Source organism: Ochotona curzoniae, unplaced genomic scaffold (assembly GCF_017591425.1).
Source record: "Ochotona curzoniae isolate NIBS_2020 unplaced genomic scaffold, NIBS_Ocur_1.0 contig_2210, whole genome shotgun sequence".
NCBI lineage: Eukaryota > Metazoa > Chordata > Mammalia > Lagomorpha > Ochotonidae > Ochotona > Ochotona curzoniae.
In genome coordinates, this window is record NW_024465369.1 from 44219858 (window position 1) to 44364036 (window position 144179).

The window sequence follows — 144179 nt, forward strand, 5'->3', positions numbered from 1 at the left end:
CAGTAAACTAATTGTGAAAAGAGGATTTAGCTGCAGGAATTGGCTGCGCATAATAAGCTAAGTACTTCAACAATATCAGTGCATTAAAAACCTAAAACAACCTGTGAAAAGGGCCTATCCAGTGCAGAAAGAGAACAGTAACAGCAGGCACTTACCTTCACCTTTCCATTTGTGAGAGAATAAATTAGTGCCGTTGGTTCAGGGAAGAATGATGAACCTGTGAGGGAATAAAAACCATTATTGAGCTGAAAATACCCCTTAATCCAGGAGTTTATGTGAAAAGATTCATATTATAGAATTTTTGTAACACACACACAAAAAATAAGCACTCATAAATACAACACTATTTAAGCTAAATGCAATTATTGCTGCAGCAGGAATCACATGTGTGTGTGGCTACAAGCTAAATGAAGACCCAGAGTGTTAGTTATTTAAAACAGTGGTAGAGTTCTAGTTCTAGTTTATACGATATTATTACACACAGCTAATTCCCACAATCTGGTTCTTTACCATGAGGTGAAAACACCAGACACAAGGAAGTATCTTAGGAGGTTTATTCCAGTGGGGCAGGAACAGGGGTGGGGGTGGTGGAGGGGGGTAAGAAAAAGGGAAGAGGAAGAGGGAAAGGAAGCCAGAAGGAGGAGAGAGAAGAGAGAGCTGTGGGAGAGGCGAGGAGGAAAAGGGGAAGAGGACGGAGGAAGGAAGGCTGGAAGGAGAAGAGAGAGAGAGCCGCACCTGGGGGTCTTTTTGTCTGCAAGGTGTGGGGGGCAGGGATTGGGAGGGATTGAGGGCAGGCCCCAGGGGATTGGTGCCTGCAGGTGAATGCCTAGGGATGATTGGTGAGTGGGCGGGGTTGTGGAAGGGGCTCGAAGATGGGGGGTGGGATTCTCAGGTGGAATGCCAGGTTATATCTGATTAGTGGATGGCTAGACCAGCATGAATAGTGAGCTGTGAGGAAGAGGAAATGGCACAGGGTCCAGGGTGGGATATTCGAATAACTCCTTACACAGAGTGCTCATAGTACATTAACTTCTACATATAGTGTTTAGTGAAATTTTAGCATTTAGAACTCTGAACATGAATACATGAGTGCTTTATTGTATTTTTTATTTGAAAAATCAGAGAGACAAAGAAATCCTCCATTTTTGGTTCACTCAAAAAGTATGTGAAGTAATAGGAGCTGTTGATGGAATTCAGTCAACCATTAGATGACAGTGGAAGGGACCCAGAAACTTGAATAATCACCTACTGCCTCCCAGAATATGCGTAGGTGAAAGCTGGAATTGGAAGGAAAACCATGATTCCAATCCACGGGCTTAGAAATAAAATACAATGTCCTAAGTGGTGTCTTAGGCTGCTAGGACACGCAAATGCCCAAGAGTATGTGAATAACCAGTGTTATTTGCTTCTGAGGGAGCCTAAGAGTAGAAATTGCACAAATTGCCTTCATCCTGCAGCTCCTCACCAGCAATATACAGTCTAAATAGATCAAGCCTGACAGCCAGGACAATAAAAAATGGCAACATTAAGGCTAGCTCTCCTGAAACATTTCCAGGATGTGTCTATAATGTCAGGTTCTCGGAAAGACCCTGGATTCTCAGAAAGTTCCAGAAACCTGAGAGAACTTAAGCAAGAAACCGTCTCATTCCAGGGTGAGATACTGCTTTTATTTTATAGCTCATGTAGTAAGCTGATTGTCTCAAACTGATTTCTGTACCTGAGATTTGAAAGACCTATTTCCCTGGTTCAGTTGTTCGCTGCTAGGCAGGATGTGGCTCTTATTTGTTGGTTGTTTTAAAGTGCATGATACTTAAAATGATTGGGTGTCTGTGTTTCAAGCCTTTACAGTTGACTGAATAATTTGCATTGTGTACTGATGTAAGCTTGGTTGATAGAATGATTTATATCATGTGCCAGTGCTCTTTTAGTTGCTTGGATGATCATTGCTTAAAATCCTCTGAACACGGCTGATTGGGGCTGTTTCCCTCTTTCATTTTCTGTGGTACAAAACAGTCTACCAGTCAGTATCAGCTGGTGAATAAAGACTCATGAGATTTTAAGAGTCTGCCTCTGACTCTTTTTTTGGAATAGATGTGATCAGCTCCCAGCAGGATTTGAAGCTCATTGTATCAAATGTTTACCAAGATATAATATTTAGGTTTTGACAGAAACAAGGTAGAAAAGGCTCCATTAAGGCCAGGTCAGGGTGCAATGCCAGCCAGGCCACATGAGGGCCAGGAATGGGGGTTCACAGGGCTGGGCTAGACTGTAGCCCCATCAACATGAGCTGGAACTAGGGGTAGACCTGGTCTGGCAAGGCTACAGCACCACTGGCAAATGCTGAGGTGAGGGGGCTGTGTCAGACCGGGCTGCAGCACACAACCAGCACATATGAAACACGGGGGTGGTGGGGATGGCCCCAGTGAGGGGGCTGCAAAACCAAGCTGCTGAACCACTACTCCCCCTGAGCATGAGAGCTGGGATGGGGGCAGACCAGGCTGGACAGGGCCACATCCATTGATCTAAATGTGAACTGGAACAGGGATAAGCCAGGTTGGGCTGACTGTACCTTCTGGTACCTGCAAAAAGCCAGTGTCAGTGTGTGATTGATTGAAGTTTGCAAAGCCATCAGCTGGCAGATGCTGGCACAAGGGCCAAATTCTGTCAGAAACAGGCATGGCTTAGACAGATGGTGGCACCTGCTGGCACCAGTGTGGACTGGATAGGGGACTGGTTGAGACGAACTGGGCTTCAATACCCATCAACATGTACGAGAGCTGAATAGGATGTGGGACAGATGGGACCAGTCCGCCATACATACTGGCAAACACAGGAACCAGGGCAAGGGCAGGCCTGTTGGGAGATTTTTGTGGGTCACTCTGACTAGACCGCAGCTCCCACTGGTTTACGTGAAGGCTGAATATATGGTGGGCAGGGATCAGGCTGAGATCAAACAACATTGGGTTTTGCAAAATATGGGGCTGGAGACAGAACTGACCCAGCAATTACAAGTACCAGTGTGAACATAAGCTGATTTGGGTGACAGACTGTGCCGGACCCTGTATTGTTGTGGGCTGAGGAGTTGATTAGCATTTGTTAAGCTTGGCTCCTGCAGGAAATGGGCTTGGAGGCTAGTGGCACCTTGTCTGTCAGACTCATTAGCATCCGATTGTTCTGCTAGAGGCTTGGGGGAAAGGTATATATGGCTGAATAAAGGGAGGCCAGAGAGAGACCTCTTCCACCACTACTGGTCTCCTGTCGGTGTCTGATTCTCTGACCCTCGCCGTGTCCATGCTACCGGCTCAGCCGGCCCGGTACACTGTATCGGCAAACACACAAAAGAATCAGGTCTGGGATGGCCTTAGATGAGGTTTCTTGGGCGATTCCCTACCAACTGAATTGCTGGACTCAGAATCCTAAAGATGGACTAAGAACCCTAATCAAGAAAAGACAGAAGACAGAACAAGTCAATCAACCACCTCAGCTATATGTTGGCAGCGAAATACTGGGCAAATGGAGACTCTATGATGGACTACGTCAATCAGTGGATTCTTCAACGACCTCATCATGCCTGGAGTGGCGAGATTGGCAGTGATTCATAACTGGTGAACTATCAAAACCACTTGAGCAAGTATCTCAGAGCATGCCCCACATCCGGGACCTGGGGTGGGTGGGAAACTGGGTGGGGCTTCTCCCTCAATATCCCTTTTTACCTCAGATACATGAAGGAAAGAAAACAATATGGAAATAATAGTCTTACCCACTTTCCTATAGCCCTTGAACCTTTTTTACCCTAATCAACTATGAAAAGATTGTAAAAAATATAACAAAAAATGAAAAAAGAAAAAAAAGAACTCTAACCATGCAGAGAATTGCAACTTCCAGGGGCTGAGTGTGGGAGAGGATGTGTCAGAGCAGGGCCTCCTCAGTGGCTCAGATGGAGCAGAAGACAGCATATCCAAATGTACATGGAGGATATGGCAGTACATTGGAGCCTCCAGAGGACAACTGGTACCATGGCAGAGGATGAAGGACAGAACAAATTGATCAACTACCACAGCCAAGCATTGGTAGTGAAGATCCGGGCAGACAGAGAGACACTAAGGTGGACTATAGCAGCCAGTGGATTCGGCAGAGATTTCATCATGATTGGAGTGGCAGGATTACCAGCAATTCAGGACTGTTGAACTATCATAACCTCTTGAGAAATTCATGGCAATGTAAATTTCTATTGTTTTCCTGTTGATGATTTTGTGTTGTGGTTTTTCATTTAAGAGGGATGTGTGGTGACTGCAATGGAGATTATCATGTCCAGATGTGAGGATGCAGTGCAGTGTGCATCTCTACTTCCAGATCAAAGATGGATTACTAATGAAACTATTAGCTGTATCTTGACAATTGGAAGCTGGACTTCCTGCCATTGTTCATGCTCTCAATGATGGACATGTGACAGTTTATGAAGAATTATTCTATAGTAATAATATAGGGGAATTCGGTGGGGGAGACGGTATTTGGGGAGGGGACAGGGAGAATCCTAGGGCCTACGGAACTGTATCATAGCATGATGATAATAATTTACAAAGAAGTTAAATTAAAATTAAAAAAATAATAAAACTGCATGTTCTGAAAAAATAAAAAAAAGAAAGACTGCTTCTCCTGAACAAATCAATCAACTACCCCAGCCAAGAGTCGGCAGTGAATACCCGGACATACAGAGCATCCAAGGTGGACTATGTCAGCCAATGCAATCTGCAGAGATTTCATTGCAATTGGAGTGTCAAGATGGACAGCAAAACAGAACTGTTGAACTATCAAAACCATTTAAGCAGGACCCTCTGAGCATGCCCCACATCAGGGACCCTGGGATGGTTGGGAGGCTGGGTATGGCTACTCCCCGTATCTTTCCCCTCCCTGCAAATACAGGAAGGAAGAAAGAAAATTTGCAAACAATGATATCACACACTTTCCTTTAGCCCTTGACCCTTTGTACCCTAATCAGATATGTAAAAATTATCAAAAATAAAATTTATACAGCTAAGAAAAAAAGACCACTCCTCCTGCCAATGGTTAAGGCATAATCATTATATTTGCTCTTCAGAGGTGATATGTTAAAGACATAAATATATCCCTAGAGTACTCTCAGAGGTTTGGTCTCTTTTCTACCATACCCTCCCCTTTCTTGGACACTACTTTTTATTTTTTTAAGATTTATTTATTTTTATTGGAAAGGCAGATTTCTAGAGAGAAAGATCTCTCATCTTCTCATTCACTGCCAAAGCAGTCACAACAGCCAGCTGGAGCTGAGCCAATCCAAAGACAGGAGACAGGAACTTCTTCTGGGTCTCCTGCACAAGTGTAGGGTCCCAAAGCTTTGGGCCAACCTCTACTGCTTTCCCAGGCCACAAGCAGGGAGCTGGATGGAAGTGGAGCAATCTAGACGCAAACCAGTGCCCATATGGGAACTCGGCGGTTGCAAGGCAAGGATTTAACCACTAGGCTGTTGTGCTGGGCCCTCCATTTCTTAAATAAAGCTTCATTTCTTTTACCCTCTTCACTGTGTCTAGTTTTCTACATTGTTACTGACACCAGGTCTCAGACTCATCTCCCCAGGTTTCCTACAACACTTCCAGTTGAAATGCATAGGGTGTACCTACACAGGCATTTAACCTTCCCAATAAAATAATCATGCCAAGTGTCACTAGAGAATCTCAAATTGATTAAATCAACTACTAGAAAAATGAACCTTGACAAGTGATAACATAGTAATAAATATATCTGGGAATTTAAAATAACATACAGGGTAAGGCTAACAGGCCTTGAAAATTTTACTTAGTAGCAAGTATTATTAATTTCAAGACTACATGTAGTAAGTGTAACATCCAGGGCAGGTCCAGTAGGAAGACTGTGGCCACTTCTCTGAATTGCAGCTCCCACTGGTGAGCATGAGAACCAGGACTGGGAGTGGGACTTGCTGGACAGGCAGTGGCATCCACAGGTATGAGTGTGGGCTGGAGGGTGGGTTGGTTGAATTAGGCTTCAATGCCCAATGATGTTTATGAGAACTGAATGGGATATGGAACAGACTGGACCAGTTCACTGCATATGCTAGCAGGCACAGGAACCAGTGCTAGGGGTTGGTTCAGTGAGGGTTATTGGGGGTGGGTCTGGCTGAGCTCAGCTCCCTCTGTAGTACATGAGGGCAAAGTGTATGGTGGGCAGGGCTGGGCTGGTATGCAGAGGAATGAGGACAGAGTAAATTGATCAACTACTCCAGTGAAATTTGACAGCAAAATTCCGGGCAAATGGAGACTCTGAAGTGGGCTATGCCAGCCAATTGGCCTTGGGAGGATTTCCGCATCCTTGGAGCAGCAATATCAACAGCATCTCAGAACTATCAAAACCACTTGAGCAGAACCCTCAGAACATACTCCACAAGGATTCTGGGATGACACTGGGCACTGGGGAGGCTGGGTGTGGTGTCTCTGATTGTAACCTCCCCTTGCCCAGACACTGGAAGACTCTTGTGTATACAATAATCTTGCCCCACTTTCCCCTGATCTTTGACCCCTCCCACCTTGATCAACTATGTAAACAACATCATAAGTACAATTTTTAAAAAATCTCCACCCCCCCCAAAAAAAAGAATACATGTAGTAGAGACACATAGGTAAAACAGCTAGGTACTGCATTTCTGCAAATCTGTCAAAGCACATTAATATACTGTTGGCCAAGTAAATAGATAAGCTATTATAGAGGTGCTCAGACATTTATTTTCACTTATATAGAATCTGTTACTTTAAGAAGCATTTCGTTTTTAATGTTAGAGTTACGTAGATTAATCATTATAACATTTTCTAAGCAGCCACTGACAATAAATTCATATTTTCCAGTTTGCTAACTCTGATTTCAAACAATTAAGCACATCTTCTTAGAAGCAACCAATCTAAAAAAGCGTCTTTGCTCACAAAAATCTTTACTGTTGTTTTGCATCAGGATTTTTAATTAACATGCTAAGCGGATTAGTTTAGACTACTTTTCTTTCCCAAGAGTGTCTTCAGTAAGGGGAGATAATGTTTTGCAGGACTATAGTTTAACTTTTTCCTTCCCAGATGGATAGATGAATTCCACAGACATATTGCTCAAATGTGTTTATATTAGAATGAAGGAAGGTAAGGGTCTTGTGGTACAGCTGAGTGCTAGTTTTGTTTTTGATCTAGTAATCTCACTGGGAAGCAGCAGGTGATGATTCAAGTGCTTGGGCCCCTGTCATCCAGGTGGGAAACCAGAATGGAGTTTAGGGCTCCTGGCTTAGGCTTTGTCCTGTCCTGGTTGTTGCAGGTATCTGGAAAATGGACCAGGAGATTGAAGATTCTTTCTCTCTCTCTCTCTCTCTCTCTCTCTCTCTCTCTCTCTCTCCCCCTCTCTCCCTCTCTTTCCCTCTCTCTCTTTATTTTCTCCGCTCCCTCTTGCTCTGTCTTTCAAGCACATGAAAATAAATGCACAGTAAAATCCACCTATATCCACAATATAGCCTCTAACTGAAATCCAGTTAGCATATCACCTTCATTAGGACAGGTTTGTGTATCTCTTTCATATCCAGTTTATCTCTCAAGTATTTAGATTTAATTTGATAATCATTGCTAACTGACAGGTTGGGCATAGCAGAAATGACTCCACTACCTCTTAGAAGTCAAGCTGACAATCCTATCCAGGAATGTTTGCAATGCAAAATTACCTGGTCTGGACTGGTCTTTGCACAAAGATCAATCCCCACCTTGATGAGTAGCCCAGGCAACACTTCACAAGCAGGTTCAATGAGAGGAGTTGTTGCATCCCACACCCTGCACCCTAATGCCTCTACCCTGCCCTGTACTGCAAGAGTGCAGTACTGCTCCCTCCCAGGTTCCAGGTGATAGTGATATTAGGTGGACATCACAGACAGACAGAAGAAATCAACTAGGGGTGTGTGTGTGTGTGTGTAGGAAAGATGGTAACTTCAAAACTTGTGACTCTGTTTAGGACAAAACAATATTAAGTTTATTTCTGACATACATTTCTCTGATGATTTCAATTTTAGACTGTCAGGATTAAGTTATTAAATGTCTACAATATAAATTTTAAAAGACAACAGAGAATAATTTCTAATAAAAGCTTACCATTTATCTCTGAGTGTTAAACATGTTTAGGAAAAAGATGAGATTATTATTAGGTCAATGTACTAAATAATAATAAAATGGACCATTAAAAGGGAAGTTAGCTTGCTTATCTTAATATCTTAATGATAGAAAATATCTCACAGATGAAAGTTAAAATAATAAAATGATTTAACACTCAAGAAGTTACAAAAGCATCCAAAGACAGGATCCAGGGCTTCTTCCGAGTCTCCCATGTGGTGCAGGGGCCCATCGCCTTGGGCTATGCTCCACAGTTTTCCCAGGCCGCAAGCAGGGAATTGGATGGGAAGTGGAGCAGCAGGCAGGACATATCTGCTGCTCATATGAAATCCTGGCATGTGCAAGACAACTTGACCATTAGGCTATCGCATAAGACCCAATATTTTCTTTTAAAGAATAAAATTCCAATGACTCAAAACTAAAATTGTTTTCATTTTTCACCTTAAAATTAACTCATTTTAATGAAATGCAGTAACAGTGATATCTGTGATGATTACTTCTATGTGTAAACCTCACTAGACCACTGTGCCCAACTTTTGGATCAAACATTGCTCTGGATTTTTTTAAGGTATTGAGGCATGAGATTAACATTTTAGCCAGTGGACTTAGAGTAAATTAAATTTCCCTCCATATTATGGGTAGACCCCATTCAGTCTGTCACAAACCTTACTAAAACAATGATTAAGTTCTCCAAAGCAAGAAAGAATTTTGGTGGCAGACTGTTATTGTAATTGAAGCCAATCTGACTTTGAATTCATCACATCTCCACAATTACACTTTGCAAATCGTAACAGAGAGGGGGAGTGGACAGGGATGCCAGGGAGGGGCATGAGGGAGAGAAAACCTTGACTTTCTATCCCTGCAGCAGTATGACAAGGTCAAAGTCCTGAAGAGCTTGAACTTTGTTTTTCATCTAAGTATAAGAAAGTGGCACCAAAAAAAAAAAAAGTGATAGAAAAAATTGAATCTTTTGATGATACTTAACATTTATAAAATGATAAATCAAAACATAGGAGAGTTAAAGTCTGGCTAACCTAGGCAGGAAATAATTTACAGGGAACTTGTGAGAAAGTACAGAGAATAAGTACGTTTCCACGTGCAAATTTCAGAATACGGAACAGGAACAGGACCTAGGAGAGAAAATGAAGGCACAGATGAAGGTGGATACAAACTGTTGTTGTTTGTGTTTTGATTTTTATTTTAAAAGATTTATTTATTTTTATTTCAAAGTCAGATATACTCAGAGGAGGAGAGACAGAGAGGAAGATCTTTTATCTACCCAAGTGGCTGCAACAGTCAGAGCTGAGCTGATCCGAACCATGAGCCAGGAGCTCCTTTCAGGTCTCCCATGTGGGTTCAGGGTCCCAAGGTTTTAGGCCGTCCTCCACTGCTTTCCCAGGCCACAAGCAGGGAGCTGGATGGGAATTGGGGCTGTTGGGATTAGAATTGGCACCTTTATGGGATCCTGGAGTGTTCAAGGTGAGGATTCTAGCTGTGAGGTGCCTCAGCTCATGGTCTTTTACTGTACAAGAATCCTCCTGTTGCTTTTTTTTCTGTGTATCAAGTCATATGCCCTGGCCTGTTGCCAGGTCTGCAAAATGGAATTGTTGTGCCGGATTTTTATATCCCCAGAAAATCATCCAGTCTGAAGTCGGTGCTAAGGCATAAAGGTGGTTTATTCAGGTTAGCCTAGGTCTCCCAGCCACCTCCCCTAGCCCAGCAGGGCTGGGAATAGGAGGGGCAGCTGCAGTGGAGGCTGCAGCTGCAACAGCAGGGCAGCAAAAGAGCAGGAAGGCAAAAAGGGCCGAGGTTGAACAGCACAAGTTCTTATACATTTCAAGACAATTCCATATAATTATACAGTCATGATTGGTCAGTTTTAACTGTTAACTTTCAAAAACAGCAAGTAGGCAGGCTTCTATTGGTGGGCCTGAAGCAAGCAACTCCAAGAGGTACACACTGATGGACTGTAGGGTGGTGGGTCTTGTCTAACACCAGGGACCTCCTTCCTGAGGAGTGCTCTGCCTATGTGACCTGCAGGTGTCCTGCCAGGTGTCACATAGACCATCAGGCCTGGAGTTCCCATAGCCCCGAGCCAAGCCATAAGGCAGAGATCACAAAGGCAGAGAACATTTAGGTTCTTCAGAATATGTGTGTCTTCTTACACTCGGTTAAAAATTGGTTTGCATGCATACTGAGATTCAGATATGCAGATTTTCCCAAATTTAAAAAAGATGATTATTAGCCCCAGAATGAAAAAGTCTGTTCTAATGCTCACAAAACAAATTGAGTTCCCTGAGTACTTCCTCTGAGGAAAGAATAGCAAGAAGTGGATGTTCCCTCTCAAAATCCTCCTTTAATCCATTGGAAAAAATCACACAAAATGTTGAAAACAGAGATCAATACATCAGGTGTCGAGGGGAAAAGGCACAATTATATCTTAGAATCAGTGAACAAGAGGGGATGAAATATGCTTTTGTTTCAACTTGTCAACTTGAGACTCTTTGGACCACAGCCTAAGAAAGACTCCTGATGCAGCCCATCCAGTGCTATGAGTTCAGTAGACAGGGTCCAAGGCCCAAGCGGATAGCTGTGGCTAGTGTGGATGTGACCGAGAAGTAGGGAGAGAAAGGAGGGAAATAAGAATTCCCAGGTGCACATGGTTGAGAATTCCCTATTTGTCACACATTATATGAGGAAACTCCTGGATGCCACTAAAAGAATTACTCAGAGAGTGCCGGACCTTCAGCAAGACGTAGCCAAACTGGAAAAGCTCCTGACGAGGCACTGCACAGACATCAGGTCTTCCCATGGAATGGAGCAATAATTAGCCCCACACTGAAGACTGTTTAGGTCCTCTGTAGTAAGTCTTCAAAGCAAATCTCACCAGAAGACAAACCCCTCCTAACTGTTGAAGGAGCTGAGGCCAGGTCCAGCTCGCAGGCTTCCAATCTGCTGAGGAAAGCTACACACATCCCGGGGACAAGCTCTCCTCTGCCTCACCTGAACCTCAGAACAACAGAAACATCAAGCAATGCTGAGCTTTTTTTTTTTTTAAACATCTTAAAAATGTGTTATTTCTCTTCGCATTATTTATGAAAGCTGACTTTTTTTTTTTAATTCACAGTTCCTGGAATTAATAAAGGCAGTATCTAAGAAGCCTTCCCCTGAGACATAACTGTAGAATATGTTACAGTTGATTTGAACTCCAGGAACTTTTTCTATCAACCCTAAAGTATGAGACCAATATACAAGATGATAACACAATTTATTTCAGCAAAGTTTTACCGAAGTCAAGCAGCTCAGCTAACAGGAACTTGTGAAAAGTTTATTGAAAAGAAAAGAAGGAAGAGTCCCTAGGAAGCAGCTGGAGGTGTTTTACTCAGTAAGGAAAAAGGTAGATGAAAGAAAAGGATCTTGGAGGGTTTACCCCTTTGGAAGTACGGGACCCTTTAAACAAATGTTATCTTGCTAGAAGCTCAACCTGCCTTCTCTACCATTGGCTGATCAGTCTCTGTCCCCAGGTGTCCCCACACCCATTTTGTTTAGCTTGTATTTTGAAGGTCCTGGGCTTGCATCTCTTTATCTCACTAATTTTTAGACTCCAGATTTATGCATATTAAGTTCCCCACTTACTATTTGCAAAACACATGTCCTAAGTGCTTGCCTTCGTATTACTTATTGATCAGAGACTGTTCTGCTCACCATGTAGCTCTCTCACCTTAGTCCTGACCTGTTCACTGATTTTAACTTGACCATGGTTGTTTTCTCTCACCTATATGAATGAAATGTTAAATTTCAAGCTTGAGGGCTGGCTCGATAGCCAAGTGGCTAAAATCCTTACTTTGCACATGCCAGGATCCCATATGGGCACTGGTTCTGGCCCAGCAGCCCTGCTTCCTGTCTAGCTCCCTGAATGTGGCCTGGGAAAACAGTCAAGGACAGCTCAAAGCCTTGGGACCCTGCATCCACGTGGGGACCTGGAGGAGGCTCCTGGCTCCTGGCTTCGGATCAGTGCAGCAGCTCCGGCTGTTGTGGCCACTTGGGGAGTGAGTGAATCAGTGAATGGAAGAGCTTACTGTCTGTCTCTTCCTCTCTGTATAGCTGACTTTCTAATAAAAATAAATAAATCTTTAAAAAAATTAAGCCTGATTCCATCATTGAATAGCATTTTTTTTTTGTAGTCTTACATAAGTAAGTATATCCTAATAATCTGAGAGGGACCAACGCAGTGATGTAGCAGGTTAATCTGTGCCGGTGAAGTCAGCATTCAATTTGTGTGCTGGTTTGAACTCTGCCTGCTCCACTTCCAATCTGGCTCACTGCTGATAGCAAGAGAAGGCAATGGAGACTCCTTGGGCACTTGGATCCGTGTGAAGGATCCATAGCAAGCTCCAGGTTCTAGGCTTCGGACCAGCCCAGCTTTGGCCCTGCAACTAGGGAGTGAATCAATGGATAAGAATACGTCTCTCTCTGCCTTTCCTTCCCTCTGTAATTCAGATAAAAAAAAAAAAAAAAAAGATTCTTTTAAAGAGGGAGAGAGGGTAGGAAAAACATGAATCACAGGGCCCAAAAATTATCTTTGACAGATTTTTGCAGTAAGATTCCCTAATGATAGAAACCTTACGACAGCCATTATCTTTAGTAGTTCCTTCCATGCTGAATCTTAGATTATCTATGCAAATTGCTTACTCTCTCTAGGGGCTGAAAACCCTGAGACAACTGTATGAAAAAGTATAGTCTAATGTCCCAGAGAATAACGGACTGTGTGCAAACAAGCTGAACCACCCCAGTCACTCCAGTCTTCTTGGCTTAGACCCCAGGCTTGTGGGTGAAACCATCACTGATGGCCCAACCTTAAATATGGCCACCCCAACCAAAACTACCATCTGCCTATAAAGAGAATTGTGAGACCAAATCGTAATTTAAAGTAATTAACATCTGAGTATGTTTTGTTAGTACCAAAGGTGAATATCGCAGTCTTTGAAAGATCCAGAAATTAATAAAACCTCAGACATACAATTTCCCATAAGCTATGCAACAAAATCCTTTATATATAAGTATAATAAATCCCATTCTTCCCAATCTTTTCATTTCTAATTGCTTTCCTTATATAGAGAGCTCACCTGTCTAGGTCAGATATTTTTAAAGGAGAGAGAAATTCATGCACTTTTTCTCACTTGCTTGCACCTCCAAAATCTAGGCTTTTCGTGAACTCTGCTTCCCTTCCCATGGTAGCTATGATCTCCAACTCCTTTCTTTTTAAAGTATATGAGATAAAGAGCCCAAAGTTTGGACAATTCTGCCTATTTGGTATCACCCAAATCCATTCTCTATTTGACAAAACTCATGAAGTCTCCCAGGCCTTCAGTCTCATCCCTATAAATCCAGCCTCCATATTGGTTGCAAACTGTGGCTTTAAAATGTGAAGGTTTTGGTAAGAATGAGTCCTAGAGCTCCATGGCAGGGAGAAATATGCTTCACAACAAAATAGACTACGAGGACCCTTCAACATCTTCACGGAAAATAGAAAATTTTGCTTTGGTGCAAAAACATTCAAAATCCATGATTATATCTTCCAAAGTTTGTGAAAAAATGCATTTTATGAGAAAAGGTGAACAGATTTCAAGTATTTTCATCATGTAAGTTATCTTTTAACTCTACTTGCATGGACGTTTCACAATATCTGCAATTATTTTAGGAAGAACTGAAAGATAGGGGTTGCAATGCTCCAAACAATAGTAACTGATAAACAGTAAGAAATGAAAAGGAGATACAAATACTAATTATCTAGATTTATATTGAAATTTCACACTCTACCTCAAAAATATGTATAGCTATTAGTTAAAAATAAACCTTAAGGCTAAAAATCAGAGGGAAAATTATTAATAAAAATTATTAACAAGTCTGTTAGAAGGACTAAGGGTTTTAAAGAATATGTAATATGGTATCTGAAGATAGTAAATTATTAAGAGGGCATTAATAAAAGCAGAAACGACATCAGGCAGCAATGAACCAAAGAATCGATAAACTCCAAATTCCTGACTGTCTCTGCTGCCCAAGAAGTCATGGTCGCAACAGCTTTGTAAAAGCAGAGGCCTCACTTAACCACTGCCCCATCTTAGCGCTTAGTTCACACCCAACCCAGAGGAGTCACTTCATAAAGATTGAATAATACAATAGAAGAGTGAAACAGGATAAAGTTGAAGGCAGGAGAAAGCGAGAGAGCGAGAGCTAGAGAGAGAGAGAAGAGAATTAGGAAGAAATGAGGAAGACCAGGAGAGGAAGGAGGTAGGAAAGCAAGAAACCCTTAAGGAAGCCAATGTACGCCGTGGGCACCCTGTTGTAAGAAGTTGTGGGGGCCTTAATTTTATCATCAGATCTGTAAGACGGAATGTATGGGAAAGCCAGGCCTTGTAACCCCTAGCGGACATCTGTTAAACACAAACACAGTTGCCTGGTGACCAGGGGAAATCTGCCAGCAGCCCATCAAGGTGGCCTGACGGGTTTGGTTCTGCAGAGAATGTACTTTCTGTGGTCCTCTTAGACCGGGCCACGGGGCTCCCTTTTCCAGGACCACGGGCTTCGGAGGCGCCTGCAGCCAACGGCCTGCCCGCCAGCGAGCGAGCAGCGAGCGAGCAGCCCTCGAGGCCGTGAGGCCCTGCAGGCCGCGGCCGTTCGAAGCCTAGAACGCGGCGGGGGTGGGGCCTGGCGGACACCCGGCACTGGTCATTCCCGGTCCGGTCGGGACGGTCGGAGGACCGGGGAGGGGTGTGAGGGACGGCGAGAGGCGGGGTGGGGGAGAGACCTGGAGGCTGAGGCCGGGACCAGCCATGGAGCTGTACCTCAGCGCCTGCTCCAAGGCCGCCAACGTCGCCGCCGCCAAGACAGCCGCCAGCAGCCTGGCCGCAGACAGCCAGCAGTGTGGAGATGTGAGTGTCCGCTGGGCTGGAGGCGTCCTCGTCCTGTGCTGGGGGGCCCAGGGCCTGCAGGGGCGGAGGCAGGGCCCACCCCAGACGCCGGAGCTGCCCGCCAACCGTCCAGCTTGGGGCGCCCTCTAGGCTCGCGCCTGCGGTGCTGGCTCCGGCCGTGCTTGGCCGCCACTGGCTGAGGCAGCGCCCGTGGAGAGCCGGTGACCTGGGAGTTGGAGTCCTACAGGGTGTCCGACGGGGCGAGCCGCTTCTACCTTGCTTGTATGGTTGTTTAGTCGGTTACTTGCTTTGGCGTGGGAACAAAAGATGACACAACTGTCCTGTTGCATCCCACAGGGTACACACAAAACCCACTTTCCCGGAGTGGGAGCGGCGCAGCTGCTGGATCTGCCTCTTGGGGTCAAGCTGCCTATGATCCCTGGAAGTGACACTGTGTTCTTTACTACCAATATAAGTGAGAAGGTAAACCAAGTTCTAATTTCCTTACATTAGGTTTCTTTCTTTCTTTCTTTCTTTTTTTTTTTTACTTGCTCTGAAATCCAGAGGCTATGGCATAATGTGTTATAAGTGAATTTGCGTTATTTTTGGCAGGGGGAAAAAAAATAACCAAACCCATTGGGAAGGATGTGTAAAAAGAAATTACCTCTGATGTGATGTGAGTGTGAGCAGAACCATAGACCAAAGTCCAGATTCTTGGTCTCAGTTTAGCACCTGTTGAAGCATATCAACATTTTTGAATCATAAACCGTATATGCCTATTTAATGACTTTTGATTTACTTAACAAATATTTTTGAGAGGTGAACTGCTGTCATTGTTGAATGGTAATTTACTTTTGCCTTAATTTTAACCATTAGTAACTGGGACTAAACTCAGTTGGCAAAATACTTTTTATTATTTTGTTTTGAAAAACTTCTATTTAATTTTATAAGGGTTTATATGGTGAGTACTTTAATTTCACCTAAAATGAAGGAGGTTTCACATGTGTAAGGATTTAACCTTTCTTGGAAGACTTTTCTTCAAAGCCAGCCTCAGGCCCCAGGTCGATGCCTTTTTGACTCCTCTATGCATTGCCATGCCCCAGGCACCTGTGTCCATCTTTCCCCAAGTCCTGGCACACTCTTTCTTCTCCCTAATCTATGAATCTGAGCTAATCTTTATTTAAAATTCACATAGTCTCTGATTTGTGTGGTCTTACTTAACACTTGGTCACAACTGTTTGGAATTTAATTTTCCACAAACTTATAATGTTTTTCACATTTAACGATACCTATTCCAAGACCTTGTCTAAGCTAGGGAATGCTGAAGCATGCGTAGTATAATTTGTTCAATGGATACTTTGATCAATATTTTAAAAAGTTAAGAAATTCTGTTTATGATGTCATCAGGGATAAGAAGACCAAGTTTGATACTGGCCTCATGTTTCAGTGAATTCACAATGTTATAACAAAGCACCATTGAATGAGTGGCTTTAAAATGACAAAATCTGGTTTACATTTAGTCTGAAGGCTTGAAGTATGAGATACAGGTCCCAACATGACCGAATTTTAGCGAGGGCCTTCTGCTGGCTTCTCATTGTGACTTCTCACAAAGGAAAAGGCACGAGAGAGTTCTGAGGCCTCTTCAAGAGCGTTAGTGCCATTCGTTAGGGTCTACTCCCACGATGTCTCTGAAGGCCCTACCTGCTAATGCAGTCACCTAAGAGGACACAACAGAGACATTAAAACTTTGATGAGATTCAGTCACTCTAGAACTAGTAAACATGGTTTCTTAACGTTTTTTTCGAAACTAGATATATTTGAAATACACATATTTGAAAACCAATCTACTGTATAGAATAAGCTCACTAAAAACATGTCAACTTCATGAAATTTGAGCCACATTTCACAAACTTGCTTTGCCAATATGTGTTTGAAATTTATTATATTGCTAGTGATATAATTCATTCTTAGGGTATACTTTTCTCTGTTTTTTGTCTCTTCTTCAAATATATATTATGATTTTCTTTAATGACTATTGTTTCTTTTTCTTATTTTTTAAAAAAGATTTACTCATTTTTATTAGCAAGTCAGATATACAGAGAGGAGGAGAGACAGAGAGGAAGATCTTCCGTCCGATGATTCACTCCCCAAGTGACCGGGCGTGCAAGGCGAGGACTTTAGCCATTACGCTGTCGCGCTGGACCCTGACTATTGTTTCTTAATGATAAACGTTTGGAGAGGTAAATGTGTTCACTCTGATTTGAACATTATCCAAAGCATACATGTATTGAGACTTCATATGGTACCTCATAAATATGTACATGTTTTAAAATCTATTAAAACTATGTAATGGGCCCTGTGTGGTAGCCTAGCGTTTAAAGTCCTCACCTTGCAGGCACCAGGATCCCATATAGGCACCAGCTCTAATCCCAGCACACCGACTTCCCATCCAGCTCTCTGCTTGTGGTCTGGTAAAGGAGGGGCAGTCTAGAATGGGCCAAAGCCTTGGGACTCTGCCCCTGTGTGGCAGACCCTTAAGAGGCTCTGGGCTCCTGGCTTTGGATTGGCTCAGCTCTAGCCACTATAAACTCATAGCAAAAAATGTCTTTGGTCATGTTTTAATTAATAAAGGAGATTGAATAACTCAGCTCTTTTTTAAAAAATTATTTTATAATACAATTCTATAGGCTCTGGAACTTTCCTTCCTTCTACCTCAAATCCCCTCCCTCCCACTTATTCCCCCCACATATTATTACAATAGTATAATCCTTCATAAACACTCATAAATCTGACATTCTACTATTTAAGTGTATCCTAACATCATAGGTATGGACAATGTCAGAGTCCAGCAGCCTATTGTCAAGGTGCATTTATCAGTTTCATTGATTTGGAAGTAGAGATGCACACTTCATTGCATTCTCACCTCTGGTTATGATAGTTTCTATTACACAGTTACCATACATCCCCATAAATGAAAAGCCACAAAACAGAATCAACTGCAGGAAGGAAAATAGGAAATCCACAACATGCAGTTAAATGACATGCTACTGAATCACCAATATATCGCTGAAAAAAATAAAAAAGAAAATAAAAACCCTCTTGAAGAAAGCATTGCCACTGTATGCCCTGTATGTGTCACTAATGAAATTAACACAAAAAAACTTCTTTGAAGAAATGAAAATAAAACCAAAAATATTAGAACCCATGAGATGTAGCAAAAACAGTACTCAAAGGATCATTTATAATTATATCTCCCATCCATTGCACCTCAGGTTTTGGAGTGAAATGATTTGTCAGGTGTAATCTTGATTGCAATTTTCTGCTCTTTATGTGGGTCATGATACTGTTGGCATAGACAATGGTATAAAATTTAAAATTCTGCTGCCTAGGTATATTTAGAATTTCATGGAAGGGTCTACTTTTATTCAGTTGTAGAGATGCATTCTGTTGAATTTCTTTAGTCCCTGGTACTATGGTCCCCATTGCAGTCTCTGAGCTTACAAGGGAATGCTTGTTTACCTTAATTTTTGCTTTGCATTTTCATTGGAAGTTATCTTATATCAGAGCAAACGTGATATTTGTCCTTTAGGATTGGCTCATTTCACTGATAACTCAGCTATTTTTTTAAGGCTTGTAAAAACATGACTATTTTAATTTTTCTTCTTTTAATGTTAAAGACTATTACATAAGATTCCAGGAGATCTTTTATCTATACATATGTCTGTATGTATAATATATTTATATTCTATAAAGAACCTACATTCTTTAAAGTTGTTGCCTTAATGTGTTGAACTGTATAATATTAAAATTTGGATTTTCTTTTTTTTTTTTAGCATTTTCTTTTTTTTATTGTTATTAACATTGTATTATGTGATACAGTTTTATAGGCACTGGGGATTCCCCTCACCCCTCCCATACCCCTCCCCCCATAGTGGATTCCTCCACCTTGCTGCATAACCACAGTTCAAGTTCAGTTGAGATTCTTTCATTGCAAGCATATACCTAGCATAATTATTCCAAGAAAAATGGTTTTAACTCAAAATCTTTAACATCCAAGATTTGTTTTTGTTGTTTTCACAAACTGTAGTGCTAGATTTTATTTCCTTCAATTTCACACAATTGAAATAAAATAATATCCTTTCATCTTTTCACTGTGATGCATTGAGCTGAGAGAGGGGGAAGGGAAGAAGAGAATCCTAACTTCAGGATTATATTTGGATTATATCTTAATCCAAATTATATTCTATTCCCTGTTATTCTTTGTTTGCTATGTTGTCTGTTTTTGAGTCAGGGACTGATTGGGATAAGAAGAGGAACCAATTAAGTGAGTTTAGCTCTTCAGAATAATTACTGTAGATGGAGGAATAAGTGGAAGGGAAATGTAATTAAACTTGCTCAACTTAAATCTGTGGATTTTTTTCACACATTCCTTTCTTATGTTTTATTTTTGATAAGCATTTTAGTCATTTCAGTAGATTTTAAAAGAAGTATACTTATTTTACATTTATAATGTTTGTGAATCTGTTTGCAGCTTTTTCGACCTTCTTATGGTTTTAACCTGAGTGATCCTTATTGCCGATTATTGGAAAACCAATATAAAAGTCTCCATGATCCACATTTAAGAGCATACTACAAACGCAAAGATATCTTAAGGAGATTAAAGAAAGGTGGCTACATCACCAGCAATAATAAAGTGAGTTATTGTTTTAGAGCAACAGAAATCTTCAAAACTGTGTATATAGATTTACTTCTATACATCACTTGTGGGTCTGCCTCATCTTTAACTTGCTTGTGAGAAATTACTTAAAGGAAATGACTAACAATGATCACTTCCATAAATTTCTCAGTATTTTAGTAAGAAGAAATCAGAAAACAGTCATTTCTAAATGAAATTACTGCATTCTCCTTCTCTTTAATACTTGAAGGTTATTGAAAAGTAATTTGAACAGGTAAAGTTATATTAATTTTCTATTGTTTCATGGTCTTCTTTGCCTATCTTTAATGTTACTGTATACTTGTCAATGAGTATTTTCCATCCACTTTTCTTAAAAGCTTGAGATCAGATAGAAACCCAGGAAAATTTTAGTCTGTTAGAATTCAGTAGAAAATTCTAAGGTAGAATGTTATCAAATTTACAATCACAATTAGAATATGAATTAGTGCATGAATAACTCCATATGTTTATACGTAATTTTGTTTACACATTACAGAACAATGCTATGTAATATTAAGTAATGTTTTTGAGCAGAAAAAAAAATTTATTAACAAATAGAGATGTATGTTACAAAGTTGTTCGCAATATATTATTCTTTACTCCAAAATTGTATCAAATGGCATTTATTTACTGCTTCTCCTCTATAAAGTAGTTGCTATAATTTTTAAATATTTATGCTTTTGATTTTAGATTGTGTGTACACTGAGGGAATTGAATAAGTACAGACAATATCTTACCAGTTTAAAATTAGACTTTGAAAGAAACTACATTAGAGAACAAGTAAGTTAAATGTTTAATTTTTTCTTTACATATAGTTTGGAATAAGAAGTTTCTAAAGTGACAACAATATTCTTAAACAGGCACCAGAACAGTTTGAACACTATGAATATTTGTTGTGCCCTAGAAGTGATTCAACAATCAGGAACATGCTGTGCTTGTACTCACATACATGCATTTATATTCATGTAGAAAAAAAATGTTAGCGTTGAATTGGAATGACTGACTGAAGAGAATGGTTATAGGCAGTGACTTTCTTTCAGTTTTGAACTCAACTTTGTAGTGTATATGTATGTGAGCAAATTTATTTAAAGAATATTTTGTTTTAATTTTTATTTGAATGGAAGAGCCAACAGAGAGAGGGAGAAAGACATAGCCAAAGAGCTATCTTCTGTCATGGTTTAATTCTCAATTGACCACAACAGCCAGGTGTGGGCCAGGATGAAGCCAGTAGCTAGAAACACCACTGTAATTATCCATAAAGGTAGCAAGAGCTCAAGTAGTTGGGCCATCTTTTCTTGCTTTCACAGTCACCTAGCAGAAAAGTCAATTGGACATGCACTGTGACATAGAATACTAGAATTTAAGGGGGACTTAACTAGCTGTGCTACTACACTGGTCCTGAATATTTGTTTTAGAGTAGAATAGTGAGCCAAAGTTTAAAAAGGAGTGTGTGTGTGCGTGCTTGCATATGCACTTTATTTTTAATAATTGAGGGGTTTTTTGCCACATATCTTCTCTGTGCCTATTTCTGTACTTCCTCCAGATTTTCATTTTTTAAAGAATGGATATACAATTAAAATTAAATACCTCTTATCTAAAAAATGATAAATATCTTTTTAAAATTAGCTCCCCAGGTCTTTAGTGAATACAAAACAAACTTAAATGCAGTACAACAGAATCAATGTAAAATATGGTAATTCTAGTGGTATTTATTTCTAGGAAATGTAAAATATACACACATATATTTATAATTCATACTTTTTAAAACAGAAAATGCTTGCAAAGCAGCTACACAGACTACAGGAAACTCCAATCCCTGGGTGTTCTGGTGTTACACACTTCCAAAATTGGTTCTTACAAGGAGGCACCCAATCTGTTAAGGACCGGGAGCGTTTAATAAGGCACAGGTAAAATTTACATTATTGCATATTTTATATATCTGTTGTGGACTGTAAGAATCTTGGAGAAAATTGAATGCAAGACACTTTTTAAAGTAGTGGGAAGTATCCCTCAGTTTGAAGGGAAAAGAAGTACAGGAAATGGGAATCTTGGTGCCAGGTTTGTGAGGGGGAATTTCTCCTGAGATGTCAGTATTGTTGAGAGGTAAGCAAAACATTTTGAACACATTTATTTGTTGGTTTGTTTATGTAAAAAAGAAAATAAATCAGTAAGAGAGAGGAGCGAGAGAGAGAGAAAGGACAGATTGAGAGAGATCATCCATCTTCTGGTTCACTCCTTAAATGGCTGGACTGTGATTTTGTGGCTAACTAGGGCTTAAAGATCCCTATTTCAGGCTCTTGCCTGTTAAATGGGAAAGTATTCTAAGTACAGACACAAATATTACAAAGTGATGAAGTTTATAGAAAAGGTGAGGTAAACCACTCAACATTTCTACCCAAACGTGAATTAACTATCTAATATGCGTAGGTGTAACAGAGTCACTGTGTTGAGGACTTTAGAGTTGTTTTTGGTGAATCTAATAGTCAGGTCTGATATTTAGTGAGATGCCTTCCTGTTAATCATTGATGTCCTTTAATTTCTAAAACTCCTTGTATACCTGGTCTGGAGTTTGAACTTCAAGTAGTTGACCTGAAGTCATCTTGGTGACTTCCTTCTGCACCAAGAGTGCTGCAACAGCAATAGCTCTTAAGCACGTGGGCCACCCTGCACCCTATGCATTAGGCTGTTTAGAAAAATAGCCACTGGTCATGGAAGTATATTTTTGAGTCAGTACATCCTCTTGTTGCTCTGTTATAACAAAGTGAATGAGTTTTTCAGGTTATAGATCCCTATGACCATAGCTTCTGTTAATAGCACTTCAGTCTTTTGGAAAAGATGTTTGTAAAGTAAGTCTTTCAGAAGTCTTTGAAGACTCATAGAAAGGTTTGGATATGTATGCAAATCCTGGAATCAATATTCTAAAAAATCCTGCCATTCCCAGAAATGTTCTTAAGAGTCTTTTTCATCTGTGTTGACCCTATATATATATTGTAGCTTCCTCTGTCTTGAGTGAAAGACTGCACTCTGAGTCAGAATAAAACTTAGATAATTTACCTCTTGTTTAAAAGTTGGAGCTTTTGTTGGGGAATTCTGCATCCTCCTTTCTTAGATTCTGGTTTAAGGTGATGTAGAGCCCATCCTTTAGGTAAGGGTTTAGTATAAAAGGATGGATTGCAATAACTGCCTCATTAGTACTTTGAAATTCTGAACCATCCTGTATTCTCCATTTGGTTCCAACACGAGCATGATTGGAGTATTATTGTGAAACTGACAAGGAATCACGGTCCATGTCTGAGAAACCTAGACTTCGTCTAGGGTCGAAGTCCCTATCTGGCTTCTGGTTCTACTGGATATTGATGTCGATGCAGAAATTCAGTCTTATTAAGTAGATGTAAACTATCCAAATATTACCTGATCCCAAATTTGTGTATCTATCTTTTATTTCAGTAGGAACATTGTCTAAACTTGTGTCAGTCTTAGTACTTACTAACATCATAACAAATAACTTACATTTAGAAAAAATAAACTTTAAGAAAGCACTTTAGATTGATAATAAATGTCTTCCAAGTAACAGAGAGTTAGATGTTCAGACATAACTGACTAATGAAAGATAACAATATCCTCTACTTAACCATAAAACAAAGTAAACCTGTGAGAGCAAGATTTACCATTCATTCTAATGCTGTGAGAACATAGGTCCTGCATGGGGTGTTAGTGCACAGTGACTCCTGTTGTTAATTTAACAAAGTAGGACTCTTGTATATGACATCAGTGATCACCATAGGCTCTTGATATCAAGAGGTCTAGGACTTGGAAGCCTTTTGAATCCGTAAACGTCATGGGTTTTTAGCAAGATCACGAGCCAAGTGAAAGTTCTTTCCTCCTCTTTGATGTCTGCTTTTTGTTATTGGAGATGGACCACAGAGAGTCACACTTTTCACACCAATGCCCTGGCATTCCTCCCTGGTGCTGGTCTTCTAATGAGCTTGTAAAAGAGACTGGCTACATTGTACCATCTCCAGAACCAAGGAGAGTGAAGGTATCTTTTGGGGAAGGGATCACTTGACAAACAGGTGGACAAAAAGAATTACGTAAGGTGATGGTTGACTTTTGCTTACCTGCCTTACCCCATATTAGGGCCAAGGCAGAGCCTAGAGCCAGAAACATCTTCCAGGTTTTCCGCTATGGGTGCAGCAGCCCAAGGACTTGGGCTGACTTTGGCTGTTTTCCCACATGCATTATCAGGGACATGGGTCAGAAGTGGAGCATCTGGGAATCAGACTGGGACATATATGTGATACTAGCATTGCAGGCAGTATAACCCAATAAGGCACAATTCTGGATCCTGAAATCTTTGTTAGGGGAGGGAGAGTATTTCTAGTACATGAATAATCAGTATCAACAATTTTAAAGATTGAAAACATTAAAAAAAGTCATTAAAATTTTAAAAATTAAGAAAATTTAATGTCTTTATTTCATGCCACTGTAAGTATACATTGTCTCTAAAAATTGTGAGCTCATTTAGACATTACCAAACGTTTGTCATTCCATTGCCAAGTCCACTTTTTAGATAGTGATGGCATATTGCATTTGTTTCCTTCTCTACTTGTAAAAGGTTGTACTCCACTGTATAACTTTCACACTCCATGGTTTTATTTCACAGTACTGCCTTAAGGTAGTGATACACCAGAAAGCAAGACAATAGATAGGAGAATGTTTTAATAATAAAGAGGAAATTGGTGGGGGGAGGAGAACTGGGGAGGGTGGGAAGGGAAATCCCTGAGCCTGTGGAACTGTATCATAATACAAATAAATATGAAATTTATGGATCCGGCATGGTAGCCTAGCAGCTAAACTCCTCGCTTTGTACACTTGAGATCCCATGTGGATGCCGGTCATAATGTGACAGTCTCGCTTCTTGTTCAGCTCCCTGATTTGTGGCTTGGGAAGGCAGTTGAGGATGGCCCAAAGCCGTGGGTCCTTGTGCCTGCATGGGGAACCCTGAGGAAGCTCCTGGCTCCTGGCTTCGGATTGGTGCAGCATCTCTGGCTGTTGCGGCCACTTGGGGAGTGAATTAGTGGATGCAAGATCTTCCTCTCTGTCTCTCCTCCTCTCTGTATATTTGAGTTTCCAATAAAACAAATTTGGAAAATAAAGAAGCAGAACTAAAGCAGAAATATTTTTTTAAAAGTAGAATTTATAAGAGGCTCGGTACTTCTTTTTTCCTAGAAAAATCCAAATGTACAGGTTATTTTTGTCATTTTTTGAAACCACTGCTTTGGTTATTTTAGCCTTCTCTTTAAATTCATACAAAATTATTAATAGTATTCAAAATTATTTCAATCAGTATTTTCCTTGTTTTGCCATTGTGTACATGTGCTGATATTCAGACAGTGAAATACTTTAAAATGAGTAAATAGTTATGAATCCAATTGATTCAAATCCATGAGCATCATTGCACAAATTTCTGTAGAAAATTTTCTGAGAAAAACTGTAGTATTTCTCTTAATTGAGAAGAGAAACTGTAAGCAAGACAATAGTTTGAGATTATCACAGCAGTTGACGCCGTAATAAAGGAAACGGCCAGTTCATTTTCAGTAACATTTGCACTTTTGCTTAGATACCTGGACATGATAAGTAGGGAATTAGAACAACGTGAACGCACAGCAGAAGAACAGCGCCTACTCCGCATGGATAGAGAAGAAAGACAACAGCGGGAACATGCCAGAAGGAAGCTTAACCTCCGCAGAAAAATTGAAGAGGTGTGAGAAAATTAAATGTGAAATAGAGAAATAAATAACTGTACATTATGCTGTTTGAAGTCATTGTGGCTGTAAATAGTTTTCCAATAAACATGATCACATGAGTAACATGTAATTTGCTTTTTCAGATTGTTACATAAACTAAGGAGGCAGATGCTGCATACTAATTATGCAGATACCACATAGGATATGTATAATCCAAGGTGTACATATGATACGTATAATTACAGATACCACCTGTGATATGTATAATCCAATGTATGTGTTTGAGAAAGTTACAAAACACTAACTCAATTATAAACTTCAGTGTAGAAAAGAAAGTTTTATTTGGCCCCAGTAAAAAGTAATCATACTGTATTCCTATTCCTAACAGGAGTTCAATAACAAAAGATCATCTATTTGATTTTTTAAAAAAATTTTTGTTAAGCCACTATATGGCTTTCATTGTGTTGATCTCATTTCTGTCATACTCTTGTCTAATGTGTCTGCTACACTCACAAAATACTAAAATATAATGAAAGGAATAATAATTACAGTAACATTGTGCTGTTTAGGAATGGAAGACAAAGGAGATGCTGCTTCTGACACGAATTGAAGAAGATGTTAAAAGGGAACAGAGAATAGAAGAACAACGACGAAAAAACAGAGAAGAGAGTGACAGAAAGGTAGAGTGAACTTTGTCCCGTAACTCTGGGAAGTTTGAAGAGAAGTTTTGCCGAGGTTGCTTTTTCAAAGTAAAAAAACCACTCCTGAGGTGACTGTGTAGCATCTATTCCAAATGATATATTCATTTAAAAAACCTGAAATTCTGAACACACTAACTGCATTTTTCCATGACACAGTAATTAATAACTGTAGTGTTGTTTCATATAACTACTTTGGGATTTATCATCACATCATATGCTGCAATTCCTTTAAAAATCAAATCATCAATTTAAGTGCTTTTTCGAGTTCAGCAGAATTCCACACTTCTTAATAGTTTGAGGGAATTATTTTCCTCTTATATATTTAGTAGAGTGTTGTTAGGTCCTGTACTTTCCTTTGACAGGAGACTTTTAATTATTGCTTCAGACTGGCTATTTGTTTGGGGGTTCGTTGATTTGACCTTAACTAGGCTCTCTCACTTCATTTCTTCATTTCTTCTTTTTCTCTTCACACACACACACACATCCAATAATCTATTATTTCAGAGTTTTCCAACTTAGTAAATATCTATTTGTTCATAGTAGTCCCTTGTTATTCTTTTGATAGATAATACCTAACTCCTGTCTACTTGCTGCTTGCTTACTGATTGTCTTAATTGTTTGCTGTTCATTTCTGCTTCTATTAATATTTATTTTTATGGTCTTTTAAAAATATCTGATTATATTATTGGAAATGTAGATTTACAGAGAGATGGAGAGATAGGAAGATCTTCTGTCACTGGTTCGCTCTTCAAATGGCTGCAACATTTGGAGCTGAGCTGATCTGAAGCCAGAAGCCAGGAACTTCCCATATGGGTGCAGAGTTCCAAGGCTTTGGGCCATCCTCCAGTACTTTTCCCAGGCCATAAGCAGGGAGCCAGATGGAAAATAGAGCAGCCAGGATACAAACTGTGCCCTTATAGGATCTTGGGGTAGAGCAAGGTGGAGAATTAGTCATTTGAGCCATCACTCCCTGTTCTATTTTCGTTTTCAAAATTATTTCTCATGATAAAACAAGTAGACTCTCCCTTTCAGGATTTTTCTCTGTTGGTTTTGTTCTGCTATGTATTTTTGAACTTTTATGTCTTGTTCTAATGCAGAACTCTCTTTAGGATTTCTTGTGGGGTTGGTATGGCAAATGATCAATTTCCTCAGTTTTTGTTTGTCCGAGAAATACTGTGTAGGGTATAGTGCTTCTGTTGGAAGGTTCTAGTTTTGTGGATCTTGAATATATTGTGTCATCTTTTAGCCATGAACGGTTTTGTTGAAAATTGTGTTGATAATCTAATTGGTTTTCCTTTATATAAAATATGATCTTTTTCACTAAAGATTCTTTCTTGTCATGGACTTCTGACAATTTAATTATAATTTGCCCTGGAGAAAGTCTTATTTGATTGGCTCTAGTTGAAATTCTTTAAGTTTCCTATCTATGGATGCCAATTTCTCTTTCAAGACTTGCAAAGTTTGTAGCTTTATTTTGATAAATACATTAATATCGTATATTCACATGTTCAGCATGGCTTTTTCTTTCTCCTCTCCTTTAAGTATTCTTATAATATGAATCTATGTTCCATTATATTATCCTGTATATCTCTTATGCTTTCTTCATAATTTTTGATTATATCATCTTTATTTTTGTCTGATGGGTAATTTGGAAAGTTTTCTTAAGAACAGAAACTTCTATTTGGTTTATTCTGTTGCTTGAGCTTTCACTATTACCTTTTGTTTTATTGATTGACGTTTACAGCTCTGAAATGTGTGCTTGATTCTTTTAAAAATAATCTCTACCTGTTTGTTGTATTCTCATTCATATCATGCATTATTTCCCTAATTTCTTATTTCCCTAATTTCTTTCAACTATCTATATTCTCTTGCATCTGATTAAAATTCCTTAAGATGACTATTATTTTGCTATGTGTTAGGCATCCTATAATGTCTTTAAATCACAATGTATGTTTGGAAAACTGTCATGTCCTTTTGGCAGTGCTATGCTTCCTGGCTTTTTCCTTTTTTGTACATCCCCACACTGATGTCTGAACATCTGACTTAAGTTTCATCTGTACGCAGCAGCCTTTGCTGGAAAAAAAAAAGTTTTGTTTATATGATATGTGAGATTTCATTTGCGTGTTAGCTTTGGTTGTAAGTGATTCCAGAAGTGTAACTTCCAAGTGGTTTCTTCCAATGTAATAGATGTCAGTTGTATCTTTAAGTGCCACAATTCTCTAGTCAGAAGCAGTTATGGTAGGAAATAGTGACTCTGAAGGGGGTGTGGACTTAAAAACGGTATATGTCTTCAGGTCCTATAGTATTGGGTTTCAACTGCAATAGAATTTGTGTTTGCATTAGCTAAATCCTATGGCCCATGGGACACAGAGAGGATTATCCCCTTGACCCACAAACAAACCTGATGATGGTAACTTGTAGCAACCCTTGTGAGAGTGGAACTGTGAAATATGGCTAGAATCATGCCCAGATAATTTTGTGTGGCTGTTGATGATGGCAGTGTATGTATGTTTGTTTGTTTGTTTCTAGCAAAAGCCCTAGTCAAAGCATTGAAAGATTTTGAAGAATACCTTGCCCCAGTCATGTTTGGAGACTGTGCACTGGTATTCATTGGTGTGAAACAGAATGGGGATAGAACCTACCTCAGGGTGTTACTGGAACTTAGAAAGTCAAGTCACAATTTCAGAGGTACATGATGCAGTGGAGATCTTACCCTGATCACACAGAGATGATGCTGAGCATTTTTTACTGGTAGGCATGGATCTGAAGCACAGGGATGCAGGTAGTGCTTTCTCTAGGTTTTATCAGGGAGGCTGTAAATAATCCTGTAAATAATAAAGCTCCAGTATTCCCATCTCAGAGACACAGGCAGGAGTCATAGGGTATGTTTCCTATGTCCCACAGGTTGGTCACATGTTATGCTGGTGATTATGCACTGGCCTATGTAAACACGAATCAGACATATAAAGGGGTCATACAAGTATAGATGAGTATAGTTATCCCTGGGACTTACAACACTGGCATATAGTGTGATCCTTACTCAGTCCCAAAGCTGGTGGATTGGAGGTTAAGGGGATTTTGTACTAGTAGTATGTGCACAAACAGGGTGAAAGAGTAGCATTTTGGCTCTAGCTCTGGGGGTTTTGGTAGTCACAGGGCTAAGTGCCTAGACAATCTGTACCATAATATCGGAGACTTTGTGGGTGGGGAGAGGCAATCTACTTTCTAGTCTCGATTTAAACTCAGTGAAGTTTGTATGTTTCTCCTCTAGTTAAGGTTCTCTGAAATTAAGGTGAATCACAGAGCATTGCATTTGTCCTTTCCCAACAATATGCAGTTTCTCTTTCTCCTACTATATAATTCTGCCTTTCAAATGAATAAATAAAATATTTAAATATATGTGCATACATGTAATCATAGGTGATTTAGGATATAAATAAAGAAGAAAGCATATGTATTCAAACAAACAGCTTTGTTTTGGTACGTACAGAATGTTTTGTATGATTATTTATTGTTTCAGATACGCAAATAAAGACATGGTATTGTACTCTAAAAGTTGATTTGTACATTGCATCTTCATTTAATAAAATTCTATTACCAATTATATTTGTGCATAAATCTGAGTCTAAATTTCCCAAATTTCAGTTTTAGGAAATTTACAAACTGATGTGTAAGTCTAAGATTTATGTATGTTGGTTTATATTGATATAAATGATTATACAGCCATTTTTTCAAATTATTGAAAATTGAAGTATGCAGTGTAGTTTTCATTTCATGGTTATATGGTTGCATGTTCCTTTTATTACTATGTGAGATTCACTGTTCATGTGGCAGGTCAGGCCCTTCAAACATATTGTAAATATTAATTTCTAATATTTAAATTTTCAGTGCTTTTTAATGATAGTTTTCAAGTTGGCCTCTTTTTATGCACCCAGAAAACTCTGAAAATATCTTGGTTTTCTAATAGTAGCTAGATTTCTCCTGGTTTTTTGCCTGGTATCAATTTCTCTTCAAGGAGCCCTGAACAGTTTTTATGGGTACAATGCTATTCTGCTGTCTCATCTATTTTTGGTAGAGAAACTACTCCACTTAACATTTGCTTTCTGTGATACATTTTCTTTTTCTTCCTAAAAGCTTGCATAATTTTTTATCATTACTTTTGAGAAATTGCAATCCTATGTGCCTTGCTGAAATTCTTTTTGTTTTCCCATCCCCTTCATTGTGCTTTTGAGCTTCCTTAACCTTTGAGTTTATGATTAACTTGAAATATGGAGCATTTTAGTATTATTGTTATTATCAAGTGTTTCTTTTATGTCTCTCATTTCTGTAGATATACGGTTGCTATAGATGTCCTTGAAATTCTTCTTGTGTTTTTTCCTTTCAGTGTTTAGTTTTAGATTGTTTCTTTTGTTGAATTCATTTTAGTAAATTTCTGCAGTATCTACTGTTATTAGTATATCTATTCATTATTTTTCTTCAGATAATGGAATATCACATTTGATCATTTTTGTATACACCCTGTCGCTTGCTTACTTTATAAACATGTAGAATGCAATTGTGTTAATGACAATAATGCCTTGTGCTTAATTTGTGTCATTCATAGGTTGATTGTAAGTTAGTTGAGTTACTTCTTTTTTATTTTGGATCACATTTTCTTATTTGTTTACATGCCTGTTGTTATTTTATTGGATGCCAGATGTTATGAATTTTGCTTTGTGTATTAGATATTTTTAAACTTCTATACATGTTCTTTACTTTTATTCTTGAATATTGGTGATATATTTGGAAGCAGGTTGATCATGCAGATCCCTTTTAATATTTGTTAGAATCAAAGCCTTATTCTATACGACACTGTCACTCCCACCCCTGAGCTAAGACTCGTATTTGCACTGTAATGCTTTGCAACTCCTTGTGTTTTTGCAAGGTGGTTGATGAGAATAGACATGATTTCCATTTCTAGATAGGTACTAAGCACTGTTCTCTCTAATCCTCTCGAAAGGTTCTTTCCATAGCCTTAGACATTTTCCTTACATGTATGTGTTCATCTATCTTCTTGTTAAATATTTTATAGAAGCTTCAAAGGACCTCTGAAATTCCTCCTCTATAAAGTTATCTCTTTTCTGCTATATCACATTTCAACTCAGAGATTCACAAGGAGATTCAGATTTATTATTATGCCTAATATAGTAGACAGAAGTGACCTTTTTAATTAAGTTCTCAGCAACTTTCTAATTAAAGTTTGTTGAGAACTTACTTAAACTAAATAGGGTATAAAAAGAGACCTTATATGCGCAGAAACTGAAACGAGATTCCTAAAAGTATGAAATGAGATAACTTACATCTGACTGTTAAATGTATTATTTATTGTTTATAACAAAAGGACATTTATCCCATTGCAACTTTGCATTCATTGTAACTTCACAAGTCATACAGACACACACACAACAAATCATTGTTCATTCCTGGTATGCTATCATACTTTGAATATTTGTCTTTTTAACTTATTAATAGCTCACTGATGTTAACCAATGTATCTCCTTTAATAATTTAGAAGCAAGCCCTTCTCGAGAGAAAAATGGCTTATCATTTACAAAAAATGCAAGATACTGGTTTTAAAGAAGATGATGTGGGAAAAGGTGTATACGATTATAGAGGACAAGATGGACCACTTGGTGAATGTAAGAGTACTGAAGGATAATGTAGCTAAGTAGGAAATTGTTATTGATGTAGAATTCTCTTTGTAATATTGCGAGTGCTTAAACTGGCTACCTAGTGTGTGCAAATGTTATTTCTAGCCTTTCCTGCATTGCATCCCAGGTTCAAAATTAGATATTTATGTAAAGATTATAACGGATTAAATAACCGTATTAGGTTACAGACAAGATTGCTTACCTTGCAGTTTTAGTCAAAATTGCTATACATAAAATAATGTATGTTTTATAGTGAAACCATAAATATGTACATATAATTAATTTGCTGTTATATACCAACTTGAGGCTTTACATATGGTGTGAAACTGTCAGAAAAGGTAGTATCGCAGATGGACAGTTAAGGAGAGGTTAGTTCACTTGTTGGAACACCCAAATGCCATTTCAGAGTACCTGAACTCAAAACCCGGCTCCATTCCTGGTACAGCATCTTGTCAATACTCACTGCTAGTAGGCAGCAGGCAATAGGTCAGGTAGTTGAAACCCTTCTACCGTCATGGGAGACCTGGCTCCTCACTTCGATCATGGGCTGTTATTTGGAAAGTGAATCAAGAAATTAGAACCCGCTCCCTTTCTCTCTCTCCTACACAAAATCAATATATTTTTAAAAATAATATTGTGAAATTATTTTCATACTTAGTCTAATTAGCATGTTCTCTATTTTAGTTGCCTTTGTATGTGATGAGAAAGCTTTAGATTTAATCTGTTAGCAATTTCAAGTGTGCAAGAAGTTGTTAATTATAGTTACCATGCTATACATTAGATTCCCAGAGCTTCCTCACTCCATAATTGAAAATGTGTACCCTTTGGCCAGCATATCCTCATTCTTTTGCTCTCTTGACTCTCTTTAAACATTATTCTACATTTTGCTTTTCAAAACATGTGTTGTATAGCTCAAGTGTATATTCCTTTTATTTATCATTTAATCCTAAATAAATGCAGGAAAACTAAAACATTATTCCTTCATAAAAAAAAACCCTGTGTAATTCTAAAATAAGTAATTTCAAAATATCATTGTCATACTTTTAATTATAACCTTAAAAATACAAAGTACTTTTAGGGCACCCATTGTCAAATAAGTGCAATGATATCCATGATAGTAATTTATGGTCATCAATTAATATTAAGTAGTTAATATTAACTAAGTCTATTAAAAGACATTTTCCTAGAATTCTTCTAATACATATCCATAATCAATTTTGTTAGTTTTTCAGTAACCATAAAACTGTTATGTGAATCCATGAAATATATTAGTTGTTCGGTAAGATTGTCATATTCCACTAAATGGAAGACTCCTGTGGGTTTTGGCGTGAGGAATAGAGTGCAAGAGTAAGCAGCAAAGCAAAAAAGAGACACACACGCAGAGACATTAGAAGAAACAAATGAAGCAATCTGTGAATTGGGAGGCAGCACTTCCCCATTTCATAACTCTAAAGATCACCCTGTGAGCCACACACACTGAGGACCTTTTGCCCAGCTGAATTTAGAAACACACACTCTAATTGACTCTATCATAAAGGATATGCCGAAGTCTGAGGCACATCCAAGAGCTGGGACAATGCCTAATGGCTAATGAATCTGCAGCTCAATAGCTGTGCTATTATGCACTCATTCAGAGAGGAAATGAAATGACATGTTCCATTTGAACATGATGCAGGTTTTTTTTCTGCCAGAAGAAAATTCTGTGTCCAGTTTATGTTTGGACTTAAGAGATAATGTTTCAGGAATAATCACTTTTTCCTCTATTTCACATCTCTATCTTGTTTCATTTCTTCCCCGATTCCTATAGGTAGATGAATATATAGCTTTACTTTCTCTAGGACATTGAAGAATAGGTCATTTTCGGGTAATTTTGTTATTGCCACGATTAAGATAATTGTCCTATGTCTTTAAGCATCTCCAAAGAAGAAAAAGAAAAGTTCTGATGATAAAAAGTTGCTGTATCCTGTTGATGACCAGAAAATGTATAAAGAAGCACAAGGTAATTGGATATTATGAAAAGAAATAGTAAATAGTAATTTCAAGAAAGCTTGAATTTGATGATGACCTTTTCTAAAATGCAGATAAATGTTCTCATCTCTCACCAGATAACCATCATTAGTGGTGTTTACCAAAATTATATAGCCTTTGCTTTTACATTTGGTTTTAATTAACGAGTTATTATTTTCAAGTTTTTTCACCAGTGTCAATTTAGAAAATGAAGTTATTATTATTTTTTTTCTTTAAAGATTTACTTATTTTTATTGGACAGTCAGTTATACAGAGAGGAGGAGAGAGAGACAGGAAGAGCTTCCTTCCACCAGAGCTGGAGCTGAGCCAATCCAAAGCCAGGATCTAGGAGTTTCCGGGTCTCCCATGTGGGTGCAGGAACCCAAGGCTTTGGGCTGTCCTCAACTGCTTTCCCATGCCACCAGCAGGAAGCTGCATAGAAAGCAAGGGCACTGGGATTAGAACCGGTGCCTACATGGGATCCCGGCAAGTGCAAGGCAAGCACTTAAGCCACTAGGCTAATAAATGGGCACTGGGCCCATTATTATTATTTATTAATAGAGTACATAATACCTAACAAATTACAAAATAACTTTCTAAGATTCAAATGAATTTAGAAAATGCTGAAATGGGTGAGAATTAAGAGTTAATTAAGTCCATTAACTCCAAAGCCACTGTAAATCCCCCACAACTGCACCTTTCCAGGATAAAGTCAGAGCCCAGAAATACCCACATCCTCTCTTTGATATAGTCTGCATTATTCTGTCCTCTCGCCACCAGAAAAAAAAAAGGTATATAATTTGGTTTTTACAACTGCATTAACTTTAACATCACTAGCACAATCACATGTGGAACAGTTTTCACATTCCAAAAACTACCTTCCTGCTATCCGTTTCAGATACACATTCTGTCTTTCTGCACATAGCTACTCTCAGATACAGTTCATTGTGTTTGGGGAGATGTGATTTAAATGGAACCATGAAGTGCTTAATGTATTTCTAAAGTGACAGTATTCCCCGTTATACACAATGCCTTTAAATTCACCCACGTTTACACACTTACCATAGATGGTTATTTTTGTTTCTGAGCACTATTCTGATAAATTATGCATTAGAGTCTATCTCGTTGGCAGTTGATGGATATTTAGATTTTTCCCATGTTTTGGTGATTATCAATAGAATGACCAGAAGCATTTCTATGCAGCTTTCTGTGTAAATTAGGAATCCATTTGTTATATTAGTGAATGCTTAAGTTTATGAAGGACTATCCAACTATTTTCTAGATTGGCTGTGACATTTTGCACTTCCATCAGTAACACATGAGGGATCCATTTGCTGTACATCATTGCCCCTATTTTTTCTTATCGATATAATTTCTTTTAACCATTCTTATAAATTTAGATTTGTGTTATAAAGTGATAGTGCCCATTAATCTATAGTTATTAAACACCCTTTTTCCATCCCATGTTTTTCTATTGAACATTTAGTAATATTCTGCTGACTGAGAATGGGTAAAGATGTAGTACTTGAGTCCATTTAAGTAAAATTATATCAAATGCAAATGAACTTCAAGTGGAAGGTACAGATCAATATATTGTGGAGAATGGGAATTTTAAAAATGAATGGATTACGGCCCGGCGCGGTGGCACAGTGGTTAAAGGTCCTCAACTTGCATGCCCGGGATCCCATATGGGCGCAGGTTCTAATTCCGGCAGCCCCGCTTCTCTTCCAGCTCCCTGCTTGTGGCCTGGGAAAGCAGTCGAGGATGGCCCAAAGCTTTGGGACCCTGCACTCGCGTGGGAGACCCAGAAGAGGCTCCTGGCTTCGGATTGGCTCAGCTCCAGCCGTTGCGGCCACCTGGGGAGTGACTGATTGGACGGAAGATCTTCCTCTCTGTCTCTCCTCTCTGTATATCCGCCTTTCCAATAAAAATCAAATAAATCTTTTTAAAAAATTGAATGGATTACAAAGTTGCATGGAATAATCTTTGAGGAAAATGAATATTTATTCTTCATTGGTGAGATGATTTTAGTTTTAAATATATTTCAAAATTAATTAAATAATCAATCTAAGTGAGCAGGTGATACTATATTTCAATACACTTAAATAAATCTGAAAGTCACATTTTCCATTTACTTTTAGGGCAGGCATCAAATACTGCTTATTCTCAAAGTAATACAAAGGATATCTTAAAAAAATCAGCTTCACTTGTTGTTCCACCAGATGTACAGGATGATACAGAAAAAAAGGTATAAAACATATTTCACAGTTTTGACAGAGTTTTTTTTTTTTTTTTTTGTCTCTATTTCACTTTGGATTCCGTATACCCTCTCGTTCACTGGAATGTAGCTGCCTAATGAGGCACTTTGCCAGAAATCAACCCAATAGATATTTAACAATTATAATTATAGCAGTAGTTATTGTTTATTGACCACATACTGTTGATTCAAGTTGTAAGTCAACAAGAAAATTGGTCAGATTGAAGATAAAAATCTATGCATAATTTGATATGCTTAGAGATTAATTATCCTGTGGGGCAGCAGATGTAAAAAAATGTTATTATAATAAGATGAATTTGAAATGATAAATTTTATTTTGATCCTAAGAAGTATTTTTGGCACTCATTCCGTAGGATTAGATTGGCTATGAATGTATTAGACTGAATTTCTCAAATGAATGACTCAAAGCTTTTTAGAACTAGCCTTTGAGTGTGTCAAAATGCTTTTATATAAGATACGGAATTCTGGAAGCTTGGTTTTAGCCTGGTGCATTTGATTTTTTGTGAAATGTATCCTAAATTGTCAGTGTTTATTGCTCCCTGAGACAACTTTTGTCAGTGCTTTAGTAGGGGGCATCTGCACTCATTTGATTTATTGGTAGTATGGAACACAAATACTAACAAGTGTTTTTCTCTTTAATGTTGTACCATCTAGCTAAATAAAAAATCAAGTGTTTTTGACGTTAGAGGTAAGAAAATGGAAAATATTTGTTTCTATTTTGTTATTAAATACCTCAGTAGATTTTTTACCATATAAATTTTTTAAAATGTGCTTATTAAAGCATATATAAAGTATGATGTAAAATGTGTTACTATTTTAGCAATTAAAGTATTATATATCTCGGTGGTTGTTCATAGCAAATTTCATTTCAGATTTGCCAAATCAGTGTCCCTACTGTAAATGTTCATACTGATAGCTAGAGTAAGCTACTGACACGCTATGATTCAGGAGGTTGAAATACAGAAAACTAGACCCAGAATTTTTCTCATATTTAGTTGCTGTCAATTCCTCACAACCAGTTCATCTGGGTTTACATTTCCCCTTAGAAGAAATGGGAGTGTTACTTTAGATTTTTGTTAGATTTGATGTTAGATTTAATGTCAGCACTAAAAGCACTCACATGCACTCCTGTATACACAAAATGAGATATTTCCATCCATTGACAAACGATACCCTCATTCAATACAAAACTAAACCATCTTCTTATTTTAACTCAGGCACAAATCTTGAGTTATGTCTGAGTCTTCCTTTTTCAGGTATTTTTGTGGCTAAAACTTGTCACTTTCTCCTCATCTTTTATCCAAACCTGTATATCTGCTCCTTGTTTCTATTTTTCTTTCAATGATAGATTCCTCTGACTGTTTTAAATTTTAAATTTCTTCTTCCCCCCCCTTTTTTTTTTAAAAAAAAACCTCTATATATTTTTCTTCTGTGAGATCAGTCTTTCTGATATACAGTGTTATGTCCATATGCAAGAGGTGGGTGTTGTCTCATTGCATACTGAATAAAATGCAAGCAGCTAATTCTGACAGTGGGCTATGGTTCGTTTCAGCTTAGCTTGGCATAAGGAATTAAATATATTAGAATGAGAAGCTAAGAAATTTGGACTCACCCTTGAAGGCAATGGTGAACCACTGAAAATTTGTAGGCAGTAGACTTCTAAGGAGTTACATTATTAATAGATATACTTCTGTAATTCAAACTCCAATTGTGGCAATTCAATAATTGTGGTAGCTTTACAAAGGGAATGTTCTATTGGATTTATTAATTAATATCATCCCTAATCAAGCAATATGATATTCTCATAATTAATGACTTCTTCTTTTGTTAGGAGCTATATACACATCAGCTCAAGAATCAACCATGACAGCTCAACCATCACCCACAAAAACTTTTCCCAGATCTTCACAGTCCTTTTTGGATTCTCAGAAAGGCGAGGTATATAATATTTCTCTTATTTCAAATGCAAATAGAACAAATAAATCACAATCTTATGGTCTTAATGGGAAAATAAGAATGCCATTTGTAACTAATATACAACTATATTCTTTGAATTTAATAGTTCCAATAATTAAAGTGTAATGCCCTTAGAACTGTCTACCTAAACATATCATAAAATGCTAGTTCACAATATATACTTACATTGTTTAGAGAAAGTAAGAAATATTACTTTGATTTTCCTTATTTTACCTTAAGATTTACTTATTAATTTGCAAGGCAGAGTTACAAACAGAGGGGGAGAATAGGAAAGAGAGAGAGAAAGATCTTACATCTTTTTGTTTAATCTCCAAATAGCCACAAGAGTCAGAGATGGGCCAGGCAGGAGTCAGGAGTCAAAAGCGTCCTTTCAGTCTCCCACATGTGTGGCATGGACCAAAGCATTTGAGCATCCTCTGCTGATTTCCCAGTCACGTTTGCAGGTAGCCAGATCAAATCTGACACAGCGAGTACACAAATCTGTGACCATATGGATGCAGCATGGCAGGTAGTGTTTTAGCCAACTATGCCACAATGCCAGTCCATGGTTTTTCTTATGCTAACTCAATACTTTTTAGCCAGTGATTAGTTAGCCGCCATTTGCAAGCTATTAGGAAAGATTCAAGAGTCAACCTGTGAACACAAAATATGTGTTCACTGTTGCACAGAGAAAAAGAGGAAAGAGAGGAAAAGACAGAGAGATCTTGCATCACCAAGTTCACTCCCCAAATGGCTGCAATGGCCGTTACTGGGTCAGTCTGAAGATGGGAACCTCATGATTCCAGATCTTCTATGTGAGTGTTGGGGTCTAATGTCTTAGGTTGTGCTTTACTGCTTTTCTAGGACATAAACACAGAGCTGGATCAAAAGCAGCTGTTACATGAACAAGTGCCCATAATGGATGCCGGTTCCCCGGACAAAGGATTAGCCTGATGGGCCACCATACCAACCCAGCTTTTCTGCTTTGTTTTAGGAATCAAATCCACAATTTGATCCTTTGTTACCATACTGGCAGTACCATTCAATGTGCTAAATCAAGGTAGTTTGAAAAAAAATAGATTTAAATTTTTTTTTAAAAAATTCCCAAATGAATTCTTCATGAGTAGGGCAGAATATCATAATTTCCATATCCGTAAGGCATAATAATTGCCAGAGTATGCATACCTCTGAAAATGCAGCAAGCATGCTAAACTACACTCCATATAATTCAGTTTTGTTATAAACAAACATTTTAGGTGAGTTATTTATTATTTGAAGGGTAGTTACAAAGAGAGAAGAGGAACATAAGAGATTCGATCTACAGGTTCAGTCCTCAGGTGACATCAGTGTGTCCACAGTTGGGTGCAGGACTTCAGAACTTGGGGCATCTACTGCTTTCCCAGAAGTATCAGCAAGCAAACAAATCAGAAGTGAAGCAGTGTCCATATTGAATGCTTATGTTACAGGTAACAGCTTACCTGCTGTGCCACAGTGCTGGCCCCATAAATAGATATTTAACAGACATATATTGTGCTTACTGAGCTGTTTTACTACATTGATAGGCATCTTAATTATGCTAAAAGTAGTTATGTGTGTGTGCGTGTATGCACTGACCCTTTTTTAAAAATTAAAAAAAAAAGATTTATGTATTTTTATTGGAAAGACAGGTTTACAGAGAGAAAGTAAGACAAAAATCCTCCAACCACTGGCTCATTTGCTAAATGACCACAATGACTAGAGATGAGCAGATCCGAAGCTAGGAGCCAGAACAACTTCTGGGTCTCCCAAATCGGTACAGGGTCCCAGGGATTTGGGTCATGCTCTACTGCTTTCTTAGGCCACAAGCAGGGAGCTAGATGGGAAGTGGAGCAGCTGGAACACAAACCAGTGTCCACATGGGAGCCCAATGCTTAGAAGGGGAATATTAGCCAGTTGAGCCACTGGGATGGGCTCAGTATTGACTCTTGAAGCAGTCATTTTGCCCAACATATTTCAAAGACCATGCCCTCAATTTTTAAAAGAAACATGGAAAAATTATTTTAAAATATGTCCAGAAGAATGTTCAGGAATTTCCTCAAGCTCCAACTGTGCCTTTTCCCCTAATTTACCAACATTGTATTTTTTATGTTAACAATTCTTAAATGTGAGTATAATTATATATCAACCTCAAAGTTTTACTGGACCATCAGATACTGTTATGGACACACACAGATGTGTTAGGAACTTTTGAATTCTACACATTAAATAACTTGCTACCAATATAATTAAATGTATTTATTTTGAATTTACACAAGAAATTTTCAAATTCTAAAATTTTTATATTCTAAATATGAAAGTAATCATTGTATTTAATACTTGGGAACAAATTATTTGCTAATCTGTTTGTTTTGTTGTGAAATATTTAGAAAGATGCGAATGTTGACTGGAATCAAAGAACAGCTAAGAGATCAAGCCACTTCTGCGAACCAGGTAAGGGTCTGTAGCAGTTATCGATGGAATCATGTCATCTATGTTTAAACAGAGATTTATTTATTTTTATTTAAAAGGCAGATTTTACACACACACACACAGAGAGAGAGAGATTGATTCTTCTATCTACTGGTCCACTCCCCAAATAGTCACAAATGGCCAGAGTTGAGTTGAATCAAAGCTGAGAGCCAGGAGTTTCTTGTTAATCTCCCACATAAGTACAGGATTCCAAGGACTTGGCTATCCTCCATTGCTTTCCCAGGCAATTACCAGAGAGCTGGATCAAAAGAAAAAAAAAAAACCAGGATGTCTATTGGCTCTCATGTGGGATTCCAGTGACACAAGGCAGAGAAGTAATGCCAGCATCACTGCGCCAGCTTCTGAAATCACAATGTGTTGAATGATTGTTTCAACTGATATTTATTCAGCTCCTTTAAGCTCAATATAGTGATAAATTTGAACATTCAAAAAAGAGAAACCATGATTTTATTCATATATTTTTTTAGCATACATTATGGAGGTAGCCATTGCTACGCAGTATGATAAGTACAGTAAAATAGTAGGAATGGGGATGGATATTCAACCCAGCAGTTAAGACACATGTGTATGAGGACAGAGTTGTAGCAGAGTGAGCCTGGAACAGCTTTGGGTGTTGTGGGTGTGTCTTTTTAGACACTTGGATTTTGTATACAAGTATCACATTTAGATTTCTGGCTCTGCTAAAACAGACTGCGGGAGACACAGAAATGGTTCAAAGGCTTCGTACCCTGTAATTCTCCTGAGAGACTTAGATTGGGCTCTCTGCACCTGAATCTGGTTCCAACCCACTTCCTGCCATTGGGAGCATTTCAGAACTGAACGAGTAGATGAGTGCTCTGTTTCTCTCAAATCAAAAACTATAACAATTAGACATGTATAAAAATCAAAAGGCCTAATACAATGTCTACACCAAACAAGGGTCGTAAAATTTCACAAAACAGACCACAGCTGAGACACAAAAGATGCTAAGAAACTTTTGTTGTTGTTAAGTCAACACTAATATTAAAAAACACTGAAAATTTTGCTGTTTAGGTTTGTGTCGATTATGTTCTGCTTTTTAAAAAAAAAATTGTTTATTTTTGTTGCAAAGTCAGATAGATATACATAGAGGAGGAGGAACAGAGAAGAAGATCTTCTGTCCTCTGATTCATTCCTCAAGTGGCAGCAGCAGCCCAAACTTAGCTGATCTGAAGCCAGGAGCCTGGAGCCTTTTGCGGGTCTCCCATGTGAGTGAAGGGTCCCAAGGCTATGGGCTGCTCTGGATTGCTTTCCCAGGCCACAAGCAGGGAACTGAATGGGAAGCAGGGCTGCCAGGATTAGACCGACCCAGTGCCCATATGGGATCCCAATGCGCGCAAGGCAAGAACTTTAGCCACGAGGGTATTGTGCCGGGCTCTATGTTTTGCTTTTAAAGCAGCGTCTTTTCTTTTTAAGATTCACAATCTTGAGGTATAGTAGACTATTAAAAGTTGTGTACATTTTAAGCATAAAAATCTATTTTCTGTGTGTATGAATTAGGGAAAAAATCACTGTGTTCAAGCTAATTGGTGTATCTATCACCCCACCTAGTTATTGTGTGTGTGTGTGTGTGTGTGTGTGTGTGTGTGTGTGTGTGTGTGTGTGATGAGAAACTTAAAAACTTAAGCAATTTAGAATAATTCAAGATGCAGGAGAGTTCATATGTAAATAATGTACCATTTCATATTAAGGATTTATGCATTCATGGATAATGGTATCCTCTGTTATCCTGAAATGAATCTTCCACAAATAAAAAAGAATAACTCTACTTCAGTTTGTCTTCAACAAACAATGGTTGTTTTTAAACACTGGTTATTATAAACAGTACCACAATAAACATGGAAGTGTGGATAACTTCTAAACATACTGATTTCCATCAACTCCCTAGCAAACAGGGGTCTTTCTTATCTTTAATTCTCTTTGTAAGTCTGCCTTTTCAATAAAAATATATATTTTTAAAATGAAAACATACTGATATCAGTTCCTTTGAATGTATACAGTTTGGAATTGGTGTATTGAAAGGTAGCCCTATTTTAATCATTCTAGTACCTCCATCCCCTTTTCTGTAATAATTGCAGTGATTTACAAGACAACTAACAGTGCTCAATGGCTCCCTTTTCTTCACAACCTAAAACATTTTTTTTTTGTTGTTGTTCCTGATAACGTCTTCCCAATAGGTGTGAAACCATATCATGATGTGATTTGTATCTGCATTTTTCTGTTGATGTAGAATATTAAGCACCTTTTCCATATCCCTTTTTGTTACTTACATGCCTCTTTTTGAGAATTTTTAAATTATTCAATGTCATAGTTGAATCTGAACAATTTTTTCTTATATGAAGTTGTATGTATGTATATATGCTGGATATTGACACTTTATTATATGATTTGATTATATTTTCTATAATTCTGTAAGTTGACTATTCATGTGTTTAATATGTGTTTTGCTATACAAAAGCCTCTTAGTTTGATAAATGCACATTTTTCTTTCATTGCCTATGTTTTGGTGCCTATGATGTATATCATACACAAAAAATATATGCTGGCTGATTGTACTGATGCTAAAACATGTTTTTGTTGTGCTTGTTTAAGTTATAATATTTAAGTCTACATTGCAATTTTATTTGTTTCTTATATGATATAATGGTCCAAGTTGATTTTATATTTAGATATTCAGTTTTTCTTCTTCATTGTGTTCTCTTGGCACACCCTTCATTGATTAGTTCTTTATGTGTGCATGTCTTATTTTCATGAGAATTCTCCATTGTTCTGTGTCTCTTTATTTCAGTGCTATAGTACTGAAATAGTTTTGAATTTTGAAATTTAAGAGTATGGTGCTACCTAATTGTTTTCCTGATCTAAGGTTCCTTTGGCTATTCAGATTCTTCTGTAGATCCATGTGAATTTTGGCCTCCTTTTTATTTATTTTATTGGAGGACACTGAGATTCTATATACAATGACACTGGGAATTTGTAGATTGCTTTGAGTTATGTAACGTCTTTTTATTATTTTCTGAAAATGCACCTAGTTAAAATTATATATTATTTGATTTGACTTTTGGAAAATAAATATTCTGTTAGAGAAAAAAAAATTGTGGATTTAATTAATCAGTTTAGTAAGTTAAAACTACTTATAATAAGAGTGAGATATTTTAGAGTTTCATTGCACAATAAGCTGAGTGTACATAGCGTTAATATACTATATATTTCTTTATTTTAAAAACCTACTAGGTATCATTTTAGTACTTTCACTATGAAGAAATGCTAAATGAGATTTATTTAAACTGATAGAACATGACACATGTATATATATATAAGGGAATTCACATTATCCTACAATAATATAAATTTTAAGTTTGTTGATATTTTAACAAGAGAAAAATTTGTAATAGTTGAATTTTTTATGTCTCAATCTTTTTCTTATTAAATTTTTCTCATGCAATTATTCAATTTATCAAAATGTCTAAGTTTCTTGCCAAAAGGTTATTACATAGCCTATCCATATGGATCAGGTTATTGCAAAGTAATGTATATAGCATAATGTCTAAGGGAGTATATTCTGCTCCCACACCGGACGTAAGTTTACTCTGCATTACAATACTAAAATTCATATTAGTTTGGTCAATATACTTAAAATCTTTGCTCTCCAGCTTTCTCAGTTATAAGAATGGGAGTGATAACAGCAATGCTATCATCATTATGCCAGTTCAATTAGCTGATGTTGTTAAAGTGCTTTGGCCTGGTGTTGTTGCCCAACGCCATGCTGCTTACTACTCCAGCATGCCAGTTCAGTGTACCAGGAAATCCTGGCTACACCACTGCTATTACAGCTTCCTGCCAACATGCCTAGTACAGCAAAGGAAAACAGTTGAAGTAGTTTGGCTGTGTCACCCACATGTAAAGCCAGCAATGGAATCTCTGGCTCTTGACTTCATCATGGCCCAGATTTGGCCATTGACATCTGGGGAGTGACTCAGTTAATGGAAAGTCTTTCCATTTCCATCACTAGGCCTTTCAAAAGAAAAAAAGAAAAACCCACAAAGAAATATTTTAAAATGTATATTCATAATGTTCTTAAAACAATGATCTTACATTGGTAATGACTGTGTGTGACAACTAAAAATGTACCCAAAACTTAACAAGTAATATTTTAATTCTTTTCTGAGTATATCTAATTTTCAATTTCGTATTTCATTTTTAAAAGATTTATTTATTTCACTGGAAAGGCAGATTTACAGTGAGAATGAGAGACACAGAGAGAGATCTTTCACACACTGTTTTCACTTTCCAAGTGGCCACAATGACCAGAGCTGAGCCAATCAAAAGCCAGGCACTCCATCTAGGTCTTTCATGTGGGTGCAGGATCCAAGGCTTTGGATCATCCATCCTCTTCTGCCTTCCCATGCCACAAATAGGGTGCTGGATGGGAAATGGAGCAACCTGGATATCAACCGCTGTCCATATGGGATCTTGGTGCTTACAAGGGGAGGATGAGTCAATTGAACCATCAGGCCCATTGTGATTCATTTTTTGGTACTCATGAGTTAGCTGGGTTGTTTTCTAGTTTTGTTTGTTCCTTTTCTTTTTTTTTTAAGATTCTACCATATCCAATTTTCAATTTTCTTGGTTCTGTTATTTTATTTCTAATTTTATTGTTTGTTGGACTGAAAGTCTACCAGCCTTTTGAAATACCTGGAGAATCATGGCTAAGCACATGTGATTAATCTCAAAACACATGCATGATTAAAAGAAATGAATGTTGTTAATTTGGGGTTATAATGTATTTTTTAAATGCCCATTAAATCAAAATGACAAGTTATATATTTAAATTTTCCTACTTGTTCTTGAAAATATCAGAAATAATTGATCAACTCTTCCACATTTTTTCCCATTCTTATAACATCTTGACTCAAGTTATTAGGCATATCCAAATTTTACCATCATGATATTTCATCTGGTGAACTGATGAATGATCTCTTGCAATGATATCTTTTTGTAAAGTTTTCTTTCATCTTACTAAAATGTGCCAAATTTTTGTAGACATGTCAGTCTTAGGGTCATTACATGTTTAAATGAATCTTATGAATGTTATAACTGAATTTTGGTTCATATTTATTTAGTTTTAGAATTTCCAACTTTGAAGTTCATTTTCAAGCACATTAATTACACATCTTTGGAAAAATTGTGTGTTAATTATTTTTTCTTACACTTCACACTTTTCTATGATCAATTACACTTTTTTTATGAAGTACTCCTTTTTTTTATTTCTATGTGGATAATTTTCCTTTAAACATTTACTCTAGGCATTTTATAATAACTTACTTATTTAGTATCACTACATGCAGTAGTTCTGGGGAAAATCTAGCCATTGCATCTTCCTATATTCTTTCCTCATGTTCTTTATTATCTTACCCTGAAGTTCCATCTCTTTGTGAGAATTCAAGTTTTTCATTTTTATCTTTTATTGACTATCATACTTTCAGTGTTCTTTGCTGAATTTGTGTTGATTTCTTTAAATCTGTACACTTGAATTAATGCATTACCAATGTTTTGGTATGTTATTATTTATACTTTCATTAGCATGGTATAGTTAGTAACTTGTTTAATTATATAAATTAAGCACTATTTGTATATAAAATATAATTATTGAATAGTTATTTTTGAATTCACAAGAGACAAGTTATTATTTTTTGGTAAGTTTTTGTTCCACGTCTGTGCTAGCAAATATGTTGTTTATAAAATGGGGCTTGAAAAAGTTCAGAGAAGATTGAATAGTATTAAAACAAAAAAGCATGAAGAGCCCAGCACAATAGCCTAGTGATTAAATCCTGGCCTTGCAATCGCTGGGATCCCATATGGGTGCTGGTTCATGTGCAGGCTGCTCCAATCCAGCTCCATGCTTGTTTGCCTGGGAAAACAGTCAAGGATGACCCAAAGCCTTGGGACCCTGCACCCATGTTGGAGACCTGGAAGATGCCCTTGGCTCCAGGTTTTGGATTGGTTCAGCTATTGTGACAACTTGAGTAGCAGACCAGCAGTTGAAGATCTTTCTCTCTGTAAATCTGACTTTCCCATTAAAATAAGTAAAACTTTAAAAGAAAAAAAAAACTCATGAATATTAATAATGTCTGCATCATACTAAACTTAATTTTTAATCTTATTTCCCATGATCTTTTCAAAGTACCTCCTCCTATATTTGAAGAGTTAAAATACACTGGTTTCATACTTTGTATCTGGTTGTTCAAATTTAATTGATCAATTCAATTCATGTAATTTTAATGTATTTTTTCTGATACCAGCTATAGTGGCTTGTTTATATTCGTGTGTGTGTGGGTGTAATACAGTAATTATTATTGCTGCTGTTTATTAACTCATTATGATAGAAAAGTGTGGTTGGAATTTTTTTTAATATTTGTGTAGGTTGTGTCCTACTACAGAAAATTGATATTTTCTGTTACCAGGCAGCTGCAAAAACTATAAACACTGGCTCAATTATTTTTCTTAAATGAAATACTCACTTGGAGTTTTACAGACAACACACATTTGGTGAATTTAATAGTTACAGATATTTAAAAGTCTGTGGTTATATAAGAGATGTGTTTATGTTTTTTGTCTCCACTATGCACAGCTAAAAGACTAGACAAATTATTTCTCTTCTACATCTGTGTCATGATTGTCCTTTAGTAACTCTTCCAATAAGGATGAATTCACAGAGTTCCTAGGTCAGGCATTAGCCTGAACATGTATTTACCACTCAAAATTATGTTCCTGTCATGTTTTGTTATATATATTTTTAATCTTCAATAAGTTCTCCTATTTGTCAGAAAGTTTAGCCATTTTTAAGAACATATTATTGAATTTCTACATGCCTGTTAATGCTTCAACAACCTTTTCAGACAGCTACTTCCACAGAATATTTCTGGAAATCACAGAAGATGGTGAATATCAGGGAAAGAATGTGGCATAGCTACTAAGCGGCTGTTTAAGATACCTATCATTGAATCAGACTTCCACTTCCTCTTCTTTTTTTTAAATTTCATTTCATTTTATGACACAGTTTCATAGGCTTTGGGATTCCCCCCAATCCCTCCCCCCCCCTCCACATCCTTCCCCCATGGTGGATTCCTCCAACTAGTTGCAGTATTACAGTTCAAATCCAATCATGATTCTTTCATTGCAAGCATGTACCATGCATAGAGTCCAGTATCTTATTGTCCAGATAAATTCAACAGTTTCTTGGGGAAACCATCTCTGGTCTGAAAGCAGAGCTGGCAGAATATCATCCCATTCAATGAAAAGCCTCAACATAACATCAACAATTTACAACACTATGGAGTTAAATGACATGGTATTGAGTGACCAATTTGTTAGAAAATACAAGTTCTTAACCACCTCCTGTGACTACTTCATTGACATTTCAATTTTAGTTTATACACAACCAGCTGCTATATACCTTAGAATGGCTATAGGGTACTATTCAGCTGTCTCGTATCTATTTTCATTTTTGTATTTAGTAGTTTATAGTGCTGAAGCATACTTTTTACTGAACTTGGTGGATTTTAAGATAGTCCAAACTGGCTTATAACTCTAGCAAGGCATATGTCAACAGTTGAGGCACAGAACAATTTTAGGAGGGGTGTGCAGAGAAATCTTCAATAAGTTAGTGAGGAATAACTAATCCTCACGTCCTACCTAGTAAGGTATATGTGAGTCCAAGGTGACTGTTTCCTGTCTGATTCTAAGCTTTCCTTATTGGTTTCTGTTTATCTAATTGTTTTGGGGGTGATGCTCCGGAGTGACCCTGATGGTCATTGCAAGAGAGGGTGGGGATTCAAAGTTGGAACTAAGTAAGGACCAGAGAAAGCTCCTCTCCTGAGACCCAGAGGATGTTTATTATTCTTCAGTTTCAGAGGTCTGCTCAGGGCTCCCAGCTGTTGTTCCAATGACATTCTCTCCTGTGAGGAAGGATCTGGGCTTCCTCCATCCCATGTGGGAGATCCAAAATGGAGTAGATGACCTCAGAGTTCTTGACCTATGAGGGCAGTCCATTTCCCTGTGGTCTCCTTGGCAGTTGGGATACAGCCCTTGGTGCCTGTCCTGATAGTCCTTGGTGAGGATCTGGGAGTCTTCAGGGTTGGGATACAAGCCTCCTCCTGTCTGCTTGTTCCACTCTAGGGTCCTCCCTGCTCTGTACATATGACTACCTGTAAAGAGGTTGCCAGAATCACTCTTGATTCTCCCTGAATGTCTTTATAGTTTGGTTAATGTCTAATGCTGATTTGAGTCTGTTATCTATAAGTTACCTGTTATATTCTTGGTAGGTTATACTTAGCATCTTCCTCACACATTCTGAGGAGGTCGAAGATTTCTCTGCTCTCCTGCCCCATTACAGAATAACATAGGGTATTAAAAGTGTATTTGGCTTTACAGTTCTTGATGTAGATCATTAGTAGTCAGACTGACATTGATTGTTGGTTCATTGCTTACATCACAGTATCTTATTGCATGTGATACAGGCTGTTTGAAGTTGAAATAATATCACAATTTAAAGGTACTATTTTTCGGATTGACATATTTCCTCTTAAATTAAGGCAAACATGTGGTATCTAACCTTTGGAGGATTGGCTCATTTCTCTTAGCATAATGGTTTCCTGTTGGGTCCATTTGACCACAAAGAACTGCATTTTGCTTTTTTTAATAGCTAAGCAGTATTCCATGGAGTAGATGAACCATAGCTTTCATATCCAGTCTTCTGTTGATGGGCATTTCGATCGCTTCCAAGTTTTTGCAATTATTGATTGTGCTGCTATAAACATGGGGGTGCATGTTGGTTTTTTGTGTAATAGGTGTTTGGGATATATCCCTTTCAGACGTGCTATTGCTGGATCATATGGTATGCCGGAGTCCAGCTCCAGCTGAGTTCGGAGCTCGAGAAGGGTGCGTGAAGTAGGCGTAGAAAGAAGAGACGGACCACTACAATTCCAACATCATTGTGGACCACGCGAGAAAGCTGTCCACTTTATTTATACAGAAGCAGTACACAGTCTTTTTTAGGGCATTTTGACATAGCTTCAAGGGGGGCACAATTTACAACTGCTTGAGAGGCGAGTGAGGGAGAACCCCACATTCTTTGCTTATCTCGGCTTGCCAGCCCCTACTTACTTCCCTCAAGTCTGGGTCCCATCCTTGGCGCTGCCTGTGACAACCAGACCCCTACCTTGAATTATGCATGGGAAAAGGGCTGAGAACTTGGTTTATGGGGATTAGGGTATTGGCACCAAAGGTCATTAGGTCTGCAGGCCCACACAGTTTGCTAACTAAGCAAGAGTTACAACGACGGAAGGAACTGCAATTAGCAATGAGCCATGTTTACTCCATTTAGGTTTCTGCTCTACAATGGGCAAGTAAATGTTTCCAAAGACAACTCTACAGATAGTTTCACCTTAAGACAGGACATTATCCATTCTGATGTTGCAGCCAACATTTTCTCAGTAGACAACACATCTTATTCAGTAATACATTCCTACTACATTTCTTATTCTATAACTTATCCATCACTTAATGAGAGAAATACATCAAAAGAGAAAAAATATAAAAATCTAAGACAAAAGTTTCAAACATTAAATCCCTCTACAATTGTAGGCTCTACAACCTCATAAATGATCAAACAATAATCAAAAGTATACATGATGTTAGTAAAGTCACCCTATATTTCCTCTAGTTAAAAAATTATGAAGGCAGCCAAAGCAACTACATTTACTATGTTCTAAAGAGTTGAGAGTTGCAAGGACAGGCTAACCTTTAAGGTCACAGTAGCTATATTTTGCCATAGCAGGATAGCCTTTAGGGTCACAGTAACTATACTTTTGCCATAGCAGGATGGCCTTTTGGGGGTCACAGTAATTATAATAGGATAACCTTTTAGGGTCCCAGTAACAGGATAGCTATATTTTTTGTCATAGCAATTTCAACCCATACTCCCATCACTTCCATTAGTTTGTGAAACTCTTATCAGGCCATTTCCCAGAAAGTATGCTAAATATTTGGGCCAGGTCTCAGAGCAATGGGTAGGCACACAATAAGGTGTCTGGAAACAGCATGGGCTTAATTGTACTCCTGTGCGCAGTTAAAGGCCCACTCACCAAGACATTATCAGTAACATTAACTTTTAAGCTCATGTTGGTTGTAAAAGCCATCTCACAGGGGCAAACTATGCCTAATAGATTGCAGAATTCTTAGTGGGGTGGTTGAGTGTCCATGCAAACAGGGGGTGAGACTGCATCAAGGTGGTCAGAGAGAAATCCGCCGGGCCCTGCCAAACAGCTGTAAGCTCCCCCAGGCCCTGCCAAGCAGGGGAGCTGTTCTCTTCACACCTTCGTGTCATTAACACCTACTGCACGGACACCAGGAATGGTATGCAGATTTTCAGTTGTTTGAGTGTTCCCCATACTGATTTTTATAGAGGGTCTACCAATTTGCAGTCCCACCAACAATGGAGTAGGGTTCCCTTTCCCCCACATACTTGCTAGCAAGTGTTGTTGGTGGTTTTTTACATGTGCCATTCTTGCTGGCATGAGGTGGTACCTCACTGATGTCTTCATTTGGATTTCCCTTATTGCCAGGGAACTTGAGCATTTTTTCATATGTTTGTTTGCCATTTGGTTTTGTTCTTTTGTGAAATGTCTGCCCATTTCCTGTGCCCATTTTTGAGTGGCTTGTTTGTTTTGGTGTTTTGGTTGTTCTGGAGATCTTTGTATATTGTGGAGATTAGCCCCCTATCACCTATGTAATGTGCAAAGATCTCCCATTCTGTGGGGTGCTTTTTTACTTTGTTAATTGTTTCCTTTCCAAGGCATACTCTTAGAGGCAACAGATGAAGAATGAGCTAGTAGGGTGCCTAATCCCCAGGTAGAGAACCCCTTTGTGTTCTAGGTTCCGTATTTTGACCTGAAACAGTGTCATCACCTGTTGAAACTGTTTGGAGAAGGATCCAGAGGATGGTAGACTTGTGTTGCTCTGCCTTTCAGGAAAATATAATGATTTTTTTTAAAAAGTAGTGTTAACTTAATACTTAATTTTCAGATCAGTGCACTCTTAATTTCACTGCCTTCCTTGAGAAAACGGTTCTATATAAACAATAGAGTTCATAGAATTAACATTTTCTGTGCATCATTGTTGTCTATTGATAACATTTTGACACTGAGAAGCAATTGGCCAAGTCTGATTTTGAATTGACTGTACTTATTAGCATTATTTATGTAAGCAGAAAACTCTAGTTTTAATTCTTTTGTTAATTTTTATGATTAGCAAGAAATAATCCACTGGACTAGCAGAGTTGTTTTGCCCAAGACCTTTGAATTCCTTCAGTATCCAGAATCTTATCCAAACCAGCATTACAGTCTTATTTTATTATATATAAAAATGTTAAATAATTCTTAAGTGGAAAGCGATAAATGCAGACATATCATTTAATACATACTACAGAATCACATGGATCTATTAATGTCATCTAAAAATGCAACTGAATACTATGCCAAGTGCTGAATATATAGTGACAAAGATCATATCATAGGGATAGAAAAGAGTAAGTAAACATGAAAGTACAGTGAAGAATAATGAAGTTGTATAATGAAGAGCATGTTAAGGTGCTTTTGGAATACTAGAGAAGGAAGCTAATTTTTTAGGTGCATTTCAAAGAAAGCTTTCCAGAGGATTTCATACAAGCTGAATGAGATTTAAAAAGTGAGAGGTTAAAGGATGCCAAGGAAAGAGGTTCAAAAGAAAATCACTAGAAAACATAAATGGCAGGAAAACACAAAATATTTAGGTAATAGCATTATACTGGGTCTAAGCCACAAAATACATATGATACACCAACTACAGAAGACTTTGAGTAGCAAGACAAGGACATGAGATCTTGTAGTACATTTTGTGGTATGCTTGAGATTTTAAATTCCACTATGGAGAGATCCCAAAAATTAATTAAATATAAAGCAATTCAGTAAGAGTGATGTCCTACTGAAGAAATTTTTAAAATTTCACAAGCTGCTGATGACAGATGCAAGTCATAATTTTCTTTTTCTGACAATTAGGACCTCAGACTCGTGATACAGCTGCAAGTATTTTTCCTAATCCAGGGTACTCAAACACGTAAGTATTTTAAAAAGTTCATGATTAGTCATAAATTGATATTTTAATGATTGTAAAGAGTGTTGTTCACAAGAAAATGATTAAATGGAATCCTCATTTATTGAAATTCTACCTGAAATTATTGAAACTTTACCACTTACTGTCCTCTTATTTGCCACTTATAAGTCCAGATTTTAAACAAAATGTGAGACGTCTCCTTTGACTTGTTGCCCTTCTGCACTCACCATGTTGCAGGATCTCCATAGTACTTCCCAGGATTTCCCCACAGTGCCCTCCCTTCCCAGGTACCTTTCCAGGATCTGATTTTGCCCTTTTGCCTTACTACTTCACTAATATTCCTTTAAGAATGTAGGAAGTAGTTAAAGAAATAGCTCATGCTGGAAAAAAAAAAAAGATTGAAAATAGGATTGTAGTTTCAGTCTTTGAGTTATGTTACAATTCTTTGTGCTTTTATTTCATTAGTGTGTGAATATAAATCTAAAAGACAGGATAGAAAATGTCACATAAAATATCTAAGTCAGTGTTGAAAGTACCTAGAAATGCATGACACTAATACATCATTATTGAATAACCATTATGTCTTTTTACTCCTCTGGCAAATGAGCAAACAATGGTGGAACTATGGGATTTAATATAATAATTAAAGTTTTCAGAAGGATCCGATCAGATATCTTATTACACCCATCATGCTTTTCAAAAGAGAAAGGACATGCAGCCTCCCTCCCAATCCTGTTTTCTTTTCCCAATAAAGCACAGATGTTAAGGGTAAAAGTTCCAAGTACTATGACCAGATGGATAAATTGTACAATTTACTCCTCTGGATACTGGAACATATTCTAAATCCAGGCATCAATACCTGTGAAGGAGATTAAATAGGAAGAAAGGTTGATCAAAAAGTTAAAATATATTTTTCCATTTGAATATCTACCAAAAAACCCCTATGTAGAAGAAACTGACTCAGTGACTAAAACTTTTGGGTAAACCTTCTTAAAGCCTTGAAATAACAGAGAGCAATCTTTCTGACTTTACAGACAGCAGAATCTCCTGCAAAATTGCTTGCAAGAAAAAGTATGTATCCTAAAAACACATATTCATGATACTTTTGATATATCTTAAAGAAGAAAAAGATCTTGAGAATCAGATGACTTTAAATTATTAATATGTGCATTTCTTGCTGTTTAATTTTAATGATGCTTACATGGTTGATTTAGATGGAAGGGACTGAGGGTTAGGAGAAAGTGGGTAGGACCACTGTTTCCAATTTTTCCTTTTCTTCTGCTTGCATCTGGGGGAAGGAGGGAGATAAGGAGAGAAGCCACACCCAACCTCCCACCACCCCAATACGAAGGGATGGGGAATGTTTACCTGATATCAACCCAAGGTGCCCAATATGGAGTATGTTCTAAAGGTTCTGCTTACATGATTTTGATAGGCATATCTTGCTTGTATTCCTTTTCTCTTTTCTAGTTTACTTCCAGATAATTTTTAGGTTTTTTTTTTTTTACAAAGATTTCGTCTTAAAAAAATGTTGATGCTTCAAGGAGAGGGTCTTAGGAATGGGACAGAATAGGGGAATCATTTAAGGATCTATCTATTGTAAAAACATCACCATGCACCAAAACCCTATTCTGTACAGGAAAGCAGTTGGTCAACAGGGTGGTGGATATTCCTGAAAAGACGTATAACAGTCCAAGATGTATGGATGTTTCTCTAGTGTTTTTATGGAAAGTGACATAGTGATTTATTAAGATCACGGAACAAGGTAACTAGTCACCTATGAGCTGGGCTTACAAAAGCCTGAGATAGAATGTAATGTTTACATAAGACTCAACTCCGAATCCAGGCAGATCAGTCAGGATGCAGCAAAGTCTGGAAACTGCACATACTCTGACACATTATTTCACGTGATGGGTATTTGCTTAACTTGTGCAATATGGATTAAATACAAAAATCATAACTAAAGAGAATATTTCTCTGATCAGTATTGTAACATAAAGTAGTTGATATACAAGATACTATTTTTCATTATTTCACTATGCAGAGCAATTTAGGAATATCTCTCTTTCACATATTGAAGTTGAAAAGTCTTCCTATCACACCAGAGCTAAGAGTAATTATATATATAATATATATATAAAGTATAACCCAAACAACGATATATGTACATATACATATATTATGTAATACTGTGTATACACATATATATTATATATAAAATATAATCCAAATAACTGTATGTATATATACATATATATAATATATATTGGATTATATTTTATATATTTTGATTAAGGATAGTTATCTTCTCTGTTAAAAGTTTTATTCTTAGATATTTAAATGTTATTCATGTAAAACAAATACATATTTTATAACCTCTGCTACCATTCCAAAATATTTTTTCAAAGCTTTAACTATTGTTTGTGCAGTAAGTGAAAAAATATATATATGGAGTTTAGGAGATTTGAGTTGAATTAAATGGCCTTCTCTCAAATTGGGTCAGGAAATGAAGGTGCTACATAGTTAATCATGTTCTTTTACCATGTTTCCTTCGTGAACCTTGATAGTTTTCTACCTATGCAGCATTTGGTATAAAAATGCAAATGTTAACATCCACCTTCAGGACAGGAAATAATACTTTGCATGATTTTCTTTTCACCATACTCTTCTCAGGTAACTTCTGAAGAGCTGTATAGTATAATTCAGAATATAATGACCTGGGTTGTGGCTACAGTGACCAGCATATTATACCCAGCAATTACAAAGTATGAAGAAAGGTTACAAAATATTACATACCCTGTTTCTGATGATTCAGTCCTCTCTTCGGATAGTTCAAGCTTCTGCAGCACCTGCAGTGAAGAGTTTACATATGGAAACTACACATCTGCAACAACTAAAACATTTCAGACAGAGCCTTGCACATTTGAAGTTGACATGTCAGTAAGGAGACCAACCACAGCTTTCAAACCTCCTCCTGCCCACGTGGAAAGAAGAGTTGTAGGGACAACCTACCACATGGCAGCACCATCTTTAACATCTGAACTCAACTATAACAAATCCAACTTGGTATATTTTTGCCCAAAGCTCAGAAGTTGTAAATCTGATAGTCACCTTTTGCTTTCATTTGAAACAAGTACAAAAACTTCTAAAGATGCTACCACTGAAACAGACAGCTTAGTGAGCCCATTGTTTAATGATTATAAAACAAAAGCTGCAAATGAGATGAAGAACTTGAAGAACGTTTTTGTTGACTTTAAATGCCACTTGAAGGGGGAAACTGAATTGATTTTAGGAAGTATTTTTCAAGAAATAATGTCTGATTTAACCCAAGCGATTCCATCTCTTTCTTCTGTTACTGCTGAAGTTTTTGTTGACCAAAATGAGTCTGATAAAGAAGACTTGATTTCTAATGTTGATATCTGCTCAGTAGCTTCTGACATTGTAGAAAGTATGCTTGAGAAGCTAGAGTTTGCAGTTGAAAAAAAGTATGTTGAGATATTTTCACAAGAAGACTTGTCTATCAACATTTCACCAGTATTAACAGATAGTGGGGAATATTTTATGTTATCAAATGGAAAGCCATCCGAAGCTTCTCTGCCTTGTACTTTGGAACCCATGAATGACATTGCAGAAGATATGGTACAAACCATTTTAGAAAGGCTGATGTGCCTCACATATAGCAAGCAAAATGAAATTACTCACTTTGAAGATACAAATGAACTTTCCAATCAGCAAAGTAAGAGAGATTCACCATATATGATGTCCCAACCAGATAACAGCCATAAATGTAGTCCCCAACTTGACACGGATAATTTAATTCTGAAAGAGGAAGTACAAGGTTTAATGTCACATGTTTTTTCTCAGTCATCTTTGGTGGGTCATATAAAGGAAGCAGTCAGTGTTATATTAGGTTATGTCCAAGCTGAACTCAACAATGAGCGGCTAATCGCATCTGAAGACACAGTAGCACTCCTTCAGATACTTGATGGTATCTTCTCTAAGCTCCATGAAGAACCAGTACAAGCTGATGATCAAAAAAGTAAACAGCCTGAGAGGAATGCTGACATTGAAGAAAAATATAGGCTTGCTGGCACTAGATTATCAAATAGTCCCAGGTCTAGAAGGTCATTTCCACCTGTTAATGTTCCAGGTATGGTAGTTTATTCTGAAGATGATAATGAAGAAATAAACAAAATTGTGAATACTGTTCTGGATTCATCTGTCAGAGATGAAAAAGAAAAATCTCAAGAAAATACATCTGATCATTGGTTTACGAAGGAAAACACTTGTTTTGAAAACAAAAATGGCACTAGATTGTCTAGTAAGCCACCTTCTCAAAGCAAAGCTGCATTGCATGATTGGGGATTAAAGACCGAGCTACCACCTCTTATTAATGAAAGCATTTTAAAGAAAAAATGCTTGCATAAAGACACTTCAATTTTCAGCCAACAACAAAAGCAGCAGATACAAATGGCTTCAGAAACCATAGTTAAAGATATTTTAGCAGAAATGTTCAAGGAGATATCTTGCATTCCTCCTGGACAGGTAGACTGCAAAAGCAGCAAAGACACTTCAGTTCTTGTTTCAGAAAAACCTCAGGAATCATCACATCAGGAACAGATGGACCAGATGTTCTCTGTGTCAGAAATTAGTTCACTGTCTCAGGAAATAACAGATACAGTGATAAATATACTTCATAAGGCATCACACTATATTAACAATACTGCTAAATACTCTGTTTCATCATTAACTCTTCAGACTAAATTTGATCCTCTTCAGGATGATTTTGATACTTCCCACACAATCAAAGACATGCCAAATAAAAAGCCATTAAAAATATGGTTTGACAGTGACAAGAAAATGAAATATTTATCTTCAATCAATGTAGATCCTGTAAGACCTTCTTGGCTAAAGTCTGGAGAAAATGATCCTAAACCTGTAGATGACATTATTCATAAAATCATTAATACAGTTTTTAAAAGGCTGAAGGCATTTATTTGTCCCAAATTGCGAATCAGGTCGAAGCCTTTACTTGTTAAGCACTTTTCATTACAGTCTCATCTCAGCACTTACACAGCAAAAGTAGTACACATTGTTTTACGTGCTATCCAGAATGAATTGGAACACAACAAAAAAGACTTATGTATTAAGAAGGCAGACCATGCCAGAATCCTTCCAAGTAAAGGATTTTTTGTTAATGCTGAAAAGAAATTTGGATCTCTTGTCATAAATCCTAGTGATGATGTTATGGGGAGCCCTTTATTAACTTTAATTTGTGAGATTTTATTAAGTGGAAATGAAAGACAAGGAAATGTTTTACTCCCTTCAGCAAAAGCAAGGTCTGAAGCCTCAGATGAATGTGATAATGCTGATAAGCAACACATTTTTTCAACTAGTCAGAATTCATTTCGCAAATCTTTGGCCAACCCATGTACTCTGCACAGTGTCAGTGATACAAAAGATCTCAAAAAGAAAGTCAAATTGCAAGTGTTAGATAGAATTGGAGAGACAGTGCATGAAATGATAGGCAAACTCCCACAAGCCCACCCTCACTGTCAGCCATGTGGTAGTCTGCAAACTACAGAGAAGACAAACAGTGATCAGCAAATGGCTGCTTCAATGCAATCTAACATACAGCGCATTTCCAAAACAATTTTGGAATATGTCCTTGCAAAATTATGTGATTTTGACATGGATACCAGTTTGGGAAATTCTGAATGTAAAGCTGTCTCAGAGTCTCTTAATATTGACAGTTTATCATTTGAATCAATTATTGAACAGGTGACCAAATGCACCAGCATAATTTCCAGAATGATCCAGGGGGATAATAATGAGGTAACTAAAATCAAGGAACAAACTGTTTCTCCCATGTTTTCCAAAGTGGGGAGCACAGAAGAAACACAGACAAACAAATTGAAAGTTATAGCATCAGATATTCTTAATACGGTTTTTGCTAAACTAGAAGTATTTGCAAATGGAAATTTAGAAACTCTGGGTGTTATTAAAGATAAAAATAAAAACAGCAGTAATATGGATTGGAAATGTGAAAGCCATAGTGTTTTCACAGATACACATGAAGAACCATTGCATTCCGTTCTATACATGCAAGCCAAGAAGGTCTCAAGTACTATTTTGAAGGCAATTCAAACAGAATTAAATATGAACCCTTCAGAGTTGAAGACAAGTGTAAAAACCTCACCACCTGAGACACAAATGCTTAAAAATATAGTCAATTTAATTTCAGATGCAGTCTCCTCAGATATATTTAGTGAAACTGAACCTGAGGAAGAAGACATTAAAACATACCGATACAAGCCATCTTATGGAAATCTTCCTGGAGGAGCTGAATCAGATTCACTTCTAGATGATGATACAGAAACAATGAACGAATTCACTAGAGAGAGCACATTAGTAAGAGAAGAAGCTAACTCCCATGCTCTTAAGCAACAGATTCTACAAAGAACCTTAAATAAAGTTGAAGTGAAGCTTAAGGAAGCATGTAAATCTCCAATTGCTCCCATTATTAAAAGTATCTTGAATGAAATTTTTCAAACTGCTTTTACCAATCAATTAAATGTGCAAGGCATGCCTCACAATGTTTTTGAGCCAATTGCTCATACATCTGTTCAATTTGTAGATAGCACAACAGATCCTTTAGTGTCTGACACAGATGTTACCACAGTGGCAAATGATGTGGTTAAGACTGTTTTTCATAAACTTTATTTAGCTGTAATGACAGAAACAAATGTGAGAGAAAACAGGTATAAAACCATTACGTTTTCAGCAAATGTCTCGTTTCAAAAGCACACCTATGGAGGAAACTCTTCTGTTACTTTGTTGGACAGAAACCCATCTATGCTTCAAACAAGATTCAGTGTTGACAAACAAATTAAAATGAGTATAATTGAAGACATTACACAGGAAATATTGACAAATTTGGAAACTTTTGCTACTTCCAAAATAGAATCTCTATTTTCTCCCCAAGCCAGCACCATAGCTCCAGTAGCTTTATCTAGTCAGCAAAGTAAGAGTACATTTAGCAAATCATTATCATCTGAAGACTCACACTATGATGAACAACTTTCCTGTGGCTCAGTGGATCATATTAAATCAGGAAAGACCAACTCATTGTGCCAATTACCTATGTCAAAATTGAATACATATGCAACAGAAGTGGCTAGAAAGATTTTACAAGGAATCAAACATGAGTTAGATAGAGAAAGGGGAAGTCCTTCCTTAACACATAATGTTGTGGCCCCAGAAAGTATTGCAAGTCAGGTTGTTAACTCCATGTTGACTATTGTGTCATGTAAAAGCAAATATAACAAAAACAATTCTAACAAACAGAATGATTCAGATCAGCAAGGAAGTATTTTTAAAACCCTGTTCAATAAGCCTGAATATCAAAAAACACTACAGACTCAAATTCAAGATACTATTCAAGACATAATAAATGACATTTATGAAAAAACACTGTATTATAATAATATCTCATTTCCTGCATCTACTATGAAATCTGGCATGACTGATGAACATTCGGAAACAAATTCTGAAATGTTCATTGAAGATGCAAAGATTATTCCTAAGCTTTCACTTTCTAAGTCAGATGTCATTTTGCTAGCTAATGATATTGTCAATATTATTCTTCAGAATCTTAGTTCTGCTGTTATGCTTCGCATGAATGCAATACTTGCTACTTCTGCAAGATCGCATGTGACTACTTATGATACATTTCCAATTATGGGGCCAAAAAATGAATTGGAAAGAGAACATATTCCACATTCACAAAATCAGAAATCAGCTTGTGCTGATGATAACCAGACAACTGAAGGGGAGAATGAAGAAACCAAGAAATTCCTCAACCCATGTGAGGAAAATGCTAACTCCATTACTAAGACTATTTCCAGTAGGTTAGAAGCCTTTATGGCAGAAAGAATGGATTCAATAATGACTCTTGCTTTCCGGAATAAGATAAGATCCACTGTCATCCCAGAATTGGAAATTCACAAACAGGATGGTTGCAGTTTGGATGAATCAAGCCAAATGGAATCTGATGTAAATGTACTGAAAGTATCAACTGAACCTGATCTCAGTCAAAAGCTTACACATTCTTCTTTTGCTAGTTACAGAGAAAAGAATGGATATACAATTAATTTATCACAAATGAGTCTTATAGAAGGTGCAGAGTTCATTGCCAGTACTACTTTGAAACTTATTAAAAATGACATAGACTTAGAATTCCAAAAAATGCATTCATACTCTAACAATATTTCCATCCAGGAAACCATCATTGTGAGTGAAATTGTCAACAGTATCTTAAAGATTTTGTATGATAATAGGTCTGCAAATAATATATTCCTGGGAGACAAAGAGAAAGAAAAAAACACCAAGTTATCTCTGTTTACAGAGTATCCACTAGAACAGAAACAAATAACATTAGAAAAAGAAAGCCGGAAAATTATTTTGGAAGACATATTTATGAAAAAAAGAGAATTGAAACAAAAAGAAAAAACTGAACTGCTTAGTGCAGTGGAAGAAATTTTGAAAAAGTTAGATCAAAGAGTAATACAAGTTATAGGTCATTTACCGCCATTTAATGAAATCCCCTGTTTTAATTCTAAAATTGAGACAGATATAACACATAAAAACCATTTCCATAGTGAAGCAAAGGACATCGTTGAGAGTGTTTTAGAGAAAATATACTCTTTAGTTGTGACATTATTAAGTGGAAATACTAAAAGAGGACAAACAGAAGCATCCGAGAGCAGTGATACCTCGAAACTGTCTTCTTTCAGAGAAACTAAACAATCAGGGAAAACAAGTAACTCTCCCAGATATGTGGTAACACCAGTTTATCCTTTAGCAGAGAACCAAAGGTTTTCTGTGTTTGGAAACACTTTTTGGCAATATTCACCATTACAAGTAGGGAAAGATTTAGTACAAATGGTTCTCAGTAAAATCACAAATTTTTTGTTCCTCCATCTAGAAGAGAGTTTATCCTCTGAAGAAGGTTTGGATGAGTTGCAGCTTCCAAGATTACGTAATTCTAAAGTCACCTCTAAGGGCAGCCCAAAGCCAAGTTTGAAAATGGGTTTAAAACCAAGGTCAAAAATCACTTCATTGCCTAAATGTAGAACTAAGCAAAACCTTGGACCTAGTGGTAGTAAAGTAAAAAGCAAGAACAGGTTAAGTCCTGGAGAGAAGATCCCCAAAGGCAATTGGTCCAGTGTTGCCGTTGATCAACCATACAGTGTATCAATAGCAGATGCCAAAAATTTACTCAAAGCAAAACTGCCCACTTCAGAACTAAAAATATATGCTAAGGATATTACCATCAGTATTCTAGAAAAAATTGTGAAAGAATTTGAAAAGGTGAAACAGACTAAAGGAATGGAAAATATAACAGCTTTACACTCTGATCATATTCTGGAAGCGAGTAAAATAGTGAGTACAATTTTGCAGGAACTACATGCTTCAAATAACCACAATTTGAGTCATTCAACCAAATTGTCATATTTGGATCATCTCAAACTTTCCCAGGGGATCCCGAGTGCAGGGTCACTTGCCGAACAACAATCCTGTTTTTATTTGGAAAATGTTTCTTCACAGCTAGAACAGATTTTTCCTAAAGATGGCATATTTAAACAGATGTTTGACAAATGGCAAACAGAATCAAATGACAAGGAGAGTGACAAATATAAGCTATTGATGATAGCTGAAAATGTTTTGACTGAAATTTCAATAAAGGCAAAAGATTTAGAGTATTCGCTTTCACTTTTAAATTTGCCACATTTTGAAGATCGTGAGAGTAGGTTCTATACTCATCATAGTGGAGTTTATTCTAGAGCTGAGGATGCCAAAGCACAAATTAATATGTTTGGAAGGGAAATTGTTGAAATGCTATTTGAAAAATTGCAGTTGTGTTTTTTGTCCCAGATGCCTAGTGTGGATAGTAAAGAAACTCTACCAAATAGGAAAGAGCACATTACTGCTGCCAGTCAACACAGCTTTCCAGCCAAGCACATGCTCAGCAACTTATCAACGTATAATATGAAGACAAAAGATCAAATGTCTATGGACTCTAGCAACCAAATTGTTCGAGAGATTGTACAAAGGGTTTTAGATATTTTAGAGTCATTTGTAGACTTGCAATTTAAGCATATCTCTAAATATGAGTTCTCTGAAATAGTGAAAATGCCAATAGAAACCCTTTTTCCTGTCCACCAGCGATTATTAAGTAAAAAGATGTTGCCAAAATTACAACCATTAAAAAGGTCTTCTGCTGAATCCACGTCAAACACTCCTATTTCCAAAGAAAACATTCAGAATACCCTGCTAGAGGTTCATTCATTCCATTCAGAATTGCTTACATATGCAGTTGCTATTGTCAGTGACATGCTGGATACAATTAAGAACAAGCTAGACAAAGAAATAAGCCAAATGGAACCATCTTCAAGTAGTGTTTTGAAAGAGAACACTGTAGCAAGTGAGATCATTGGCACACTAATGGACCAGTGTGCTAATTTCCATGAATCTCTGATCAAAAACCTTCCAAAGGAAGGTCTGTTTCAAGGGTCAGAAAAAACTTACATTGTCAATCACACAGAGTTAGCAACTAACATGAAAATTTCCAAATCAAAGACAAAAGAAACCAGTTTGGGAAATAATTCTCCGCAAAGGAGAATCCCAGGCCACTTGCTTCATTCAGAGGAAAATATAAAACACAAATTCAAGGTTCCATCAGATCTGTTCTCCCATGCGAGTTCTGCTGTGGAAGGTAAATACCAAAGCTCAAATCCAACGGAAGGGCCAAATTCAAAAATTATGACATCATGCTTTAGAAATAAAATACAAAGCCCAAGGCCAAAAAAAATTAAATTTAGTCATTTTGATGAGGTGGTGAAGAAAAACAGTTCATTCTCAGAAGATAGTGTCTTAACAAGACTATCAAGGAAAGCAAACGACTCAACAGAAGCAGCATTTAAGCAGGTCATGTCATTCATAGAAGGGGGAAAAGGTGAAAATCCCAGAGTATTTTATTTTGAGACTCCAAAACCATTGGTGGAGTCAAATCAAATTCAAACAACAGTTTCTCCACTCAAAATATGTTTAGCTGCAGAAAATATTGTTAATACTGTGTTGTCAAACTATGACTTTCCAAGCCAATTGCACCCCAATGGAAGCATGGAAACAATTAAGCCATTTTTTATATCAAAGCAAAGTCCTTTGACTGAAATATCTGGTGGGCAAAAGAATGAAGAGACAAGTCTACTTAGAATTTGGAGTAAAAGAATAAATTTTATGCTTAAAAAAGAAAGCAGCAATCTTGAATCCAGCACAGATTTTCCTTTATTGCAAAAATGGCAAAATAGCCAGTATACAACAAAAATAGAGACCTTAAAAGAAATTGAAGCCATTTCTTTCGCTGATCATGAACTAGGTCCTAATGAAATTCATTTGGTAGCAAGACATGTCACCACATCAGTCATCACACACTTCAAAAACTTTGAAACTAGAGGTAAGTAATAGATAACTTATTTATAGAAGTAAGTGAAATTATAGATAAAAACAAACAAAAAAACCAAGAAACAGATTTGCTATTTTCCCTGAAAATAGCTTTGTAGAAATAACGATTTAATTGCCTGTAAATGTAAAAAAAAAGAAAAAAAAAAAAAAAAAAAAAAAAAAAAGCTAAAATGTAAAATATTTGCTTAGCTTGAAAGTGAAAATGAGATAATCTTAGAATGGGATTGTGTTTGACCACATGAGGCATGGATTCCCAAGAAATTTTAATTTTACACCTGACTTATTTATGATTATATGGCATATACAGCTAATCTGTAGTTATTCTACTACTTTTTAAAATGTTTGCTTGCATCCATGGAAATTATTATTACCAGTAATGACAGCAGTAGAATTAACAACCTGTTTGCATTTCAGTATTCTTACTTGATTCCCTTTTAGGTATACAATGCCAACCTACCTTAAATATGCAACATTTGTTGTTTGTATTCTAAGAATATGGCTCTATGCACACACATTTGGTTGATATGTTATTTTGTATGAAAATTATTGCTTTGGCAATTAGTGAAGTTTTATCTAATGATACTATAATAACCTTAAGCTGAATCAATAGTTACCAGTATTTAGTTGCTGTAATATTAGTCCAGATCCATTCCTTGCCCATCATTCACATAGGTGATATAGTAGCAACACTACCCATCTACAATAGGTAATTATTTGATATCCTTAAAATCAGTAGTTTCTCAAGTTGACTACAATGAATCATCAACTAATTACAACATCACAAGTAGAATTCATCAAGCATGACCTCATTAAAATTAGAACAACAAGAGAATCTCTATGTTTCCAGCATATTTGTTTTGTTTCTAATGATTTACATATTTTTGTTGGAAAGTCAAATTTAGAGAGAAGCAGATAGAACAATCTTCCATCCACTGGTTCACTTTCCAAGTGGCTGCAATGGCTTGAGCTGCACTGATCCAAACTCAGGAGCCAGGAGCTTCTTTCGGGTCTCCCACACGGGTGCAGGGTTCTAAAGCATTGGTCCAGCCTTGACTGCTTTTTCAGGCCATAACAGGGTACTGGAAGGGAAGTGGAGTAGACAGGACATGAACCGGCACCCACATGGGATCTTTGTGCATACAAGGCAAGAACTTTAGCCACTAGGCTACCATGTAGGACCTCCCAGCTTATTTGTAATTACCTTTTATCTGTCAACAATGTTGTATATATTTTGGCATTTCCAGGGCTTTCCTTCATTGGAGTTGATAGGATGTTCTAGGCTTTCTTGTTTCTTAAGAATCCTTAACCAAAACATTTAACTGAGCATTTTGAGTTCTTTGGGCATATTTTTTCCTCACCTTCTGGCCTAAAGTTAAGATTTTATAAGCAGAAAATAAGTTTTTGAGGAACATTTAATTGCTTTCTTCACTAGAGTTTTTATTTTAATATGTGGAAATGCACTAAAAGCAGAAACACATAAGTAAATAATAACTTATATTGAATTTTTATATTGAATAAATTATATTGAATTTTACAAATTTCCCTTAATGAATGCTAAAAATTTTCCTTTTTTTTTAAAGTTTCCACAGAGGAGATGGTGTCTATTGTTTCTACACTATCATTGAAAAAATATGAACAGAAACAGCCTCAAAGAAGCATATATCGTCATTCTTCAATTCATCAATTTTGTGAACATCTCACCAAGTCAGTAATTTACCATCTAGCTTCCAGCATTTCTGGTGACACTAAAAAGGATAAAGAGAAAGAGAAAATATGGGAAATGCAAGATGCAGCGCTCAACAAGATTATTTCAATTCATTCTCAGATATTTGGGAGCAGGTCAATTTCTATTGGAGAACTTGCTTTAAGCATTTCTGAAATAGTTATTGAAATCCTTTTTAATGGTAACATTATAGAAGCTGACATTGCACAACAAGTTATTTCCATAAAAACAAAATATATTTACTGTTCAGGAGTAGCTTCTGCTGACTTTGACAATCTTTTTCAAGACCTCTTAATAGGAGTGATTCATGTTCTATCCAAAGAAATAGGAATAAATCATCACTTTGAAAGCAGTGGAACAAACCAATCACTTTCCTCACTTAGAAGCAATAGTATGTCTACTTGCAGCAAAACAAATACGGTAGAAAGACTGATAGACTCCATAGATTCTGAATCATCAACCCACCAAGTTGACCAGCTCATTCAAAAAAATAAATTAAATTATCTTGCACAAAAGTTAGACCACCTAGCTGGTAGTCTAACAACTCAAGAATCCAAAGAAGTAGTCAGTAAAGTTTTTGATATTGTTTTAGATTTATTTATGCCAGATGAATGCCCATATGGAGCTATGGACCCTGGTAAATTAGCACAAGCATTTTGCTCTTCCACACATAATCAAAGCAATCAAAGTGACATCCAAAGTAGAGGTAACCTGGGATTATCTCCAAAGTTAGTCTTTCTTCTCAATGTTGTCTGTGAGAAACTTATTAGAACACTTTTGGAAAAATGCACTAGCACTGTTTTTCTTGATAGTGGTTCTTCTTCTGATGAAACATCAACAAAAGAAAGTCAGCTTTCAAGAATACTTCAAAGTTTAGAAGATGGTGAATTTGATTTTTTTAAGGAAAAAATAAGTTGTGAGCAATCTCAACAAGATTCCCTGTTAGATCTTTCAGAAAATCTGACAGAAATGGATCAAAATTCGTTGTCGTCAGACACCATGCTTACTGCTATTTCCCATAGATTGGTTAAATCCTTGATGGACAAACTATCCCAAAGCTTACAACAAGCTTCTGACAATCTGCCTTTTACAAACAAGCAGTTGAACTGTAGAACAAGAGAAACACAGTATAGTTTCACAAAATCACCAAAACCAGAATTAACAGATTTAGGACAAGGACAAAGCAATAGTTCTTTGGGATTCATGAGTGATGATGGTAATTATATGACTAAATCCCTGGAAAACCCCATTTCAATTTGTTCCAAAGCAAAAGAACCATTGAGCAAGCAATATACAGTCAAATCATCTTTTCTTAAAAGGCAAGAGGCAAAAGAAATGAAGGCAATCGCGTTCACCAACAGGCTACACCGAGATATGAACATTGGTGTCTTTTCAGCCACATTTTTGGAGGAAATAATTTCAGAATTGTTTTTTAATCTCTCTACCACTTTGTGGAGCAAATACAAAAGTATCACTGAGGCTCAACTCAATGAAACAAATACATTATTCATCAACATTATAGTGAGTGAGTTAAATAATGCACAAGTTACTGTTCTACGGAATGCTGAAGAAAAGCTATGTTTCCCACCTGTGCAAAAAGAAATTGTTAAGAAGATTGTTGACTCCATTTATTATGATGTTCTACACCAATATGAATTGAAAATAACCTGTGGTAATAATACAATGTATGACAATACCTCAGTAGTAGAACAAATAACTAATGACATATTATTAGAGATTTTAGATTACCAATTGCCATCCAACTTCAGGGCAAAGCTCCCATTTCATTCATACTACTCTCTCAAAGCAGACATTATACTTCAGAAACTTCAAAACAATCTAAGAAAGTTTATTTGCCAACCTGGGTCTTCAACAACATATAGCACTATGTTATCACAGTCATTTTTAGAAGATGCCATCAAGAGACTTTTATTTCAGCTCTTTCCTGCCCTGAGTAAGGCTTCCTCCATGGGAAAAAATTATTTAATGAGTTCAGATTTTAATGAAATGTCCAGATGCATAATAAACAAGGTTATATCAGCCATTTCAAAACATAAAATTGGATTTACTGTATGTGATAATCAGTATCTGTGCCAAGGAAAAAACCTTGAAACAATGGTCAATTCCATTTACAGTAATATTTTGCAAATTTCTGAATCTCTTGACTCAATAAAGAGAGGCATAATCAGCCGAAACCCAGCTGTGGTGGACAGAATTACCAGTTTTATTATCCAAGAGATCATTGACAATCATCTTCAGCAGTTTTTGGGTGGAGAGATTTTACCCCGTCCAGGATCTCCACTCGATTCTGTATCTGACATGGTTAAACAGATTCTCAGTGAAGCCATAGAGTCACACAGACCCCAGAAGCAACAACACTTTAATACTCACCCTGATACAATTGTAAGAAATATTGTTACCAGACTTTTATCAAAAATTTTCAGCCCAAAGCATAGCACTGAAGTTGACTTAGATGAAATGACACAGAAAATAGTTAACTTAATAAGTAACCATCTGGACGAGAACAAAAGTCACACTCTGCGTGACTACAGAGAACAGTCTTTCCCATCCATCAATAGAGATACTGTGGATGAACTTGTCACCTCCGTTTATGGAAATGTTTTAAAGCAGCTTGGCTTAGGTGCTGACACTGAAAAAGAGCTTAAAGATAGTGAAGTCTTGGTGGAAAATATTGCCAATTTGGTTGTAGCAAATATTTCAGATTCCCTTCTTCAACCATTCTTTTCTGGGGATTTGTCAGCTTCTTCCCATCCCATCCCAATGACAGACACTATTGATCACGATGTCATTAGTAATATTAGCAAGCCTACCAAACCAAGCGAGACTTCATCGTCATACAACACCTTGCTGCCATACACATTTTTAGAAGACATGATCAGAGTGCTACTGTGTAGACTGTTTCCTTGTGCATCTAACATGGTTTTAAACAGAGAATCTCCAAAAGATGCATCAGAAGTGAATTTCAATGAAATTGCTTCTAACCTTATCAATGATATTAGAATGAAAATTTGCCAGCATGAAATTCGATTTTCAAAAGATGAAGAAGAAACCAAGTTTGCTTATTCAGAAGATGATGTGCAGCATCTTGTTAATTCAGTACTTGACAATATTTCACAAAACTCTGGCTCTCAAGAGTTAGCCAAGCAAAATATTTCAAGCAGTAATGATGCTCTTATTGATAGAATTGCAGGTTTTATCATTAAATATGTCTGTCAGAAACATCTTCATCCATTTTTGGATGGAAAATCATTATCTTCTTCATCATACACAAATTTTGACGATGAGCAAAGGCAATTATTTTATGTTAATGCTTATTCCTCAGAATTTTTAGAAGACATTGTCTGTGGAGTCTTAAGTAAAATATTCCACAGGGCAATAGGCATTGTACAAACAAAATTAGAAAGACACTCTGAAGATGAACTGTTCGATAAAGTTGAAGAACTTATTCACTTGATAATAGATGAATTTTCAAAATCCAAAATTAGTATTATAGATAGTGCTGAAGGACGACTGTATTTACCTCCAGTGGAGAAAGATGTAGTAAAAAAAATTATTGACACAGTGTACAGCAAAGTTTTACAAGAATATGAAATGAGAACAATGCCTGGTGAAGATTTTCTATATGACACAATAACATTGGCTGCAAAGATAACTAAAGTCATCCTCGCTGAAATTTTTGACTTCCAAATTCATCCTGATATTATTGAAAATCTGCCTAGCAAGTCATATTCCCAACTCAATGCAAATGTTTTGATTAAGAGAGTTCAGCATGCTATTAGTAAATCACTATTGCGAGGAAAGTCTTCAACAATATATACTACCATGTTACCATATACTCATTTGGAAAAAATAGTCACTCAGCTTATATCCCAGATGAGTCCATTTGACTCTAGTTTACAAGATTTAGATGCTTGTCAATCAGACTTAAACAATACAGTTATAAAATTGATAAATGAAATAATGTCAATAATTTCAAAGCATGCAATATGTATTATAAAACATGGTAATGAAAAACAAAACATGTTTTCAGAAAAAGATGTGCAGTCCATGATTGATTCCATTTATGCTGATCTTTCTTACTCAAATTTGTACCAGTCTCTTACAAAAGGTAAAAAGGGCAAAAGTAACATACCTGTGTCAAAGATAGCAAGCCTTATAATAAAAGAAATTTTCAACCATCATCTCCAGTCATTTTTAACTGGAGATAAAACTCTCCTTTCAGCTCCGGTTGATAGAACTTATAAACAGAAAGAACTAAATCCTAAACATAGAAAATTATCTCTCATTGTGAACTCTGCTGTCTTTTTTGAAGAAGTAATTTCTGAACTTCTGTGCAAAATCCTTTATGCATTCACAAATAATGTCTCAGCTGCTGAAAACCTAGACAGAGCAAAAGCCAGAATTACTGACATCGTTACTGCTTTAGTCAAATCAATTGTTCTGGAGTTTACCACATCAGAGATTTTGGTTGCAGACAGCATTGATGAAAATTTATATTTTTCAGAAGGATACAAAGAAATGGTTCAAAACACAGTAAACATAATTTATGAAAAAATATTAGATGAATATAAATCTCTGATTCAAGTATATAGGGTTATTCAAAGTGATACTGATTCCTTTGGAAAGAAAATATATAACTTGCTACTGGAAGAAATTTATGATTATCAGGTACAGTCATTAGTTTCAGGAGAATTACTGTCAGCTTCCTATTCTTCACTTCGAGCTGATAATATCATTAGAAATGTGCTCAATATCATCATGAAAGATAGCTATGCCTTGCCATCATGCATTACAGTGCTGCCTCATTCTCTATTAGAAGATATGGTTTACAAACTTTTGGTGCATATCTTCCCTTCATCCAATACAGAAAATGAACTTAAAGAGGAAGAGGTTTTATCAGATTATGAGTCAGTGGATGCAGCTTCAAAACTGACTGATGAAATTATAAAAGAAATTTCTGAACATGAGATCCGACTTGCCACCGCAGAGGAGAATGCAGAAAGCATACAATTAGAAGCTATTGAAAATTTTGCTGACACCATATGTAGTAATATTTTGAAAAACTCTGAATTTCAAGCTGAAGTACATACAGACAAAGACAAAAAACAAGGCTCATTTCTCAGTAAAATAGCCAGTTTCATTCTGAAGGCAATAATGGATCATCATCTAAAACCATTTTTACATGATGAGGAATCATCTTCCAGTGACTTACCTGATCATGTAACTGTACTTGCTAAATCTGGTAAAGAAAAGGCGCAGCCTGCTCTATATTCAGCTACATTTTTGGAAGATGTAATTGTTAACCTTGTGCACAAATTTTGTGCTGTCCCAACTGTCATTGAAGATCCCAAGAAAAAAGAAAGGTCAGAACCTGATATTGTGGGCTTGGCTATCAAGTTTGCAAACTCTTTGATAGGGGAATTTACAAAGAATGAAATTAAAATTTTACCCCATGCTGAAGAAATATTTCCTTTTCCACCAATTGATAAAGAAGCAGTTGATAAAATATCCAATTTTGTATATGATCAGTTCATTGGAAAATATTCATCTGATGAGATACCTAAAAATGATAACAATAATTTTGTTGTGGAAGTGATTGCCACTTTAGCCCAGAAGGCAATATCTGCATTTAAGATTCAACCACTTTTTTCAGGGGATTGGTCTTCCACTTTCTTTTCATTTCTAAATCCGGAAAACATCACCCAAAGGGTTCAAAAAATACCACCAAAAACTACTCAAATAACTAGGTGTTTAAGTTGGAACCAACTTATTGTGCCAGAAAAATCATCCAAACACAGTTCTGTAAGCTCAGATCACAAAACCACAATGGACACTTTGCAAGTAAACAGAATGAATAAAACAAAAAGTGTCAAAACGAAGAATACATCCATGAGAAAAATTGATATCCAAAAACCAGTACCTAACACTGTAACTGCCGTTTTGAAAGCCAATATGATTAACTTGAGATCAAAGTCAGCTGAATGTGTGGCAAATAAAAAGAGAGAGGGTGAAAATAGATTGAGAATTTCTATGCAAAAGCACAGTGACAATACATCAAAAATTATTTCAACTATCAATATGAAACATAAAGATATTGAGGAGTCAGAGTTGAATGAGACACTTAAAAGAAGTGGAATTGAGAAAAGCATATCATCTCCAAAAGTTGAGAAGGCGTTAGAGGATGAATCACACAGACATATTTTAGCTTCATCTGTTGATACAGAATGTAAGAAGGAAGTGCTTGAGCCAGATACTGAAATAGAAATTGAAAAAAAGATCGAGAGTACAGGAGAAAGTTCATTTGAAAAAGATGACAAGCCCTTTCATTTATTTTGTTTGAAATCCAAGCAAAGAGATGTAGGGACTATCACAGATAAAACTTTGGAAAAAACCCAAAGGTCATGCAATGAGAAGAGGAGAGACTCTTCAGCTCAAATAGATATGGATGAGGAACAACATTCAGATGATGAATATGTCGAAAACATCATAGAAAACATCTATGATGATGTTTTTGAAGTACCTTCTCAAGAATCAGCCCATTTTTCAAAATACAGACACAGCAAGACCTCCCAGGGTGATAGAATATTGAATGTAATAAAGGACTTTAACAAAGACTCCACACCATCACTTATAACAAAAGATTTATCGGCTTCAGTTAACAAAAATATCCCTTCCAGAAGGAAAGAAAAGGAACAGAAAGAGAGAGAGAAGGAGAAAGGAACTGAAAGCAAAAAGGAGAAAGAAATGGAAAAAGAAAAAGATACAGAGAAAGAAAAAAAGAGAGAGACCAAGAAACAGATATTAAGAGAGAAAGAGATAAGCAGTGAATCCAGTGAGCCAGATCATCCTCAGGACTTACCAAACAGTAAACCTAAAGTCTTTCCAGCTACATTTTTAGAAGATGTTGTCATTGAAATGGTTAACAAACTGGTATTTTCCTCCTCACCAGAAGCACAAACATGTGATAAATATTCAAACCTACATGATGATGATGATGATGATCAAACTGAACTCTATGACACAGCTATGAAACTTATTGATTCACTTTTAAAAGAGTTTTCAGATTCTCACATTAAGGTATTTAGGCCAGATACAAAAAATCAATTTCTCCCACCTGCACATGAAATCTCTTCAGTTCCTAAAGTACCTTCCAGTTACAAAGAATCAAGTAAAGATGAAGCATTACCCAGCATCAAAACTAAACCTGTGGGAAAAATGCCACATATGCATAAACAACTTTCTTCAGCTAAAGCGCCTTTGCTCAGTGAAATGCTCTCAGTCGATAAAACAATGGTCAATAAAGTTGTTCATTCATCTATTTGCAACATTTTGAAGGAATATAGATCTCAAGACTCTATCTGTAAGAATATAAATTCTAATGGGGAAAATTTAGCCAAAAAGCTGACTAGTGCAGTAATAAATGAAATTTTTCAGCACCAGCTTAACATGTTTTCTTGTGATGTTCCAGTTTCAGAATGCCGGCCTCTAGAATCAAGAGATGTTTATAAAAAGGTCCAAAAGGTGACCCAAACAGCCAATAAGGAATGTCAAACGTCATCACCATATACCATAATGTTGCCCTATAAATTTTTAGATGATGTGATTTCTGCTCTCTTATCCAAAATTTTCTCAACAATATCCAATAACAGCCCCAAAATACAAGCTACTGAGGGTGATTCATTCATGGAATTGGATTTCCTTCAAATGAAGTTAGTAAGTATAGTTGCAATGGGGATCTCCAAAAATGAAGACATGACTATTCAATATGTAGAATCGTTACATTCCAATGATGAAGAGATCATTCAGTTAGTAGTTCAGTCTATATATGATAATCTTTTGCCACAGTTTGGATCACAAGAGATTATACAAAATTGTGTGGCCAATGGATGCAGAATCCTTTCAGAAACTATAGCTGACTTAGTTATAAAAGAAATAACGGGCAATCAACTGCAGAAGTATTTTTGTGGAGAGCTAAGTCCATATCAATATGCAGATGTTGATAGTATTGTTGAAAATATTCTTAAAGATGTTATCCAACCTACTGATATCCCACCACCGCAACCACCAAATGCTCATAAAATGTCTTACACCATTATAGAAGAAGTTGCTGTAAAATTTTTATCAAAGATTTTATCAGTGCTTCCAAATGTTCAGAAAGAAAAAACAAAACCTCTAGAAACTGAAATGCAGAGAATAATCTCAAAAATCTTAAATTCAGTACAAGAATTTATCTCCAAAAGTAAGATTAAACTTGTACTGCCAGCCAAGGAATCATCTACTGTATCTCCAGCGGAAAATGCAGGCATTGAAAAAATAGTTAATGCTGTTTGTACCAACATTTTAAAGCACTCTGGTTCTTATACTTCTATACTTAAAGACTTACTGGGTAACAGCAAGGTTGTCTCTGATATAATTGGGTTTTTAATGGTGAAAGAAATTTCCAATTCTGAATTTCAACCTCAAGGAGAGGAAGAAGTATCAAATACAGAATTAGCTCTGGAAGCTGTCAAAATTATGGAAAAAGTAATGAAAATTACTGAAGAATTTAAGTTCCAAGACAAAGCTTCATCTCAAGCATTTTCTGTGTTAGACGGCAAATTTTTAGAGGAAATACTGGCCTTGTTGTCGGCTAAACTAGTAAGGCCACCAAATGCTTCAAGCAAAGACACAAGCAATGCATCACAGCCTGAATTAAATAAAATTGCCTCTCAATTGACAAAATCTGTAACTGCTGAAATTTCCAGAAGTAATATTAGTCTTGTAGCTGCTAATCCTGAAAACACCCTTTCAAATGCAGAAAATACAGAAATGGTTTCCCAGGTTGTTAACTCTGTTTACAGTGATGTCTTGCAATATTCTGGAACCAACAAAGAAATTAATGATATAAAAGATACAAAAACATTACTCCCTGACAAAGTGGCTAGTTTAATTATTGAAGAGGTTTTAAATTCCCCATTAGGTACAGATAGCAAGAAAAGTGCAGAATCTGATCTCTTTGGAGATCTAGACCTTAAAAGGATTGTTGAAAAGGCACAAGAACATGTTATTAAAGTGACACCTGACTCAGACAGAGAAGAGTCAGATCATGATGCATATGAAGAGGAATTTCCAATTAAAATAATTCCACATGTTGGTAGAAAGCCAATCAAAGTAGATCCAAATATTATTTCAGAACACTTAGCTGTCATTTCTGTAAAAACACAACCACTTGAGAAAATCAAGATGGAGTGCCTAAGAAGAACTGGACATAGCATTGCAGAACTGAGAAAAGCATCACTAAGTGGGAGAAGTTACTGCTCCTTAGACTCCTGTGCTTTAGGAAACAGAAAAAAAGAAAGACGCATCTCACTGAATATGATAGGACGTCTGGATGTAAAACCATTGGAGGTAAGTGCAAAGGCAATGACAGAAAATTGTATTAATCTGTGATTTCATTTTTCAAATAGAAACATTAGAATGCATTTTTACTGCTCCTTCTCATACCAATGGGTGAATTTATTGCATTGGGCCACTGATTCAATCATACAGTTTACTTGGATTTTGCATATTAGAGTTTCTGCTTAAGGTCCCTAGTTAATCTTCCTAAGGAATAAATTTGACCTATAATTCTTTAGGAATATAAAGGCATGTCCCTACCAGTAACACCAGATTTCTGAAATTATTGTGGTATAAAAAATCAAAAGAATTTTCTGATCCCTTTTACTGTCCACTGGATATTTAAAGGAATCCAAGGGGTCATTTAATAGAGTGTCAGAATAAATAGCCATCTAAGATACTTTCAATCATCCAATTTAAGACTCCAGGTTACTTCTGTTTCTTTTAGCAAATTCAAACATTGAGATTATCATGGTCTGGGGTGCCTTGAGTCTTAATTGATCCAGAGTTTTCGGAAGAGATGCTGATCTCTTTCATACAGACTCATCATTACAGTAGCATTAAACCTAACGGTTTTCACTCACAATGGTACTTTAAGTAAAATAAACTCAAGTAAGTGATTTGCTGGAATTGAAAATTGTTTAATGGATTATAATAACATTATCTCAAATCACCTTTTATCTAATTAGAGAATTATCTGTAACAAGTATTACCACTTCTTACCAGCTCAGCTTACTTATGTCACTTATAACTCACAAAAAGTATTAGGAGTATTTACTCCATAATAGATGCTTGTTTTTTTAATGATAGGAAAAGTCATGCTGTTTAAAAAATGATGCAGTTATAGAAATTTCAGTGTGGGACCAATGTTATGGATCAACTGACTAGTCCTCTGCCTGCAAGTGCTGGCATCTCATAATGGGTGCTGGTTCATTTCCCAGCTGCTCCACTTCCCATCCAGCTCTCTGCTTGTAGGCTGGAAAAGCAATGGAAGATGGCCCAAGTCCTTGGGACCCTGAAGCCACATGAGAGTTTTAAAAGAAACTGCTGGTTTCTGATCGGCTCAGGTATGACTGTTGTAGCCAAATGGGGATGGAAAAATTCTGCCCAGCTATATTTGCAATTTCTTTAACAATAAAAGTAGAAATGAATGTTTTAAAATATATTGAAAAATACCTTGAAAAGATCTGTAGTGGAAAGGATAAGAGGTAAAAATCCAAAGAATAATTTTATCTACTCATAATCTTTACAAATCAAGGTAGCCAATATCTTCCCTTCTTTTTATTATAGACCTGTGTATAATTATATGTGTTTATGATATGTACCAAGGATTTAAAAAAATAAATGGACATATCTTCTGTCACAAAAATTTCAGGATAAACAACTAAAATAGAAGTTAATTCAGCTATTTTGCAAAAAAAAAAATAATTAAGAAAAAATGTTTAGACCTTCCTCTGCTTTTTGGTGTAAGATAGGATAATATGAATTCAGTTTAAATAAAATTTATATGGCAAGAAATATTCATGTTTTCATCTATTTAAAATATTACATATATATACCAATAAGTGACATCTGAAGACACTACTTAAATTGAAACTAAAATTGTAATTCAATAACTGTATAATAAGAATACTACAGGAAAAGTGATTAAAGCATTTGCTTTTTGTTTGATTTTTTTAAAGATTCTACTTATTTCTATTGGAAAGGCAGATATGTAGAGAGAAGGAGAGACAGAGAGAGATCTTGTGCCTTCTGGTTCACTCCCAAAGTGGCTGGATAGCTGGAGCTGAGCCAACCAGAAGCCAGGAGCCAGGAGTTTATTCTGAGTCTCTCTCACACAGGTGCAGGGTCACAAGTTGAGGCTTTGTACCATTCTTTACTGCTTTCCCAGGCCACAAGCAGGAAGCTGGATGGGAAGTGGAGAATTTGGCAAAAATTTAGCCACCAGGCTACTGCACTGGGCCCAGAAGCATTTGTTTTTAATATTTGCTGTTCCTTTTGTTTCAGCCTGTTTGTAGAAATTCATTTCAGAGTATAAGAAAGCCTGATATAACCAAGGTAGAGCTATTGAAAGATGTCCACTGCAGAAGAGATCTTATCACTCGTTTAGTGGCTCACGATATTGAGCATGGAGATTCAGAAACTAACTTAGAAGAAACCATTTCTGATGAAGATGAAATTGTTTTAGGAGAGGTTGTTGGACAACAAGAATGCACACATGAACTATGTGAACTTCAACTCAAAGACGCCATGAAGACGACAACAAGCAAAGCTGTTACTCCAAAGAGTGCAGTAAGCGCAGGTAGCCTGAAAAGGCTTTTAGCACTCAGCAAATGCTGTCATCCTACATACAGTGCAAATATAGAAAATGCTGAAGCCATCTCAACTCTGAGAACAGACTCCAATGAGAGACAAGTTAAAAAAGCTATTGGTGACCTTGACGTGGCCACAACAAAAATCTTGACTGCAGCAAACGCTCCTAGGGAGAAAAAATTACAAAGTAAGGTAAGTGAGAAATGTGACTATCAGTGATAAAGTCATACTCAAAAATCTTGCTCAAGAATATTACTTGATTAGGCAGGAAATACTACAATGTATTCATTCAGCTCCTCAGCCTGGTGATATAGTAGAAAGTATAAAACTCAGTTAAAGGGAAAGCAGAGAATGGGAAGAAATTTAGCTTAACTAGAAATGCAAAGGAAAAACAAAAAGGAAATTAGCTAAGAGAAATGCAAACTAATAATGGAAAACAGCTGATTCACTCCTTTTTGTATGCTGGTTTGCAAATTCTCATTGTAAATGTTTATGTGAAAAACCTCATATCAGTGGGAAAGAACCTGAAGGCTAGCTAACATTGCAGGAAGAAAGAAAAAAAAATGCATATTAAATTAGATTGTCTTGATTTGACTTCTGTGCAAAAAAATAGCCAATTTTTTCCTTAAACAGATTTTAGCCAACTTAAAAATTTCACTAATTATCAAAATATGTTAAACTTCATCCTTAAAATCATCTGTTAAGCATTGTCCTTACGGTAAACAATTTTGGGGGCTGCTTTTAGAGCTTCACATGATTATCTAGTCCTCAGTGATTCTTTAACTTCATCCTTGTCCAAAATTTTGTATCATACATATGATTTTGTTGAATACATAATTTAGAATTACTAATAAATCAGGGTTCTCTTGATTATCCATTTGATGCTAAAAGAAAGACATAATTTTACTTAAAAGTACAAATGACCTACCAACAAATATATTTGAATTTGTGTTAGCATGATTGATCCTGGCATGCTTCTGAGTTGATGAGGGTTGTATCTCTGTCATTCCTTTATATCTCAACAAAATATGATCTTATTTTTTTCTTAAGTGAGGAATGGAAAATCATATTCAACAATTCTTTTAAGTGAATACTTAAAATTTGTTTTAAAGTTCAATATTATAATTTAGTACATAAGTACTGAGCTATTTAAAAATAGTTGTATATGCCCATAGATGAGAAAGTGCATATCATACTTTATTTGATGGAATGCACTGTTTACATTTTTCTTTCCAGAAGGAAGAAAGGGTTATTGTTCCTGAACCACCACATTTCTTACTACATAGAATTATGAGTTCTTCTTCTTACAACCAAGAAGATCTCATTTCAACTATCAGGTATATGAAAATAAGTTAATACCGATAGAGAAATCTGACATGACGGTAAGGCTTACGGGACAGATGGTGCCTATGGTAAAACAACATTGAGCAAATGTTAAATTTCAATCTTCCCTCATTTTTTATTGTCTCCCCTGCTTCTACACTGTAGATAATTTCTAAGCCTCTGATTATTAAGTTTCACCATTTCTAGTTTCCTGGCCTCTTCATAATTGTTTTAGACCTTCTTTCTAGTGCATCAATATCTTAGATCAATTATGTCTTGTATATTTTTAACTTGAGGGATAGACATTGAATTAACGATATGATATGCATTACTAACACAAAACAATTCCAGCTTGACCCTGTTAAGAGAGATGGCTTTTTACTATATAGCTATCTGATCTGTAGGCAAGTAGCCAAATTTTTCCTTAAACATATTTTAGTCAACTTTACAAAACTTTACAAATTTTTCAAAATATTTGAACTGTCACCCTTACAATTATCTATTAAAAACTGTTATGGTAAACAAGAAGAATACAAAAAAAGAGGGAGAAATTTAAGTTGGAGCATACAGAGATGAATTATAGAAATCAATAGAGGTTGACATGAGCTTTCAAAGATGAATAACCGTATATGAGAGGAAACAGAATAAATTCTGATGACTGGAGGATCAGTGTATGGACTGTGTATTAAATTCAGGTATCTCTCTAATGATTGTATCAATGAAATAAGAAGGGAGTATAGAAAATGCTCAAATATATACATTTAGATAAGTTTCAGCCCTTATTTTCTCATGATGGAATAAGACTGAAAACTGATTATAAACTATCAAAATATTTACCTTATTTTTATAATATAATCATACAAAATGTCTACAAAGCAATCAAGTATATATACAGGAACAAAAGGAACATTCAATAAGAAGCTACATTTAAAATGATAAACCATTCTTCATATATTTCCTCATTCTTATTCAGCTTCTCCCAGCAAACCACAGCACATTTAAGTCCAATAAGCTCAAGTCCCAAATTCTTTCCCCAACAGAATAAAACTCATTTTTAGTATTTTGGATAGAAGGAAGGAAGGAAGGAAGGAAGGAAGGAAGGAAGGAAGGAAGGAAGGAAGGAAGGGAGGGAGGAGAGAGAAGGAGAGAAGGAGAAGAGAGAAGGAGAGAAGAAGAAATAGATGAAGAGAGGTATAGAGAAGGGAGGAAAGAAGGAAGTCAGGCATGAAAGAAAGAAAAACATTGAAAGAAATAGAAAAGGAGAGAATAGGAGAGAAGAAGGAAGGGAAAATAACACGTATCTTAGGATTGTAACTATGAAGTGCATTAAATCTATTCTCACCGTATTAATATCAAAATAACATGAGAATTAACGAAATAAATGTTACCAGCAGTGGTACTGCAGACTCCAGCTATGAGTATTTCCCAAACTCTTTCTGTCTCATGACCAAGAAATATTTTTTTGAAATTCTTTAACTCAAATTACATATTTGACTAATATTGAAAATGCAGGACATGTTCCCCCAAAATAAAGCTGAAGCTTGACTCTAAGGAAAAGAGCAAACAATCATCAGGGGACTATAGTAGCTTAAAGAATGCTGTAAATTGGAAGTGTCTCACTTTCTGATTTTAAACTTTACTTCTAAACCATACAAATTGAAACAATGTAATTTTGACACAAAGTTAGAATTAAATCACAGCAAAAGTGAATTATAATTTGTATGTAAACTTGTGTGATTATGAATTTTCAACACCGGTATTAAGATAAACAGGAAAAGGATAGCATTTTCAAGTAAATAGATATTCACATGCAGAAAAATGTGGATCCTCACACGAAATACAAAAATTCACTCAAAATATATCAGAGATGTATCTGCTAAAACTTTGTAATTCTTGTGCCAAGCACAGTCCCTGCTAAAGTTTTTACCTTGCATGTGCCAGGATCCCATATGGGCACTTGTTCTAATCCCGGCAGCCCTGTTTCTTAGCCAGCTCTCTGCTTGTGGCCTGGGAAAGCAGTCAAGGATGACCCAGTGCTTTGGGACCCTGCACCTGCATAGGAGACCCAGAAGGGGCTCCGGGGTCCTGGCACAGCTCCGGCCACTGCATTCACTTGAGAGTGAATCAATGGACAGAAGAACTTCCTCACTGACTTTCTTCCTCTCTGTATATCTGACTTTACAATAAAAATAAATAAAAATATTTAAAAAACCTTTGCAATGCTTAAAACATGAAAGTGAATTTAGTAACTTTTTTAATATAACAAAAATACAGGCAAGAAGATATAAATTAGATAAACTGAACATGGTTCAGTAGTTGAAATACTACTTGGAACCACTGTATCCCATAAGGGTGAACCTGGGGCTGGGTTTAGGAATGATTCCTGATTCCAGCTTTCTTGCATGGGTCACCCAGGTGTGGTTCCAGGTTCCTGGCTTCAATCTAAGCCCCAGTTACTGTACGTATTTCCAGGGTGCATTAGTGGGTAGGAACTCTCTCTCTCATTTCTTTCTCTGTCTTCTAGCAAATATAATAAAATTCTAACAATTTTTATAAATTGGATATTTTTGTGTTTCAAAGGCCATTGTCAACAGGCTAAGATATCAACAAAAGAACTAGTGAAAATATTTTCAAATCATCTATCTGAGAATGAATTAATATCCAGAATACATGAAAAACTCAGTAATTAAACACTGATAACCAAAGAAAAAAGTCCAATATGTGTAAAAGATATGGATAGCTAGTTTTTCGAGGAAGGTATACAAATTGTTAATAAGTACATAAAAATGTTCACTAATCATTAAATAAATGGAAATCAAAGTTAAAATGAAGCTATAGCAATAACTTGTAGGATATGTAAAAAAGAAAAGAGCTAAAAAGGAAGAAAGGAAGAGGAAGGAGGAAAGGAAGAGAGGAAGGAAATAAGCACTAACAGTAATGTATAGCAATGGGAATCTGGTAGGAATATAAAATGTTGCACACAGTATGAAAAACATTATTCCGTTTTCTCTAAAAATTAAAAATAGAATTAGCATATGATACAATATTTTAATTCTGAGTATATGTCTAAGAACAGCAAAGCCAGGGACTAGAACAAATATTTGTATATTCATGTGTATAATATTATTCACAATAGACAAATAATGAAAGTAATCAGGCATCTGTTGACAGAAGAATGAATAAACAAAATATGTTATGCATATTCTATAGCTCGGTGTTCACATGCTACAGTGTGAACATTAAAGATCTTATATTATGCTAATTTGGGTATTAGACACAGAAGAAGAATAGTCCATGTGTCTATTCATATGTAATGCTAAAATAGTCATATTCATAGAATCAGGAAGAGTACTAAGTTCTAGGAGTAAAGGGAAGGGGCAGTCAAACGAAAGAGGATTGAAGGAAAAGGGTATTAGTGTTTAATGGTCATGAAGTTATAATTAGGTAAGATGTAAAAAGGGAAGTGGGATGGATAGTGATGATAGTTGTATAAAAATGTGGATATTCTCAAACCACAGGATAATTCATCTAAGAATAGTGAAGGTGATGCTTTTTATACAATTTTAATCATAGCTTTAAAGTGGAAAAAATTAGTTCAGGAATCAGCTTAATTCCATTTGAAATTTCAGAAACATACTATCAGATTTCCTTCCAAATAGATCAGCTATTACTTTGCTTAACCAATAATTTCTTCATTTATCAAATGCACTGAAAATTATGTCCTCTTTCCTTTGTTTTAGCGAGACTGAACAATCCAGCTCAGATCCCAGTGCTTCAGTATTAGAAGGTTGGACTCTTTTTTCTTTATTTAAATTAGAGCATGTATATTCAAAAGAAAACTCTGTCAACAGTTTGTTGTTGTTCATTTGAAGTTGCTTTTTTTCTCCTGTGAGCTTCTCTGCTTTGAAATGTGATCCAGTGTTATATCATTCCGGTGTGAGATGAATCCAGACACTGTCTTATCTGAACTGCTGTTAAAAGTCCATTAATTTGAAGTGAAACACATGAGGTATAATTATGCATACACATTTTCTCTGCTCCTATAAGACTCCTGTGAGGCTCTGTATTTATGATAATCCATGTTTGGGCCAGAGCTCAAGCCATTTGGGTTTGATCTTTTGTTGTTGTTTGTTTGTTTGTTTGGGGAAACTAAAATTCCTTCAGTGAAGGAGAACATGTTTTCTGCCACAGGTTATTTGGATATTTATAACATCATTCAGAGCTATGCAAAATTATCAACTTTTAAAAAATAAGAAAAAAAAAACGAAAGCTGTAGTTTGATTAATTTAGTGATTTTTGAGGCCTGCCTGCAAGCTCCTTAGCAGGCAGTGTTTCCTATTTCTGCATGTCTAAATTTATCCCTAGCAAGACATATTTTTAAAAAGCCCTAAAAGTTAAATTCATTTGCTCATATTAAAACCCAGCCATACGTGGATGTGGGGAGAAAGGTACCCTCCTTCCCTGCTGGTGGGAGTGTAGGCTACTACAACCACTGTGGAAATCAGTATGGAGAGTGCTTGGAAAATTGCAAATAAACCTGCCATATGACCCAGCTATCCCGCTCCTAGGAATATACCCAAAAGGAGTGAAATTTGCATGTGAGAAGGGGATCTGTAATCCTTTATTTATAGCAGCACAATCTACAATAGCAAAGACATGGAAACAAACCAGATGTGCATCCAAGAAAGAGTGGTTAAAGAAACTGTGGTATATCTACTCCATGGAATATTATGCAGCTATTAAGAAAAACAAAATTATTCTATTTACAACCAGGTGGTCCCAACTAGAAACCATTATGCTGAGTGAAATGAGTCAATCACAAAAGAACAAATACCATATATTCTCTCTCATATAAGGAAGCCAATATGGAAAGGGTAACTCCAACATTCCAATCTATCCTGGTTTTTTGATGTTTTTATTTCAGTTTGGTTGCTTCCAAATAATCTTTATTCTCTAGTAGAATTCATCACGTGCTTATGAAGTATATGATGGCACCATTATTCCCGAGAGACTTCTGTCTTTCCTTTTTGTCATGCATGTGTTGGCTATTCAGTGGTGTTACTTCTTTTCAGGGTGATATACTTTGTTGTTGATGTTGTTGCTGTTGTTGTTGATGTGGTTGTTATGAATTGATGTCAATCTGAAACAGTAATATTATTTCAACCCCAAAAGCCTGTATCTCATGCAATAAGATATTGTGAAGTAATCAATGAATATTAAAAAAAAAAAAAAAACGAGCCATAGAGGGCCAGCCTCCCTTCCTCTCTCATTTCTTTCACCTTCATCCTCCCTCTTCCTCACATCCCCCTCCCTTTTTTTCCTTTCCTTCCATTTAAAAAATCTACTCTGGTGCTGATCTCTTAGAATGTCAGAAGTTTCAACTAGTCTGTCTTTTGACCTCAGAGTATAAATCTAGCCATGATAGCATGTATAAGAGGAATCGTTCTGTTTACTATAAAATGGCCTTGAGTATTAACTACAGCTTTATCATGACTATTTCAAGCATTCGACCCATGCAAGGAACATATTCCCTCAACTTAGAAGACATTTTAGTAATACATTTTACTTACAATAGTAAGTCTGTCAGAATTTTCATAAAAATACAACCAGTAGGAGTCACAATAATCACTGATACAAGCTCCAGGTTATGGAGTCATGCACTGTTAGCACGGCTGACTATCAACCTCCTCATTCTATAGATAAACTTAAGCTGAGACTGAATAAATGACTAGTCCAGTGTTATTCTGCTTGAAAATAATCTAATTTGGATCTCAAGTCTCCTACAACTATCAGTGGGGTTTTTTTGTTTTGTTTTATTCAGCTGTTTTGCAGTGATCATGCTTGGTTCTCATATCCTTCAGTATACTGTAACTGTTCAATTATTCATTCATTTGAAGCTATCTCCTTTAAGTCATAAGTGACAGTCATTCTTCTCATGGGTATTACAATGTTAACTTGGAGTTGGAAGAGAAATATGAGAACAAACTCTCAAGTCATTATAGTGGCAGCACCTGGGGATCCCTTTAGCTCCCATAACTTCTCTAACCCTCTCCTTGTTTCTTTATGGCTCACTCCACCCCAGCCTAACTGAACTCCTAACTCTTCCTCAAGTATTCCAGACGTTTAGGGCCTTTCTAGTCGCTGATCCCTCCTTTCTGTTCTCAACTGTATCCCCTTAACCAAATTGTAGATGACTTATAGTACTTGGAGGCATTCAGTAAGAAAAGAGACTGTGGGAAGAACTAAGAGACTAGGGGAAAGAATACAAATACTTTCAGTTATGTTGCGGTTGAAGTATTCTTTAGGCACTCAAGATGAAGTATTACCTAAGTAATCAGATGTTTAGGTTTGGAGTTCAGTCAAAAGGTCAATGCTGGATTTCTAGATGCATACAAAGTGCAATAAAATCTCAAATGATTTAATTATGACAGTTTGGGACCTTTGATTTGTCTGTGCCACTTCATCAACCCAACTTGAAGTTTTGCTGCTGGTTTCATCTAGAAATGGAAAAAGGTGTTGTTTGGAATGACAGAACAGTAGTAAATATGTTCTCAGTCTGTAAAAGCAAATAAAAAAAAATTTTTGCAATGTAATGTAGATGGTTAAATCTTATGAAAATTATTAACCAAAGATACCATCTTACTAATATTTTTCAGATAACTCAATCACTTGCTTTCCTATTTGAGTTGCTCAATGTCTTACTATTACTTATTTTCTAGAACATTTATGAGCCAAATGGATGATTTGGAAAGTGAATGCTTGCAATGGTTCCTGAGAAGTACATGTGTCCAAAATCTATGGTTTTAGCAACATGTTTCACTATTTCCCCTTGCAAAACAGAGAGGACAGTCTGTACACTTGACACACATGAAGAAATCACGGTTCAGAGTTACAATCAATTTATCAATGTTTATATAGTTCCAAGCAGGTAAACTATGACTCAAATGCAGATTAGAGCTGGAATCACTTCTACGGCCATACCACCCTGAACGCGCCCGATCTCGTCTGATCTCAGAAGCTAAGCAGGGTCGGGCCTGGTTAGTACTTGGATGGGTGAGCTGTAATCCCTTAGGAATTATCTATAAAGTAGTCTCGCATTTTCAGGTAAACAGGTCCCTGGAGTTGGAATAGCTGTACCCATGCAGTTAATTTGTATGTATTTAATTTATATAACTAGCAACATATATAACCAGGTTTCCCTACCCAATCATCTTCATCTTACACAATTTCTAAGGGTTAACATATGCTTAAAAGTTTTACTTAATTTCAGCCTTGTTCTCATTGTATACACTTTAAAAAGCAATTGCTTCTTCTATGTGGCTAAATTACATGATTGTTCAAAGAAAAAAATTCGCATATGTATTTCGACCTCAGAAACAATGCTACTTTCATTTTTCCACCCCCACAGAAAGCTATCAGGAACGAAAGCCGGAGCATGCAAGCAGTGTGAAGGTAAACACTTTTCAACAGCCTCTAACTGGTGTGTAGGAGTCCAGTTTAAAACTGCATAATTTGCAAAGTCCAGTCAGGGACTACTGTGTGCTACTGTATTACACTGGGGAATTTCAGGAATTTTTTTTTTCCACAATTGCTTCAGATCCAAATCTCTTCTACTAACAGTCTTGTTCCTGGTACCTGAAATCCCCTAATGAAAATTCTCAACTTATGATTCAGTCTGTATTCTCTCTTGAGATATGCAAAGTAAAGTATTGCTTCTCCACAATGCCCACATATGGTTTTATTCTTAAGCCCTTGTTACTCTTTTATTTGGGAGAAAATCCTAGAAGGGCTGAGTCTCTTGTCAAGGCAGTAGACCCAAGAGAGGGAGCCAGGGGCTATAGACCTGAAAGACTGAGGAAAGTGACTTTCTCAACAAGTGAATGCTGACCCCACGTGCCTAAGAACTCACTCATTACTGTTATAAAATGCTCTCTTGCTCTCCACTGTGAGCCTAAGAAGGTTTCTCTCCCTTAATCCTTCTCAGAAAGTTAGAAATAAAGAATGACTCTTCAGAGCCTATTTGGGTCTACAACATTGTTTCCACCTGCATTTAACAATGTCCATCAATTATCCTGTCATTTCCCATAGAAGTGTATATCACTGTGTTGAAAATCAGTTTGTAAAATTTTCTAACTGATATTTGTTTGCCACATTTACAAAGACACTGGGTTGGTTCTCCATTCAACCTAATCCTCTTTTGTGAATATAAACATATATTTATTTAATAGTTTCAGGTTTCTCTTAGGCTATGCTTTCCAAAAACAAGCACACACATTAGGCTTTGTGAACTTAACTGTAGTCTTAAGGTTAAAAAAAAATATATATATATATATATATGCATTTGTTTATTTGAAATCCAAAGTTACAAAAAGAGGGAGAAAGAGTGAAATCTTTCATCCTCTGGTTGACTTCTCAAGTGGCCAAAATGGGGAAGGGCTGGGGTGGGGTGAGTTGGGGAGTTAGCTCAGGTCCAGAAGTTACGTGCAGGTACTCCAGGTGTCAGGAACTTAACACTGGTCTCCTAGGTGGGTGACAGAAGCCCAAGGACTTAGGCCACCCTCTGCTGCTTTCTCAGCTGTATTAGCAGGGAGGTAGTTTGGAGGTGAGGCATACAGGCCTGCAACTCCTGTTAATGTGGAATGTTGGTATCACAGAAGGCAGTTTAACCCACTGTACAATGCTGGTCCCTTAACTCTACAGTCTTATTAGTAGTGCATGTAAAGGCTATTGTAATGACAATACAAAGTTCCCAAACTGCAATTACAAGAAATCACTGCCTCAGAAGGCAAGACCCAAAATGTCATATAATATATATGTATATATATATACACACACACATATATTAGATTTATTGACTTATTTGAAAGGCAGAGCCTCAAACAGCAAGAGGGAGACAGAGTGTGAGACCTTCCATCCACAGCGGCCACGGTGGCCAGAGCAGGGCTGACCTGAAGCCAAGCACGAGGAACTCCTTTGGGGTCTTCCCTGGGGGTTCAGTGACCTGAGTTCTTGGTCCATTCTCTTTCTCAGGTACATTAGCAGGGTGCAGGATCAAAAGTGGAGCATACAGGTCCCACTGCTTTACCCACTATGCCACAATGCCAGCCCCCATTTTCTATGCACAAAGAAAAAAGACAGTATAGTATTTATTTTAAATTTTGAGAAAAAGAACGAAAGGCCAACTCTATGACAACCAAGATTTTGAGTTTCAAAAGAAATGAAGGTTGTCACTATAACACTACAATAGTGCTCCATAAAAATAGGCAAATATCCATCAATTGAAAATAAAACAAAACCACCAGAAAACATTTAAGTGCATCTACTCTCCAGGGTACATAGTAGCATCTACCCCTGAATTTGGATTCAGGATTTTCAGCTCTAATTCTCCTATCTATATTAGTGTCCTCCTATGTTAGTGATAAACCTAGAAATATATATAATATATACATATTCATATTTTCATATACATATATATGAAAGTAAGATTATAGAGAGAGGAGGAGAAAGAAAAAGCTGTCTTCCACCCACAGGTTCACTCCCAGATGGATGCAACAAGCCAGAGTTAAGCCAGGCTGAAGCCAGGAGCCAGGAGCTTCACTTAGATCTCCCACATGGATAGCAAGGCCACAAATACTTGGGCCAGCTTCACTGCTTTACTCAAACCATTGGCAGGAAGCTGAATCAGAAGTGGAGCAACTAGATCTCCAACCAGTACTCACATGGGAGTTTTTTTGTTTGTGGTTTTATTTTTTTTCTCTCTCTCTCACTCAGAAAATCAGAGTTTCCTGCCTCCATGGATCCCAAGGAAGATAGTATGGGCCTCTGGTATTCATACTTTCAAATAATATTTTTCTGTCATGAACCTCTTGTACATGTTGCCTTTGGAACTTACACCATGGCATAGAAGGCTGAACTTCCATAGTGGCTCCACTTCTGATTCAGTTCCCTGCTTACAGCCTGGGAAAACAGCAGAGGATGGCCCTAATGCTTGGGACCCTGCACTTGCATGGTAGACCCGAAGGAAGTTCCTGGCTCCTGGCTTTGGATCTACTCAGCTCTGGCCATTGCAGCAATTTGGGGAATGAACCTTGCTCAGTCTCTGCTTCTCTGTATAACTCCTCCTTTCAAATAAAAATAAATCTTATAAAATTGTTGCTTTTTACATGATCTAGTATTACATAAAGTTAGACTTTTATTTCAATGAATATTCACTTTTCAAATTGATAACATTATAGAATAGCTAAAAAATAGATCACCTTTTTCAGCCTATTTTATGTCTTTCTAGTACAACTTGTGCTTCTACAGTCAAACAAATAATAAAGTCTGCAAAGTAAAGCCAGTATCTAAACCTTGTCTCCTTCCAGGACTTCTAGGTCAACATATTCACTTTATTGCACTGGTTCTAACAATAGAGAGTATTTCCATAAAGAAAACAAAAAAGTGTGAGGTTTTCATCCTTTTTTTCCTTTTCCCCTAACATCTTATCTATTCTTTTCTAAAGACTGTGAGCTTTTCCTAATTTAGCCAAAGTAGAAGGGGGACAATAAGAGGTAATAATTTCATGAGTTAATATGACCAACTGAACTTTTCCCACAATTTTGCAATAAAAGACCTCAATTCATGACCAATCCTATTAATTATGATGGGAAAAAATATAAAATACCATTTTTTAAGATGTTTTAGCAGTTGTGTGTATCTTTTGAAGAGTCCTAGGTATAACCAGTGTTTAGTGTCTAATGAAAGTATTTCAACTTGCTTTGACAGTTTATCACCATCTTTGAAGGGTCCAGTGATGCTGCTGGCAGTGCATATTCCTCAAAGGAAACCATTGCAGGTACAAAACATACTAGTGTTTTAACAACTAGTATTATACACAACTAAATACTATAGTAATAATAAATAGTATTATTAACTGCTATCATTATAACAACTTAGTTATTTTGAGTTCAAAATTATTGCTTAGTGGCCCTCCCCATGTGCATAGCGCTTTCCTTACAGCATGGTACTAAAAATTTTAATAATTAACCTTTATACCACTTATATATAAAAATCAACTTTCAATTTACTGTGCAGTTCTCATTAAAAGTAAGAATAGTTAAGGAAAAATCCCAGCAATCTATTATTTAAGATCACATATCATCCGCCACCTTGCCATGCCCCAAGCTCCACACCCGCTGGTAGTAAGCTGCAAAGCTGTGATTCTCGCCCTGTTTTCAAAAGCTTAAGGCATTCTACATCATCCTAGTTTGCATCCGCACATGGTTAGAGGAGCCGAGTAAGCAATCCAAAGCAGAGCAGCCAGTTGAGCAGGGGTCAGTGAATCACTGGAGATAGTTTGTCTAGATTGCTGTCAGGGTCTTCCAATGCTAATCTTGCCAGTTTTCAAAAGAAAACGAATACAAATATTTGATATGAAAATCTGTGACTCTGTAATAGCCTGTGTAGTAATTACAAAAATATGTTTTTTAGTCCCATGTATATTTGTGCATCTTTTTAAAACGTAACTATAGAATATCAGAACACACATGCATGCTTGTTTCTGCTTTTATACATCAAATAGCGATCCTGTTAAAGTGAAGTACGATTTTCTCTAAGAACCCTTAGTCCTGGGAAAATCATCCAGAACACAAAAAAATCCTCACTGAGACTGATTATCTATATTACCTGATGTCAGATGAAATAAAAAAGTGGTTTTCTGTCAGCCAACCAGATTTATCCAAAGTGGCTGAGGAATTACAGTACTTTTAATATACTTTCATTTTAGCCTAAGAATTATTTTTCTTAATTTTAATTTAATTTTTAATGTTGTTTACATAGTTGAGAGGAATGCATGCCCATGTGGGCCTCTGACTAGGGTGGGGATAGTAAGGTATGGAGGAAGGAGGGTAGGACACATGTTGCAGTCTTTTTAGCAGAGGGCAGCTACTTGCTGTCAAACGATATCAACATCTGGGGAGGCAAGATGGTAATTTGGTGACACATAGAGGTCTCAGTGTGGGAAAAGTGTTCTGAAGGTGTTACTTGAGTGGTTTCCATAGCCCTGAGATGTTTTCAGTTTCATTGCTCCAGGGTTGAGAAAAATCTTTCCAAGGTATGTGGATTGACAAATTTCACCTTAGAGCAGACACAGATTCAGAAATATGCAGCAAAGTTTGTCAGAAGAATTGTTCAACCTATTGTGACTTCTATTCACTAAGAAGACAGTTAACATCCCCTGCTGGCCTAGATGAGTTGGTTGTCATATTCTCCGTGTGCAACTACACATGCTGTCCACTGCACAGGCACCAGCAACTAAGGAAGCCCAGTCCTGATACATTCACCCCAAGGTTGGACTACACAGTCTATGATTCTCCCTGTGGTCAGGGTCTGGGTCCAGCATCTAATCAGGGAGCTCCCAAGAAACCTCACCTGGGATGACCTCAGATTTGACACTTATTTGTGCCAGCCAGTACAGAATCAGGTTCAGTCTGTCATCTACACCAGCCAGTCCACGTACTCATGGATGTAGCTGCCTGTAGCTTACCAGTCCTATATGTCAGGCAAACTGACTAGTGCTATGGCCCAGCCCTGCCAGTCCCCCATGAACTAGTTCTTGGGTATATCAGCAGGTGCCACAGCCTAGTTGAGATGACCTCTAATAACCCCCACTAGGCCAACCCCAGCCCCAATTTTTTTGTGTGTCAGCCTCTGTTGCAGCCTAGCCTGGTCCAGTCCACATCCCTTCTGGTTCTCATGCACAGCCATGGGTGCTAAGACTTCGCTCATCCTGACATACACCTTAGAACTGAACCCTCAATATGCTGACAAGTGCTGCTGCCTTTTACAGCCTGGCCCGCCCTCAGTCCTGGTTCTTGTGTACACCAGTGATAGAAATACACCAGCAGGGGAGAGCCTACAATTCCCCCACAAAGTATGTTCCCGGTCCCAGATCTTACACCTACCAGGGATTACTGCAGTCCAATCTGACATGAATCATACTCGGTTCAGGCACATGCCAGCTAGTGCTATGGCCTAACTTGGCTGGCTTGCACCCATTCTTGGTTTTGTGCACAGCAGCAGGTGCAGCAGCCAGCCCAGCCAGGCCCACCCAGAGTCCTAGCTCTCACGATCACTACTGAAAACAGCAGCCTAACCTAGCAAAGGAATCTGAATTCTCCTAACAGATCAGTGCCCATCCCTGGGTTGTGCATGTGTCATGAAGTGCCACAGCCCAACTTGAGATCGCCCTCCTCCATTCTCAGCATTTACAAGCAGATGCTACAGCTTGGCTTAGCCCAGCTTACCACCAGTCCCTGGTGTCATCAGTGGGTACAGCAGTAAATCCCAGCCTGGGTCACCCCCAGCTCTCATGTGAATTAGAGGCTGTCTTGGTCCTTCTCAGCCTGGCCTGCACCCTGTCTTGTCTGACAATCATGTCATTGTGTGCTGTGGACTAACACTGCCCAACCCATCCCTAGAACTGGCTCATACATGTACCAATAAGTGCTGCAGCAGAGCCTGCCTAGCCTGCTCCTAGCCCCAGCTCTTGTACTCACCAGTAGAAGCTGTGCTTAGCAAGGGAGTTTCCCTAGGTTCCCCTACTAGACCCACTCCTAACCCTAGATCTTTGTGCCATTTGGGTGCTTTATCCAGACTGACAGGGCTGGCCATCAGTCTTGGGACTCACCAGTGAGTACTACAGCCCAATCTGATGGCCTAACCCATTCTGGATCTCACATACAGGTGCTACAGCATAAACCAGATAAGCCCACACTCAGATCCAGCTCTCATGTAATTAAGCAGGTTCCATGGCCTAACTCTGCCTGTCCCACACCCATTCTGGCACTTGAGAGTGCCAATGAGTGCAGAGGCTGAGCCCATTTTGACCTGCACCTAGACCCAACACATATGCATGCCAATGTTTGCTGCATCCTTGCTCAGCCTGATCCTCCCACAATCCTGGATCTCACACTCACCAGTGCAGCCAGCTGCAGCCCAACAAGAGTCCCCACAGTTACCCCTTCCAGACCCGTTCCCAGTCCCAGTTCTTGCATGTCCTGGTAGGTGCACAGATTCTGCGTGGCATGGAGCCCCCACAGTCTTAGCTCTAATTAGTGGGTGTTGTAACCCAGCCCAGCTACATCCACAACCTTTCCTGCCGCTTGTGCTTGCCAGTGGGTGCTAAGGCCTGGCCCAACCTTGCCTGTCTCCAGACTTAGCTCACACAAATGCTGACAATTGTTTCAGCCTTGCCTGGTCAGACCCACCCCCAGTCTTGGCACCCATGATACAGAGGGAACTGTGACCTAGTGGAGGATTTTCCCAAATATGCCTACCAGGCCTCCTCCCTGGATCTCACATGTGCCAGAAGGGGAACCTACCTGCATGAAACGGTCTGCCCTCAATCCCAATCTTTGCATGGGCTTCTCCCAGTCCTACTCCTGCAAGTGTCAGGTAGGCTGAGTTTTATGGTCCAGCCTGGCTCGACCCATTACTACCCACATGTCTGCATAAATTGGCAGGTGCTGCAGTCCCTCAGAGACAAGCCACAATTCCCCTACAGAAAGTGTTTCCAGATTCAGTTCTCTTATGTTCTGGTGGGTGCTGTACCCAGCCAGATGTGGTCCATTCCCTGCTCCAACACTCATGGGTGGGTACTGTGGCTTAGCCCAGCCCGACTTGCCCACCAGCACTAGCTTTTGCAAGTGACAGGTCTTCTAGGTGGCCAGGTACCCTAGCATGACCCAGACACACCTTCTTGTTTCCCCTCTTCTAAATCATTCCATCTCAGCTCCTCTACCCATCTGCAAGTGCAGTGGCCTGGTCTATAGAAGAACACAGAAATTATTCCTTCCCTGTCAGATACCCTCATATGTTCCCATTCTAGTACATCACCAGACTCTTTTCTCTGGACAATCTGCAGCCCTCTACCACCTGGGGACCAGAGTGGCATGTTTAGACCCAGAATTCCTCATTTCCCCACTTATCTTTAAAACAAGAAAGGAATAAGAAACAATGCTTCTATTCTAGCTTAGTTAACACAAATTTGGAATTAATCAGGCCTAAAATGTTTGCCAGCTATTGGCTACTTTTCTCCCAGCAGTGTAACACTTGACTAGGTACAAAGCAACCTAGGCAGTTTCCTACGGCAGGGTTAAATCAGAATTCTGAGGAAAATATTCTCACTGGGTAGCATTGAAAGTTACCTTCCCTTTAGCTCATCATGTATTATTCAAATTTTCTAATGGAAAATTAAAAGCTGAACTTAGCACCCTGCCTACAGAATCCTTCAAGTGAGATAGGCATAAGAATGGCATGTGAGCCAGAAACCTAGAGATTACTCCTAGTTTAGTTAATTTCAACTCACATGACTTTAGGCAGGTCATGTGACCTCAGCAAGCTTCCGAGTATAAAAATAAAGGTATCATTCTACTCGCTTCCTTCACAGGAGTTTTATGGATCAAGTAGAGTGAATCTTATGAATTGTTAAAATCCCACAGTTTATTTTCTAAATATCATTTACTGAATTCTAAGTCATCACTGCCCTAGTGTAACTGTTGATTAAAATGTCTACTAAGTATCCATATTAACTTTCTGTTACAGACTCTCCCAAAGCCAGTATTTCCAAACAAGGATCTAATATGCTTGCCAAGGTGTCCTCTGCTCTTTCAAAAGTGTTTTCCCGACCTAATAATGATACTTCAAAATCATCCTCACCATCTAATCAGAACAAGCAATGAAGTTTCTATTCCTGCTATAAGTATGCTTGATTCCTTTAGAAATAAAGTATTTTTAAAGCATAATATGGTCTCCTGTTATTTATAATACTGAAAGTAACATCAATAAAAAATGTAAAGGCTATCTTGTAAAGTGATAGCTAAATAAATGATCTTGAGCATCACTTCAGGATAAGAAGATGTTAAACAGTGGTATTACCTGAATGTTTTGGGAACAAATGACTGAAAACACAATTAGTAAACCTGGTAATTCAGCAGGCATTACAAAGCATAGACTTGTTTTTTAAAGAGTTGTTTACTTTATTTGAAATAGTTACAGAGAGAAAGGGAGAGACAGATCTTTTATCTGCTGGTTCACTCCCCAAATGGCTCTAACAGCTAGAGGTGAACCAGTCCAAAGTCAGGAGCCAGGAGTCTCTTCTGAATCTCTTTTGTGCGTTGAACTTCAGTCATTCTCCACTGCTTTCCCAGGTCATTAAGAGGGAGCTAGATCAGAAGTGGGACAGCTGGGAGTAGGACAAGTGTCAATATAGGATGAGAGCCTTGCTTCGCCATCACATTGGCACACTGAGCATAGACTTTTTTAAATATTTATTTTTATTGGACAGCCAAATATACAAAGAAAAAAAGAGACTGAGGAACATCTATCCTCTGATTCACTCCCTAAGGCATCCACAATGACTGGAGCTGAGCCCATCAGAAGCCAGGATCCTGGAGCCTCTTCCTGTCTTCCATGTGGGTGCAAGACCCAAAGGCTTTGCACCATCCTTGACTGTTTTCCCAGGCCACAGGCAGGGAGCTGGATGGGAAGTAGGACTGTCGGGATCAGAACCGGCACCCATAGGGGATCCCAGCGCATGCAAAGTGAGGACTTTAGCCGCTATGCTATTGAGTCCTTCAGCATGGATTTTTAAGTTAAACTTTTCAAGTGTTATCCCCAAGATGTTAGCAAGTTAAATTGAAAAACAAATGAAAATGTAACACCAATTTTAAAACAGTTTCATTGGCATATTTATGTGCTTAAATAAAAACACACTAATTTATGCCATATTAGCACAAATTAGGCCATTGCTAGGGACAACTGTATTCCATTGAAGATGTGTGCCTCCAAGTCTCATTCACATTTCTAATAATGTGCACCTCAAGACGCAGCAGATGATGGCTCAAGTACTTGGGTCCTTGCTATCAAACTTGGAGATCTGGATGGCATCTTTTGTTCCTCGCTTTGTCTTGGTACACCCCTAGTTGTGGGCATTTTGGGAATGAACCAGCAGATGAAGATATCTCCCCACCCCCTCTCTGACACTGTGTCTTCACAGAAATAAAGTTGAATACACTTTTAAAGGTTGTATACCAGAAAGGGGCTGAATGGTAGCATAACAGGCTAATCACCCACTTTTGACACCAGCGTCTCTTATGCATGCATGTCCCAGTTGCTCCATTTATGATCCAGCTCCCCGCTTAGGATCCAGGAGAGCAGTGCAAGATAGCTCAAGTCCTTGGGCCCCTGCACACACATAGGAGTCCCATAAAGATGCTCCAAGCTCCTGGTTTTTGATTGGTCCAGTCACTGCCACCATTTGGGGAGTGAACCAGCAGATGGAAGATCTCTTTCTGTCTCTCTGTAAGTCTGCCTTTCAAATAAAAAAAAAAAAACAGGTGTATACCAGACAAAGCACATCAATTTTCCGTAACTTCAGGAAAGCACAATCAGTTTATAAGTAATCTCCAAGGCAAAAATACACAACTATGAATAAATCATTATTTGGAACTAAATAACTGTAGATAAAATGCTATATATACCCAAAATAGCCTCTGTGACAAAAGCAAGCTAACTTTTCAGATAAAATCTTTGTAAATAAATCAATAGGACATTGGTAAAATTTCACATGCATTGATACATCAAGACTCCATTAGTAAAATCGTAAGAAATAATAGGAAATACTTAACAAGGAGCCTAATCAGCAGAGCAATGAAACATATTTTTATAAATCAGACTTGCTGTTTTGTGATAACTTCAACTTCCTACTTCAGTGTAAATGCCTCTGTAATATAAGGATATAATTACACATTCAAAATATCAGCAAAGAATGTCATTTAACATCATTATCTACACAAAGGCTGACTCATGGATTTTAGAAAATTTTAACCTACACTCTTCTACCTAAAATGTTCTTGATAGTAGCCAGGATTGTGGCGAAATGAAAGTTATTTTTGTTTAACAAAATTGAATCTCTTTTCATGAACTTCATCAGGGAGGTTATGACAAAACTCTGGGAAAAATTAATTACTGTATACTTTAATTTTATATGTAAATGATAGTGGTGCTAGTCAATAGTTATTTTATTTCTTTCTCACTGCTATAAAATCTGAGTACTACTTTTGGTCAATCACATAACTTTTCAATTGCTACAAGCTTAGGGGAATTTTCTCTGACTTTTGCTGTGAGGAACTTGGAAAGCTCTTGGAGATAAAATTAGAAGATTCCCATTTCTGGGCATTCCTGACGTTTTATCTTTTAGGCTTATGCATACTAAGCTGCCATCATTTTGTCAATTACAGTTCAGGATTCCAATGCTGGCACTAGTTCCCATGAACTTTTTATTTATATGAAAGTGAGACCAAGAACTACCAATCACTTATTTAATCACTAAATACTTGTAACATCGACATCTGGTCAGAACAAAGCCAGGAGACAGGAATTCCATCTGAATCTCTCATGTGGGTGGCAAAGCCCCAAGGATATGGGCCATCTTCCATTGCCTTCCCAGGTCCATGGAGAGGGAACAGAGCTGGCAGCAGATCAGCTGGGACTCGGTTGGCTCACAAATACAGCTTTTCTCTCTCTGCCAGGATGCTGGCCCCTTTGGTTCTGGATTTCTGCCTTGGTACGATTGATTCTCTGTATTTGCCTCTTGTCTTTCCAATTTGAGGACAGCTGTTTACTATATGAGCTCATTTATGAAATCTAAGAGCCTTAGTTTTAGTTTATTCAAATTCTATTCATTGTTGGAAAGAGATGGCAGCATCTAAACTGCTTAAATGACAAACGACGAATGACAAATTCTCTTAAAAAAAATTTTTGCTCTCTTTTGAAATGGTCTCTTTTGAGATAATTTTTTTTAACTCATGAGCTGTCAAGAAATTTTTACGTAATTGCCTAGTGTTTTAGAGGTTTCCAGCTATCTTTCTGTTAATTTTAATTACATAAGAGTCTATGGGATTATTTCATATAATTTGTGTTAATTTGAACTAGTTAATTTATATTTCATCAGAAAGCAGTTTATCTTGTTAAAATTCTGTGTAAGGTTGAGAAGAATATCATTCATTTCTTGTTACACATGTTCCACAGATATCAGTTAAACCTGTGTAATTCATGATGCTGTTCAGTACCAATGTGTCCATCCTGACTTCCTGCCATTATCTCTCAACCACCAATAGATAGCTGGAAGGTCTCCAGTGGTATTAATAAACTCATCTAATTTTTTCTTTGTAGTCTATGATTTTTGACCTCACATATTGTGATGTACTGTGGGCACAACAAAGACAGTTGTATATTCTTGAGAAATTTTCATTACGTAATTTTTCCCATGAAATTTACCTGCTTTGAAGTCTGCAACATCTGTAATATATGTGCTTACTTGACTTCTCGTTATCCACCCCTTTCTTCTTATCTAATGCTTAAAAAGCATTTCCATAGACTTTCATATCATTCTAATTTTTATCCTGTCTCACACTTTATGTCTTTTTTTTTCCTACAGATTTGTTCATTTGAAAATCAGAATTACAGATATTTGCAACAGCCAGGGCTGAACCAGGCCAATGGCAGGAGCCAGGAGTGCTTAGGACAGTGTCTATTGCTTTTCCCAGGCAATAAGCAAGGAGCTGGATCACAAGTGGAGCCGCTGGGTCACAAGCAGGCGACCATATGCAATCGCTGTCATTGGTGACAGCTTTACCTGCAAAGACACAATGCAGGCTCCATGATTGCTTTTATCTTTATGCTCAGATACTGCAATTTAATGTAATAATACAGTTATGTTAGTATCTCTCATATTTAATGTTTGTAGTCTGTTATTTACCTCATTTTTGTTTTCAGTGGTTTTTGTGTATATTCTCTGGTTTCAACTGAGTAGCTTATGTGATTCATTTTTTTCTCCTTAGTGTGACAACTATTCTTTTTCCTTTTTCCTGAATCCCCTTAACAATCGACAACTAACTTACATTGCATTTTATTTCTAGAAACACTAAAACATTTCATAAATGGTAGAAGAATCTTATAATTACGAGCTACTTATATTCTCTCCCATGATTGCTGCTATTCGTTGCACATATAAATATATAATAACTGAATATATTTTTGCTGCCAGTATTTTGCACAAATGGTTATTTTCTCCTTTGCTCTAATTGCAGTGATATTTGCAATAGATAAGACATACTAGTAAGTTAATATCTATCAATAGGTGATAGATTTTCTTTTGATTTATTTTATTTGTCTCTCTCTCCAAACCCCAATTCTTACACAGACAGAAAAATAATAGATTAAAAAGGAGACATTCAAACACACACACACACACACACACACACACACACACACACACATTTTATTTTAAGGAACTGAGAGCTGGAAAGTTAAAAAAAGATTGCCATAGAATACTGCAATCTGCAAATTTCATCAGGAGTTAATGTAGCAGTATTGAGTCCAAACATTTTCTAGGGTCAGAACTACTTTCTCTTCAATGGACCTTGGTCTTTTTTTTTTTTTCTGAGATATTCAACTGGTAAAATCTATTTGTCTCTCTTGCTCTTTCTTACCTCTCTCGCTCTCAAACTATGTGCATTAATCTGTTTTCATAAAGTCTACTGATTTCAATGATAATCATCATATCTAAAATACCTTCACAGCAGCTGGTACTTTACCAAGTCACTGAGACCTATGATTTGATACAGTGTGAGATAAGGATCTCACATAATTAATTTTCATGTAAACATCCAGCTTATTAAAAAATATTGGAGTCAACAAGAAGACATAACAAACCAATCCTTCACCTACATTGCCAATATTCCATATGGACACCAATTCGAGTCCTGGCTGCTGCAGTTCTGATCCAGCTCCCTGTTTGTGACCTGGGAAATCAGCAGAGGATGGCACAAGTCCTAGGACATTTGCAAACATTTGGGAAAACCAGCAGAAAACTTCCTGGTTTCAGATTGGCTCAGCTCTAGCCATTGTAGCTGTTTGTGGAATGAACTAGCTAATGGAACACTTCTCTCTATTATAAAAACAACAACAAAAATAATTTTTAAAAAAACTGCCTTTCAAATAAAAGCTATTATATAAAATCTTTTTTTAAAATATTTAAGTGGGTAATACCATTGTTTCCACACTAATACCATTTTCCCCCTGTATCTGGGGTCAGGAGAGAAACAAAGGGAAAAGCCCCACCCAGCCTCCCACCCATCCCAGGTCCCTGAATGAGGCACACTCCGAGGGTCCTGCTCAAGCAGTTTTGATAGTTCAACAGGTCTGAACTGCTGAAAAATCTCGCCATTCCAATCGCAATGAAACCTATTCAGAATCCAGGGGCTGACATAGTCTCTTCATGATTGGGGTTCTGAGATCAGCAGTTCAGATGGAGGGATCTCCAAAGAAACTTCATCTGAGATGATTCCAAACCTGATTCTTGTGTGAATTTGCCAGTACAGCATCTGGCACAGTCCATCGCCCCAATCAGCTTATGCACATGCTGGTCGTTTCAATTGCTGGGTCAGTTCTGTTTCCAGCCCTGTCACCCACTTGAACCAATGGGTGTCTTTGTTGACTTGCCGAAACAGTGAACAGAGAATAAGGAATATGGCCACACATGGGCCATGTTCAGGGAAAGTGAACTGGGAAGGAAAAGCTAGGGGAGAGAGATTGCTACTTCTGTTGTTGGAGTTCGTCTGTAGGAAGCAAGAGAGCAAGTTGGGAACAAGAGAGGCCAAGAGCCTGAGCGCATGGGAGATGAAGAAAGCTGAAGTGTGAGCGATGAAATGTTTGATCCAGACTGAGAGAGCAGGAGAGACTGAGAGAGATAGAAACAGAACGCCCTCCCCAGCATGGGCTAAAGGGGCTTTGGAGGTGAGTGTCACGTGCCAATGCAGTGCTACCTTCACTCAGGTTCTAGGTAATGATGGGTGAGCATATTTTGATTTACAGGTGGGCAGAAGAGATGACATAGGCAGAAGAAGTGTGTGACACTGGATTAACTGCCTGCCTAGACCATATCATCACCAAATTTGTTTTGTGATCTCTGTACCTCAAATAGCAATGGATGGTTAACATTCTATTCTTATAGGCCTATAGGCTATATTTTGCAAAATTAAAAATATTTGGCTTAAATCTATGAAAGAAATGAATGATGTTTCACAGTAACACTGTTTGGTCTCAATACTATCTGAAATTGAATAGAAAATGATGATCTATTCTCTGGCTTATGTCACTGTTCCCCAGCTAAAGCTGTATATAAGAAGAAATGTATTCAATCTTTTATGCCACTATATCAAAACTGAGCCAACACAGAGAAATTCAGGAAAAATATCTTAATGCAACTGCCTACTGCTTCACACAATTCAAATAAATCTTTGAAAAATAATTTGCATTTGGTCCAGTGCTAAAGTCCTTGCCTTGCACACACCAGGATCCCATATAGGCATCGGTTCTAAACCTGGCAGCCCACCTCCCATCCTGCTCCCTGCTTGGGGCCTGGGAAAGCAATTGAGGACGACCCAAAGCCTTAGGACCCTGCACCCACTTTAAAGACCCGGAAAAGACTCTGGGCTTCTGGCTTCAGATAGGTGCAGTGCTGGCCGCTGCAGTCACTTGGGGAGTGAATCATTGGACAGAAGATCTTCCTCTCTGTCTCTCCTCCTCTCTGTATATCTGACTTCACAATATATTCTTTTAATTAAAAAGAAAAATAATCTGCATTAAATTCATTTTTGAAAAGAATAAATTGTTGCAGCCCAGAGCCGTGGCCAAGCGGCTAAAGTCCTCGCCTTGAATGTGCCAGGATCCCATATGGACGCTGATTTTAACCCCCGCCGCTCCACTTCCCATCCAGCTCCCTGCTTGTGGCCTGGGAAAGCAGTCAAGGACGCCCTAAAGCTTTGGGACCCTGTACCTACGTCGGAGACCAGAAGAGCTCCTGGCTCCTGGCTTTGGATCAGCACAGCACCAGCCGTTGCAATCACTTGGGGAGTGAATCAGAGGATAGAAGATCTTCCTCTCTGTCTCTCCTCCTCTCTGTATATGTGACTTTGCAATAACAATAAAGAAATCTTTTTTAAAAAAAGAATAAATTGCTAATGTGCATTGTGCCTTTGGTCGCTGGACAGTAAAGGTTATACTCCTCCTTGCTGGTGTGACAGATAGCTGGACTAACCTCCCTGTTAGAATGAGAAATGGGGAAATCTTTTTAAAATTATACAAGATGCTTACATATGTCCAGGTGCTTTTAGTAAGATTAAAGTGCTATTGCCCCTTTCTGAATTCTTGTTTTCATAATCAGAAAGGAAAGAAGCTATCTATCACACCTTTCTGATGGCTTTTTGTTTTATCATAAGCAAGCTAGACAGGGTTACAATCCTGGCCTTCTTGTTGGTTGTTAGCTGTCATTCCACTCAAGTGAGCTATGTTTAAAATAACATCGCTTTCACCACTTGGGGTGGGAGGGTCCCTGTCTTGGAGTTCCCTCCTGATGCCATAGCACGTTTCTACCTTTAGAAAATCTCACTTTGCTCATTGAAGTTATTCACATTAAAATTCTTTCATGTGAGACAAGAACTGAGGGTACCTTCATCCTTTTGTTGCTTTATCGGTAACATTAGTTATTGAAAATTATTAAAAATGTGATTTGGCTTAAGTCAAATAATCCCAATGAAGACATAATATAATTGTGGTCTGTGTACTAAGTATAATGAATTGTCATTGAGACTTCTCTTCAACAAGAATATAATTTAAAATGGTAGCTATGCTGGTCTCATGTATGTTTTTTAAGCCATGTAGATACAAATTCTAAATACAAATGTAGTGCTTTTTTTTGGAGGGGAGGTAAAAGGAATGTTTGTTTCAAGAAGCCAGCATCATGGAGAAAAAGAGATTTATGGATAAAAAAATTTGCTTTTTCTGCCTAACAAGATAGTAAGATAGTAAGAGGGAACAATAAGTCTATTCAATGGACAATTATGCTCATATTCAGACTTTTTAAAAAAGATTTATTTATTTATTTATTGCAAAGTCAGATATACAAAAAGGAGGAGAGACAGAGAGGAAGATCTTCCATCCGATAATCCACTCCCCAAGTCAGTGCAACGGCCAATGCTATGCCGATCTGAAGCCAGGATCCAGGAACTTCTTCCAGGTATACCACATGGGTACAGGGTCCCAAAGCTTTGGGGCGTCCTTGACTGCTTTCCTAGGCCACAAGCAGGGAGCTGGATGGGAAGTGGAGCTGCCGGGATTAGAACCAGTGCCTATATGGGATCCTGGCAAATTCAAGGCAAGGATTTTAGCTGCTAGGCCATGCCGCCAGGCCCATTTCAGACTTTTTTTTTATGATGAAGGAAAATACAGCCCTTGTGGGGAAATCCAGGGCACCAACCAACCAGATGTAGGCCTCTTGACACAGAGGCCTAACATCAACTGGGTAGATGCTCATTCTGTGACAGTTACATGGCCTATGAGTTTGTCATAATCATATCTTTCTTGGAATGAGGAAAAGAGTCTCTTTAAAAGCTGATTATTTCCTTTATTGTATAGAGCTTCTTAGTTTGATATAGTCCCATTTGTTTATTTTGGCTTTGATTGCCTTTGCTTTGGGGAACATTTTTATAGAAGTTTTTTATCAATGCCCATATCTTATAGAGTGCTTCCTATATTTTTCTCTGAGAGTTTGGTGGTCTCTGGATGTAGATTTAGGTTCTTGATCCATTTAGAGATGATTTTTTTAAAAAAGTGAAATGTGGGTTCTTGCTTCTTACTCTGCAGGCTGATATATAGCTTTTCAACAGCACTTGTCGAAGAGACCAACTGTTTTTCTTGGATATTGTTTAGCTCCTTTTTCAAAAATTAGTTTGCTGTACATGTTGGCTCACTTGCGGGATTTCTATTCTGTTCCGTTGATTTCCTCTTTTTGTATCAATACTGAAAGGTTTTGATTACTACTGCCTTATAGTGTATCTTGAGATCTAGAATTGTATTCTTCAAGACAGTATTGGCTATTCATGTTTTCTTGTATTTCCAGATGAATTTTTGTATCATCTTTTCTATTTATAAGAATATTATTGGGATTTTGGTTGGGATTGCATTGAATCTGTGTATTACTTTTGATAATATGGGTATTTTGTGGATACAGATTCTATTCATTCAGAAGCATGATAAATTTTTCCATGTTTAATATTGTTGCAGGGTGCAAGAGAGATCATATTAGACAAGTCAAGGATGTACTATAGGGTCTTAATTAACCAAGCTCGGCAATGACAGTGCCAATTACTCTAGGAACCACCACTATGTTTGGAGTCACACTTTCCTAATTTCTAGCTGCAGGTACTAGGCAACCTTTCCTATGATGATACAGAAATGAGCAAATAAAAAGTTACAGTGGCCATCGAGTCTGAATCAAACCCTGAGGAACAAATGCCTATTACCAATGAAGTTCATTAGCCCGAAGACCTATGTTGCAGCTTCCCCAAAAAATTATCCTATGAGACACACAGCAAATGATGTAGGCACACTTACAAAACAGAAAATCCACCTCTTTCTGCATTCTCTGTCCACATTCCATTAATCCTAAGCTTCACCTTTCCTGGAACTCTTGGAAGTACACAAATTAGAAATACAAAACTTGTTAGCATTTGCATCTTCGCTGACTCATCCAAGCAGTGAACAGAAGGTGAATAATACAATCATGGGTCATGTTCAGGGTCTTCCTCTGTCCTTGGAGTCTCTGTGAGGGATGGAAGAGAGCAACAGCTGATGGGGTTGGAGTGCTAGAGTAACAGACGCACTCACCCAAGAGAGGAGAGAGAGAGCCCCTCCCATCATGGGTTTTATGGGGGCTTAAGAGGGGAGTGATATCAGACAAGGCAATAGTGTATTCCCCTCAGGTTCCAGTGATGATAGCTGAGTGTCACTTGACTCATAGTAGGGCCAAAAGTGGGGAATGTGTGGCTTCCATACTCATAACCCTGGACTAGCTGCCTAAGACCCTAACAGTATCTTCTATTTCTTTTTTTCTTTTTCATTGTTTTGTAAATCATTTAGGTCTTCCATGTCTTTAGTTAGGTTTATTCCATGGTATTTGACTCTCTTCACAATTTTGAAAAGGACTGTTCTTACAAGTCCTTTCTCAACCATGGAGTTGTTTGTGTATACTATGCCCATTGATTCATATTCACTGATGGCTTTTTGTTTAAGCAGCAGCAAGCTAGAAACAATTGCAATTGTAGCCTTGTGATGGGCCATGTCCCTGCCTTCTTGGTTGTCAGCCATGGTTCTGCTTTCCCAAATTGTGCTTAAAAGACATCACTTTGAATAGTTTCTTGGGTCTTTTCCTTATAGGGCCCTCATCACTCTCCACCTGTCCGATGCTGAGCAGGAGGTCTCCATCTTTAACATCTTTAATGTAGCTTGGCTTTTGTTTCCCCAAATGTAGAATCATGTCAACTGTAAACAGGGATAATTTTAATTTATCCTTTACAATTTGAATCCCTTTATCTTATGTCTCTGGATAAAACCTCTACGCTGGAACACGAGAAAAATCTTTCTGTTTGTTTTGTTTAACTATTATGTTATATTTTTTATCTCCCAGCTATATCTTCCCTTTCTTCATGACAATCATGCCTTTCTTTTTAAAAGCATTACATTTATTTCAAAGCACCTGTCTTAAAATTTATAAATGGTAAATCTATGTTATTTCAGGTTTTGAATCATTCCTTTCTGTTGATCATGTGATGTACATATTTTCTGGTTATTTACTTTTAAATTTTTTATGGATACCTGAGATTATTTACTTTAATAACTGACTTATGTTATACTTTTAAATAGCCTTAGACTCTTTCACTGCACAATTATTTAAAAATCAGTTTGTTCCATTTTAGGATTGCTTTTGAATCTTGTTAAGTAATTATACAGCCACTTTAGTACAGAGTGAATACAACCTGTTCTAAGACAATACATTTTTTGGAGTAGAGAGGTTTTTTCTCAATCCTTTTTGTGTTACAAAACTCTTATACTTCAGCCAGGTCGATAAGAAAATACTCTTTGTGTGTGAAATCCAGGAATTGCGTTAGCCAATTTTTTTTTCCTGGGGTTCTTTTCCTGGCCTTCAGTAGCTCCTTCCCTTACAAGCACAGATCTGCACAGATCAGTGCACAATCAGCCAAGAATTGCAGTTAAGCTCTCTGAAGATCATTAGAATTCTGTGTGTCTTTCTCAGTTCCTTGGAACCCTAGTACTCAAAATTCCAATATTTGTTTCCTCTATTAAGTGATTCCTATGTCTGTTCCCTGAGTTAAGTAATGCTTCAGGAATCAGCACTGTGAAGTAACAGGTTAAGCTGCAATTTGTGGAACAGCATCACATATGGGTGACAGTGTGAGTCCTGGCTGCTCCATTTCTAATGTAACTCCCTTTTAATTCAGCTGGGAAAACAGCAAAGGATGCCTCAAGTCCTTCAACTTCTGCAACCAAGTGTAAAATCCAAAGGAAGCTCCTGGTCCCTGGCCCAGCATCAGCCATTACAGCCATCTGGGAAGTGAATGAAATGATGAAATTTCTCTTTCTCTCTCTCTCTTTTTTCTCTCTTGCTCTTTCTCTCTCTTTATTTACCCTTCTCTTTGTAACTCAGCCTTTCAAATAAATAAATACTCTTAAAAATAATAATGTGTTAACTCTTTACATTCCATTTCTGTTACCATAATAAGATTATTTTCACATCACAATTTTGGAGAACTCATAAAAAAACTTCGGTTATTTTTATTTTCTCAAAAAAACATAGGCTGAAATTTCATTTTACAATGTTTGAAAACAATTATTTAATATATTCTCGTATGATTTTTTATATTCTTTGCATGTTCTAAGTCATAGAAAACAGCTAAGAGAGTTTGTTCAAATAGACACAAAGAGAAATGGACATAAGCTTTGCATTGACTTGCAAAGTGCATCTTAGACAAATCATGTATTGATGTTCAAAAATTTCATATTATCAGGAACAATTGTGCTTGGTATCTTCAAATCCCCTATTGTTAATATGTACTAGACATATAATTAAATATAATTCAATAAGCATACACTTTTTAGGTGACTACATAAATGATTATAAAATTTATAAGCTTCATTTTTCTGAAAAGTTTTAAATGTGGCTTTATTGCTTTTAATTTAAAAAGTTTCAAAATAATATTGCAACACAATAAGACTAAATGCTTGCCACCAATATATCTTTTTAAAATTATCTGGCCATTTACTGAAAATTACATTTCTAAATTGCTGATAATTTTAAACTGAACAAACTTTACTCTGTAATGTATGTCTATGATTTCTCTTTGATTGTAATGTAAGGAAAAATAAAGCAGCTGCATTCTTCAGCTGTGACAAAGTGTTTAAATAAACGGTGCAAACATCATCAGCAATAAATAAAGACTTCTTTATCATAATGACCATTTCTATTTAAAACAAAAAAAATGTAGCTAGTATGCAGCTGGCATGGCTAAAATGAGCATTTACTGAAGAATTAGTTTGACATTATATCAGCTATATTATTAAGAAGATGATACTAAGATTCCCACGGAAAATGTTCATAAGCGGTCCTCTGAGATTCACTTTCAAGAAAGCTATAGTTTATTTTTCTTAGGTCACTGACACCAGTGCTTTCAACTTCTCATTGCAGGTAGACATTGCATAATACTTTTTAATGAAAAAAAATAATGTATCAAATCTGTAAGATTGACTCAAAAACAATAATTATACTGTAATCAAAAAACTACTATGTTTCTAAAGCATTTAAAGATTACAGAGTTTGCAACAACATGTAGCTCTCAGGTAATTCAGAAGCGTATGCACACACTTTCACATACAGACAAATCTGCTTGCCAATGATCACAAGTGGGACAACTATAACAAAATTATCTTCACAATTTAATAGATTTCCTAGCAATCACTAAATCATATAATTCTCTATAGTCAAACTATGTTTTGCAATGTTGTGGTACACTGGCGAAACCACACAACTATCCAATGATGATGCATCAACTCCCAATCTGGGATCGTATTCCCACACTGAAATTAGCATAGAAAATATATAGCATCATCTGTTTATACATTCAGGCATGCAATGTGAATTTACATACTCCAATGTCTAAGGACTAGCATTTTGTTCATATTTTAACCTAGTTATTTATTGATTCTACTCATATGCCATCCTACAGTTGCATTACCATGCATTTTTACATATTAATATGCTTAATAGCTATGTATGATAGGAAACAATTTACTATCCAATTGAGATGACAAATTTAACTTCAAATGGTTAATAATAACCTAATGTAATATTTCTAATCAGTAATCTTTCTGTTTGTTAGCCTGGGAAATGAGGAAATTGCACAGAACAGCAGTCAGAATTTGATCATTTATAATCATAAAAGTTTTCTTTTTTATTTCAAATAATATTACATATCACTTGATCTATTACAATGGATTGAATGAGACCTTATATTAGTTAAAACACAAAGAGATTTTCAAAATGTTAGACAACTCAAGGTTCTTTGCTTTATATAGCAAATTTGATTTATTGGTATATAAATATATATGAATTTACATATTATTTATACATTTATATTTGATTATTAGACTAAATAGTTTTTGCTTTCTCCTGTGTAGGTAGATCTCACACAATCCATTAAAGCACTGAAAGAATAAGAGGAAGAACTGATCTGAACGGGGCCGGTGATCTCCCTCTTGCCTTCAGACTGTAATTCAGAATATGACTTACATTGCTAGGCTTCAGACTTGACTGAAACATTGTACACTCAGATGCATATATGTATGTCCACTGTTTATTTCATTTATTTCAGAGAATTCAAAGTAATACATGTACCAAATCAAGAAACAATGTAAATAAGAAGAAAATAAATGCAAAGCAAGTAGAAAGGAGGAAACAACAAAAGTTAGCTGAGAAATCAATGAAGTCAAGTCTCTGTCTGCAATATCAGCATCCTATATTCATGTGGATTTGTGGATCTGTGTCCTGGCTGCTCTACTTCCCATCCAACTCCCTACTAATGGTTTGAGAAAAGCACTGAAAGATAACCCAAGTGCTTGGGAGCCCTGAAATCCACATGGTAGACATAGAGGAGCATCATGGCTTTTTCCAGGGCCAGACCTGAACACTGCAGCCATCAACACAGTGAGAGAGTGGATGGAAAATCTGTCTCACTATCTGTGGCTCTGACTTGCAAATAAACAAATCTTGAACAACAACAATAATATCAAGGAAATTTAGAACAACGAAACAATGGTAAAGTAAATGAAACCAAAGGAAAACCTAAAGGTTACTCACATCATGCACTAATTGAGAATGTCATATAGACTCTATACAGAAAAAAAGATGCAAATATGATCAGATACATATATTTAATCACGTAGATAAAATACATCAATTCTTCAAAACCTACTAATGGCTAAAATTCACTGTAATTTGAAACAGATAAATTGAATAGCCCTATACTTATTAAGAAAATTGAGTTTATAATTTTATATATCTTAAGAAGAGAATTCTAATCACAACTGATTTCATTGAAGAATTCCAACAATTGTCAATAGGAGAATTAGCACTGGTTTTGTACAAGAGCTTCCAGAAAACTGAATACAGAATGGTTTCAACCCCTTCTACAAAAATATAGCTATTCTCATATGCAAATTGCAGATCAAAAACCTTCATGAATTTAGACAGAAAATTTGTTAACAACTAATTGCCAAGTGGAATTTAGCCAAATATAAAATGATTATACATCACAATCAGGTCACTTTCATTTCAGGGATGCAAAGGATAGTTTGGTAATCAAAAATCAATTCATGTAAAATTATATTAGCAAGCCATAGAACAGTCACATTATCAAATCAATTTATGTAAAACTTTGACAAAACTTTTTTTCCCATTATATGAAAACTTCGCATAAAATTAGGTATAGAGTGCAAACTCTACAATTTGATAAAGAATGGGAGTGAGAATTTAAAACCATACTAAAAAAATTGAAATAAAACTCACCCTTTAAAAATTTCTCAAACTTAACGGTTCTCTTATGATTAGGAACAAAGCAGGGATATCTGCTCTCAGTGTTGGCAACCAAATGTTGCTAAATGGTGGACTGTACAATTTGTCAGAGTCAATTTATTTTGACAACGGTGTCAAGGAGATTCCTGACAATCTGTAGAGATAAGTGACCATCTCCCTATCCTACACCATATACATAAAAGCCAGTTGAAAATTAAGTACGCACCTCTATGTGCAACATTAAACTATAGAATTGCTATAATAAAACATCATGTTGCAAAAACTGCAGCAACCAGGTGGGAAGGGAGGTTTACCATGAGCTCAGGAGGTGAACCCAGACAAAGAACTACCCATCCTGCTGGTCTGTTTGATTTGACCAGAAGCAGAGAGTGTGGCAGGTCCCAGACAGGTGGTGCTGGAACAGGGTGGGTTTCATAGCCCAGTCGACCTCCTTTAGCCTTATTGGGCATCATTGGTTTAAGGAGGCAAGGGCCACAGGCAGGACTGCGCATGCACTGAGCTGGAAGTGAACTCTTTTTCTGGCTCAGTTATCCTGCAGCAACGTGGCATCCTACACGTTTCACTCAAGACAAGTCCAGGCAGCCCTCAGACCTGATGGTCAGCAGATCAAGAACCCTAGTAGTGGTACATGTCAGCCACCATTTTGTACACTGTGGGAAAAACTTTAGAACTGCCAGGGACAACAGTGAACTGTGCCCGTGCTGAGCTTGTGAGAACACACTGAGTTCCATGGGTTGCACTGGTCCCGCAGGAAAATAATCCGGACTGTGGCATAGTATGGGTCAAAATAGATCCGTGTGGCAAGATCAGCACCATCAACAACCCTAATATCTAGGACAACTGGTGTCTCTGTGACCCTAGGACCTGCTCCAACCGGAAGTGGGAGAAAAGTTGTACAGATAACTGTACAACTCAACTGAGTACAGCTTTAGCACAGAAGATGGAGACTGGTGAGCCAAGAGCTGGAGCTATGGAGACCACGATAGAAATTTGACAATAAGAAGCCAGACCTGGAACTCACTGGAGGGAGTGGCACAAGTGACTGCAAACAAAGAGCCATATACCAACTGCAATAAATAAAATCAAACTCTAGACCTGTGGGTGACACAGCTTAGAAACCTGCCCCAAGGAGAAGACTCTGCTAACCACAAGTACAATGACCAAGAGCAAAAGAGACAGAGTCACAATGAATATTACCGAAGAAACCCCTGCAAAGGAGCAAAACCCTTTGCCAACTTCAAAGTTCACTGAGAAAGACATTGAGAAAACAGCAGATACAGAATTCAGAAAACTCATTTGTTATAAAACTTCTGATCAACAACAAGTAGCACATAAAGCACATATTTAAGGAATTCAAGGAATATGTCGCACTAGAAATGAATCAAATGAAAGCTGATGTATCAGAAATGAAGAACACAGTGGAGCAAATTAAAAGTACAGTGGAGTCTCCAAAATAGAATGAAGCAAGCAGAATAAAGAATCTCAAAGTTAGAAGATATTTCCTGTCAGCAGGGGAAACTATCAGAAAGCTGGAACCAGAGCTGGATCAGATCAAAAAAAGTATTCAAGAATTGAAAGACACATTAAAAGGCCAAATATAAGAGTTATGGGAGTCCCAGAAGGTGCAGAATAAGAAGCTGGGTTTACAAATGTAATTCATGAAATAATGAGGGAAAATTTCCCTGATCTAGACAAAGAATTGGGAAACAACATGCAGGAGGGACACAGAACTCAATACAGGCTTGACCAAAGAGATCCTCACCAAGATACATGGTAATCAAGCTCTCTTCAATCAAACATAAGGAAAAGCTCCTGAAATGTGCACATGAAAAAAATCAACTGATATATAAAAGAATGTCAATTAAACTCACAGGAGACCTCCTCACACAGAAAACTCTACAGGTCAGAAGAGAATAGAGCGACATGTACCAGATTCTAAAAGCAAAATTCGTTGGCCCAGGATAAAATACCCAGCAAAACTTTCCTTTGTCTTTGAAAATGAAATAAAATTGTTCCACAGTAAAGAAAAGTTAAAAGAATTTGCCTCCACCAAACCTGCCCTATAAATGATATTTTAACATGTTCTCTTGACAGATCAAAGAATAGCACCCACCAAATCTATTTGTTGCCAGCAAAGATAAGCAGAAACTGTATCTCATGGATTTTGATTTTTCATTAGTTTCTTCTGTTGAAAACACTATCTTATTAAATTCAATGACTCATACATCATACAGTAGCACCATTTTCTTCAAGAAGATTCTTGATTTTCTTTTTCATTTCTTCAGTGACACATTAGTCATTCAGGAGCATGTTATTTAACTTCATGGTCTTATTAATTTCTTTTTTTTTCCTTCCTGTTGTTGATTTTGTTTTGTGGCTTTTCAGTCAAGGGGATGTATAGTAACTGTGTAATGGAGATTCTCATATCCAGATGTGAAGATACAATACACTATGCATTTCTACTTCCAGATCAAAGACAGACTCCCAATGAAATTGTTTACTGTATTTTGTCAATAGGATGCTGGACTCTCTGCCATTGTCCATACCCACAGTGACAAACATATGTCTGTGTATGACGAACTATACTATAGCAATGATATAGGGGAACTCAGTGAGGGAAGGGGGGTTGCTTTGGGGAGGGTATAGGGAAATCCCACAATCTATCGAACTGTATCATGAAATGATTATAAAAAGAAATAAAATTTAAAAAAAAATAAAATCTTGCACGATGATCAACTTCTGTGACAGCTACTATGAGATCCAGACATCGCTCCGTGGACCCCATGCCTTGAGCAGCCTCTTTACTCAAATGATGCCCCATTTTAATAGGAAGTAGCTAGAAGACAGCTTCATCCTTTGCCCCTACAGAAACAATTGTAGGATTCTAAGAGGGGGATCTGAGACCATCCAAACTTGCTAAAATCTTGGCTGCACAAAGTGGGTGGCACAAGAATTGCCCAGCCGTTTCATAACTGGTTGAGAGATCACCAATGGGGAATATCTTCCCCACGTGCCCTGCCCGGGCAAGGAGGGATCAGAGAACAAACATAATCCCAGGACCCTTCCAAAAATGTTTGGTGTCTCTCCCTCTTTGATTTCGAGAGGCACCCCATCTCCCAGCCTTCCCCAGCACGTGTTTTCCCCTTCCCTCTTTTTTCCATGTTCAGTGGTCACTTTGCAAATAAAGCTTCTATGTCTGCAACTGGGGGGAAAAAAGGAGGCTATTTAGCCTGCACTTTTGGAGACTGAAAAGTCCATAATCAAAGATCCCAAATGTTTGGCCTCTGGTGAGAAGCAGAAAAAGAAATAGCCACGTTCCTGAGGGACCAAGGTCACCAGGTGGCCTCACTTTCTATTAACTTGCTTTTCAGGGAACTATTCCCTTCAGGAGTCTAATGTTGGTCCCTTTTACTGATGGCTCATCAATGACCTAATCACTCACGTTCTGCTGGGTCCCATCTCAAAGGTTCACATCCATCAATGCACATTCAGGACCTTGCTTCCAGCACATGAACCTTTGGAGAAAAACCCAGTTCAAACAGTGGCTCTGGGTGCATTTTCTATTAGAGCTGCCACCACCTCCGACCACCTCATGCTGAGCAACCAAATAATAGAAAATGATTTTCGCATCACTGTGGAGGCTAGGCTTCTAAGATCAGTGTGGTATTAGGGCTATTTTGTCTGAGGCCTCTTTATGGCAACCTGATAAATGGCTGTGTTTTCCTTTGTGTTCCAAAGCTTTTCTCTCTATGTGTCTAGGTCCTAATATCTTCTTATAAAGACACCTCTTCTACTGCCATAACATCTACTTCAATGATTCCCTTAACCTTTATTACCTCTATAAAGAAACATTCTGCAAATACACTCAAAATACGAGTTATTATGAATTAGAGTTTCAACATATGAATGATGGGGTTGAGGGATACATAATTCAACCTGTAACAACATAACACTTACAGTAAGAGGTGAGAGAGACAAACACCTTTCCTAATATTTTATCCTCCCCCCGCCCCCACACACACATCTTATCCTGTTCTAAAACAGCCTTGGCAATGCGTACTGCAAGGAGGAGGAGTCATCTTGTGACTGAGACCCATTAGAACAAAGAACACAAACCTCCTGTCTTTTTGCAGGACTCAGGTGACCAGGAAGAAGATGAGTGTGAATTTCCTCAAGTGGAATAGTACTGAGTGGAGATAACCATATTAGTCAGGGTGTTTTGTGAAAACATCTAAAAATTTCTTCAGCCACATTCTCCAGGTAACGAGGCCTCCTGAGTTCCAAATGTGAATGGCCTGCCCAATGATGAGGGCTGAATCCTTATCTAAGACCCTCTGTATACTTCGACTAGCATAAGTGAATGTTCATGAATATAATGTATAAGTCAATTTCTTAATTATTAGGACTATGCATCTAAAAGCAGTTACATTTAATTTGGCAGAGTACACATAAGTGAATGGTAAAGACCACCTCAATGATAAGCAAAGAATATTCAGAACTTCCTGTAACAGCAAACCAGTCAGCCAACTCCCTGGAACTTAGCTATCTGGGGTGTGAATCAGCAGTTGGAATATACCTCTCTTCCCCTCTCCCTTGCGCTCTGCTCCTCCCTCTCCACTTGATCTCTGTCGAGCTCTGCAACTCCAACTTTCAAATAAATTAATCTTAAAATATGGAAACAGAAATTTTAAATATCCACGGATTAGAAACTGTCACAGAGAAGACTTAAGCAAGCCAGCTAAAACCAAAACCGTCTTGTATAATGATGTATAGAAAAATATTTAGCTTTTGATGGTTACTTCAAAATTGGAAGCAGGGGTAAAAACTGGGGAAGGTGTCAGTTACTGATCACATTCTTGTTGTTTGGGCCCATGACTTCTGCATTGTTCAACTGCCTAAACTGGTTTCTCCAGGTAGTGTGGTTTAGTTTCTTGGGGGGTTGCTACGTTACATGTGGTCTGGATCTTGTGTATGTGTTTATTCAGTTTCTCAGAGACACAGAAGTAAATGTCACAATGGAATTAGTCAAAAACCCAAGTAATTTATATTCTTCTGCATTTTTCTAGAAATAATCTTATGCACAAAGTACAAACTATAAGTATACCAAATATAATTACAACTAAAATCATATTGTAAAGTGGAAAAATGTCCAGAAAGCATAAAGTTATGCACAGTAAGTGTGAATGAATGTGCCATGAAAACATTGAGTAAGAGAACTTGAAAACCTGAGACTCTCCAGAGGACAAGAAATAGCAGTGCAATTTAGGCATGATATATGTCAGACAGATTAGATACCCAAATGACAAATGATAATTAGTTAGCATGTGTCTTTAAAAACATGACCTGTGATAGCATTTTAACTAGAGGGAACATATTTCACACAGCATGACTGGAGAATAAATGAAGGTTTCAGCTATTTCTCAGGTTAAAAAAAGTACATTTGTATTGTTCTATTGAAAAAAATGAAAAAATTGAGGAAAAGATAGTAATCTTTTACTTTGAATACTAAAATTTCTCACGATGTAGAAGTCTGATAAGATGGTTAACAAACTGTCTTTGAAATGAGATTGTTCACAGTAGCATTCTTTGTCACTCAAAGGTTGTGAGTTACTCTTTGTAACATGGAAATCTTGCTGTGATTATGTACTATTCACTATGACTCCTAGTACCTTCGTATCAAGATACAAAATACTTCATTGACACTAGAGTACCAAATGACATAGTTCTTGGTTTTATACAAGTTGTACTCTGGAATAATATAGATGAATGATTGTGCAGAAAGTTTTGCTATACATAGGATATTGCTAGAACAAATCTTCATTAGAGAAATCTTGGAGACAAGACATTAAAGGAGTGAGGGAAAAGACACATGGAGAGTTAGAAAATGCTACAGTTTGATTTATTGTTTAATTGGGAATTAAACATTGAAAATTCATGTGGGAGGTGTTCAAACCATGACAGTGGGTCTTGGAATTATATCTATGAGAAAATTTATTAAATTCTATGATTCAATATTTTCATCATTAAATTAGAATTAAAAACACAAAATCTGTTTATTTGTCACCTACAGGAGACATATCTCACCAACAAAAATCAGCAGAAATTATATCTCATGGATTTTGATTTTTTTTGTTTCATCTCTTCAAAACACATTCTTTGTCATTAAATTCTTCAATGACTCATAGATCATACAGTAGCATCATTTTCTTCAAAAGGTTCTTGATTTTCTTTTTCATTTCATCGGTGACACATTAGTCATTCAGGAGCATGTTATTTAACTTCATGGTGTTGTTAATTTCTTTTTTTCTTTCTGTTGTTGATTTTGTTTTGTGACTTTTCATTTAAGGGGATGTATAGTAACTGTGTAATGGAGACTACCATACGCAGATGTGAGGATACATTGCATTATGCATCTCTACTTCCAGACAAAGATGAACTCCTGCTAAAACTGCTTACTATATCTTGACAATGGGATGCTGGATTCTGCCACAGTCCATAATAATGATATAGGGGAACTCAATGAGGAAGGAGGGGGTTAGAGAAGAGGTAAGAGAAATCCCAGGGCCTATGGGACTGTATCATAAATGATACTAATAAAAAGAAGTAAAAATTTTTTAAAAACTAATTAATGTAATAAAATACAATACATGTAATAAAATACAATAGCGTGAAAAGCAAGAAAAACAGCATGGATATTTTGCCTAGCATTAGTCAAGCAACTTATTGACATTACATCCTATACGTGCCTGGGTTTAAAACCTGGCTCCAGCTCTAGTTCCAGCTTCCTGCTAAAGTGTACCCCCTAGCCAGCAAGCGACAGCTCAAGAATTTAGGTTCCTGACATTCATGTGGCATACCCAAACTGAGTTCCTGTCTCCCACCTTCTGCGCTGATCCTGTACCAACTTTTGTATGTTTATGGGGAGTGAACCAAGAGATGGCAGCATGTTCTCCATATCTCTCTATTTCTCCTCTGATTCTTAAAAATGGGATAAAAGTAATAAAAACACACTTTTGGATGAAGCAAAATTCAAGTATTAAGAAATAGTCACAAATGTCCCTGTATTCTTTCTTGTCATTTTTTAAAAAATATGTAATTGATGCTTAGTAAAAAATAAATTATACTTGAGTCTATGGCACAGTATAGCATTCTTATGCATGTATAAATTGTGTAGTGAAATTATCAGGATAAACTTGTCATTTTCCTTTTTGCTAACATTTACTATTTCTTTGTAAATATTCAAAGTTTCTCTAATAGCTCTTTTGAAATACATAATTTTTGTAATCCACCATTATCCTAGTATACTGCAAAATATTAGTAGCTAGTCTTCCTAACAAGTTATAACCCTATACCAGTTAACCATCCTCTTTCTACACACTCCTACTTTTCTCAGTCTCTGGTATCCACTATTACATTCCTCTTTAATTTTTAATTTAATAGATAATGCATGTTTTGGGGATACAATTTAACCTTCATGCATACAAAAAATAGTATAAACTAACCAAACCAAGTAATTAACATGTTCATTTCTTTACTATTTCTTTATTAGGTTTTGGTTCTATAGGTCCTCTTTTTCATTTTTGTGGTATGCAATGCATTATTACATGCTATAGGCATTACACTGTGCTGTAGAAAACAAGAATGTATTATTTCTACTTCATTTTATTCTGATTCCCATTTTTCAGTGTCCCTCAATGTATGTTGAAATTCTTGACTTTGGTTGCTACCAGGCTTTTAAGCTAATGGGTCCCCCCAGCCTAGGTGATGAAATAAACAACATAGTGCCAATACACAGAGCCCATCCATGTCTCAGTTTGAAACAGGGACTTTAAAGTTAACATGTGACGTGTTCAGTTCAGAGTCAGTTGAACAATCACAAATCTTGAAATATCACTGTGCCAGAAGAAAGGTCTCACAGAGAAACACGAAGGTGTACTCTTCCGTGCAGGATAAAAAGGAAAAGCACACAAATAATACTGCTGGGCCTGGCTTAAGAAATCAAAAGCAAATTATTTTCCACCTTGGCACAGGTTTTGGTTACAAAGGCAAAAAGTGATAATAAGGCAGAAATAGAAATCTCATCTCTTCAACTTACCAAGAGATTTCACAAAGCAAGTTTGCACGAACTGTTATTTCAGTATATATACACTGTAATATCACAAATAATTCATGTATGGCATATAAAGACCAAACACCCCCCAAAACACATGAACTCATATTTACATGTACACGTAAATGTACTTAAGTATTTCTAGAACAATTATTGCTAAAAAATAACTGTCATATTACATATTCTCCAAGTACAAGTCTAACTTAATAAATAATATGAGAATATTTGTACCAATTGAGTTGCTTCATTCCATGCTGCAGAATACATTATTCACATAAGGAATTCTTGCAGGTTACCAACTTACGGAGTATTTGCTCTGTTTTGTCACAAATATATCACTTCTTGTGTGATGATTTGCTAGAAATCCTTAAGGAATCAAATAAAAAACAATTATCTTGCAATGGTTTGTCACAAAAAAGGAAACATTTTGAAACATTTTTATGAGAGTTTGCTCTGAAACTTTAAACAAAGTTTTTATTAAGCCATGGAGACAGAAACTCTAGATGTGGAAATCCGCTGCTTTCTAGCACTTTGGCTGTATATTCATCAATAATGAACTTTGCAAAATGACGCCAAAAATGTCCAATCTTAATAGTTGACAAATTTCTTAAAACATAATCTCTTGCTAGTCACCTTCCAAAAAAATGAATATTTTTGTGATACTGAATATGTAAGAATGTAAAATCCCAATACATTAAAATAAATAAAATTCAGATATTAATATGAAAATGCAGCAGATTTAAATTCACTTTAATGTTAACAAAGAAATATTCTCCCATTCATCCACAGGCTCAAATTTTGTTTCCAGTATGAATTCATAATTAGAATAGCCATAGTTCAAATATAGTTTATGTTTCTACCAAGAAAGTGAGTAGCTTGTATAATTGAATCATAAATTGTATCCATTATACCTGGACTTTACATCTTTATCCTTCAAAAGAATTCTAACATCCTTAATTGTATCCTGTAGTATTTTATAAAATAATTTTGTTTTATAGATTTATTACACAATTATTTCAGAACAATATGAGGACACAGAGACAATCACATTCAATTAATAAGCCTATTTTCCTTTGCCAGATTATGTAGGAAAGGACATGTTCATATTTTATCTGACTATTGGGTACTATATTAATATAACTGAAATAAAAAAAAACTCACAGTAAACCATACTAAAGACACCCAATTTTGAGCTTTTCGTAGACAAAGAGATTTGCCCCTGGGTTCTTATCAGGGAAAGCCTTTCTGCCCAACTTAGAGGGGAAAGTAGTAGATAATTTCCAGCTCTTGGCTTCATCCATGCTTCCTGAGCTGCAGAGAGCTGGCCTCAGATCAAGGTCCTTCACAGGCAACCTGGGTCCCCAGCTGGATGGAGGTGAGGAGCAAGGATGCAAGAAGGCCTGATCCCTTTGGCTCAAGCTTGATGAGCATGTTATTCTTAGATTGTCCACTAGGTGGACCAAGGCATTTCTGGAGAAACTGAATTACGTTTTAATTTCCTTTTAAACAAACCCAACTCAAATAGAACCAGCATTAATTAGCACCTCAAAAATGTGCAGATATTTGGGCTAACCTCAGACTGATTGAATCAGATAATCTGGGAATAGATATCTGTAATTTCTGTCTCAATAGCACTCTGAGTTATTCTGATGGATGCTGAAGTTTGAAATACACTGCTATATTCAGTATTTCCATTGTTATTATAAAAATCCTTTTCAGCCCAACTCTTTTGCAGAACATAAAACCACCTTGATCTACCAGTGTCTACTTGAATCAAGACTTTAAAAAATCAATCTGGAAATAAATGATTTCTAAGAGCTCACAGAACTGTCAATGTTGCTACATCTTTAACAACCTGCAAATATAACAGCAGCCTGTTAAGAAACATTTACCTTTACAGCTTTGGGTAACTCTTTTGCTGATGGAAATTTATGCTCCTCTCCCCCATTAGTCATTGGAGAAGATTAAAAGGCTGGAACTCAGAACTTTCAACTTCTTGGTCTGGTAACAGCTTTCTGATTAGGACAGCTAAGGGCAGAATCCAGTTTCCCTGAAACATGTGTAACAGCCCAGAAATATACATGCAGGAGTTAGGCATTCAGAAGCACAAAGTCACACACAGCCGGGCCCTGTGCTCAGCACAGCCACAGCTCCTGTGAGCATCAACTGCAAGATGTCCCCTACCCTGGCACACAGAGTACCAACTCCGCCCTTTGCTTTCCCTACTCAAGGGGTGGTGGGAACTCTGTACAGCTGTCACTCTCTAGTTTCCTCATTATCCATTTAATCTACTTTTAAACAACACCAATTACAACAATCAAGTCTTCCTCAATCTGTTTTTTGGCAGAACACTATGTAATATATGAGTTTTCTCTGAAGAAAGGGTGGAATGTTCTTCTTTGTTATACAACAAGATTCTTTAGTGTATAGCCATAAAAAAATTATAAAGACAGAATGAAAAAAAAGTGGCAGTGTGAGAACATAAGTAAATTTCTACAAAAATTCTACATTAGAAGTCAGTTTTTTCAACAAAGGGGCTGGCTAGAACTAAGAACTTCTGTACAACAAAAGAAACAATCAACAAAATAAAGAACCAGCCAATAGAATGAGAGAAAATCCTTACACATTACACAAGGGGACTAATATCCAGGATTTACAAAAGATTCAGAAACTTAACAAAAGCAAAATTGACAACTCTCATGAAATTGGCAAAGGAAATGAGCATGTATTTTTCACAAGTACAAATTCAAATTGCTAATAGACATGATAAAAATGCTCAGGCCCCCTAACTATCAGGGAAACACAAATAAACACACATAACTCCAGTAAGATTGGCCTCCATTAGGAACTCTACTAACAGTAACTGCAGGCATGGATGTGGCAATGTGGGACGAAAGGTACCTTACTTCACTGGTGATACGAGTGTAGGCTAGTACAACCGCTGTGGAAGTCAGTATGGAGAGTGCTATGAGAACTGAAAATCAAAATACAGTATTACTCAGCTATGCTACTTCTGGGAATATATCCAAAGGAAATGAAATCTGCATAAAACGGATATGCATTATTTGACCTACAGTCCTAGATTTATAGCACCATAATCTACAATAGCAAAGACATGGAAACAACCCAGATGTTCATCAACAAAGGAATGGATAAAGAAACTGTAGTACATCTACTATGAGGAGTATTGTTCAACCACTAAAAAAATGGCATTCTACTATTTGAAACAAAATGGCCCTAACTAAGCCAATCCCAGAAGGACAAATATCAGATGTATTCTCTGATATAAGCAACCTTTATGCAAAACACAAGATAAATAGACAAAGAGGTAAGCATGTACTTACATATATTCATCTAGAGAAACTGTATAATGGAGACCAGCATAATGAAAAGTAAAGATACAGTGCATTATGCATATCTACTCAAAAATTAAAGATGGACTCCCAAAGAAACTGTTAAATACATCTTGACAGAACAACACTGGATTTTCTATTATCTATACCTACACTGCCATGATAGGCTTCAGCAGCAGAATGATAGACTTGTGAATATTGCTGAAGGACTATACAATTGTAATAACAGGAAAAAACATCTGTGGGGGAGGTAAGATGGAGAGGGTGGAAGGGAAAACCTCTGAGCCTATGGAATTATAATCACGAAAAATAAAAACATTCTTTAAAAAAGAAATCAGTTTTTAAAATCTACTTTAAAAATTAACAATGTTTTAAGCAGTGCTCTTTAAGAAAACTATGTAAGAACAAAAATATCATGTATTTCACAATGAAGATTTAACGTAGTGACATCTAAGTTAAGTCCATATCTTAACTATCATGATTTCAGCTGCTGTTAACATAGGAGGACAGACAACTCCTTTTCTTTTGGTAAATTTCCAGTAATGGGATGATTGAGTCATACAGTAGATCTATTTTTGATTTCTGAGGAATCTCCATCCTAACTCCAGAATAATAGCACTACTTTAAAGTCCCACCAACAGTGGATTAGAGTACCCGTTCCACCACATCCCCACCGGCATTTATTGTTTTCTGATCTTTGTATTATAACCATTCTAATCAGGATGAAATGAAAACTTGCTGTAGTTTTTATTTGCATTTACCTCATGGCAAGTGATCCTCAGCATTTTTTGATATGTCTGTTGACCATTTGATTTTCAGTCATTTAAAAACCCCTAAGAAGTTCACATCCTTTGTTAATCTCTTAACTAATTTTATTGTTTCTTTGACAACATAGGCTAGAAGTATGACAGTGCATCTTCTGTATCTAATCAAATTGGTTAAATCTTTTTTGCATTTTATTATATTATTATCATTTTATGATACAGTTCCATAGGCTCCTGGGATTTTCCTTATCCCAGCCCCAATCCCCTCCCCCACCCTGCCTAGTTCTTCTATATCTTTACTAAAGTATATTTCTTCATACACAATCATATGTCCATCACTGCGGGCATGGACAATGGCATAGAGTCCAGCATCCTATTGTCAAGATATAGTAAACAGTTTCATTGTAGGTCCATCTTTGTCTGGAAGTAGAAATGCATATTACATTGTATCCTTACATCTGGATGTTAGTCTCCATTTCACAGCTACTGTACAGCCTCTTATGAAAAGTCATATTACAAAATCAACAACAGAAAGAAAAATAGAAATTTACAATGCCATGAAGTTGAATAACATGTTACTAGATATGACAGTCTCCATTACACAGCTACTATACATCCCCTTAAATGAAAAGCCACAAAACGAAATCAACATCAGGAAGAAAAAAGAAATTAACACCACCATGAAATTAAGTAACATGCTACTATGTGACTAACATGTAGCTGAAGAAATGAAAATCAAGAATCTTCTCGAAGAAAATGATGCTGCTGTATGATCTATGAGTCACTGAATTATTTAATCAGAAGAAACTGTTTTGAAGAGATGAACTGACCGAAAACATCAAAACCCATGCGATATAGTTTCCACACCTTCTGGGACTCCCATAACTCTTATATTTGGGCTCTTAATAGCGTCTTTCAAAACTTGAATACTTTTTTTGGCCTAATTCAGCTCTGGTTCCAGTTTTTTTTTTTTTTTTACTTCTCCCTGATGACAGGAAATTTCTTCCAGTTCTGAGATTCTTTCTTCAGCCTCCTTCATTCTCCTATGGAGACTCGCCACTGTACTTTTAATTTGCTCCACTGTGTTCTTCATTTCTGATATAAAGCCCTTGATTTACTTTATTGCTTCCTTAAATTCTTTGAGCTCTTGTATGTACTTTGCATTGTTGATCAGAAGTTTTATAACAAATGAGTTTTCTGAATTCTGTGTCCCCCCATCTTCTCAATGTCTTTCTCAGTGAACTCTGAGGTTGGCAAAGAGTTTTGTTCCTTTGCAGGGTGTCTTCAGTAATATTCATTGTGACTCTGTCTCTTTTGCTCTTGGTCATTGTACTTGTGGTTAGCAGAGTCTTCTCCTTGGGGCAGGTTTCTAAGCTGTGTCACCCACAGGTCTAGAGTTTGATTTTATTTGTTGCAGTTGATATATGGCTCTTTGTTTGCAGTCACTTGTGCCACTCCCTCCAGTGAGTTCCAGGTCTGGCTTCTTATGTTAGATTTCCACCAAGAATTTTGTAGCCCCAGCTCCTCGATCCCCAATCTGCACCTTCTGTGATACCGTGCTATGGCTACATTGTTGTCTCTACAACGTTTTTCCCAATTCCATTTGGAGAAGGTCCCAGGATTAGGGAGACATCAGGTGTCCTATATAGCTAGTTTGTTGGTGGTGTTGATCTTGCCAGAACCTGTTGGACGTTGCGTCTGGGTGCCACACTGACCTATTTTGACCTGTACGATGCCATAGTCCGTATTATTTTCCTGCAGGACCAGTGCAACCCACGGAACTCAGTGTGTTCTCACAAGCTCAGCACATGCACAGTTCATAATTGTCCCCTGCAGTCCTAAAGCTTTTGCCACAGTGTACAAAATGGTGGCTGACATGTACCACTACTAGGGTTCTTGATCTGCTGGTTGTCAGGTCTGAGGGCTACCCAGACCTGTCTTGGGTGGAACCTGTAGAATGCCGTCGCTGCAGTTCACTGAGTCAAAAATGAGTTCACTCCCAGCTCAGAGTATACTCAGTCCTTTCCTTGCCTTTGCTTCCTTACGCAATATGGTGGCCCAATTTGGCTGTAGGGGGCTGACTGGGCTGTGAAATCCACCCTGTTCTCCCACTGCCCATCTGGGATCTGCTGCTCTTTCTCTGCCCCTGATCAAATGAAACAGTCCAGCAGGACAGGCAGTTCTTTGTCTGGGTTCACTTCCCAAGCTCCCAGTGAAAGCCCCTTCCTACCTGGTTGCTGATGGAGTTCAGATTGATGTTAGCTGAATGCTGCTGGAGTATCAGTCACTGCAACACCTCATCACTGTGTCCACTGCTTTCCTATGTCTGTCAGTCTCCAGGTACCCCTCTGCTGTTGTTCTGTCCTTTCCTATTTCCTGGAATGTGTCCTCTCTGCTTCATCCTGATTAAATGTTTCTCTGCCCATTTAAACATGTCCTTATCCTATTCCACCATCTTGATTCTCCCAGAAATGGGTTAAATCTTAAATTAAAAGTTACACTGTGGTAACTATATCCCCATTAAAGCTGGACATTTTCCCCACTTAAGACATAATTTTAAATATTTTGTAAAAACCTTAAGTTTAGGTACAATATTCAAATCAATAGCAACTTGTGTAAAAGCTCAAATCATACAAAATTGTTTCAATAATCAGCCTTGAAAACACTTCAAATCACCAAAACTACCTCCAACTCCCCATGACCCCCACCTGCCGGTATTAAGTCCTTGCATAATAATACTCTACCCTTCAATAGAGGTGAAACTTACTGATTTTTGCTGAAACTAACAAAGCTGAAGTTAAGAGATGTCACCTCTGATACCAGATCATAAAACAACTCTGGTCTTGTCTTCAGCTGTCTCTCTTCTGCTGTGTTCGGGATTGCTCAGTTTGAAGAAATGAGCAAGCATGGCATCAGACAACATGCCATGAAGGGTTCACATCACAACATCTGGACTCAGACCTCTAAGGATGGCAAGAACATGAGAACAAGCTTGGAAGATAACCCTGCCTTGGTGGAAACCCCAAATGATGGTAGCCACCACTGAAACGTCGATGTTGCCAAAACTGAAAGCCTTGATCTTACTGTGTGGAATTCTGAATTTCGAGTATGCCACCAGTGAGCCTTACATGGAAGTGAAAAGACTTTAGAAGCCAGAATAAGCTTATTATTTAGTAGCAGAAACATGATACAAATTTAAGTAGATTGCATGAAAAATAAAAAAAAAGTGTCTAATGAACTTACATATGCTTAAGGAGGTAAATAAGAAAAATAAATGTAAAAAAGGACTTTTTTTTCTTGAAATATTTACTTATTCTTATTGGAAAGTCGGAAGATCTTCCGTGTACTGACTGACTCCCCAAGTGGCCACAGCAGCCAGAGCTGAGACAATCTGAAGCCAGGAGTCCAGAGCTTCTATGGGTTTTCCACGCGGGTGCAAGATCCCAAGGCTTTGAGCCATAGTCAACTGCTTTTCCAGGCCATAAGCTGGGAACTGGATGGAAACTGGAGAGGCCAGGATTAGAACCAGCACCCATATGGGATCCTGGCACTGGCAATGCAAGGACTTTAGCCAGTAGGCTATCACTCCAGGTCCCCCAAAAGGACGTTCTTACAAGCTTATAGATTGGTTCCACTAAATTGAGAACTCAGAAACAAACCTACATTTATATAGCAATGCAATTCTAACAACATTGATAAAGCAATTCAGTAAGGAAATCATCTTTTTTAGAAACAAAAAAAAATTGGTTAATTAGATAATTGAAAAATAGATCGACACATGCACACACAGAAATACAGTAATTTTTAAAAGGATATTTAGTCATTGATTTTGAAAGTCAGAGTTAACAAAGAGTTAGAAAGTTAACAAAGAATGAGAGAGAATTTCCCATTCAATGGTTTGTGCCCCAGATGACCACAAGGGCTTGCGTAGCCAGAGCCTGGAGCCAAGAACGTTATCTAGGACACTCAGAGTGGCAAGAACACAATCATCACAGCATCTCCTACACACTTTTCCCAGGCCGTTAGTGAAATGGCCAGGAAGTTCGGCAGCTAGGTCATGAACAAACACCCATATGGGATGCTAGTGTTTCTATTGGCAGGTTTACCTGCTATTCCACAAGGTTGGCCCCTTGAAATGAACTGCTAAATGTCCTTCAATTTTATTCTTTGTGAAACTGTCTTGCATTTCAAGGTCCTTCACATTTCATCCTAAATTTTCTAACCAGTTTGTCAATTATTAAGAAATTTTGGTGGAATCTAGTGCTTGCAATTTTTGCAGGGTTTTTCTTATGAGACGTTAATAATTTGTGGAAGAAAATATGTTTTAAAGCTGGCTATTCTAGGAAAACGTACATTATGAGGCAATGATATGAATATGAAGAAATATTTTGCCCAGCTCTTTTCAGTTCATCAGTTCTCTGATTAAAATAAATCTGAAGTAGTTCTTAACTGTAAAAAATATATTGCCTACCTCCTTTTTCATGTTTATCTAAATGTATATCATTAAAATATCTCCCACCCTAGAATACAAGTGAAAATTAAAATATTGGTGCAAATTAGTAAGAGTCACAATAATAAACAAAACACAGACCCTTCTTAACATTTCTATTTTTATCAATGTGATATCAACACATTTTGTTTTTATATTACTATTTTCATTATAAAGATAATTAGCACTCTTATTCTCATACACACTCCTTAATGAACTTGGTCACACAGTTCTCAAGAGAGAAAAGCATATAGGTCCACATAATTAAAAGACAAGTTTCATTTAACAGTTTTTCCCTGTAACAGACTTAAATTACAGAATAACACTTTCATCATACACATCAAAAATTTTAAAACTTGCAGATTGGAGTGAACAGACTATCATAACAAGTTGTAACAGACCTGTCATCTCTTTTGGCTCGCTATTATCAATACATAGCTTTAATCCCTGGACATTTTTTTGCTCCTTAATTGGCTGCAATCATGATGGAAAATCAAAATGGAACCCATGTGGAGTGAGAAAGGACTCAGAAATATGCCATTCCTGCACTGATCTTAGGTTCTCAGAAAACAGAGGGGAGCCAGTTATTCACAGGTATGTTGGCCTCTCTAGATGATAAACCTGCAAGAGTCAATAAGTAGTTATCTTTTGTATTTGTGGAATTACTAGACTGACTCATTTCTCTGAAAAATCCAACTACTTTTTATTCAAACATTGGTTTCACAGCTGCCATTTTTAGCTAAATCATCATAAGTTCCAGAGTAGCCTTTTCTTGCATTTTTGATGCCCATTCTGTGCTCCTGTATCATAAAGACCCTTTAAAAGCATAATGGAAACCCCTCCAAGGAAATTCAGAGAGGTACAACCAACTTATCTTTGACAAAGATTTTTTTAAAAGATTTATTCATTCACAAAAAGAAGAGAATGTGAAGTTCTCATGTGTCACAAGAATATTCATATCCATTCAATGGCATAATTTTATAATTTAAAGGTTGCCAGATTAAGCTTCTAATTCTAAGCATAAACCTACATATTTGTGACACTTCTGATGGCAAATGGTAAACATACACATCAAACTACTGCTTATTAATTAAAATGTAGTGCCGATCAAAACAGTTAAATGAGGATATGGGAATTTAGACTCATTTCTTCTCCTTTTGACTCAGCTCCTCATTGTATACTATGAGGCTACTCTAAATAGAGTTCTGCAGATGGGCATCTATTACGTGCATGAGAGGAGTTGTAGGAGATCTCCGCCGGATCTCTGCCTGCTTAGCCCGTGCGGGAGGGCAAACGCACACGGCGCACTGTGTCCCCAGGGGATCCCCGGACAGAAGTCTCGGCTAACCCAGACTCCAACATGGCCTGTTCACTGGGCATGCAGCAAAAGCAATGGGCTGCATCCCACTCCCTTTAACGAACTGTGCTAGGGCTTTCTTGATAAACAGCTCTAGGAAGTCAAATGTTATATTCATTCCGCTTTTCAGCAGGTAACAAGCTTGCCCTTACACATAGCTTCCTGGCTTCCTGAGGTTTAACTTCATTGGAGGGTTCAGAGAGACGTACCTACTAGCCTGTTGCAGTGTAATTGTTGGGTGAAAGTGCTTTAAGGACTGCTCTTCTGCCCGCCCCTTTCCTTACCCTATATAAGTTTGTGACGGCTCTCAAATAACTGGACAGCCCTTACCACCAGTTTGCCTCCAGTGTTTCTGCTTCAGAAGCACACTGTTGCCTCACCCCCTGGTGGTCTCCGGGCCTGCTGGACAGAAGACCCCGAGAAGGAGTCAGTGTCATGTCCTTATAGTGTGATAGATTTAGAGAAAATACACTCTGACATAACCTTCCTGAAGCCATTAAAAGTAACTGTCACAGGAAACAGATTAAATATAGTTCAGAAATCAGTGTAAATCTAGAGTTTCCATCACAACTAAATATGAAAATAACAAAACATAATTATTTGGGTAAAGTTGGCACACTTTATTTGAAAGTAGATCATTTTATCATTAACACTCATATAACAGATGAAACTGAGTCCCATGTTTATTAGATAACCAAATATGATCAGTAAAATTATAATATTTAAGATAAAGTTATGAATAATTTTACAAAGTGGCAAGCATTTTTAAGAAGCTAAAACAATATAAACGTTAAGTTAAAAATTAAGTAACTATGACTACAAAGTAGAATGATAGATGTATATTCATTTTGCTACTATAACTAACTATAAGTAATATCTTTAGCTAATGTAAATGATCAATAGTTATTAAATAATTAATAAGCTAAAATCTAAATCTATCATTGGAAATGAAAAAAGTAAGCAAGATAATACTTCTGTTTTCACCAGCAGGAAGTTGACATCTAAATTAAAAATAATTATAATTTTAAACAGAATTAAAATGAAGTCCTAATGTAATTGCAAATTAGTAGTGGTTATTTTTGAAGTACATGTTTCATTTATTTATTTTTTAAAGATTTATTTATTTTTATTGCAAAGTCAGATATACTGAAAAGAGAGACAGAGAGGAAGATTTTCCATCCGATGATGCACTTCCCAAGTGACCACAATGGCCAGTGCTATGCCAATCTAAAGCCAGGAGCCAGGAACTTCCTCCAGGTCTCCCACACAGGTGCAGGGTCCCAAGGCTTTGGGCCATCCTTGATTGTTTTCCCAGGCCACAAACAGGGAACTGGATGGGAAGTGGGTCTGCTGGGATTAGAACCGGCACCCATATGGAATCCTGGTGCATTCAAAGCTAGGACTTTAGCCACTATGCCACCATGCTGGGCCCGAAGTATATGTTTTAAAATAAAGTTGTTACGTGTTCTCTCTATGTGTATGTGAATATGTTTATTTTGTCTCTATTCCAGAGAATTTATAATAAAAATAAGTTCCATAATTTTTACATTGATTTTCTTTTAGTATACAACCAATTAGTAAAGCATGATTTGTTTGGAAAGCATCTTTGAAATATCTATTCACTTTTAGTGAACGTTAACCTAGATATTAACACATCTGCTAAATATTTTCCATAGCATTTTGGCTAACAAACCACCTGGTGTTTTAACATTGTTAAGAGTACACAGGTTTTTCTTCCCTGATTGCACTAAATAAATTTCTATGTTAGCTATGTCTCATAGGGACCACCCCAGAGAAAATTCACTTAATATATTACAAAAGGTTTTAGTCTTCTCTTTAATTGAAATTTTGATGCCAATAAATGTAATCATATTAACTATTGCATTCCAGAAAAAGCCATTAACTACCATGCTAGAACTTAATTAAATATTTCATAATCTGTGGCAACAATACACACTCTTTTCCCTTGCCTAGTTATAAAAATTGAATGGCATGAATTTCAGTAATATTTATTGTTTTCTATCCAGGAAATGTAATATTTAAAGATGCATTCATTTTAGTTTATTTTGTAATAAATGTAAAATCAAGCTCATAGCCAGGTAATGTTGTTACATGTATTCAATGTCATATTTAAATATGAACTGCTACTGTGGTCAGTGACCAAAATTTTCCAAAAAAAAAATACATTGTCACACATAGTAAATGGTCCAACAAGTACCTATTTCTATGCCATTGTTCTTTCTCATAAAGCAAAGATAACATGTACAGAGCACTCTGATAATTGCCTATCTATAGTCTCTACCACCAACTTCTTGTTCTGTGATGATGCTACTTGCTTAATTTTTTTCAAAAGTCCCCTGCATTGTTTTGTCCTTTAAAGATCTGTCAAGTCTCCCCTGTCTTTAGGAAGACCATGTGAATTTGTTGCTTACTGAATATCTTTCACCATTTTGCCTAAGAATATTACAGCTTTATTGCCCATTCGTGTCTTCAAAAACGATCTGCATGTCTACTGTTTGTCTGTTATGTACCTTATTCTTAATTCATTCAAATCATTGGATGTTTGTTTTCTAAAAAGTGCTAATTTAGGACCTTCATTCAGTTGTCTATGTTAGGCCCTAATATTTATTTTCTATGTTCTTGCCTCTTAAAATGCATTTTAAACACAGACACCAATATGGCTTAACAAAGTGGGAAGGTTTGGGCATGGAGAGATGGCTCAGTGGCTAAATCCTCATCTTACTTGCATTGGGATGCCATATGGACACTCTTTCATGTCTCACCTGCTCCAGTTCCCATCCAGCTCTCCAGTTGTGGCCTGGGAAAGCAGTCGAGGATGGCCCAAAGCCTTGGGACCCTGCACCTGTATGGGAGACCCAGAAGCAGCTCCTGGTTTCAAATCAGCTCAGCTCTTACTTTTGTAGCCATCTGAGGAGTGAACCAGCAGATGAAAGATCTTTCTCGCTGTGTCTCCTCTCTGTAAATCTGCCTTTCCAATAAAAATAACTAAATCGTAAAAAAAAAAAAAAAAAAAAAGGCAGCAAGCAGTGGCCCCCTCCTATGACACTAGAGGAAAAAAATTTTAAACCCATCTTATTCAGAGACCCACATGGCTGTGGATCCCTCTCAACTATGTAAAGAACGTTAAAAATAAACAGTAACCAACTAAACAAAGAATAAATAAATTGCTAATTGCAGGTGTTTTGCTTGGTGATTAAAATAGCAATTATGACTTCCATTTCCCAAATCAGAGGATGTTGGTTCAGTCCCAGCTCTGGCTCTTATTTCCAGCTTCCAGTCAATGCAGACCCTACATAGCTATGGTTAAAGCTAAAATAATTGTGTCCTTGAGTTTCTGTCTCCCACTATCCACTGTGGTCACCCCAGGCATTGCAGGTTTTTAAGAAGAATGAACAGTTTCAAGATGGCTGTCTCTATGTCTCGTTCTGTTTATGTGCCTTTAAAACAAATATTTATTTTTAAAAGCCTAAACATTACTTTAAAAAACGAATTCTTATAGAAATAATTCTATAGAAACACAAATTTCGTGATCTTTTGGGATATTAAGCAATTATAAAGGTTTTATTTTATTATACATTGCAAATGGTTTAAAAATTAACTGGAAATGGAAATTAAAGAATTGTCTATATGACACAAGTTCTTTTTTTCTGTAATAAAGTACTGGATTCATTGAAATTTCAAAATGTATCAAATTTTACTTTATATAACTGTGAACTATGTTGGGGAGACAGTAAACATTTTCACTGTGGAATAAATTGCAAAGACGTATAATCCTAATTGCACAGATGATGTTCACTAATACATATAATTTAAACAGTTTATCTAACATTGTTAATCCAACTTTTCTGAGTATATTGAAATAAAACACTGTCCATTATTGGATCCAAATAATTAGGATACACGTCTTCATTTCCTTGTCAGTGTAAAAATGCAACTAAAAAGAGTAATAGTGTTTAGCTTCATGACAAAAAAGGGAAATGAACTGCTATAAAATTTCAAGTAAATAACTGATTATGTAAAAACCAAGCTCCTTTTAAATAAGCTGAATGTATATGTCGAATGTACATTATCATTTTGGAAACACCTGGTTGTGATAGTTATATGTCACTCTAGTAAAGCCTTTAATCACAAATATTTCTTTAGCTAAATATTTCATTTATCTACAAGTGTTACCTCAGAACTGATTGCAAATTTGCTTGCCCTTACTGAATTCTTACTGAATTGGAAATTCTGATACATGCTTTTGCACACCCACTAGGTATTCCTGAGGAATGCTTGAAAATCTCCATTCTAGATATGCTGCTTGTCCCATTAGCTGGCATATCTCACTTAGGAGGAACCTCCATCTTCAAAGTGAACACTGGCAAACTCAATTCCTGTTATATTTTGAACTTCTCTTCTCTCCCCCCTCTCTCTATGTCTCTTTCCTTCTCTCTTTTCTCTGAGGGACAGTTTTACAATTATTCTAAAGAGAGAGAGAGAGAGAGAGAGAGAGAGAGTGCTATCATCTACTGTTTAATTCCTGAAATGTCTGTAACATCCAGGACTAGGCACACTGAAGCCAGGAGCCAGGAATTCCATCTCCATCTTCCACTTAAGTGGAAGGATTATAAGTACTGGGGCCGCAATCCAGTGTTTCTTTGATGCTCAGCAGGAAGCTGGATGGAAGAGCGAGATCCAAGCAACAACTTGTCTGGATATGCCACAATATTCACCCAGATTACAATTTCTTATAGCGTGTCTCTTATTAGTCTTAACTATTTGCTATTAGTTTAGACTGGAGTAAAATGACCTCCAGGTATTAATTCCACACAAACTCTGAATCCTGGACTCTGGAATTCTGGATTGTATTGTTAGACTATTTAGAAAATATGCTGTGAAAGTGGGAATTTCTACTGTAGGAAAATGAGTTATTAAAGAATCATGTTCTCCAAGTTCTTGTGAAAATTCTGTGAGTATACAAAGGGTCCCACTGTCTACGTTCTGGAAAAAAATTGTTTATTTATATGACAGACAATGCTACAGAAAGGAAAGACAGTGAGAGAGACTGGCATGAAAAAAAGAAGCTCAAGAAATTTCTTTAGTGATGTGATCCCGAGGCACTGCTTCCGATCTTGTTCTGCGCTAGTGAAACTGGGAAAGCAGCAAGTGCTGAGTTCAGCTCCCTCCATCCACATGGCAGACAGTGGGTTCTGTGTTCATGGCTCCAGCTGGACCAGCCCCAGCTGATGGCAAGCATTTGAGGGAGCAAGCAAGTGGATGGAAGAGCTCTTTTCTTGCACTCTCTGTCAACAAATAAATCACTTTTTAAACATGATTTAAATGGATGTTTGATAAATAATATTGAAAGAATGGTAGAAATTGTTTAGGTAGAGAAGATCATGGAGATAATGGCTTTTGGCCAAAAAAATTGATGGTACATTCAAAGAAAGGAAAAAGTGTGTATGATTGGCATAGGGAAAGAGAATGTAATGAAAAATACGATAAACTTTTGACATTTTTCTTCAAATTTCTCTACTGTCTTAATCTACTTTTGAGATTTTTCTTTCCTTTTTCCCTACTATCTTGATATTCTAATCTTCCTTTCCTTCTCCAAATTGAAAATGCTTAAAATCCAGGAGGAAACTATAGATCAATTTCATATACTATACACATAAGTAATACATACTAAATAATTACTAATTTGTATCTTCTGTTTATTTTACACCAAATAATTCAGCTATAAACATTTGGTTTTATATTAGAAAATTCAAACCTAAATATTTTGGTCTCTACCATCTTTATTCAAAAATTATGATTCTCAAAATATGACAAGAATATTTTTGTAGTTATTTCATATTTTATAAGTCATGAGTACATTTTTGTAAAGATTAAGTGGATTTAATATTGAGTTTCTAAATAATCAAATTTTATTCTATTACCCACACTGAAATCAAAGAGAATGTATGTAGTTTTCCCCTTATCTCTCCCCTTCCCCAAAATACAGCAAAGAAAAAAAGAGAATGTGAAAATAATGGTCTCACTCACCTGCCTGTATCCCTGGACCCTTATCACCCTAATTAACTATGTAAAAATCACCAAAAAACAGGTTAAGAGAAAAAAAATAAACAAGTAACTACTATATAGAAAACACTTTAAGAATGATTGCTAGGAAATGCCTAAATTGTATATGAATGTATTTACAGATTCCTTGCAAAATGAAGAATTGTGTAAGTGAAGCTGACACAACCCTAGAGCAGCCAAACAGCAAAGTTTAAGTTCAAGAAACACAGGCATACTATAGGAGAGGCCTGAAGAATCTCCATAGAATTCTTGTTATCCTTTGGTCATCGCAAAAAAGGAAGAATAAAGTTTAGCATTCACATAACCATCTGAGACTCAGTTTGCAAAACATAAATCTAGATTAGAGAAGTGGCAGAGTAAAGAGATTGAAAAGGAAGTAGTTCTCTTGTTACCCAAGTCAGCTTGCTTGCTTAATAATTAATAATTCCCACTCAGAAACACTGTGATAGCAATAAAAACTCCACTTTAATAAGGGGGAACTTAAACCTTACAGTAGATAAGACAATAAGGGAAGAGAAATAAGCAAATGTAGTAAAAAAAAAAAAAAAAAAATATCCTTCTAAAATACAGCCCAATGGAAATGTTCAGAAAATCCATGTAATTCTATCCAATGTTGCCCTCAAGTTTTGATTTGAAAATACTTCTAAAAACTTTACAGTGGCCCTGGTGTAATGGCGCAATGACTAGGTCCTCACCTCGCAAGCATCAGGATCGCATATGGGCACCGTTTCCAGTCCTGGCTACTCTAGTTCACATCCAGCTCCTTTCCTATGGCTGGGGAAGGCAGCAGATGGCCCAAAGCTAAGGGACCCTGCACCTACGTGGAAGACCATAAAAAAATCTCCTGACTCCTGGCTTCAGATCAGCTCAGTTCCAGCCACTGGGGCCACGTGGGGAGTGCACCAGCAGATGTAAGGTCTTTCTGATTTTTTATATATATGTATACATATATATATAAAGTATCAATGTATGGTGTATATATATGTATAATGTATATACGCTGCATGTATATATGATGTATGTATATACTATATATACATTTATTTATTTACTTATTAGTGGAAAAGCAGATTTTTCCAACAATAAATAAATATTTATGAAATATATTTATAAAACACAACAATTCAGATGCCTGTCAACATATTATGAAACGTATGCAAAGGATATTCAAAAAATTTATGAAGGTTTGAATTATTAAAAAGCTATACATGAATATCAAAATCTTTTTGTGCCAAAACCAACTTATTCTTTTAAATACAAGAACCTGGATAAAGCCACAAAATCAAAAGGTCACTGATTGACATTGATTAACTATGAGAGAAGGGAGAGTCACAATAGATCCCAGAGCTACAAATGAGCATACAGTTTCTCATACAGCTGATGTGATCTAAGAAAGTTTGAAATTCAGGGTTGAGAGAGGACAGCGGTCAAAGGAGAACCTGTGATATTTACCAGTAGTTCCACATCTTCAAACCCTAATAAAGGAAAAATTTGACACCGAAGATGATTCTTGAGGAACAGATTCTTAAAGCAGAAGTCACTCAATTGGTTCTGCAACAATAGGCTGATGTCATCATTGGTCCTGTGTTACTATCCCAAAATGTAATTGACATGGTCACATGTATAAGGAACAAAACTATTATTCTCATAGGCTCAGAAGCCTCCAGAAGTCTGCCAAATAAATGTGCTTGTCTGGTGAAAACCTTCATGCTACAATCTCCTTTGATACAAGGTGGAAGGGCAAGAGAGCAATGCAGTGTGGAGCCTTCCACATAATGACCTTAATGTCTTTCAGAAAAGAAATACATGCAAGTGCTAATTACCTCTTAGAGGCTTCCTCTCTGAATACTATCATACTGACAACTTTTGGAAGGGAAGCATTCAGCTCACGGCATTCTGTTCCTGGCCCCACAAATTTCAAGTTATTCTCACAGGGAATCATAAACTGTATGCTCTCATTTACATATGGAATATAAAACAAATGAGGGTGAAAAAGAAGAAAACAGATCCGTGGCAGCAAGTGTGGGAAAAATGTAGACATGAAAAACAAATGATATAAAGCCTGTCTTAGATAAGAGTGATGTCTTATTTTTTTAAAGATTTCTTTATTTCTATAGCAAAATCATATATTCAGAGAAGAGGAGAGACAGAGAGGAAGATCCTCCATCCGATGATGCACTCCCTAACTGACCACAATGGCCAGAGCTGTGCTGATCTGAAACCAGGAGCCAGGAACCTCCTCCACGTCTTCCACTTGGGTGCAGGGTCCCAAGGCTTTGGGTTTGGGACTGCTTTCTCAGGTCACAGGCAGGGTGCTGGATGGGAAGCGGACTGCAGGGATTAGAACCTGTGCCCATATGGGATCCGGGCAGGTTCAAGGAGAGGACTTTAGCCATTTGGCCACCATGCAGGGCCCTAAATATCTTATTTTTTCAGATATTTTGTACAGCATGGTGAATATAATTGTGGCCAACAGTGAGTACTGTACATGTCACTGTTTCTAGAAGAATATATCAAATGCTCTTGTCTTGGAAGATATCAAAAGTTGTAAGTAGTGGATGGTTTAATTAGCTTAATTTGGTTAAAATACTTTATGAGAAAAATCATAACTCCACTTTGTAATCTGCAAATATATATATAATTTTCAACATACAATAAAATGTGATTTGAAAGCTACCTGCTCAGATGAGACTTAAATAGATCACAAAACTGACAGCATAGTGCTCAAAATGTCCATCAATAAAACATTTGTCATCACACTAAAACAAGGAAGATATAAAGTTGATTGTGAAGAGAGTCAAAAGATGCCAAGAATATTCAAAATCATCACATATGCTTTGATTTATATAATATTACTAACAATACCTTTCAACTTAAAATATTCAATAAATTCTTATAAAGTTATCATAATTAAGATAAGGCTACTGTCACACTGTCAGAATTGCCTGATAACAGTTTTATAGAAACTACAATAAAAATTCTTCAAGGAGTCATTAAAAGCACACCAAAACACAGGGCAAGATAGAAAGCAAGGGCAAACAAAATATTTTTTATAATTTGAAACTAAAAATGTGATAACCAAAGTATAATTAGATGTGCTCAAATGAGAGGAAAGAGAAATAAAACAGCAAATAGAATTTGATCAATTCATACATTAGGAAAAAAACCAAAACAGAGCCTCAAATGATGCAGAATATGAACAAAGACTTGACGTTACTGTCATTACTGACTGACCAAGAAAGGAAAAAAACAATTGCGCTAAAAACAGTTTGAAAAGGTAATGCCTAAACAATTTCAAAATCTGACAATAAAAAACACATAAACCTACAATTACAAAAAACTTACACACAGGACAAACACAAAGAAATCTGTCAGGGCACATCATACTAGTGCAGGATACAAGCTAACAAAAAATTTTAATTTATACCAGCAATGAACACATGGAAACCAAAGCACAATCCAATGCACACCACTCATACAAAATAAGATGCTCCAGTTTTAATTTAATAAGCAAGCAAGTATAAGTTAAAAGCTTGAAAAGCTGCTGAAAATTAAGAGAAAACTCCAAGTGAATATGGAAAAATATTCTAGGTAAATGGATTGGAAGACAAGCTAGAAAAGATTTCTCAGTTTTCTACAAATTCACATACACATTTGAAGGGAAAACTATTTACAATAGCTAAACAACTCTTAAAAGGCAAAGGAGGAAAAACTTCACTGATTTTCAAATGTCATTTACACTAGAATCAATGATATTGGCATAGGGACAGAGAGATCAATGGAGCAGAATGGAGAACCCAAAAATAGTTCTACAGAAGTAGGGGCACATTATTTTTTGACAAAAGTGCAAAAGAAATTTGAGAGTTCAATGAAAGTTTTTTTTTTTCCAGCAAATTATTCTGGGACAATTTGATGCCCTAAGCAAAATAGCAAAATCCCCTCAAACTGCTTATCATATGTACAACTGTCAGTTGTACTACTGTACACACTACTGGAAGAAAAATGAAACTGTGCCCTCATAACAAAATTATCCCGATGTTTTTAGTGGATTTGTTCATTTAAAAGCTAAAATTTTGAAATAACAAAATGTCCCTACAGAAGTAAACAGTTTAATTGCAAACATCCGTACCAAGGAATGCTTGTCAGCAATATAAAGAGCAGCTATTGCTACACTTATCTAGATGACTCTCATTAATGTCTCAGACAGGTGAGGAAAAAAAGCAGGTTTTTCAAAGTTATACACACAGTGATTTCATTTATACTACATTCTTGAAATCTAGTTTTTATAGAGTGGTTTAATGGTTTCCATAGATTAGCATGGTAGAGAGGGAAGCAATGAGACGTAGCCTAAGGGAGATTTTTGAGGTTAACAACTATTGCCATATCTCAATTATAGTGAGGTATATAAGTCTACCCACCTGACAGAATGTCAGAACTCTACCTAAACATTGAATCAATGTCAACTCCCAGGCTTTGATGTTGTTACACTAACAAAGTGTGGCATGGCATAAGGGGGAAAGCTCACTGAAGGGTACATGGGGCTTCTCTGTACTAATCTTTCTTAGTAACTTTCTTTGTATATTGTATACATATACTGTATATATGTATATATGTGTGTGTGTGTGTGTGTGTGTGTGTGTGTGTGTGTGTATTTTATACACTTTTTATTTGACCTAGTGTTGTTCAAGGTTCTGTTCTTTCCTGGTTTTGTTGTTGGGAGTACACTGCTTCCATAAGTAGAGGTTACAGAATGGATATCAACAACAGTTTAGCACAGCATAATCATAACAGTTGCATATAGTGTCCGTCTATTTTATAAGGTCAGACATACTATTTGAATAATCTGTATTATGATAGTACTGGCTATAAAATTTTTATTTGTTGTACTTATTTGCATGATATATTCCCAAGACAGAAATTATGATATAAATCTATTTTATTAAGGAAACTTGAAATTAATATTAGCACTCTAGTAGTAGTAAAATTATTCATTTTGTACAATTTTTAGAAACATTAATTTCAATGTGAATATGTAATCAGTTTTGCAAACTACAAAGTTCACAGTGACACAATGCTAGAAACAAGCTAAAATTATAGATTGAAATAGGGACAGATAATGCTGTTCTGAGGCTGGGTCATGTCAAAATCAACCATAATTATGTCTTCTCAATTATTCCTTAATTTTATACAGAGTTCCTTTTAGTTTAACTGTTTACATTTTTAAATAGTTTTTGTCCTTCAAACATGTTCACCTTGAACATTTTCTATTTATATTAAAATTTTTAAACACAACAAATGATGTGCATACTTCACAAATTCTTCTGCACATAATGTCTTAATCCATTCTGTATCTACAAGTTTCCTTTCATTTTGTTTTTGGCTTTTATCATAAACACACAGGGAAACAGAGCATGTTTGGGCTTAAATCCACACACACAAGATCTAAAATTTAAATAATTCCATGAAATTTAAGTTATGAAAAAAATGGACAGAAATGATGTGATAAATTTTCGTACCTTACTCATGAAAACTATTTCAATAATGCTACATATTCCCTCTCTATCAGCCAAAAGTGGAAGGTCTTCTAGAAGACTAAACCCAAAGGGCAGAAGTTATCACTAAACCATCACATACAAAATCATAGGAAAGGTCAATGTGGAACCCCTATCACTACATACAGAAGTCCTTCCTTCCTTCCGTCCTTCCTTCCTTCCTTCCTTCCTTGCTTTCTTCCTTCCTTGCTTCCTTGCTTCCTTCCTGCCTTCCTTCCTTCCTTCCTTGCTTTCTTCCTTCCTTCCTTCCTTCCTTCCTTCCTTCCTTCCTTCCTTCCTTTCTTTCTTTTCTTTCTACTTTACTTTACTTTACTTTCTTGGCACAACTCTTGCCTTGGCTGCTGCACTTCCTCCTCCAGCTCCATGCTTGTGCCAAGGGAGAGCAGTGAGAATGGCCAAAGACCTTGGGTCCCTGCACCCAAGAGGGAGATCTAGAAGCAGCTCATGGCCCCTGGCTTAGGTTCAGCTCAGCTTTGGCCATTGTGACCATGTGAAGATTAGATCAGCAGATGGAGGATCTTTTTATCTCACCTTCTCTCTGTAAAATCTGATCTGCTTTTTCAATAAAAATAAATCAATTTTTCTTTTAAAAGCTTTTAAAGTCTGCTATTTAGAAGTATCCCAGAGAACTCTAGATACATTGAATATCGCAATCCATTAAGCAAGAAAAATACCTTTACAATAAATTTCCTTTCCCTTGAAACTTCTCACCTAAGGCATGAACATTTCCAAATAGTGTCACATTTGACAAATATGAGATTATGTTTTAATTTATGTTATAGTAAAAGAAAATAACTAACTGTGTCTTTCTAGCTATTTTCTAGTGAATAAATATTTTGTTGGAACCTCACTTTGCACATTATTTGTTATCCATGTACATTCTACTAAAGCATGGTTGAAAATAGCAAAATGGGGCCCAGTGTGGTAGCTAAAGTCCTCACCTTGTGTGCCCCAGGATCCCATATTGGCACCTATTCTAATCCTGACTGCTCCAGCTCCCATCCAGCTTCTGACCTGAGGGCTGGTAGGGCAGAGGAAGACGGTCCCAAGCTTTGGGACCCTGCACCTGCGTGGGAGTACTGGACGAAGCTCCTGGCTAATGGCTTTGGATCAGCTCAGCTCTGGACATTGCAGCCATTTGGGAATGAACCAGAGGACAGAAGATTTTCTCACTTCTCTTGTGTATCTGGCTTTCCAATGAAAATAAATAAATTTTTTAAAAAGAAAGAAAATGATAAAATGAATTTTCAACGCTGACTGAAGGGTTTTGCTTATTAATTCTGACTTTTGCACTGTTGCCTCTAATCTGCCACTTCTCTCATTATTGCCCAAGAGTAATGTATCAAACATGCAAGAGGAAAAGAGTTAACAATTTGGACTAAAGGTAAGAGCAGGAAAAGAAGGAACAAAATGCAATACAGAAATTGAGGGATTGTCTTAATATAGGAACTGGAAGGATTTTAACTAGAAGAACAAGAAAAGCCAAAGTATATTTGTTACCTCTTGACACATTACAAATTGCTTCAAATTTTGTCAGTCCCCAAAAACAGAAATACATTATTTTGCACAGCTACTGAGTATCAGGAATTTGGACATAACTTAATTAGTTTATTCTCTTGGTTTTTTTCCCCTGTACTCTTAAACTTCAGAAGCAATATATCATTATTTTCCTATAATTATATTGGTTACACAGATAATCAACTGTACAATGATAGAGTATGGGGGGAAATTATACAAAAGTGTGAATGCCAGAAGGTAGAAGATGATACACAAGATTAATAACATGAAGTGCTGGCTTTTTTTCTTTTTTAAAGTACATAAACTTGATAAACTGTCGCCCCAACCAATAAAAAATCAAACGATGAGGAGGGGTAGGAGAAGGCCTTAATCAAGAAAACCAGAGATTAAACAGGAGATCATACAATGCCTATCACAGAAATTAAAAAGTATCATTAGCAATTATCAGCAGTTACTGTATGTAGCTCCATGAAAAAAAATTTTGTAAAATCTAGACAAAATGGATAAATTTCTGGGCACATGCAATCCACCAAAACTGAGTCCTGAGACATAGGAAGCCTAGATAGAACAGGTAACCAAAACAGAAATTGAATGAGTAATAAAAACCCTCTCAACAATGAAAAACCTGGGACCAGATAGCTTCACAGCTGAATTCTAACAAACTTTTAAAAATTTAATTCCAATTCTTCTCCAACTATTCAAAACAATTAAAACGGAGGGAATCCTCTCAAATTTCTTACATGAAGCCGTCATCACTTTAATCCCAAAGTCTGGTAAAGACTCAACATACAAAAAGAATCACAGACCAATATCCCCGATGAACACAGATACAAAATCCTCAATAACACTAGTTAATCAAATCCATTGAAATGATTATTCACCCAAACCAAGAATTTATATTTTCTACTTGTCAGGGCACTGATGAATCAGTAACAGTATAGACTGCATTATTTTCTGATAACCTTCTGTTTATAAGTACATCAAAAATTCAAAAGACTTACCTTAATTTCCTTTAATTAATCTTTGGCATTGAAAATGTATGTAACTTGGAAATAAATATTAGACCTTAACCTAGGTTATACATGTTGATATAATAAAATTATACTTCTATTAATAAGTAAATTAAGTAGCTTAGTCAGGCTTGAGGCTATTATAGAGCAAACCCTGTTTTTGTTGCTGTTGTTGTTGTTTGTTTTTTAGGTTAGATTACTAATTGTTTTTTTTCTTGTTTTTATTAATGATTTTTACGTAATTGATTAGGATGATAAGGTTAAGGGATACAGGAAAGTGGGTGAGATCACCATTCCTACATTCTCTTTTTTCCCTCCCTATATCTGGGGGAAGGGGAAAAAAAGGAGAGAAGCCATACCCAGCCTCCCAAATGCCTCTACACCCTGAGTCCAGCCACCTGATACCACCCCAGTGTCCCCGATTTGGGACAGGCTCTGAGAGTCCTGCTCAAGAGGATTCAATAGTTCAACAGTTCTAAATTATTACCTATCTCCCATTCCAAGCATGGTGATATCTCTCCAAAATCCACTGGTTGACATAGTTCATCTTAGAATCTCTATTTGCCCAAATATTCACTGCCAACACTTGACTGGGTTAGTTGATCAATTTGTTCTGTCTTCTGTCCTCTGCCATGGTACAGTTATTCTCTACAGACTCCAATGGACTGCCATATCCTCCATGTGCACCTGGATATGTTGTCCACTACTCAACCTAAGCCACTGAGGAGGCCTAGCTATGACACATGCACTCCATGGTCAGACCATGGAACCTGCAATTCTCTCCATGGTTGGGGTTCTGAGTCCAGCAATTCAGTAAGGAGAATCCCCAAATAAACTTGATCTGAGGTGATCCCAGACCTGATTCTTGTGTATGCCTGCCAAAACAGGGTTTGACACTGTCTGTCACCCTTATCAGCTTATGTGCACTCTAGTGGTTGAAACTGCTGGGTCTGTTCTGCCTCCAGCACTGACTTTTATGCAATCTAATGGATATTGGAGCCCAGCCCGATCCTGACCACCACACACTTGGCATTCACATACACCAGAGGGAGCCGCAGCCTAGTCGGAGTGACCCACAATAGCTCCCACCAGCCCCACCCCCTGTCCTGGTTCCTGTGCTTGCCAGTATGTACAGCAGACCAACTCAGTCAAATTTATCAAGTCATAGTCACAGTCTTGATATTTTGAAGGGTTTTGTTTGTTTATATCAGAAACTTAGCCATTCACTACCGTACAATGAGAATGAAAATATTAGTCACTACTGAAAGATCTGAGCCTGTAAAAGTATTTCCTACAAATGATTTTATGAAAGTATATATAAAATGACCTATAAAAGTGAATTTCCATTAAGTTAATTTCCATTAATCTCAAGATTAATCTTCCATTAACTTACACTTTTTACCAGGATGCATCCTGGGAAATCACTTGGATTCCATTCAATTTCCTCCTTTTCATGTGGGAAATAATAACAATAATTTCTCTACTTGATGTTCAAGCCCAGTTACCAAAACCAATCCTCTATCCATGTTGCGCTTTTTTTTTAATTTTTAAAATTCACGCAGTAGCATAAATAATTTGCATGACCAAGTGGAAATATCACTATTAAGTTCAATGGAGTTAATTTTGTGATTACTAAAAAATATCCTCTTTTGGGTATTCAGGTTCTAAACTTAAATGAGGCAGAAAATGATTTCCAACTTACAATGTGATGTGTTTATGTTCATATTCACAATGTGCATACCTTCCGTTGGGTATGCCTTTGAGG

The 144179-nt window shown here is 37.0% G+C and overlaps 1 protein-coding gene across 1 annotated transcript; it reads left to right on the forward strand.

Moving 5' to 3' along the window:
• The first annotated feature begins 15007 nt into the window (after positions 1–15007).
• FSIP2 (fibrous sheath interacting protein 2) lies at positions 15008–94908 on the forward strand. The gene is made up of 22 exons (XM_040972007.1): positions 15008–15106; positions 15443–15568; positions 19617–19778; positions 20490–20579; positions 21570–21706; positions 25420–25561; positions 26116–26226; positions 31799–31925; positions 33850–33936; positions 36086–36192; positions 40584–40647; positions 52797–52854; positions 53886–53922; positions 55525–64369; positions 65958–71895; positions 71989–75508; positions 77504–78001; positions 79049–79146; positions 82873–82919; positions 86541–86584; positions 89897–89966; positions 94715–94908. Exons 1-22 carry the CDS (start codon positions 15008–15010, stop codon positions 94849–94851), a joined length of 20544 nt encoding a protein of 6847 aa, XP_040827941.1. The 3' UTR covers positions 94852–94908.
• The last annotated feature ends 49271 nt before the right edge of the window (positions 94909–144179 follow it).

Coding starts and splice junctions, on each gene's coding strand:
- FSIP2 (XM_040972007.1), top strand. CDS start 15,008: ATGGAGCTGTACCTCAGCGCCTGCTCCAAGGCCGCCAACGTCGCCGCC. Junction 53,923..55,524: donor AAAATTGCTTGCAAGAAAAA/GTATGTATCCTA, acceptor TACTCTTCTCAG/GTAACTTCTGAAGAGCTGTA. Junction 86,585..89,896: donor AGCATGCAAGCAGTGTGAAG/GTAAACACTTTT, acceptor TTGCTTTGACAG/TTTATCACCATCTTTGAAGG.